The 144179-nt window shown below is 38.9% G+C and overlaps 1 protein-coding gene across 1 annotated transcript; it reads right to left on the bottom strand.

Moving 5' to 3' along the window:
* Positions 1-47475: 47475 nt before the first annotated feature.
* On the bottom strand, positions 47476-106230 carry Efemp1 (EGF containing fibulin extracellular matrix protein 1). Its single transcript, XM_051200711.1, has 11 exons — positions 106068-106230; positions 104872-104961; positions 97734-97782; positions 97214-97600; positions 64618-64740; positions 60817-60936; positions 59823-59942; positions 58589-58708; positions 53910-54033; positions 53624-53819; positions 47476-48770 (listed from the first exon to the last, which is right to left on the bottom strand). The coding sequence occupies exons 2-11, from the start codon at positions 104950-104952 to the stop codon at positions 48609-48611; spliced, it is 1482 nt and encodes a 493-aa protein (XP_051056668.1). The 5' UTR covers positions 104953-104961; positions 106068-106230; the 3' UTR covers positions 47476-48608.
* Positions 106231-144179: the final 37949 nt, after the last annotated feature.

Raw genomic sequence — 144179 nt, 5'->3', positions numbered from 1 at the left:
AGTTCCATGTTGTGCTGAGAAGAAGGTATATTCTTTTGTATATGGATGGGATGCTCTGTCTGGTGGTCCTGTCTAGTTGTGAGGATGGGGTGTTGTAGTCCCACACTCTGAATATGTGAGGTGTTATTTGAGCTTTGAGTTTAAGTAGAGTTTCTTTTATTAACATGGGTGCCTTTGTATTTAGGGCAGAAATGTTCAGAGTTGACACTTAGTACTCATGGATTTCTCCTGTGAAGAATATGAAATGACCTTCTTCATTTCTTTTGATTGATTTTGGTTTGAAATCTAACTTGTTATATATTAGGATACCTACAGCTGCTTGCTTCTTGGGCCCATTTGATTTTTAAGATCTTTTCCCAAGCCTTTACTCTGAGATAATGTCTGTCTTTGAAACTTAGATATGTTTCTTGTACACAGAAGAAGGATGGATTCTGTCTCCGTATTTGTTTTGTTAGCCTGTGTCTTTCTAGAGGTGAGTTAAGACCATTAATGTTGAGGGGAAGTAAGAATCATTGATTGATAATTCTTGTTTGTTTTAGATTTGTTGTTGTTGGTGGTATTATGAATATATTTGCCCTGTGTTATCCTTTGGGTTCTGGTGAAGTGGGCTTTTCTATTACCAAGTCTTTGTGAGTGGAGTTAACTTCCTTGGGTTGGAATTTTCCTTCCAGAAATTTCTGTAGGGCTGGATTTGTAGATATGTGTTGTGAAAATCTGGCTTTGCCATTGAATATCTTGTTTTCTCCATCTATAAAGATTGAGAGTTTTGCTGGGTATAGTGGCCTGAATTGGCATCCATGGATTCTTAGTACTTGTATAACACCTATCCAGGACCTACCAGCCTTGAGAATTTCCATGGAGAATTCAGGTATAATTTTGATAGGTCTGCCTTTATATGTTACCTGTTCTTTTTCTTTCTCTGCTCTTAATATTCTTTCTTTATTCTGGATGTTATGTGTGTGTGTGTGTGTGTGTGTGTGTGTGTGTGTGTATTATTATTATTATTATTATTATTATTATTATTATTTGGCAAGGGGTCTGGTTTTTTGATTTGTTTTGTTTTGTTTTGTTTTTGGTCCAGTCTATTATTTGGTGTTCAGCATACTTCTTGTACTTTCATAGTCATTTTCTTCTTCAGATTGGGAAAGTTTTCTTCAATGATTTTGTTGAATATGTTTTCTGCACCTTTGAAATGCCATCTTCCCCCTTTTCTATGTCTATTCTTCTTAGGTTTGTTGTTATAATGGTGTCCCACATTTCCTGGATTTGTTGTTGTTGTTGTTGTTGTTGTTAAGGGTTTGTTGGATTTGTAATTTTCTTTGATTGATGAATCTATTTCCTCTAGTTTATCTTCAGCACCTGAGAGTCTGTCTTCCATCTCTTGTATTCTGTTGGTTATGCTTGGGTCTATAGTTCCTGATCTTTTGCCCAGTTTTTCTATTTCCAGCATTCCTTCAGGTCGTGTTTTTTTTATTGTCTCTATTTCAGTTTTCATGTCTTGAACTGTTTTCTTCATCTGCTTGATTGTTTTTTCTTCGCTTTCCTCACTTTCTTTAAGAGATTTTTTCATTTCTTCCATTTTTTTTGTTTTTTCTTCCATTTCTTTAAGGGATTTTCTCATATCGTCTTTGTGGGCCTCTATCATTTTTATGAAAGTATTATTTTAAGTCATTCTCTCCTGCTTCATCTGCTTTGGTGTGTTCTTGTCTAGTTGGTGTAGAGTCCCTATATTCTGGTGGTGTCATGTTTGTCTTTCTATTGTTGGGTGTTTTCTTCTATTGCTGTTTTCCCATCACTTCTTCCAGTGGGTGCAGGTGGAGTCTCTCTCTCTCTCTATGGTCCTCTCCCAGTGGATGTTGGTGGTTCAGGAGTTCAATGTCTCTAACTCTGGATAGTTGATCCTCTCTTGAAGTCCCTCCTCTGGCAGAGGCCCGTGATAGGGGTCTTAGATCAGGCAGGTGGGGACAGGTTGGTCTTGCATGGATAGGTGGGTTCAGTATGCTCAGAGCAGATCCAGAACATTCCCTGGATGTGGATGGGTTGTTGGACCATCACTCTGGCCCAGTGTTCAACTAGAGCAGTGGAGCAGTGGGCCCAGTAGGACACAGGGTTGGGGGAGCTGATTGGAAAATCTTTTCCCAACCCTTAACTCTGAGGTAACCTTTGTTTTTGAAGTTTGATGTGTGTTTCTTGTATGTAGCAGCAGAAGGATGGATTCTGTCTTTGTATCCATTCTGTTAGCCTGTGGTTTTATTTATTTATTTACTTATTTATTTTTAGTGAGTTAAGACCATTAGTATTGAGGGATATAAATGACCATTGATAGTTAATTCTTGTTGGTTTTGTATTTGGTGTTGGTGGTATTGTGTGTATATTTCCACCTACTTTTCTTTTTTCTGTGTGGGAGTTTTGCTGTGAAGTGGGTTTATCTATTGCCTATGATTTTGGGGGGGATATAGTTGACTTCCTTGTGTTGGAGGTTTCCTTCCAGAACTTTCTGTAAGGCTGGATTAGTTGATGAGTATTGTTTAAATCTGGTTTTGTAATGGAATCCTTTTTTCTGCATCTATCGTGATTGAAAGCTTTGCTGGGTATAGCAGTGTGGGCTGGCATCCATAGTCTCTTAGTGTTTGTAGAACTTCTGTCCAGGACCTTCTGGCTTTCAGAGTTTCCATTGAGAAGTCACGTGTAATTTTGATAGGCCTACCTTTATATGTTACTTGGCCTTTTTCCTTAGCTGTTCTTAATATTCTTTCTTTATTCTGTACTTTTGGTGTTTTATTATTATGTAGGGAGGGATTTGTTTTTTTTGTGGTTCAGTCTATTTGGTGTTCTGTAAGCTTCTTGTACATTGCCATGTCTTTATTTAGGTTGGGAAAGTTTTTTTTTTTTTATGATTTTGTTGAATATTGCTTCTGCACCTTTGAGTTGGGTTTCTTCACTTTCTTCTTTACCTATTGTTCTTAGGCTTGGCCTTTTCATGGTGTCCCATATTTCCTGGATATTTTGTGGTAAGGATTTGTTGAATTTAAGATTTTCTTTGGTTGATGAATCTATTTCTCCTAGTTTATTTTCAAAGCCTGAAATTCTCTCTTCCATCTCTTCTATTCTATTGGTTATGCTTGCATCTGTAGTTCTTGATCATTTACCCAGCTTTTCCATTTCCAGCATTCCCTCAGTTTGTGTTTTCTTTATTTTCTCTATTTCAGCTTTCAAGTCATGAACTGTTTGAATTGTTTCCTTCATCTGTATTATTGTTTTATCTTGGCTTTCCTTACTTTCTTTAAGGGATTTGTTGATTTCTTGCATTTCCCTCCATTTCTTTAAAGACTTTTTCCCCCTCTTTTAGCGTCTTTATCATCTTCATGAAGTTGTTTTAGGGTAGTTCTCTTCTGCTTCATCTGTGTTGGGATGTTCAAGTCTTTCTGAAGTGGAGTTCCTACACTCTTCGGGTGTCATATGATCTTTCTGTTGTTGACTGCGTTCTTATTATATTGTCATCTACCTATCCCTTCTTCCAGTACATACTGGTGGGGTCTCTTCCTCTCTTGGTTCACACAGGACCAAGGTTTTCTTCCAGTGCGAAAAGTCTTCAACAAAATACTGCACTCCTTCATGATAAATGTCTTGGAGAGATCAGAGATAAAAGGAACATACCTAAACATGATAATGGCAATATACAGTAAACCAACAGTCAACATCAAACTAAATGGAGAGAAACTGAATGCAGTTCCTCTAAAAATGTGAATGAGAAAAAGTCGCCACTCTCTCCATATCTCTTCAGTGTTGTACTTGAAGTTGTAGCTAGAGCAATGAGACTAGAAAAGGAGATAAAGGGGATACAAATTGGAAAGGACAAAATCAAACTCTCAGTATTTGCCGACGATATGATAGTTTATATAGGTGACCAAAAAACTCTACTGAATACTCCCACACCTGACAAACACCTTCAGCAAATTGGCAGAATACAACAATAACTAAAAAAAAAAAATCAGTAGCCCTAATATATACAGATGATAAAGAGGCTGAGAAAGAAATCAGAGAAACGTCACCTTTTATAATAGCAACAAACAACATAAAATATCTTGGGGTAAATCTAACCAATCAAGTGAAAGACCTGTATGACAAAAACTTGAGTCCTTAAAGAAATTAAAGAAGATACCAGAAAATGGAAAGATCTCCCTGGCTCTTGGATAGGCAGGATCAACATAATAAAAATGGCAATCTTACCAAAAGCAATCTGCAAGTTCAAGGCAATCCCCATCAAAATCCTAGCACAATTCCTCACAGACCTTGAAAGTACAAAACTCAACTTCATATGTAAAAACAAAAGACCCAGGATAGCCAAACCAACCCTGTACAATAAAGGGACTTCTGGAGGCATTAGCATCCTTGACTTCAAGCTGTATTATAGAGCTATACTCCTGAAAAGTGCTTGGTATTGGTTCAGTAGTACACAGGAAGACTAAAGGAATTGAATTGAAAAACCTGATATTAACCCACACACCTAGAACACCTGATTTTTGACAAAGAAGCTTGAATTATACATAGAAAAAAGAAAGAATCTCCAACAAATGATGCAATCATAACTGGATGATGATTTTTAGAAGACTGCAGATAGATCCATATCTATTGCCATGCACAAAACTTAAGTCTAAATGGTTCAAAGACCTCAACATAAATCTAGCTACACTGAACCTATTAGAAGGAAAAATGGGAGGCACCCTCGAACAAATTGGTATAGGAGACTGTTTCCTGTACACAAGTAGCACAGACACTGAGATGACAATTAATAAATGGGACCTCCTCAAACTGAGAAGATTGTGTAAAGCAAAAGACACAGTTGACAAGCCCAAATGGCAGCCCACAGACTGGGAAAAGATCTTCACCAACCCTACAACTGACAGACTAATTTCCAAAATATACAAAGAACTCAATAAACTAATCACCAAAACACCAAATAACCCTATTAAAAATGGGGTACAGCAGGAAAACAATACAAAAATATCAATGCAATGAAGAGTTGGTTTTTTGAGAAAATCAATAAGACAGACAAACCTTTATCCAAATTAACAAAAAAGGAGAGAGAGAACATGCAAATTAACAAAATCAGAAACAAAAAGGGAACATAACAATGGACACAGAGGAAAATCAGACAATTTCAGGTCATACTTTGAATACCTGTATTCCACAAAAATTGAAAATTCAAAGGGAATGGACAAATTTCTGGATAACTATCACTTACCAAAATTAAATCAAGAACAGACAAACAACTTAAATAGACCTATAACCCGCATTGAAATAGAAGCAGTCATCGAAAGCCTTCCAACCAAAAAAAGTCCAGGGCCAGATGGATTCAGTGCAGAATTCTACCAGACATTCAAGGAAGAATTAATACCACTACTCCTCAAACTTTTCCACAAGATAGAAACAGAAGGTTCATTGCCAAACTCTTTTTATGAGGCAACCATAACTTTGGTACCCAAGCTTCACAAAGACACAACTAAGAAAGAAACCTACAGACCAATATCCCTGATGAACATCGATGCAAAAATACTCAATAAAATACTGGCAAACAGAATTCAAGAATACATCAGAGAAATCATCCACCATGGCCAAGTAGGCGTCATACCTGGAATGCAGGGATGGTTTAACATACGAAAATCTATCAACGTGATCCATATAAACAAAGAGAAAAAGAAAATCCGTGTGATTATCTCCCTAGATGCTGAAAAACCTTCAACAAAATTCAACACCCTTTCATGATAAAGGTCTTGGAGAGGTCAGGGATAACAGGAACATACCTAAACATAATAAGAGCAATATACAGCAAACCAACTGCCAATATCAAACTGAATGGAGAGAAACTTAAGCCAATTCCTCTAAAATCAGGAACAAGACAAGGCTGTCCTCTCTCTCCATATCTCTTCAATATCATACTAGAAGTTCTAGCTAATGCTATAAGACAACAAAAGGAGATCAAGGGCATCCAAATTGGAAAGGAAGAAGTCAAACTGTCTCTATTTGCAGATGATATGATAGTTTACATAAGTGACCCAATAAACTCTACCAGGGAACTCCTACTGCTGATAAACACCTTCAGCAAACTAGCAGGATACAAGATAAACTCAAAAACATCTGTAGCCCTACTTTTGTTCAGACAACAAAGGGGCTGTCAATGAAATCAGAGAAACATCACCCTTTATAATAGCCACAAGCAACATAAAGTATCTTGGTGTAATGCTTAACAAACAAGTAAAAGACCTATGCAATAAGAACTTAGTGGCTCTAAAGAAAGAAATTAAAGAAGATACCAGAAAATGGAAAGATCTCCCATGCTTTTCGATAGGTAGGATAAACATAGTAAAAATGGCAATCTTACCAAAAGCAATCTACAGATTCAATGCAATCCCCATTAAAATCCTACCACTATTCTTCACCGACCTTGAAAGGATAATAATCAACTTTATATGGAAAAAATAAAGAACCAGGATAGCCAAAACAACCCTATACAACAGAAGAACTTCAGGAGACATCACCATTCCTGACTTTAAGCTCTACTACAGAGCTATAGTTCTGAAAACAGCCTGGTATTGGCATAAAAATAGACAGGTAGACCAATGGAATCAAATTGAAAATCCTAATATTAACCCACACACCTATGAACACCTGATTTTCGACAAAACAGCTAAAATTATACAATGGGGCGACGACAGCATCTTCAACAAATAGTGCTGGCACAATTGGATGAGGGTGTATAGAAGACTGCAGATAGACCCATGTCTGTTGCCATGCACAAAACGTAAGTCCAAATGGATCAAAGACCTCAACATCAATCCAGCAACATTGAACCTCTTAGAAGAGAAAGTAGGAGGAACCCTTGAACAAATTGGGATAGGAGACCACTTCCTAAACATAACTCCAGGGGCACAGACACTGAGAGAAACAATAAGTAGGACCTCTTCAAACTTAGAAGCTTCTGACACAGCAGAGAAGATCAAACGGCAGCCCAGGACTGGGAAAAGATTTTCAACAATCCTATATCCGTCAAAGGGCTGATCTCCAAAATATACAAAGAACTCAAGGAACTAGTCAACAAAACACCAAATAACCCTATTAAAAAATGGGGTACAGAACTGAAGAAAGAATTATCAATAGAGGAAATCAAAAAGGCTGAAAGAAACTTAAGAAAATGCTCTACATCCTTAGCTATCAGGAAAATGCAAATCAAAACAACTTTGAGGTACCATCTTACTCCTGCCAGAATGGGTAAAATTAGAAACACCAATGATGACTCATGTTGGAGAAGATGTGGAGGAAGGGGAACACTCCTCCACTGCTGGTGGGAGTGCAAACTCATACAGGTATTTTGGAGATCAGTATGGCGGTTCCTCAGGAAAATGGGAATTAGTTTACCATAGGACCCGGCAATCCCCCTCTTAGGCATATACCCAAAGGATCCACATCCATGCAACAAAGACATCTGTTCAACTATGTTCATAGCAGCACTATTTGTAATATCAAGAACCTGGAAGCAACCTAGGTGCCCCTCAATCGAGGAATGGTTAATGAAGATGTGGCACATCTACACAATAGAATACTACTCTGCAGAATAAAAAATAATGGTATCTTGAAATTCGCAGGCAAGTGGATGGCACTTGAAGAAACCAACCTGAATGAGGTAACCCAGTCACAAAAAGAGGAACACAGTATGTACTCACTCATACATGTATTTTAGACCTAGATCAAAGGATCACCATCCTATAATTCACACAACCAGATGTACTAGGATACAATGTACATTCTAAGAGATTTGTATAAAGTCCCTCTCAGAACTGGGAAGGGAGAAGTCCCCCAGAGCTCAGGGGAAGTGGGGGGGGCAGCGAATGGAGAGAGAAGTAGGAGAACATGAGGGGGAGGAAAGGAAAACATGTGGGACCAGGAAGATTGAGCCTGGTTAGGAATAGAGGACAGGAAAGAGAGAGAGAGAAAGTGAGAAAGCAAGAGAGAGAGAGAGCGAACATAAAAGAGGGAGCCAATATTGGTTTGAACATATAATTAAACACAAGGAAAGGTCTAGAGAACTACAAGTCTGCTGCCAAATAACAATTTGAGCTTCTGTGGAAAGGCTACCATAAATGCCCTTCCTGGAGAGTGAGATCAACAACTAACTTATCCATGGAGCCCTCATCTAATGCCTGTTGGAAACAGGAGCAAAAAGCTGTACATAAACACTGAGTAGAAGTAGAACCCAGATGCGGTTGGAGAGGAGAAGACCAGGCAGCAGAAACATATAGAGACAAATACCTGAACAAGGAGGAGCTAATGGGCCACCAGACTAATAGCTGGGAAGCCAGCATAGGACTGACTCAGGCCTCCCTGAGTATGGGTCTGAGCCAGAAGGACTGAGCATTTTAAGCCACCTCAGACTGTGGAGCCAGGATGTATCCCTAGTGCACAAATGGTCCTTCCGAACACATCCCCCATGGAGGGATAACTGCCTTAATCTAGAGACAGAAGAAAAGCCCTAGTCTCTACTTCACATGACCTGTCAGATCTACATGACCCTAACTGGATGACATTCCCCTACATATGGAATTGGGGTGGGGGGATGGGAGGGGAGGGTGGTTAGAGTGCATGTGAGAGGGCAGAGAGGGTAAAAGGGAGGGAAGGAAGAAGGGAAGCAGCGAGGGAGGGAGGAAGGGAGAGGGAACTGGGATCGACATGTAAAATAATAAATTAAATTTAAAAAAAATGCTTTGACTCCCAAATTTAAGTTCAAGGACAAGTTACTGGGGAAAAGGATATCTATTTTTGTTTCCACAGAAAATGAAAGATTTGGATTCCTTCCAGACTAATGTGGTTTGATCAAGCCAGACCACCTGAAACAGATTACCAGGTGATCCTACATTCAAAACAGCTGGACAAAGCAGCCTTTCAGACTACAGCCAGGATTTCTGAATCTTCTTCGAATCCCCCATGACAGCGCCCCTTACCAGCAGGAAGTAGTTTGGAAAGAACAACGCCCAAATTTTCAAATATTGTCTATAAATGTTTGTTTTCATTTAAATGGACTTGGTTATAGAAAATAAATAAAAAACAGATATAACAAAAAAATAAAAATGGGGTACAGAACTAAATAGAGAATTCTCAATAGAGGAATCTAAACTGGCTGGAAGATACTTGAGAAACTGCTCAACATCCTTAGCCATCAGGGAAATGCACATCAAAACAACTCTGAGATACAATCTTATTCTTGTGAGAATGGCTAAAATCTAAAACACCAAAGACAGTTTCTCCTGGAGAGGATGTGGGAGTGCAAACTCATACAGCCACTTTGGAAACTAGTATGTTGGTTCCTCAGGAAAATGGGAATCAGTCTACCACAAGATCCAATAACTCCACTCTTTCTCAGATCACCCAAAGACAGTCAATACCCCCAAGTCAGCAGGAAGCAGTCTTGAGAACTTGATGCCCTTATTCCCTAACCTGCCTCTTATAACTCCTCACCTTTTTAATAATAAGTAAAGGTGGGAATGTAAGGATTCAGGCATTATGCTGGCCTGCCCCTGTCACCTAGCAGAATGCACTCAGGCAGTACTCTGGTAGGCCCAGGGTTCCATGAATAATAGTCTGCAGGCAGGTATAAAGGACTCCTTTAAAAGTTAGATCCCTGCCCACTTATGTTCTTTTTGCATTCTCTCTTCCTCTCTCTGGCTTTTGGTTGTCCATCAGCTACCCACCTTCTTTTTCTCTCCCCCTCTCTCATTTTCTCTTCCCTTCTCCCTCACTCCCCTTTCTAAACTAACTCCTAATTTAAGCTCAAAAAAATGATAGAGACTTGTTTATTCTTTGCTTTTTTTGTTTGTCTTTTCCTCCATTTCTTGTATTTGTGTTTTTTCTTCTACTTCTCTAAGGGATTTTCTCATTTCCTCTTTGAGGGCCTCTAACATCTTAATAAAGTTGTTTTCAGGTCATCCTTTTCTGCTTCATCTGCATTGGGATGTTCATGTCTTGCTGGTGTAGAATCATAGACTCTGGTGGTGTCCTATTAATCTTTCTGTTGTTGAATGTGTTTCTATACTGTCATCTTCCCATCCCTTCTTCTCTCCCTCTCCTGGTGGGTAAGTGTCCAAGACTCCTTCCCAGTGGGTGCAGGTGGGTTCAAACTCCAATGGAGGCAGAAGCTGGATGGTTTTGTCTGCCCCCAGGCTCTGGGGAATTCAGTGGGCAGGATGGGACTAGGTGTTGTCCTCAGGACACTTCAAGCTTCTCTCAGTTTTAAAAGCCATCTTTGCTACATATAAGAAACTTGTTTTGCAGTTGTTTACTTTTCAAAGCTCAGGAAATAAAATTAACATATCATTCCATGCTTCCCTGGCTTCTACATTTGTTGATAGGAGATTGTACATTATTCTGCTATTTTTTGCATTTATGGATGAACTGATGGTTTCCCCTTACAGCATTTTAATATTCTTTACCTGGTAGTTTTTAAACTATAGTATGTCAAAGAGGGGTTTGTCTCGGCTCATCTGTATGTGAAATTTTTAAATCTTTTCCTATTTGAATGTCATTTCCTTTTTTAGATTTGTAAAAAAAATTATGTTATGATCTGTTTGTTTAGGATCTACTTCAGATACTTCTGCCTCACAGTTCTTAGACTGATTTCTTAGTCACACCTGAGTTTTTGCATGTTTTATTTACACCCACATGTTAATATTTCACTTATAGCTATCTAAGGGTAGTATTTTAGTCCTTGTTTTCCATCCAAGAGTGATGCAACAAGAAGACCAACTGCCTTAGGAAGAAGTCATCTTGGTGGAGCTGTCCATGATGCTCTCTGACTAAGGGCTCTGTGTTGTCTTTTTCTTTCCTCTTTCCCTTTAACTTTTAACTTCCTTCCTGGCACACAAGGTGCAGCACCTATTTCCATCATCCTAACTGGAAGCAACTTAAGAGGACACATATTTGAAAAGGAAGCCATCTCTTAATTTGACCAATTAAAAAATTGATTTTGTTTTCAGAAGGGCTCACACGACATCACAGTTCCTTCCACACTTTTCATTAAGTGGCCACTATTAGAAAGTGTTTTATTTTCTTCCAGTCTGCCTGGCTCATTCCAGTCAAGCATAATTTCCACTAATAAATGATTAGGAATAGAATAAATTATGAACACTGTCCTAACATCCATATGCTCAGGTTAGTACCTTGAAATTGAAATTATCACAGAGCTGGAGAAATAGCACAGTGGTTAAAATACACATTGCTCTTCCAGAGGACCTGAGTTTGTTTGCTAGCACCTGCATAGAGCAGTTCATAACCACCTGCAGCACCAGCTACAGGGAGTCTGGCTTCCTCTTTAGGTCTCTGTGAGCATATACACATACACATGCACCTATCATTAAAACAAATCTTTAAAATGAAATTATCATCTAAAAGAAAAATCCAAATTCTTGAAAGATATCATGGTTATGTAGTTGATGTTCTTAAGTTAAAGCAAGCACCTATGTTAATTATATTAAGATTTGCTGGTTAATTAAAATGCAACATATTAGCTAAAGAAGCATCTTGAAAAGAAGAATACTGGTTTATTCTGGGTTAAGTAAGGTAACAGTTCTATGACAAGTTCTATGAAAAAGAAATGCCTCAAATTTTGTGTATAGGAAATCTTTGTTTTAAGCAGTCAGTTTGTAAAGCTTTGCACATTGTTTAATCTGTATATGTTAAGCCTATGTCTAGGCAGTGACATATCAGCGTAATTGGAGCCCTTGGAGGTGGACAGTTTGAATTAAATTTCCTTTAAGACTTACAGGTCCTTGGGAAAATTACTTAACTGCTTCAAGCTCTGGTTTCTGTTTCCTTATTTCTCAAATGGGATAAGAGGTTCTAATTTACAGGTTGTTGTGAGAATCCAGTACAACCAGCATCTGTAAAATCCCACCTGTCATAAGCATGACTAGGTAGAGGAGAGCTGTTTTGGACTTAATAAAAAACCCTCAATTTTTATGTATAGTTGGTGTTTGGTAAATGTTATTTCTACCTCACCCATTTTCCCTTCAAAGGCCCCACAGTTGTGAGCACAGTAGTTTGGGATGATTAAACACAATGTGCTGTTATGTTGTGACAAGTTATAGGCTGTAGGCATTAAAAATAGAGGCAACACACAGAAAATAAGACATTCTGAGAAGGTACCAGGGTAGAATCTTGGTAAAGATTGCCCATCTTAAACATTGTTTTAACCATGTAAAATGCTAGTGTTGGACTAAATCCACAGTTTCCTTCCAGATGTATATTTGTCACATTTGAAATTCTTTCTTGACAGCTGCTTCTACGTTCATGGTACCTTATGACCTTGGACACTTGTCAGGTAGACTGGCATGAAGGTGATCTACCTATTCCTGCCCACTCAGGGCTTTTGGCGGGAACCACAACACAGGAGGGAAGTGTGAAGCATTGTGAGCAGTATTAATGTGGGAGCCAGTGATAAAATGACAGTGCTGAGGGCAGAGGCCACCAGGAGTGAATCACTGCTTATGGGTGTTTGCTGACTTCTTACTGACCTGACATTTCTTCAAGCAACATATTTCAGATCCAAGCTGCTGGAAAATTTCTGTCTTTGTTAATACCCACCTTTCACTTCCCTATTCTCCCTCCACTGAGAAAAACTATAGCTTAAAGGCAGATTTGTTAGGAATGCTTAGTATAACCACCGTTAATGACAAAATGATCTGCTGGGCACTCAGGAAATATTTGCCAGTGTTCGAAATGCCAAGAAATCTTGAAGTCTTAAGAGGAATGTTGCTTAGGCAAGAGTGGAGGAAGGGAAGAATAGCTCCTGCTCACACAGCTGTGAAGCCAGATTTTGAATGTCTTCAAAAAAAGACCACATGACCATCATGCTCATTGTGTGTTGGCAACTGTGTCTCCTCCAAGCTGCCCCAAAACTCTCTTTTCTGTTGACAGTTTGGAAGATGAAGAATTCTCTACTGGTTTGGGTTTTGATCTGTGTTTGAAAAGGGAGTCATGGAAAAATAGGTCTGAGTGGGTGAAGCAAAGCAAGCCTCCGACCTCACACTGAGGGCTCAGCAAGTTGCTTCATGCTGGCTGTGTGCAGCCGCCTCTTCTCTCTCAGCTTGTTTGAAGCACCCATAAAACAAAACAGGCTCATTAAATATGAGAGGGTAAGTGAAGCTGGCAGTTGTACCTATTCAAATAGGCTTTCCTCTTTAGATGTTTACATTCAGGAAACTAAAAAGCAGAAGGCAAGTGTCTGCTTATCAAGGGCTATTCAGGGCCTTCCTTTTGGAGTCAGTGAGGGCAGCCACACTTTGGAAGAGGGAGGTGTTTTGCTCTAGTCCTAACAGTAATAACAGTGAAAAGGCAGAGAGGTCTTGTCACTGTCATTTAACACATCACATTTACATGTATAGGGAAGACCATCTTGAGTAGATAAGCTGGCACAGCTGACATGGCCAGCACTATGTCAGCCTAAAGACAACTCTCACAAGAATGTCCCACCTTTTGGCTCTCTTCTTTCATGATACCCTCCTCTTCCAACCACACACAAATTTAATTTCTTTTCTGGACCTATAGTTTCCACTTGCTAATGAGCTAAACAAGTGCCAATATATATAGACAGACTTTATTTTTAACATTCCAATTCCACTTCCTCCTCCCTCCTCTCCTCCCATTCTCACCTCCTTCCTCCATCCCACCTCCTCCTCAGAGAAGGTAAGATGTCCCTTAGGATGTCAATTAGTCTGAACCATCACCTTGTTGAGGCAGAACCAAGACACACCCCTGCCATGTCTAGGCTGAGCAAGATATCTCTCCATAGAAAATGGGGTCCACAAAGCCTGTTTATACATTATAATTAAATCTTGGTCCCACTGCCTGCCCAGGCCACACCATTGTCACCTGTGTTCAGGAGTCCTAGTTCTGTCCTATGCCAGTTCTCTAGTTGACAATGCAGTCAGTGATCTCACACTAGCTCTGGTCAGCTGATTTTGTGGGTTTTCCCATCATGGTCTTGACTCCTTTGTTCATATTATTGTTCCCCCCTCACTTCAATTGTACTCCAGGAACTTGGCCCAATGGTGAGTTGGGAAGTTCTGCATCTGCTTGCATCTGTTTCTAGAAGAGAGTTCTAGCCTCTCTGGGGTTGTAGCCTCTCTAGTTATAATTTGCTTTATGTCTGGTATTCACTTATAAGTGAGTACATACTATATGTGCCTTTCTGTATCTGGGTTACCTCACTCAGTATGTTTTTTTTTTTCTAGTTCTGTCCATTTGCTTGACAATTTAAAGATGTCATTTATTTAAAGATGTCTATTATGTAAATGTACCACAATTTCTTTATCCATTCTTTGGTTGAGAGGTACCTAGGTTGTTTCCAAGTTCAGGCTATTATGAATAATGCTGCCATGAACATAGTTGAGCAAATGTCCATGTGGTTTGAGTGTGTCTCCTTTGGTTTTATGGCCAAAAGTGGTATTTCAGGGTCTTGAAGTAGATTGATCATAATTTTCTGAGAAATTGTCATATTGATTTCTACAGAGACTGTATAAGTTTGTACACCGACCAGCAATTTTCTCCACATTGTCACCAGCGTAAGCTATCATCATGTTTTTGATCTTAGCCATTCTGCCAGGCATAAGATGTTATCTCAGAGTTGTTTTTTCAATTTGCATTTCACTGATGACTAAGGATGCTGAGCATTTCCTTTAGTGTCTTTTGGCCATTTGGAAGTTTTCTGTTGAGAATCCTTTGTTTAAATCTGTACCCCATTTTTTATTAACCTGGATTATTTGGTAGTTTGGTGTCTAGTTTCTTGAGTTCTTTGTATGTTTTGCAAATCAGCCCCCTATCAAACGTGGGGTTGGTGAAAATCTTTCCCATTCTGTGGGCTGCTGTTTTGTCTTGCTGACCATATCCTTTGCTTTACAGAAGCTTCTTAGTGTCAGGGAAGTCCCTTTTATTAATTGTTGCTTTCAGTGCCTGTATCATTGGTGTTTTATTTAGGAAATTGTCTCCTGTAACAACGTGTTCAAGGGTACTTCCACTTTTACTACAATGCAGTACAGTATAGCTGGATTTATGTTGAGGTCTTTGATCCATTTGGACTTGAGTTTTGTGCATGGGTATAAATGTGGATCTATCTGCAATCTTCACCTGTCAGCATCCAGTTCTGCCAGCACCATTTATTGAAGATGCTTTCTTTTTTATTTTATATTTTTAGCTTCTTTGTCAAAAAACAGGTTTTCATAGGTGGGTGGGTTATTATCAGGGTCTTTGATTTGATTTCATTGGTCCACCTGCCTGTTTTTTATGCCAATACCAAGCTGTTTTCATTACTATAGCTCTATAGTTGAGCTTTAAGTCAGGTATGGTGATGCTTCCAGAAGTTCCTTTATTATACAGTGCTGTTTTTGCTATCCTAGGTTTTTTGTTTTTCCATATAAAGTTAAGTATTGTTCTTTTGAGGTTTGTGAAGAATTGTGCTGGGATTTTGAAGGGGATTGCATTGAATCTGTACATTGCTTTTGGTAGGATTGCCATTTTTAATATGTTAATCCTACTTATCCATGAGCATGGAAGATCTTTCCATTTTCTGATATCTTCAATTTTGTTCTTCAATGACTTAAAGTTCTTGTCATACAGGCCTTTCACCTGTTTGGTAAGAATTACCCCCAAGATATTTTATGTTGTTTCCAGCTATTGTGAAGGGTGATGTTTACCTCATTTCTTTCTCAGCCTGATTGTCATCTGTATATAGGAGGGCTACTGATTTTTTTTTTAAATCTTGCATTCTGCTACATTATGGAAGGTGTTTGTTATCAGCTGTAGAAATTCCCTGGTAGAATTTTTGGGGTCACTATGTATATGATCATATCATCAGCAAATAGCAAAAGTTTGACTTCTTACTTAGTTATAAATCTATTTAACTTGTTTGTCTGGTCTTGATTTAATCTGGTATGTGGTACTTTCCCAGGAAATTGTCCATTTTCTTTAAGTTTTCCAATTTTGTGTAGTACATGTTTTTGAAGCATGACCTGATGATTCTCTGGATTTTCTCAGTGTCTGTTGTTATGTCCCCCCTTTCATTTCTGATTTTGTTAATTTGGATGCTCTCTCTGTCTCTCTCTCTCTATCTCTCTCTCTCTCAGTTCTCATAAAGATTTGTCTATCTTGTTGAGTTTCTTGAAGAACCAATTCTTTGTCTCGTTGATTTTTTTTTGTATTGTTTGCTTTCTTTTTTCTTTTTTTCTTATTTTATTGAGTTTAGCCCTCAATTTGATTATTTCCTGACATCTATTCCTGGGTGAGTTTGATTCTTTTTGTTCTAGTGCTTTCAGTTGTTCTGTTAATTCATTCATGCTGAATTTCTCCAGTTTCTTTATATGTGCATTTAGTGATACGATGTTTCCTCTTAGTACTGCTTTCTTTGTGTCCCATAAGTTTGGGTATATTGTGCTATCATTTTCACTGAATTTTAGGAAGTCTTTTCTTTCTCCCTTATTTCTTTCTTGAACCAGTGATGATTCATTTGAGCATTGTTCTATTTCTATGAGTTTGTGGGCTTTCTGAAACTAATGTTGCTGTTGAATTCTAACTTTAAGCTATGCTGATTTGATAAGATACATGGGGTTATTCCTATTTGTGTGTGTGTGTTTTGTGTGTGTGTGTGCATGCGTACATGTGTGTGTGCACGCGTGTGTGCGCACGCGCGCGTGTGTGTGTATGTGCATGTGTATCTGTTGAGGTTTGCTTTGTTACTGAGTATGTAGTCAATTTTTCAGAATGTTCTCTGAGGTACTGAGAAGAAGGTATTTTCTTTTGTGTTTGGGTAGGATGTTCTATAGATGTCTCTTAAGTCAATTTGAGTCATAACATCCAGTAGTTCTCTTATTTCTCTGTTAAGCTTCTGTATGGAACATCTGTCCATTGGTGAGATGGGGTGTTGAAGTTTCCCACAATTAGTGTGTGGGACTTGATGTATGAGTTGAGCTTTAGTAATGTTTATTTTACAGATGCAGGAGCCCTTGTGTTTGAGGCATAGATGTTCAGAATTGAGATTTCCTCTTTCTGAAATTTTCCGGTGATGAATATGAAATGACTTTATCTGTTTTGATTGACTTTGGTTTGAAGTCTATTTTGTTAGAGATTAGGATAACTACACCCACTTGTTTCTGAGAACCATTTGATTTGAATTTTTTTTCTCAACCCTTTCCTGTAAGGTAATATCTGTCTTTGAAGTTGAAGTGTGTTTCTTTCATACAACTGAAGGATGGATTCTGTTCTTGTATCCATTATGTTAACTTGTGTCTTTTAATAGGCTAATTGAGTTTATTTATATTTATATTAATGTCCAGTGATTGCTGCTTTCTGTTATTTTTGTTTTTGCTATTATTGGTGTCATTTTGTGTGCCTTTCCCTTCTTTGGGATTTGTTACTGTGAGATCATCTACTGCTTGTGTTTTTGTGAATATACTTAACATCCTTGGGTTAGAGTTTTGTTTCTAGTACTTTCTATAGGGCTGGGTTTATTGTTTTAATCTTGTTTTGTCATGGAATATCTTGTTTTCTCCATCTATGGTGATTGAAAGTTTTCTGGGTATATTAGTCTGGGCTGGTGTCTGTAGTCTTTTAGTGTCTGCATAATACCTGTCCAGGACCTTCTGGCTTTCTTTGTTTCTACTGCCATATCTTGTATTCTGTTTGGTTTGCTTGCATTTTTGGTTCCTGATTGTTTACTCAATTTTCCATTTCCAGAATTCCTTCATTTTGTGTATTCTTTATTGCCTCTATTTTAATTTTCAAGTCTTGTACTTGTTTGATTGTTTTTTTCCCAATTTCTTTAGCTTCATTTAAGGGATTTATTGCCTTCTCCTCCTCCTCCTCCTCCTCCTCCTCTTCCTCCTCTTCTTCTTCTTCTTCTATTGTCTTTTCCTTCAATTCCTTAAGGGAATTCCCTAATTCCTCTTTAAGGGTCTGAAACATCTTCATAAATTTATTTTAAGATAATTTCCATCTGCTTCATCTATGTTGTTATGTTTTGGTCTTGCTGTTATAGCACCACTAGTTTCTGGTGGTGCTGTATTTCTCTTTATGTTGTTGAGTGTGTTCTTACCTTCTTGTCTACCCATCTCTTACTCTAATCAGTTGTGTGAAGCATGTGCTTCAGAGGGTCCCTCTTTCTTCAGTTGATATAGTTGGTAACTGTGGCTCTGGTGATGTGATTGCTCCTCCAGGTGGAAACAGTTCCAAGGCTCAGATATTTGCTCCTAGAGGTGCAGGACTGCAGCTCTAGTGACTACTCCTTCAGGTGGAGGTGGGGGTCACAGTTCTGGTAATCACTCCTCTGGTTAATATGGGGCTTAGTTTCTGGTGGTCCCTGTAGCAGAGAATTATCTTTGTACTGAGAAATGTCAGTGGATGTTGACTGGGACACAGGTGTTCCTTCCAAGAGGAACTTCTTCAATAGCTTCTGGAAGCCACTGCTGGAAGCCTCTGCTATCATCTCTCCTGGCTATTTCTTGATGCTCTGGCAGCCTAAGCCTCTTTCTGATGCTCCTTGCAGCTTAGGTCTTTCTCTCTCTGAAGCTCTGAGCAACTAGGGCCTTAGTTTGGACCTCTCTAGGATACTCCTGGGGACTCAGGCCTCTCTCTGACACTCTTGATGGTGGCTCAGACCTGTCTCTCTATACAGACATACTTAACCCTCAAAATCTTAGCTAGTAAGGGAGGTAACCTGTGATGATGTTTAGTAAATAAGCAGGCAAATGTGAGATAATTAGAACTCAGACTTGAGAAATGGGATGGTTTCTGATTGTGGGAAAGAACATTCCAGATTGTGTGTAGTGTGTGTGTGCGTGCGTGCGTGCATGTGTGTGTGTGTGTTTGTGGTGGGGGAGTAAGAGAGATTTGGATCAGTAGCACAGGGCTGTTTCTAACTAATGGATACAGTTTTTGGGTTTTACTTAATTTGGCCTGAGGGATATTTGAGGCTGTTGACTACATCATTTATATTGAAGTACATATTGGCTTCTAGGGCCCCTTTTCTTGCTGGGATCCCTTCTGTTTTCTTTGTTTGCAATCTCAACCCATATATATCTTCTGACTTGTGTCTACAGCTAGGCATCTATTCTCACACAGCCCTCCATGACTATCTGTTATTCATTCCCAACTCTTCACTAGTTTATCATATTCAACTAAAATTGAAATATTATCTTTCTTCTTATGTCTCTTTTTCCCTACTTTTGTCTTGGGAATAATAGTATTGAGTTAATTCTCCAGAAAGACATTAGTAACCTGGAGTGATGTTGATTTCTTCCTTCTCATCAGCCAGTACAGAGTAAATGTGTCTCGTTGGGCCAGTTCCCATTATATTTTGCTTGGATGACTGCAGTAGCCATCTTCTTTCAAACTTCAGCTAGTTTTTCCTCTGTACAATACCTAGAAGGTTTTCCCTAAAAATGCAAATATTATTTTCCTGTAAGTCTGTGACATTTCCCTTGCTGTAAATGTCCATCTGTAAGGCTTACCTTTCTTGTTCTGGCCCTGATGATTTCTCATGCCTCTTCTTTTGTTACCACTTCTCATGCCCCTTGCGCCTCAGTTATTCTGAAATTTTCTTGCAGACAAGTTTTCATATTTCCAGAACTATGGCCATGGTTTCCCTGTCTAGCATATTCATCTATGTTTGTTCTATGATCTCAGCTGGGAAATTAGTGCTGTGTTAGTTCATTTTCTGTTGCTGTGACAAAACAGCTAGTTAGATGCTTACAAAGACTAAATTTATTTATTGTATTTAACTTCACAGTTTTGGATGCTGAAAATTTAAGACCATATGACACCGTCATGTCTGCTTATGGTGAGGCCCTAGACTTTGACACAATATGGAAGTGATGTCACAGTGGGAGTGGGACCAAGGACAGAAATACGAGAGTGCAGAGATTAGGAAGTGACTAGTCCATTAAAAATAATGACTCACTCGGTGTGGACTAACTTGGACCCCATAAGAAACTTATTGATCTCTGTCTCTAGTGACCTATTCACCCTACATCAAGCCCCATCCTCTACAGGTGCCATGACTTTCTGCTATCACATTAGGAAACCAGCTTCCAATGCAGATATCTTTAGCAGACACTCAAGCCACATTTAAACCATAGCTACTGCTAGTATTGTATTCTACTGGCTGCTTATTCTTTTATGTCCTGTTGGACAAATCTTTTTTAAAAATTCTGTAACTTCTTAGACAACCAGAAAGATTATTTTAAGTAAACAAAAAAGTGGTAGTGTGTGAGTGTCCTTAAGGCCATCCAGTTTGACTACAGTATAGGCTATATAAAAAATGAAATTGAATTCTATGTAGAAAGGGTTTCGAATGTCTTTCATTATAGCTTATGAACATGGGTTCTGAGATGAAAATTCCAGGGTAGGGTCTTTATTGGGGAATTCCCTTTGGGTTAATAACCAAAAGAATGAAGGAAACAGGATAAGGGTTGAGGAAAAGTTGAGCTAAAATGAAGTTGGAAAAGGACCTTCAACTGGTCCTATGTGAAGCTGGCAGAGCCCTAAAAAGTTGTTCTAGATTGAGGCAAGGGAGCTGAGCCTTTGTAACCTCACAGCCAGCATTACATGTGAGCTGCCTCTTGGGAGGAGATAGAACTTGAGACTTGAGACAAACAGCTCCGATTGCCAAAGGAAATTTCTGGAAAGGGATTCAACTGTGACCTGTCAGTAGCCAGAATTGCTGATATCTAGGGGAATAAATATCCTGATGTGAGGGGGAGGAGGATGGGTGACATACCACAGCACTCCTACCTTGGGCCTAGTTTATGCCAGAATGAGCAATTTATACTTTATTTGATAGTCTATGGGATAACATGGAGGGTGTTTACTTTGAGAAGTAATGTGAGTCAGAGTTGTATTGGGAAGATTAATCTAGCTGGATGTTTGGATTGGATTGGAGGTGGGGAAACTAGTGTCAGGAAGGCCAGTGGGAGACTTTTGAAACAGTCCAGGCAAGGAAATCAATGTCTAAACAAGGATGCTGGCAGTAGGAACGGAAAAGGTGGGTGGTAGCAAGAGATACAATAATGACAGAATTCATAAGCTCTGGTGACTGTGACATAGGTGGAAGGAAAGGCACTGGCTTTGAACTCAGCTGGAACATAAGAAAGATAATTAGAAATTGAGGGGCAACACATGTATGATGCATGTGGATAGATCTGTTCAATTTGCAATATAAAGCCAAAGTGGTTAATTAGTTGTTATCAATTATGAGTGAGGAAAGACATATATAAAGGAAGTAAGGTGAGGGTCTAACAGTGGTTATATATCATCAGTATCAAGTGAGTGTAAATACAATTAACCCTAGGAAGTCAGAGAAAGGAGACATAAGTGTGGTCCAGAGTTGTTCATGTAAAGGAGATATTTAAATGATCATTAGATGGTGATCTGGAGTTTAGGATGGGGAAGGAGAGGCAGAGGGCACAATGATGGCCTTCTATGTGCAGTGGTTTGAGCAGAAACAGACAGGCAGGGGCAGTTAGCTAGATTAAAAGTTCATTTGAGGAAATAGTACTTTAAAAAGTTGAGATTTTTTGGTGGATGAACTTGAATGACAGGCTGTGACAGGGAGGGTATGGGAATTTAAAAGGCTTTTTGGTACAATTCTGATTCTGTCTCTAAAGGATGTTCTATGGATTACCAGTGTGTGAGTCTTCATAAACCACACAGCTTAACTCTCTGCCTACAGGCATGCAGTGCTCTTGTTTGTGTATGTGATGAAGACTACTGGTCATTGGCAGTCTTTCACAGGGGCATGTATGAAAGACACAGGAGGCTGAATGTGTTCTGAGGCTTTTACATCCAGTCTTTTTTTTTTTTTTTCCGCTTTCACGAGACCCAGAGAATCTGAGGCCTAATTGGCCAGATGGCTTACTGGCTGTCTCTGAAAAATAAATATCATGTAGTCAGTCTGTATAATCTAGCTGCTAGTCATGCCTACCCCCAAAACTGCTGAAAAGCTTGACCATGGTCTATAATACTGCCAAGAGCCAAGACCTGAAGTACTTCCACACCAAATAACTTGTTACTAAAGTTATTGAGAAACTAATAGGCCACTGTATTTAATTTGCAGGGATTCCTTTGCTACTGAAACATCTGGCAGAGCTAACTAGCTTTGGGTCATATTTTTTTTTGTGTGTTTGTATGTGTATGTTTATGTTTTTTATGTCTTATGTATCATCTACTTTAATTTGCTATGGGAACTTGTGCCACATACCTATGAACACTTACAGAATAAGAAAGTGTCTAGATTGACTTCATTGACTTGAAAACAGGATCTTCTGACTGATACTCCTACCAATGAAAAGAAAAATCAACAACACAGTTTGTTGGTCACTTGGAGGAGATACCTCACAGTAGTAGACTGCTATTTCATGACAGCCACAACATCACTTGTTTTGTGCTCTTTCTAGACTTTCATCATTGAGTTTTTGAAATAGCTCTTATGAAAAAGATGAGAACTATTCCTTAAGGGACTAATATTTCTAATCCCCTTTCCTTTATTGTTTAGTTTCTTAGATTAGGAAGTGAATGCTATGTATCAGTCCCCACTGGAAGAATATGCAGCTGATGCTGTGTGAACAGTTACTTCTGGTGAAGTAGAATAGCTCTAGAATGCAGATAGGTTTCCTCACAGCTATTGCATGAGTTCTCACTCAGCAGAAGAAAATATGACAAACCTTGAGCAATTAAAACACACATAAACACACTCACTCTCACAACTCATACATGATCACTCACACCTACTCATACCTACTCACACACATACACACACCCACACTAACATACTCATTCACATACTGACTCTAAAACACTTATACCCACTCACACCTACTCACTGTCTCCCTTTCCCTCCCTCCTTCTCTCTCTCTCTCTCTCTTACACACACACACACACACACACACACACAAATACAAGTTCAGTGGCAACTGATATTTAACAGATATACATTAATCTCCAAATGAGAGTGTTTACTGTTTTTATTTGTTATTACCTCTTATCTAGTAAAGGATATAATATTTTAACTTTTAATTGATTTATGAGAGGTTCATGTTGCCCAGGATAGACTCAAACTTATGATCACCTTGCTCCTACCACCCAAATGCTAGGCTTGCAAGCGTGTGACTGCTTAAGAATTTTTTATACTTATATTTATGTTTAACAGCATCTTTTACTGGTCTGAAGAGGAATGTCAATAATTGAAAGAATAAACAGACACCTGTTTTTATTTAATTAGAAATATTAATTGCTTATAATGTTCATTTTTTAGAAATTAAGTTAGTCATATCTGTGCCCAAGTAGTTCTCATAAATAGAAAGCTCACTTTTAATATCCCTTTTAAAGAATAAAATATAATTCCTAAGCATTGCTAAGTCACTCAAGCAGGTCTTGAGTGCTGTAGGCCAGGCAGGTGTGGAGCCTGCTACCCTCTTGCATGAACTTTGTGAACAATGAGATTACAGGCCTGGCTAGTCACCTACTGGTATGCATGGTTTTATATTTTAAATTACTAACTAAAATTAACTTAATAAAAAATAAAAACACGACCCTCTCTGCTTCTGTCCTCCCTGTGTATGACATCTATAAGTGGTCTGTGACAACAATAGACACTTGGATGTCTATGGACTGAGTTAGTGGTGTTGAGACAGTGATTTGCTGAGCTCATGCAAGCCTGGACCTGTTGTCAGTCAAACATGGATTAGCTAGCTAAATCTTCCCCTTGCCTGCTAATCTGTTGGCTGCTGGTGGGTTTGGGGGTGGGGAAGGCATTATCTTCAGTTGTATACTCGTGGGTGGGCCACCAGGCTCCAATGGACAGGTCCAAACATATGATCACACAGACAGCCTTCTTTTGTCTTGAAAACAGTGGCCTGTCTATTATGCAATAAGAGCCAGAGAAGCATTTATTCTTGATACACACAGCTCCCCAAACTTTTCATCATCATGTCCTTGATTTTGTGTCATAAATATGTTGAATCTGTGACCTTCTACTTATGCTCTCAGGGCTCTTGCCTGAGTAGCCAAGTTCATTCTTAGTGGGTCACTGCAATAGAATTCCCATCTGCACCACTCCCACATCTTTGCAATTTTGTCAAACCTTGAGAACATTACTTGTCTCCTTAAACTGTTGAAATCCTTTGGCACTTCCTTGAGAACAAAGGTAGAACTTAAGTGGGTTCTACCTATCTCTTAAGCTTTATCATTTAGGGCCAGTCATATCAGAATTCTAATATCTTATATTTTGTTTTTTCCATTTTTTATTTATTTTATATAATCAAGTCCATTGAAATGAAAACAAACATTTATAGACAATATTTGGGAATTTGGGCATCGTTCTTTCCAAACTACGTCCTGCTGGTAAGGGGCGCTGTCATGGGGAATTCTAAGAAGATTCAGAAATCCTGGCTGTAGTCTGTAAGGCTGCTTTGTCCAGATGTTTTGAATGTAGGATGACCTGGTACTCTGTTTCAGGCAGTCTGGCTTGATCAATCCACATTAGTCTGGAAGGAATCCACAGCTTTTGATTTTCTGTGGAAACAAAATTAGAAATCCTTTCCCCCAGTAACTTGTCCTTGAACTTAAATTTTGGAGTCAAAGCATTTTTTTTAATTAAATTTATTATTTTACATGTCGATCCCAGTTCCCTCTCCCTTCCTCCCTTCCTCCCTTTTACCCTCTCTGTCCTCTCACATGCACCCTAACCACCCTCCCCTCCCATCCCCCCACCCCCATTCCAGATGTAAGGCTATGCCATCCAGCTGGGGTCATGTAGATCTGTCAGGTTATTTGAAGTAGGGACTAGGGCTTCTCCCTGTCTCTAGTTTAAGGCAGTTATCCCTCCATGGGGGATGTGTTCGCAAGGACCTTTTGTGCACCAGGGATACATCCTGGTTCCACTGACCTCAGACTGACCTTAGGCTGCTTAGTCCTTCTGGCTGAGACCCATATTCAGTCAGTCCCATGCTGGCTTCCCAGCTATCAGTCTGGTGGCCCGTTAGCTCCTCCTTGTTCAGGTAAGCTATTTCTATGTGTTTCTGCCACCTGGTCTTGTCCTTTCCATCTGCATCTGGGTTCTACATTGACTCAGTGTTTATGTATGGGTGTTTGCTCCTGTTTCCAACAGGCATTAGATGAGGGCTCCATGGATAAGTTAGTTATTGATCTCACTATCTGGGAAGGGCATTTATGATAGCCTTTCCAAAGAAGCTCAAATTGTTAGTTGGCTGCAGTCTTGTAGTTCTCTACACCTTTCTTTTTGTTCAATTTTATGTTCAAACCAATATTGGCTCCCTCTTTTATGTTCTCTCTCTTTATCTCTCTCTTTTTCTCTCTTTCTCTCGCTTTCTCTCTCTGTCTCTCTCTTGTCTTCTATTCCTAACCAGACTCAATCTTCCTGGTCACAAGTGTTTTCCTTCCCTCCCCCTCGTTTTCTTCTACTTTTCTCTACATTCACTGCCCCCCACTTCCCCTGTGTTCTGGGGGACTTGTCCCTTCCTGGTTATGTGAGGGACTTTATACGAATCTCTTAGAATATACATTGTATCCTGGTACCTCTGGTGGTGTGAATTATAGGCTGGTGATCCTTTGATCTAGGTCTAAAATCCATATATGTGTGAGTACATACTATGTTCCTCTTTTTGTGACTGGGTTACCTCATTCAGGATGGTTTCTTCAAGTTCTATACACTTGCCTGCGAATTTCAAGATATCATTATTTTTTTTTCTGCAGAGTAGTATTCCATTGTGTAGTTGTGCCACATCTTTATTATCCATTCTTCAATTGAGGGGCATCAAGGTTGCTTCTAGGTTCTTGCTATTACAAATAGTGCTGCTATGAACATAGTTGAACAGATGTCTTTGTTGCATGGATGTGGATCATTTAGGTATGTGCCTAAGAGGGGGAATGCCGGGTCCTGTGGTAAACTAATTCCCACTTTTTTTGAGGAACCACCATACTGATCTCCAAAATGGCTGTATGAGTTTGCACTCCCACCAGCAGTGGAGGAGTGTTCCCCTTCCTCCACATCATCTCCAACATGAGTCATCATTGGTGTTTCTAATTTTACCCATTCTGGAAGGAGTAAGATGGTACCTCAAAGTTGTTTTGATTTGCATTTCCCTGATAGGTAAGGATGTGGAGCACTTTCTTAAGTGTCTTTCAGCCTTTTTGATTTCCTCTATTGAGGAAATCCTCTTTCTTCAGTTCTGTACCCCATTTTTTAATAGGGTTATTTGGTGTTTTGTTGACTAGTTTCTTGAGTTCTTTGTATATTTTGGAGCCCTTTGTCGGATATAGGATTGGTGAAAATCTTTTCCCAGTCTGTGGGCGGCCGTTTGTTCTTGTCGACTGTGTCCTTTGCCTTACAAAAGCTTCTAAGTTATCCCATTTATTAATTGTTTCTCTCAGTGTCTGTGCCCCTGGAGTAATGTTCAAGAAGCAGTCTCCTATACCAATTTGTTCAAGGGTTCCTCCTACTTTCTCTTCTAAGAGGTTCAATGTGGCTGGATTGATGTTGAGGTCTTTGATCCATTTGGACTTGAGTTTTGTGCATGGCGACAGACATGGGTCTGTCTATCTGCAGACTTCTACACACCCTCATCCAATTGTGCCAACACCATTTGTTGAAGATGCTGTCTTTGCCCCATTGTATAATTTATCTGTTTTGTTGAAAATCAGGTGTTCAGAGGTGTGTGGGTTAATATCAGGATTTTCAATTTGATTCCATTTGTCTACCTGTCTATTTTTATGCCAATACCCGGCTGTTTTCATAACTATAGCTCTGTAGTAGAGCTTAAAGTCAGGAATGGTGATGCCTCCTGAAGTTCTTTTATTGTATAGGGTTGTTTTGGCTATTCTGGGTCTTTATTTTTTCCATATAAAGTTGATTATTATCCTTTCAAGGTCGGTGAAAAAATGTGGTGGGATTTTAATCGGGATTGCATTGAATCTGTAGATTGCTTTTGGCAAGATTGCCATTTTTACTATGTTTATCCTACCTATCCAAGAGCATAGGAGATCTTTCCATTTTCTGTTATCTTCTTTAATTTCTTTCTTTAGAGTCACAGAGTTCTTATTATATAGGTCTTTTACTTCTAAGCATTACACCAAGATACTTTATGTTGCTTGTGGCTATTGTAAAGGGTGATGTTTCTCTGATTTTTCTCTGTCTCTTGGTAGTCTGAAAATCGTAGGGCTACTGATTTTTTTGAGTTTATCTTGTATCCTGCTAGTTTGCTGAAGGTGTTTATCAGCTGTAGGAGTTCCCTGGTAGAGTTTATTGGGTCGCTTATGTAAATTATCATCTTATCTGCAAAAAGAGACAGTTTGACTTCTTTCTTTCCAATTTGGATCCCCTTGATCTCCTTTTGTTGTCTTATAGCATTAGCTAGAACTTCCAGTATGATATTGAAGAGATATGGAGAGGGCAGCCTTGTCTTGTTCCTGATTTTAGAGGAATTGGCTTAAGTTTCTCTCCATTCAGTTTGATGTTAGCAGTTGGTTTCCTGTATATTGCTCTTATGTTTAGGTATGTTCCTGTTATCCCTGATCTCTCCAAGACCTTTATCATGAAAGGGTGTTGAATTTTGTCAAAGGCTTTTTCAACATCTAGGGAGATAATCATATGGTTTTTCTTTTTCAGTTTTTTTATATGGTGGATCACATTGATAGATTTTCGTATATTTAATCATCCCTGCATTCCAGGTATGAAGTCCATTTGGTCATGGTGGATGATTTCTCAAGATGAATTCTTGAATTCGGTTTGCCAGTATTTTATTCAGTATTTTTGCATCGATGTTCATTAGTGATATTGGTCTGTAGTTTTGTTTATTAGTTGTGTCTTTTTGAGGCTTGGATACCAAGGTTATTGTGGCCTCATAAAAAGAGTTTGGCAATAAACCTTCTGTTTCTATCTTGTGGTACAGTTTGAGGAGGAGTGGTATTCGTTCTTTGTTGAATGTCTGGTAGAATTCTGCACTGAATCCATCTGGCCCTGGACTTTTTTTGGTTGGAAGGCTTTCAATGACTGCTTCTATTTCATTGCGGGTTATAGGTCTATTTAAGTTGTTTGTCTGTTCTTGATTTAATTTTGGTAAGTGACAGTTATCCAGAAATTTGTTCATTTCCTTTGAATTTTCAATTTTTGTGGAATACAGGTCTTCAAAGTATGACCTGAAAATTGTCTGGATTTTCTCTATGTCCGTTGTTATGTTCCCCTTTTCGTTTCTGATTTTGTTAATTTGCATGTTCTCTCTCTGCTTTTTCGTTAATTTGGATAAAGGTTTGTCTATCTTGTTGATTTTCTCAAAAAAAAAAAAAAAAAAACAAAAAAAAAAAAACAACTCTTCGTTGCATTGATTTTTTTGTATTGTTTTCCTGGTTTCTGTTTTGTTGATTTCAGCCCTCAAGTTGATTATTTTCTGGAGTCTACTCCTACGGGGTGAGTTCTAAGGCTTTCAGTTGTGCTGTTAATTCTCTTATGTGACTATCCTCTGTTTTGTTCATATGGGCACTTAGTGCAATGCATTTCCCTCGTAACACTGCTTTCAAGGTGTCCCATAAGTTCAGGTATGTTGTGTCCTCATTCCCGTTGAATATTAGAAAGTCCTTAATTTCTTTCTTTATTTCTTCTTTGACCCAGGTGTGGTCCAATTGCACATTGTTCACTTTCCATAGTTTGTAGGTTTTCTGCTATTTGTGTTGTTGTTGAATTCCAATTTTACAACATGGTGGTTTGATAAGATACAGGGGACTATTCCTATTCTCTTGTATCTGTTGAGGTTTGTTATACCACCCAGTATGTGGTAGATTTCAGAGAAGTTCTCTTGTGGAGCAGAGAAGAAGGTATATTCTTTTGTCTTTGTATGGAATGTTCTATAGATGTCTGTTAACCTCAGTTGAGACATAACTTCTCTTAGTTCTTTTGTTGCTTTGTTGAGTTTCTGATGTGTGGTCCTGTCTATTGTTGAGAGTGGTGTATTGAAGTCTCCCACTGTAAGTGTGTGAAGTGTGTGAGGTTTTATATCAGCTTTGAGTTTTACTAGCGTTTCTTTTACGAATGCGGGTGCCTTTGTATTAGGGGCATAGATGTTCAGAACTGAGACTTTGTGTTGATGGATTTCTCCTGCGATGAATATGAAATGACCGTTTTCATCTCTTTTGACTAGTTTTGGTTTGAAGTCTAACTTGTTAGATATTAGGATAGCTACGCCTGCTTGCTTCTTATTTCCATTTGATTGGAAAATGTTTTCCCAACCCTTTACCCTGAGGTAATGTCTATCTTTGGAGCTAAGATGTGTTTCTTGTATGCAGCAGAAGGATGGATTCTGTCTTCATATCCATTCTGTTAGCCTGTGTCTTTTTATAGGTGAATTAAGACCATTAATGTTGAGGGAATGTAAGGACCATTGATTGTTAATGGTTGTTTGTTTTAGGTTTTTTGTTGGCAGTGGTATTGGGAGTTTATTTGCCATGTTTTTTTCTTTTGGGTTCTGGTAAAATGGGATTATCTATTGCCTATATCTTTGTCACTATAGTTAACTTCCTTGGGTTGGAGTTTTCCTTCCAGAACTTTCTGTACGGCTGGATTTGTGGATGTGTATTGTGGAAATCTGGCTTTGTCATTGAGTATCTTGTTTCCTCCATCTATAGTGATTGAGAGTTTTGCTGTATATAGTAGCCTAGGCTGGCATCCGTGTTCTCTTAATACTTGTAGAACATCTATCCACGACCTTCTGGCCTTGAGGGTTTCCATGGAGAAGTCAGGTGTAATTTTCATAGGTCTGTCTTTATATGTTACCTGTCCTTTTTCCTTCGCTGCTCTTAATATTATTTCTTTATTCTGTATGCTAGGTGTTTTGATTATTATATGTCATGGGGTCTTTTTTCTTTGGTCCAGCCTATTTGTGGTTCGGTATGCTTCTTGTACTTTCATGGGCATGTCCTTCTTCAGATTTGGAAAGTTTTCCTCGATGATTTTGTTGAATATGTTTCGGCGCCTTTGAGCTGTGCTTCCTTACCTTCCTCTATGCCTATTATTCTTAGGTTTGGCCTTTTCATGGTTTCCCACATTTCCTTGATGTTTTGCGTTAAGGATATGTTGGATTTATGATTTTTTTTTTTGGTCGATGAATCTATTTCTTCTAGTTTATCTTCTGCACCTGAGATTCTCTTTTCGATCTCTTGAATTCTATTGGTTATGCTTTTGTCTGTAGTTCCCGATTTTTTTGCCCAGTTTTTCTATTTCCAGCATTTCTTCGATTTGTGTTGCCTTTATTTTCTCTATTTCAGTTTTCAAGTCTTGAACCATTTCCTTCACCTGCTTAATTGTTTTTTTTCTTGGCTTTCTGTACTTTCTTTATTTTCCTTAAGGAATTTGTTCATTTGTTACACTTTTTTTTGTTTGTTTTTTCCTCCATTTCTTTAAGGGATTTCCTCATATCTTCTTTGAGGGCCTCTATCATTTTTATGATGTTAAGTTTTAAGTCATTCCCTTCTGCTTCCTCTGCTTTGTTGTTGTGTTCCGTTCTAGTTGGTTTAGATTCCCTAGATTCTGGTGGCTTGTCTTTCTGTTGTTAGGTGTTTTCTTGTATTGCCGTCTTCCCATAGCTTCTCCCAATAGGTGTTGGTGGGGCCTCCCCCTCTGTCTATGGTACTTCCCCAGTGGGCTCATGTGGGTCAGAAATTCAATATATGTAGCTCTGGGTGGTCCAAGCTCTATAGGAGGTCTCTCCGCAGACAGGGACCCAGGGGTGGGGTCAGGGCTGAGGATCCAGTAGAAGAAGATGCCACTAGCCAATGGCTCTAGCCAATGGCTGGCAGAAGTGGACAAATGCTGAGCTGAAACTTGGGAAGTTTCTGCAGAATAGTCTGATGTCACTGGAAACTGGGACTCTCCAGCTGAGGCCTCTTTCTTTAGCAGAGGCCCTGCTTTGGGGGTCAAGGATCTTGCAGGCAGGAACTCAGAGTGGACCTGCAGAGATAAGGGGATCTTGGGAGGGGCCCGGGACTCCAGCAGAGGACTGGAGGTGGGGTCAGAGACCAAGCAGGTGGAAATTACAGGTGGTCCTGCGTGGATAGGCAGGTCTCCTTTGTTCAGAGCTGCTTGGAGAAGTCTCGGAAGTAGGGTGGACTGTTGGCTTCACCCTCTGTCCCAGTGCTCAATCAGAGCTGCAGGACTGTGGGCAGGGTAGGGCACAGGGTAGGAGGGGCAGGCTCACGGTGGGGATGGGTGGGGGTGTATCAGAGTTTCAAGGGTGCTCTCAATGGGGCAGGGCACAGGAGCAATGGGATCAGGGACCATCCCAGGGAGTTCGGGTGGTGGGGAGAGGTTGTAGGGGAGAGGCCGCCCCAATTGGGCCCAGACTCACCTCTAGCCAATGGTTGGTGGAAGAGGAGAAAGGCTGAGCTGAAACCAGGGAAGTTTTTACCGGATAGTCGGATCTCACTGGAAACTGGGACTCTCCAGCTGAGGACTCTTTCTTTAGCAGATGCCCTGCTTTGGGCTCTGTACCCCATTTTAAAACTGGATTATTTGGTGCTGTTATTACTAGCTTCTTGAGTTCTTTGTATGTTTTGGAGATCAGCCCTCTGTCAAATGTTGGGTTGGTGGAGCTCTTTCCTCATTCTGTGTGCTGCCAATTTGTCTTGTTGACTATGTCCTTTGCCTTACAGAAGCTTCTCAGTTTCAGGAGTTTCCATTTATTAACTATCAATTTCATTGTCTGTGCTGCTGGTGTTATGTTCAGGAAGTGGCCTCCTGTGCCAGTGTATTCAAGAGTACTTCCCACTTCCTCTTTTAAGAGGTTAAGTGTGGCTAGATTTATGCTGAAGTCTTTTATCCATTTGGACTTAAGTTTTCTGCATGGCAATTGATATGGATTGATCTGTAAATCATCTACTTGTCAGTATCCAGTTATGCCAGCACCATTTGTTGAAGATGTTTTCTTTTTTCCATTATATAATTTAGCTTTTTGATAAAAATTGAGGTGTTCATAGGTGTGTTGGCTAATATCAGGGTCTTCAATTTGATTCCATTTGTCTACCTATTTGTTTTTGTGCCAATAACAAGCTGTTTTTATTACTAATGGTTTAAGTCACTTTTAAAGAGAGAATAGCAAGTTACTCAAGTCTTGTTTCTTATATGCCTGAGATTTTCTTAAATTAATACTTGTAGAAATTTATCTTTATTAATAGTTATTACTAGGTCATGCGTTCTTTTGTACTTCCTATTTTGAGATACCTCTGTCAAATTTCTATCTTGTCAGGTCTGTGAATTTGGTTTAAATTTTCTTGCAAGGGAATTCATATATCACTCTTTGAAATGTCGAAGATTGTTAGTGTTGAGTATTGCCAGTTCTTAGTCTTGGGTCACTGTTGAGTTTTGTTAATGTCTGGGTTAGAGCAGAAAATGTTTCCTAATGTGCCATCATGGTATATTTTATGATGCAAGCACGATACTCTGAAAATACTTTTGATATTGTTCAGACTTGTTTACATGACTCATTCCTTTGTAGTGTGTGTGTGTGTGTGTGTGTGTGTGTGTGTGTGTGGGTGGGTGGGTGTGGGTGTGTGTGTAAGAGAGAGAGAGAGAGAGAGAGAGAGAGAGAGAGAGAGAGAGAGAGAGGTCTGGAGATCAAAAGTCAAACTTGAGTTATTTTTCAAGACCTATCTACCCTGTTCTTTAAGGCAGCATTTTTTGTGGTCATCTGAGGCTCACCAGTTTAACTATACTGCCTAGTCAGAAAATACCAATAACCACTCTCTGCTTCCCCAGTGCTGGGATGACAAGAACACACCACTTTTTACATGGGTTCTGGGGATTGAACTTGGGTCCTATGGTTTGTGAAGCAAGCACTTTTCCCATTGTTCTGTTTGTTTGACCATTCCATCAACTTTTCAAGAATCTAGTCACTATTTCCTTTTAAAAATTTATTTTGCCAGGCAGTGATGACACACACCTTTAATATCAGTATTTCGAAGGCAGAGGCAGGTGGATCTCTGTGAGTTTGAGATCAGCCTGGTCTACACAGAGAAACCCTGTCTTGAAAAAAACAAACGACAAACAAACCAAAAATTTTCATGTCTTCCTTCAGTAAAATTTGACTTTTGGTATTATCTGAAGTTTTTTTGTTTTTGTTTTTCCTTTGGTGAAGTTTATTTCTCATTATCAGAATACTTTCCAGGAATCTTATAGAAATATGAAAAACATTTTCATAGTATGGTACATTAATAATTGTTCAGCATATAACATAAAGTATATTATGAGTATGCATTAAGAAGAAAATCTGCTTACCGCTTCATATCTCTAGTGACTGGATGGATTTTCCATGAATTAACTTTTGGCACTGTCAAATCTTATCCCTCTCCTCTCCCTTTCTTTATCCCCTTTCATCTCCTCTTTGTCCTTTTCTTCCTCTACAGAGGGTGGTATAAATAGTCTAGGAGCAATTTGTACCCACAATGGATCTCTATTTAGTATATATTGTAGTGACTGTTGACAATATAAATGTTTCCTACTAAAATAAAACTGCATGTTCCTTCCTGCCTCAACTTTGCCCAAAAACTGCTTGTTAACTACCCCAGTGGCATGTTACATGAGAGAAAATGTGATAAGGAACCTAAAACATAGGTGCTACCCTACATATCAGCCGAAATATGTTACTTCTGTAAATTTTGCATGAGTATATGACCAGGTTAACACATAGGTAGGGTCCTTTCCAGGGATTTGGATAGGGCTAGCATGTAGAAGGGTGCTTTGTTAGCTCTCCTGAAGCTGCCACCAAAGAACACACCCTTTATGTAACACTCCACAGTCTGGTTTAGAACAGAGTCAAGGTAAGATAGATGTCATGTTAATCATGAAATACTACACTTTCTGCTTAGGCCGATAGATTGTGACCATGGCATTGCTTAATTTTCTAGTTGACACTTGTGGAGAAGAATAATTTAGTAGAGGAAGAGAGAGGGGAAAAACAAGAAAAGGAGATAGAATGATAAGTAAAGGGTCAGGGAGGCAGATTCATGTGACATGAAAACACCATACCAGGGAATGACACAGATTTTGGTTGTCAGAGTCCTCTGGGCTGAGAATGACCTTGAACAGATATCAGTGCCCCATCTGCATGTAAACCATGTAAGTTTACTTGGAGTTGGGGTAGAAGTTAATAGCTTTCTGATAGCACTCCATGTAAAGGAGTCTTTCACATCTGCCTGAGGGGTGTTTCCAGAACTGAAGTAAGTGCTCACTCGCTAGCAGGCAGCTGTTTGTGCTATATACATTGGTAGGTGACACCCCAGTCTGTTTGACCTCTCATGGAACACTTCTGAGATAACTTTCCCAGGATTTTGGCAGGGGGTTCCAGAACTGAGTTCCAGTTGTCCACAAGGTGCTTCTTCATTGGGTTAAGATATCTTTCTTTTTGTGGTTAATGTCCTCCCTTCCTCACATGTGCTACTGGAGACAGTCTCATAAACCCTCATCATGCTGTGTAGTTCTTGTGTTAGGGTATGCCTATGGATAGTGCATACTGAGACACCTGGCTTAAGTAAGTCATTTACAACATGAAACATCTTCTAAATGTTAAAATTAAAAAAACACAGAATACAGTTTTTATAGGTAAACAATTTGGAGACACATATATAGTCACAGAATCATTTATTCATGTTGTATGTATATATTTAAAAATAATGCCAATCCTTCAGAAACTGACTGAGTTTCTATGGGGAGAATTTTAGGAAAACATTGAGTGTTTCATTGTGTCTTTAAAATTCTCTTGCATTTATATTTCAATTCTGGCTTATTAAGAGAGTCTGTGCTGTGTTAACATGCACATGTGCTTATAATATAAGCGGCTTCACCAGACCTCTGTGTTGACCACATATAAGAGTCAACTTGCTTTTGGGCTTGTTTCTGTTCAGCAGTCTTGATATTTTAGTCTGTGGCCTTTTTGGGAGCAGATGTGTCACAGTTTGGGTTTGTAGTTTGCAGGTGAACCCCTTACCTGGGTACATGGACACTTGCCATCATTCAGGGATGGTGATTTGGGACAGAAATATGTGTGTTAATAATAATTCAACATGCTAATGGAGGGCTTTTTTCCTTCATGGGCTGCTTATGCATAAAATATGAGCAGGCCAGCAGCTGCTCTACATTTTAAGAGGAGCATTAGAGTATAAGAAGCACACAGCACTCATCATAATATATACAACCTCTTGAATTCATGAGTGAACAATAAGCTGATTTGTGAAACACCTCCCAAAATAATCAGTGGTGATATTCAATGGTCTTAGGTATTTAAGAAATCTTCCTACTACATCATTTAGACTCATTAAAACATCTCTCTCATAGTGTGAGGTGGTATGTGAAGAGTGCTTTCCAGTGGTGTTCACTATCTCTTAGTATTTATATTTTAAAATATTTTTTTTAAACTAAACAATTAGAATATTTGTGTGTCTGTGTGTTGTGTGTTGTGCCATGTGTGTATGCCAGAGGCCAGTTTATCAGGGTTAAATCTTTGCTTTCATCTTGCAAATCCTGGTGATTAAACTCAATTCCTCATACTTGGTAGCAAACACCTTTACCCAAGCTTGTCCTACCCCCTCCCCTTTCATTAAAGCACATTGTGTAAGGAGTTAAGGGCATTGCTGATGGTAGAAATGTTCACCATGATGTCCTTTTTCAGGCTTCTAAAGGAGCAAGCCTTTCTGTGACATTTGTTGGATGTATTTTCTCCCTCAGTAGTATAACTTATGAATATCAGTAATCTTCATATTGATTCTTCCGTTACTCTGATTTTACATTGGGCAGCAAGGATGGGCTCTGTAAGCCTTTCACCCAGTTCCTTGGCCCACAGAGCATCAGACCCAGTCCACCTTATCCACTCTGCCTCTGGGACTCCTACATGTGAGTATTCCATTCTAATCTTAATAAATATGCTTCCATTTCTTTAGGAAATTGCTGTCGCTTTGTGTAGAATCAACACTGTATTGATCAACAATGGTAAAACTCATTGCATTTCAGTGTGTTGAGGGTGTTTTATGTAAAGCACTTCTTCCTCTTTGGAGTTAAAGAAAACAAATTTGCTATGGCATGAGAAAGTAAAACACCAGATCATGTAAGTAGCAAGGTTGGCTGGGGATGCACAGTGGATTATCTGTGAAGGAGCTTAGGAGGAAAGGGATTGCCTGATGGTGTTAAGATTTGGAGTATGGCCATGGAGCTTGCTCAATTGCTCAACACACTATATCTTTCAACAAGTCTCAGAAGGCAAAGGACCCAATAAGATCAGATATCTAGTTCCCCAATGTTCTCCTTCCCCTTCTCTTTTTCTCTCCCTTTCTGCCTTCCCTTCTCTCCACTGCTGCGTCCCCATTTTTTTCAGGAGATCTTGTATATTTCCTTTTCCCAGGGGGAATCTATGTTTGTCTCTCTTAGGGTTCTCTTTGTTTCCTAGCTTCTCTGGGGTTGTGGATTATAAACTGGTGATCCTTTGCTCTATGTCTAATATCCACTTATGAATGAGTATATACTGTATTTGTCTTTCTGGGTCTGGGCTACCTCACTGAGGATAATTTGCCTGCAAATTTCATGATGTCAGTATTCTTACCAATGAATAGTACTGCATGGTATAAGTGTACCACATTTTTTCTTATCCATTCTTCAGGTGAAGGGCATCTAGGCTGTTTCCAGGTTCTGGCTATTACAAATAATTCTGCTATGAACACAGGTAAGCTAATGTCCTTGTGTTATGATTGTGCAACCTTGGGCATATGCCCAAGAGTGGTATTGCTGGGTCTTGAGGTTAGATTGATTCTTAATTTTCTGAGAAACCACTATACTGGTTTCCAAAGTGGTTGTACAAATTTGAATTCCCACCAGCAATGGAGTATTCCCCTTACTCTGCATCCTCTCCAGCATAAGCTATCATTGGCGTTTTTGATCTTAGCCATTCTGATTGGTGTAAGATAATATCTCAGAGTAGTTTTGACTTGCATTTTCCTGATGGCTAAGGATGCTGAACAATTACTTAAGTGCCTTTCATCCATTTGAGATTCTTCTGTTGAGGGTTCTCTGTTTGGATCTATACCCATTTTTAAATTACATTATTTGGTATTTTGATGCTTATTTCCTTGGGTTATTTATATATTTTGGAGATCAGTTCTCTGTCAAATTTGTGGTTGGTGAGGAACTTCATGGTCAAAATGGGGGAAATACAGAGCAAGACAGCAAGGAAATAAATATCTTGATTGAGGGGGTCATAATGGGGCCAGTGAGAAACCTGGCACTAAAGATATTCCTAGGAATACACAAAGATGACCCCAACTGAAACTAAGCATTAGTGGACAGGTTACCTGAACAGACCTTCCCCTGCAATCAGATTGATGACTACCTTAATTATTATCATAGAACATTCATCCAACATCTGATAGAGATAGATGCAGAGATCCACAGCTAAGCACTGGGCATAGCTCCTGGAGTACAGTCAAAGAGAGGTAGGATCAATAATATGAGTAAAGTGGTCATTACCATTTAGGGGAAACCCACAGAAACATCTGATCTGAGCTAGTGGGACCTCCTGACTCTAGACTGACAGCTCTGGAAACTGCATGATATCAAACTGGACCCTCTGAATGTGGGTGACAGTTGTGTGCCTTTGGCAATCTGTGGGGCCACTGTCAGTGGCACCAGAATTTGTGCCCAGTGCTTCAACCGTTTTTTTTTTTTTTAAGCTCATTCTCTATGGTGAAATACCTTACTCAGCCTAGATGGGGGGGGGGGGAGCTTGGTCCTGCCTCAAAGAGATGTGCAGAGTTCCTTGACTCCTCATGGGAAGCCTTACCCTCTCTGAGAAGTAGATGTGGTAGGGTAGGGAGAAGATGGGGAAAGCAGGAGGAGGGGAGTAGGAACTGGGATTGGTATGCAAAATGAGAAAAGATTGTTTTAAAATAAAAAATAATAGAGATCAGCACCTGCCCTGGCACTCTGGACCATCTGGAGTCTGCCCTCATCTTAATCTTGGCCCCCTATACCCTCTGCTTGAGGTGAGTCTGGGGCCAGCTCAGGTCCAACCTCCCCCCCCCATCCTTTCCTTGGAACTTCTTGGGTCAGCTCTGCACATAGCAGATCCATACTAGTACACAGATTACCTGGATCCTGCTCATCTCAGTAGGGCTCTGTATCTTGATCCCCCCCAATACCCATTACTTAAGTGGACTTGCCCTGGCATGCTGGGCACTTGGAGCCAGTACCCATCTTAGTTTTGGCCCTACTACTTCCTGTCTGTGAGGACTCCAAGATAGCTCAGACCAACCAGAGTTACTGACATTGAAGTCCTGACCCACCTACACTCACCAGGAGAGGATAAAAGAGAGAGGGAGACCCCTACTTGCACCCACTGGAAGAAGTGATGGGAAGACAGCAGTACAAGAACACATTCAACAGTAGAAAGACCAATATGACATCACCAGAATCTAGGGACTCTACACCAGCGAGACCTGAACATACCAGAGCAGATGAAGCAGAAGAAAATGACCTTAAAAACAACTTCATGAAAATGATAGAGGCCCTCAAAGAGGATATGAGAAAATCCCTTAAAGTAATGGAAGAAATAGAGGAAAAGGCAAACCAAAAAAAAAAAAAAAAAAAAAAAAAAAATGCAAAAAGTCAGCAAATCTCTTAAGGAAAGCCAAGAAAAAACAATAAAAAAGATGAAGAAAACAATCCAAACAGTTCAATACTTGAACACTGTAAGGAGTAAGGTTTTTCTGCCAGCCTGGCCAGTCTTGTCCCGCCACCGCACCAGCCCTAAATAACACACTGAGACTCTGTATTTGATATAATGCTGTTGGCCAGGTACTAGTTTCTTATTGACTAGCTCTGTCTTAATTATTAACCTATTTCTATTAATCTCCATGTGGTTTTATCTTACCAGGGAGTGGACCTGGACTTCTGTTCTCTCCAGTCTGTCCATCTTTACTCCTCCTTACTACTTCCTCTTTCCTCCTTGTCTCCTAGTCCCTCCTATCTTCCTTTCCTATTGGCCAACAGTCTTTATTCATTAATCAGTATGAGAAACATATATACAGAATGACATCTCCCATCATAATACTGAACACCTCAAAGTCAAAAATGAATGTTACCTCAGAGTAAAAGGTTGGGAAAATATTTTCCAATCAAATATACCTATGGAACAAACTGGTGCAACTTCTTAATATCTAACAGATTGGACTCCAAACTGAAATTAATCAAAGCAGATGAAGAAGGGCATTTCATATTCATCTCAGGAAAAATCCATCAAGATAAAGTCTCAGTTCTGAACATCTGTGCCCTAAAGCAAAGGCATTCACATTAATAAAAGAAATATTAGTAAGACTCAAACCACAACCCCCCATTTATAGTGGGAGACTTCAACACCCTGCTCTCAGCACAAGGCAGGACCACCAGACAGAAACTTATCAAAGAAATAAAGGAACTAAGAGCAGTGATGACCCAATTGGGTTTAACAGACATCTATGGAACATTCCATCCAAACACAAAAGATTATAAATTGCAGAAAATCTTCAAACTCAGGGAAATTGAACGATGCTCAATTGCATCACTCCTGGGTCACAGAAGAAATAAAGAAATCAAAGACTTTCTAGAATTCAATGAAAATGAAAATACAACATACCCAAATATACGGGACACAGTGAAAGCAGTGCTAAAAAAAAAGTTCATTGCACTAAGTTCCCACATGAAGAAACTGGAGAATAGTCACATAAGCTAATTAACAGTACACCTGAAAACTCTAGAACAAAAAGAAGCAAACTCATCCAGGAGGGCTGGATTTGCCATTGAGGGCTGAAATAAACAAAGTAGAAACAAAGAAAACAATACAAAGAATCAATGAAATAGAGTGGGTTCTTCCAGAAAATCAACAAGATAGACAAACCTTGACCCAAACTAACCAAAAGGCAGAGAGAGAAAATGCAAATTAACTAAATAAGAAATGAAAAAGGACATACAATGGACTCCAGGAAATCCAGAGAAATATCAGCTCATACTTCAGAAACCTGTAATACACAAAACAGGAAACTTTTAGGAAATGGGCAATATTCTGTATAGATATCACTTTCCAAAATTAAAGCAAGAACAGACAAACAATTTAAATAGATCTATAACCCCTAATGAAATAGAAGCAGTTATCAAAAGTCTTCTAACCAAAAACATGTTCAGGATCAGATGGTTTAAGTGCTGAATTCTACCAGAAATTCAAAGAAGAGCTAATACCAATACTCCTCAAAGTGTTCAACACAATAGAAGCAAAATGGTCATTGCCATACTTTTTTTTTTTTTAACAAGGCTGCAATTAAATTGGTACCCAAGCCACACAAAGACACAACTAAGAAAGAGAACTACAGATCAATATCCCTCATGAACATTGATGAAAAAAATACTCAATAAAATACTGGCAAATCGAACCAAAGAACACATCAGAGAAATCATCCACCATGACCAAGTAGGCTTCATCACAGAGATTCAGGGATGGTTCAACATATGAAAATCCTCAAGTTTATCCATTTGCCTGTGCACTTCAAGATTCCATTTTTTTGTCCCCGCTCAGTAGTATTCCATTGTGTATATCTTTATCCATTCTTCAGTTGAGGGGCATCTAGGTTGCTTCCAGGTTCTTGCTATTACAAATCATGCTGCTATGAACATAGTTGAACAGATGTCTTTGTTGCATGGATGTGGATCATTTGGGTTTATGTGTAAGAGTGGAATTTTCAGGTCCTATTGTAGACGGACTCCGATTTTCCTGAGGAACCACCATACTGATCTCCAAAGAGGCTGTACAAGTTTGCACTCCCACCAGCAGTGGAGGAGTGTTCCCCTTTTTGCATATCCTCTCCAGCATAAGCTGTGATTGGTATTTCTAATTTTAGCATATTGGGAGTTGAGGGCAGGCAGTGAGTGGAGAGGGAGTTAGGAAAAAGAGAAGGAGAATATGTGGGATTGAGAAGATTGAGTCAGGGGATGAATAGATGAAAGTAAAAATAAAAAAGAGAGACCATAAGAGAGGGAAGAATTATAGGTTTGAAGAGAAAACTGACTCTACAGAAATGTTCAGAGGCCTACAAGGATGATCCCAATTAACAATCTGAGCAACAGTAGAAAGGCTACCTTAAATGCCCTTCTGTGATAACGAGATTGATAACTAACTTATATGCCATCCTAGAGCACTCATCTAGTAGCTGAAGGAAACAGAAGCAGACACCCACAGCTAAACATTGTGCCAAACTCTTAGAATCCAGTTGCAGAGAGGGAGGAGTGATAAGAAAATGGGGTCAAGACCAGGCTACAGAAACCCACAGAGACAGCTGAACTGAACAAGGGGGAGCTAATGGACCCCCAGTCTGATAGCTGGGAAACCAGCATTGGACTGTCTCATACCCCCTGAACATGGGTCTCAGTTAGAAGGCCTGGGCAGTCTAAGAGACTTCTGACAGTGAAACAAGGATGTATCCCTGGTGAATGAAAGGACGTTGAGAGCACATTCCCCATGGAGGGATACTCCCTTAGCCTAGAGGCAGGGGAGATGCCTTAGATCCTATTGCAAATGATTTGACAGATTTTGATGATCCCTCCTGGAAGGTATCACCCTCCCTGTGGAGTGGGTTGGGGAGATGTGATGGGAGCGATGTTGGGGCGCATGGAAGGTAGGGAGGGAAAGGGAACCTGGATCGATGTGTAGAATAAGAAAAAATAATATATATATATAAACAAACAAACAAACAAAACATGAAAAATCCATCAATGTAATCCATAATATCAACAAACTGAAAAACAAAAAACATGTGACCATCCCACTAGATGCTGAAAAAGCCTTTGACAAAATCCAACATCCCTTCTTGATAAAGGTCTTGGAGTGATCAGATATAACAGGAACATACCTAAACATAATAAAAGCAATATAGAGTAAACCAATAGCCAACATCAAACTAAATGGAGAGAAACTCAATGCGATTCCTCTAAAATCAGGAACAAGACAAGGTTATCCACTCTCTCTATATATCTTTAATATTGTACTTGAAGATCTAGTTAGAGCAAAAAACAACAAAAGGAGACCAAGGGGATACAAATCGGAAAGGAAGAAGTCAAACTTTCACTATTTGTACATGATATGATAGTTTACATAAGTCACCCAGAAATCTATACCAGTGAACCCCTATAGCTGATAAACACCTTCAGCAAAGTGTCAAGATACAAGATTAACTCAAAAAAGAAACAAACAAATAATCAACAACAACAACTAACAGAATAGCCTTACTATTTACAGATGATAAATATGCTGAAAAAGCAATCAGAGAAACCTAACCCTGTACAGTAGACACAAACAACATAAAACATCTTGAGATAACACTAACCAAAAAAGTGAAAGACCTGTATATCAAGAACTTTGAGTCTTTAAAGAGAGAAATTAAAGAAGATACCAGAAAAATGGAAAGATCTCCCATGCTCTTGGGTAAGTAGGATCAACATAGCAAAAATGCCAATCTTGCCAAAAGCAATATACAGATTCAATGCAGTTCCCATCAAAAAACCAGCATAATTCTTCACAGACCTTGACAGAAAAATACTCAACTTTATATGGAAAAACAAAAGACCCAGGATAGCCAAAACAATCCTGTATAATAAAGGAACTTCTGGAGGCATTGCCATCCCTGACTTCTAGCTCTATTATAGAGTTTTAGTCTTGAAAACAGCTTCGTATTGGCACAAAAATAGACAGGTAGACCAATGGAATTGAATTTAAAACAATGACATTAACCCACAGAGCTATGAACACCTGATTTTTGACAAAGCAACTAAAATTATACAATTTGATAAGAAAGAATCTTCAATATATGGTTCTGGAATATCTGGATGCTGGAATGTAGAATACTGCACATAAATCCATATCTATTGCCATGTACAAAACTAAAGTCTAAATGGATAAAGGCCTCAGCATAAATCCAGCCATACTGAATCTCTTAGACAAGAAAGTGGGAGGGACCCTTGAAAGAATTGGTACAGGAGACTGCTTCCTGACCATAACACCAGTAGCACAGACATTGAGATCAGCAATTAATAAATGGAACCTCCTGAGACTGAGAAGCTTCTGTAGGGGCAAAGGACACAGTCAACTAGACAAAGTGGCAGCCTACAGACTTGGAAAAGATCTTCACCAAACTCATATCTGACAGAAGGCTGATTTACAGAATATACAAATAATTCATGAAGCTCAACACCAAAATACCAAATAATCCAATTAAAAAATGCAGTGGAGAAATAGAGAATTCTCAATGGAGGAATACAAAATGGCTGAAAGATGCTTAAGAAATTGGTCAATATCCTTAGCCATCAGGGAAATTCAAATCAAAACAACTCTGAGATACCATCTTACTCCTGTCAGAATAGTTAAATCACCTATGACAGTTTAGGCTGGAGAGGATTTGGAGAAAGGGAACAGTCCTCCACTGCTGGTGGGAGTACATTCTTGTATAGCCACTTTGGAAATCAATATGTTGATTACTAAGGAAAATGGGAATCAGTCTAGGACAAGATCCAGCAATTCCACTCTTAGCCACACACCCAAAATATGCACATTCATACAACAAAGACATCTGTTCAACTATGTTCATAGTAGCATTATTTGTAATAGCTAAAACCTGGATACAACCTAGATGCCCCTCAACTGAAGAATGGGTAAAGAAAATTTGGTACATCTACACAATGGCGTACTACTCAGTAGGAAAAAAAAATGGAATTTTGGAATGTGCAGGTGAATGGATGGAACTAGAAGAAACAATCTGAGTGAGCTAACCCAGTCACAAAAAGACATATATGGATTTTAGACATAGAGCAAATGATCACCAGCCTACAATCCACACTGCCAGTGAATCTAGGTAACAAGGAGGACCCTAAGAGAGACATACATGGTACCTCACAGAAGGAGAAAGGGGCAAGATCTCCTGAGCAAATTGTGAACATGGTGGGAGGGGAGAGGAAATCAGGAGAAAGAAGGGGAGAAGGAGAGGGGTAAGGAGAACATAAGGGAGCAGGAAGATTGAGTTGGGGAAGATTAGAGGAGAACAAGGAAAGAGATCCCATAATAGAGGGAGTCATTATATGTTTAAAGAGAAATAAGAGAAATCTAGCACTAGGGAAATGTCCAGAGACCTACAAGGATGACCCAAGCTAACAACCTAAGCAATAGTGGAGAGGCTACCTTAAATGCCCTTCCCCTATAATGAGATTGATAACTACCCCATATGCCATTCTAGAGCCTTCATCCAGTAGCTGATGGAAGCAGAAGCAGAGATCAGCAGCTAAACACTGATCCAAACTCCTGGAATCCAGTTGCAGAGAGGGAGAAGTGATGATCAAATGGGTCAAGATCAGCCTGGAGAAACCCACAGAAACAGCTGACCTGAACAAGGGGAGCTCATGAACCCCACTCTTATAACTGGGAAGCCAGCATAGGACTGATCCAGACTCCCTGAATGTGGATTTCACTTAGGAGGCCTGGGCAGTCTATGGGACCTCTGGCAATGGAACCAGGATGTATCCCTAGTGCACAAACAGACTTGGGAAGCCCATTTTCCATGGAGGGATACTCCCTTAGCCTAGAGACATGGGAGAGGGCCTAGGTCCTACCTTAAATGACTTAACATATTTTTTATGATCCCTCATGGAAGTCCTCACCCTCTTTAGGGAGTGGATAGTGGATGGGATGGAGGGGCTTTTGGGGGGCATGGGAGAATGGGAGGGAGAGAGAACTGGGATTGATATGTAAAATAAGAAAAAACTATTAAATAAAAATGATCAGATATAAGTCATTTGATTACTTAAAAAGGATGCTTTGTGACAGGAGAGTGTTTTTGGTTGGGGGGGGATGGAAATTTCATCTTGTCAAGCTGCTTAGTGTAGGGATTTTGCAACTGAGGGACATAATCCCCCTTTTGGTTACCAGTCCTTTCTTGACCACTGTCATAAAATCCATGCATTCAGAAGGCTTGAAGGCCTAAGCCAGGACACAACTTTTGAATGTGTCTGTGTCAGTCTTCGTTTCTGAGCCTCACTGAGGAAAACAGACATTTCTCTGGAAGTACATTGCATCATGGTGTTATGTGACCGGCCCCTTCTCTGTAAAAGGCAAGGTAAATGACTTTTGCTGTGTAATCCAGTTAGTATGGTGGAGAGAAGTGGGCAGGTGGTTGCTGCAAGCCCAGTGACTGAGTTCAGTCCCTAGTGCCCACTAGGTGGAAGGGAGGCTATCTGCTATGTGCTATCCCCCCACTTCCTGGTACACTGCCCCTCCAGTTCTTTAAAAAGGCATTTTCTAAGAGTTAATATGTACAAATGCATTTTATATTGTAAATTTTAAATGTTTGTAGCTGAACTGGATTATTTTCATGTCCTCAGAAGATGAGCCCACACTGTGAGGGCCTATTTTTGGACAGTAACCATTTTCTTCCAGAGGTGTGCAGTACTTCCCAACAATGGTTACATTCACAGAGCACCCAGGTACTTTTGAGAGAGCTCTCCATATATCCATGGGGTGGGGAATAAAAAGTGCTTAAAACTGGAAGAGACCAGTTTCAGCCTTCTCATTTTATACATAAATTAACAGAGACATCAAGAAGCTATGGGAATTGCTTCAATTTCTTCTAGAGTCCTGGTTCTTCTGCATTCGACCAGTGTCGACAAGGTTATTGTAGAAATCCTCAATGAATGTGTGCCAATAGAAATGTCTAATTATAACTTTGACAGTGAATCACTCCTGTAGTTTCCAGCCATGGGAACTGCTGCAGATCAGTGATTTTCAAGGACAGAAGGATGGAACCATACAGCTGGAAAACAAAGCAGGGCTTTGTTTTACTGCCTCAGAATTTGGGTCATCACTGACTTTGAATTTCAAACTATAGTCAAAGAGATCATATGATTTTTGTGTGTACTGAGAATTGTTGTTCCTGTAAAGGAACTTGTGTGTTAGCTTCCCCAAGTCCTTTGCAAGCCTTTGCTCCTGTGAATTAAAAGTATTTACTTGCTTTTTTTCCCAGGCAAAATTTAGCTGAAAATAGGTTAATTTTGGTTCTGAAATGGATGGGTAATAATCAGTTTCTTGTTAAAATGTATGATAAGGATAATTATGGGCAGAAATGATATATCAAGTGATGTCTAATCATTGATGAATTATCTGTGCAAAAGTCACAAAAGGAATGAATTAGAGATATAAACTATTTTGTGAGAATTACAAATAAATGCTTGCCAGTGAATTCTGAAACATGCTAAATGAAGGAAGCCAGACATATGGGCCACTTATATATGTTTCTATTCATAGAAAATGTCAGAATTACAAATCCAGACAGAAGTAGCTCTTACAAGAGCTTGTGACAAGTGGGGCTGGGAATGACTGTAGAGTGTGTGTGTGTGTGTGTGTGTGTGTGTGTGTGTGTGTGTGTGTGCATGTGTGTGTGTATAAAGTGTCATGGTTCTAGAGAGTGGTGATAGTTGCAGGGATTGGTGAGTGTGCTGCATGCACTGAAGTGTGCATACACTAAAACAGAGCATCAGATATCATGTGCATTTACAATATATAGAAAAGAATTGCTTCCATGGGATTGAAGTATATCAGTCTTTTCAATATGTCTGTGATTTGTGGGTTGGACCAGGCTTAAGACTAAAAGAGAAACCATCTTTTTTGGAAGCTAATGGCTCCTGTTGACCCAGATATTATATGCAGTGTTTGAAGTGATGCTAAAGTGCCAGCATTTATGCATGAATATTCTACAGATTCTTCAGCAGTGCCATGGAGAGCTAGAGACAAGCCTGTCTTTTTTAAGATGGAAAAACCTTGGAAAATGTCTTAGGCTTCAAATGAAATCTCTGGCAAAGTTTTAGAGTCCTATAGACACCAGTACAGTAGCAATATAATGCTCTGCAGCCAACATCTGCTCTAAGCTGATCACTGAAGACCAACACAGAATTAGACAGTCCTCATTTCCTGGTGTTCAGCTCTGATTTTAGGGCACTGTCCATGGGAGGGGAAATCTAAATTGGTTTAAATGGAAATGTTTATGCAAATATTTAATTTATGTGGATTGTAGACTGTGGTATAGCAAGTGCGAGGGTTGCATTCACAGTCTAGCAGTCCTGTGGCTGTTCAGCAGGATCTTTTGCTCTCTGTTTCTGTGCCCTGAAGTTCATGAAACCCACCCCAATTCCTTACACACAATGAGTTTGTATTTTATTCCTTAGTGAATTCTCTTTTTGACAATTCTTGAACATTCAGTCAACTTCAAAAGACATTTGTTTTCAGTAGTGAGGTCATTTGTGTTTTGAAATCACATTTAAGAAAAAAATTGGCTGAACACAACTTTTTATGGCATGATTTTAATAGTCTTTGTGTGTCTTCATCTCCTACTTTATTATTTAAATACATAAAATATAAAGGTTGTTCTTCCTCTGGCAGCTGTAAGTGATTTTTCTCAATATAAAAAAAAATTATATCAGCTGTTACTGGCCACATTAAAACAACTTCTGAAAACTGGATGATATAAAAGAATATTTATTTTTAGTTAAAAAGTGATACATCAAAGAGGAGCAGCTATTTTACATCAACAAGACTTTTTCACAGAATTGGGTAGGAGGTCAATATGAATTTTAAGTGTAAAGAGCCACCCTATCTTCCTCTAAAAGCCCAAAGCAAGGATTAGCGTCTTCCTGGCAAATTAGAGGCTTGCTGGAAGTTAAGCTGAGAAACAGGAGTATCCCCAGGGAAATGCCTTCTTTCCATTTCTTTCTGAACCTTGGGTGCTTTTCTTGCTTCAGGGATTCTATTACATGTACTTGCTTCTTTGGAGGGTTCTAAAATGGTTTTGCAAAGTACTATTTTCTTTATTATTTCTCGTAGACTTCTCAATGGGATAATTTTTGAGAATATGTGATTCACTTGGAATTGTGGGTGACATTTATGATAAAGTTTAAGAGTTCTATAGAAACTGTTATATTGCATAGTAATACTTTACTGCAAAACAAAAAACAGAACCTTTAACTTATCATTAAAATGCAGATCAACACAAACATGATAGATTCTCATTTTCTAAAGAAATATATCTTTATTGCCTATTTTCCTTTTTCTTACAAAGCAGTTAGAAACCCCTCCTCCTTGTTCTTGATGTTAAGATGGCCAATCCTCCTGAAATGGTCTGTAGAACTGTTTATTTCTCTATACACTGTAGAACAGTATTATTGCTTGGTCCCATTTTTATAGGAAAGAATCCAACTTTCACCAGATAATATATGCTTAGCTCCCTTCAAGAAGAATCTTTGGTGGATTAATTTCTAATTTACACTCAGTGATAAGGATAAAGTTTGAATCTTAAAGATTAAATGCCCACTTCCTCCCTTAGTGTAACTATCTGGATATAGATGTGCTAGATATATCTATAAATAAAATAGTGCTTTAATGTCACAATATTCTTTGCCTGTGGTGGACTCTTATAAAAGGCTAAAATGAAAATGGCCCCACTATTATTGTCAATCGTAACACAGAGCTTGTGCGGAAGGTCCCTATGCTACTGACTGTCAGCATCTCCAGGTCCACGATGTATTCTCTCGGTCCCGATAGTGACTTCACAAGCACAAGCATCGCGCTCACCGGGCTTATTTGCTAAAATAACAAGAAAAGGGGTGGAGAGAATGATTTTTCTTGGGTTACAGTTTCTGTTTTTTATTAGCATACTTCCTGTGATAATCAGGAGAGGATAAGATAAAGAAGCATTGCTTAGTCCTTGCTTGCTTCCAACCTCCACTCTTACCTTAATCCCTCAAATGCACTGGCTCCAAGGCAAGTGTTTGCTCTTAACAATCTTTTCATTTTCCCACATTTCTTGTTAATGTATGTTAACATTTCACAGATTTTTCTTTAGTTCCAGTCTTTCTAAAGGGTTCATATAAGAATCTGATAGTCTTGGAGCTGGTAAAGAAAGTTATCATTGTGCGTTTGTGTGGTGGTTTGAATGTAACTGGCCCCCATAAGCCCATAGAGAGTGGCACTATTAGGAGATGTGGCTTTGTGGAGTAGGTTTGGCTTTGTTGGAGGAAGTGTGTCACTGTGGGGGTAGGCTTTGAGGGCTTCTATGCTCAAGCTATGCCCAGTGGAGACACCAGCATCATGTCTGCCTGCATACCACCATGTGCCCCCATGATTATAATGGATTTAATCTCTGAACTGTAAGCCACCCCAAATTAAATGTTTTCCTTTATAAGAGTTGCTGTGGTCATGGTGTCTCTTTACTGCAATAGAAACAGTATGACAATTTGTTTACATTCTAGTGAATAAAGAGTTGAATAAATATCCAGGCACACTAGCATATGCCTTGAGTCCTAGAGGTAGAGGCAGACAGAGTAAAGAACAGCCTTGTCTACATAAGTGAGTTCCAGTGCATCCAGGGCTATATAAAAACCCTTTCTCAAACAAGAAATGAACAGATTTAAGTAGTCAATTTAAACAGAACATGGCAAATGTTATGCTGTCTGGATATACATACTATGAGTACAAAACTATGTATACATATTCCTAAAACACTAATGTAAAGCTTTCAAATGCCTTAGAGCAAGTGTTCTCAACCTGTGGGTCATGACCCTTTCACAGGGGTCACCCAAGATCATTGAAAGAAGTAGGTATTTATATTATAATTCATAAGAGTAGCAACATTACAGTTACAAAATAGCAACAAAAATAATTTTTTGGTTGGGGCTCACCATGACATGAGGAATTATATTGAAGTGTCATAACATTAGGAAGGTTGAGAACCATTGCCTTAGACTTATCATGGAACACGAGAATCTCTGTAAAGTCACATGTTCAGAACTGGACATGGAGTAGGCATTGGAGAGTGAAAGGAGCTTCATCAGAGGGACCAGAAAATAAATGAATTAATCTGGATACAAAGGACAGAAACATGGATTAAGATTTAGCTTCCACTACAAGGGATATACTAAACTAGGACACATTACAGAGTTCTGAAAGAGGATGGCACTGAAGGCATTGAAGGAATGGACAGAGGAGAAAAATCAAAGACTGAGACTAGGGCTAGAGAGATGGCTGCTGGGTAAGACTTCTTGCCTCTCTAATGTGAGGTATGGAGCTCAGATCCAAGAATCCGCACCAGGCAGTTCACAACTGCTGTAACTGCAACTCTCAGGGATCTGACACCCTCATCTGGTCTCTGTGTACACCTAAGCACACATTTGTCCGTATATTTATAAAACCGCACACTTAATTTAAAAAGTAGGAGAGCAAAGATGATAAGAAATAAGTGCTTAAACAGAGAACATGTAAGTGGACAGGAGCACCCAGCAGTGCAAAGGAGAATTAAATACAAGAATTGAAAAATATCCTTGGATTTAACATTATGGATGTCATTGGTGGCTTCCCCACCCCAGAAATGTCAGTGAAGTATTTGACTGAAAGACAAAGAAATGCCCAAGAAGTGAAGAATTACAGAACAGCTCAGAAGAGAGACAGTGTAACATCTACATGGATTCAAAGTTTGGAGGTAGAAGAGAGTCTGATAGAATAGGGTCCCAGAGGAAATGGAATGAGGAGTGCATAGGGCCCAGCTGGTCTTGACTGACAAATACAAAATATCATTGGAAACCAGATGGAGAACACAGATGAACATTTTTATTGGGTAGAATGGGAAACTTAAGCCTGTCAGTGTTAATGCTGGTGTCAGTGGTTTCAAAGCAGCAAGTGACTCACCACTAAAAAGTAGGGTATAAGGACTTACTAAATATGGGGACATTTGAGATAAGGGCCAAAGATAGTATGAAAGATACAAGAGAAGAAACAGGATTGTTTATCATATTAAGGAGCAATCTCAAAGTGGAGACTAAACTTCTGTAGTATTACCTAGCAGTGCTTAGAAGCTTGGTGTGGAATCTATGTGGGATTGCTGGCAGGGGATGTGAGGTGCTATTTCACAGAGTGAGAATAAAAGCATGAAGAGGAGGGTCAGTTATTGAATGAGTCACGGAAGACCAAGATTTTCATGTGATACTGTTCTGAACAACAAGAAACTTCAGGGCATGGCTGGGGGTTGGGGAGTTGGTGGCAGGGTGACGTGAATGTTAGAGTGGATGGGATGGTCAGTAGGACTCAGGTCAGGTTACAAGGCAGGAGTTTTCATGATTTAGCTCTCTTCTGAGCAATTTGGGCCATTCCTTCCATATGCTGAGGGATCTTATCCATAGCATGGCCTATATTTAGGCCAGAGAATTAAACACTAAATTAGCCTAGGGTAAAATTGGCATAGTCAGAAATTATTTGAAAGAAAGAACCATGCACTGAGTGTCTTCTTACTTTCTCAAAGAAGCCAGCACAGGCCTGAGAACACAGTAGGTACGCAACTAAAGCCTGAAGGCTGATCCTTCTGCATTAAATACTGTCTATAGGTGGAATTTCAGTGTAGAAAACTTGTAGGAGTTGGCTTCAATTGTATGATAAATTTATTCCTATTATTTGGATATTTTTCTTATTTTTATTTTGAGATGAACTCTTTCTTAGAACTTCAGACTGGCCTTGGACTTACTGGAGAGAAAGCCCAGACTGACCCCAGACTTATTGGAGAACCAGGCTGGCCTCACACTGGATAGCCCAGCCGGGTCTCAGACTTACTGGAGAGAGAGCCCAGACTGCCTTTAGACTTATTTATTGGAGAGTTCAGACTGGCCTGGACCTGACATTCTTTCTGATTTGTACTCCTGAAAGGTGATATTTCAGGCATGTGCAGTCAAACCTTTCTCGAAATTTTTTTGGTTTTAACTGCATATAATTTAAAATATCTAACACTACATCACTATACCAAATTGGTAATGTTTCACATCATTCATGAGAAGGGGATTTCTGGAGAAAAAATATCATTTATGCTTTAAAAGTTAAGTCAGAAAAATATAAGCAGATATAAATAAAAATAATTTTCAAAATGCCACATTTACTATGGAGGAAAAAAAAACATGTTGCAGGATGATTAGGATAGGAAGAGTTTATCTTCTTAAGTGATGGCTAAAAGTTCAAAATAGAAAGTTACTTTATTGAAGTTTTTGAGAAAAATTGTTGTGCTACCATGTAGTTACTGATCAATTATTAATAAGCACTGGAACTGAAGACTCATGCTGAGGCAACTTCTGTAAATACCTAGTATAGCTTAAGTTTAAAACATCATATGTTAATGAAAATTAATCTTTCCTATTAGGAAAAACAAAAGCAATGGACAATATTTTGAGTTGAGTTTTTGTCTTAAGAAATTCTCTCTGAGATATCTTGTTAGAAGGAGGCTTCTTATGAGCTTGTCAAGAAATCTGACACTAGGAAGATTCCAAGGAATCCATAAAGATGACCTCAGCTAAGACTCTCAGCATTAGTGGAGAGGGTGCCTGAACTAGCCTTCTCCTGTAATCAGATTGATGAATACCTATCATCATAGAATCTTTATTCAACAATGGATAGAAGAGATGCAGAGGTCCACAGCTAAGTGCTGGGCCAAGCTCCCAGAGTACAGTCGAAGAGAAGGAGTGAGTGATAATATGAACAAATGGGTTAAGAACAATTTGGGGAACCCCACAGAAACAGCTGACTTGAGCTAGTGGGACCTTATTGGCTTCAGAATGACTGTGAGGGAAGCAGCAGAGGACCAAAGTAGGCCCTCTGAATGTGGGTGATAGTTGTGTGGCATGGGCAGTCAGTGGAGCCACAGACAGTGAGACCAGGATTTATTCCCCAGTGCTTGAACTGGCTTTTTGGAGCCCATTCTCTTTAGAAGGAAACCTTGCTCAGCCTATATACAGAGGGAAGGGCCTTGGTTCTGCCTCAAAGTGGTGTGCCAGACTTCCTTGACTCCCCATGGGAAGCTGTATCCTCTCTGAGGAGTGGATGGGATGGTGTGTGGGGGGGGGGAGGTGGGAGAGCAGGAGGAGGGGAGGGAGTGGGAACTCGGATTCATATGTAAATTGAGAAAAGATTGTTTTAAAATAAAAAATGATAAAAAAGAAATTGGCTCTGAGAAATCAATTCTGATTCTCTGGCCAAAAAAAAAAAAAAAAGGAATCTGTTACTTTGGAGCAAGGAGGAAATTAATATATCAAGGGATAGCTAGATTAAATGTGCAAACATCAAAACAACCCATAAACTTTATCACAAGAAAAGCTCTCAGTGCTTTTTTTCTGTATAATTAGACAGCATGCATCTGTAATACCTGTTTATGGCATGCTTGTGTTTTGGGGAGTTACACATAGCTTTATTAGATTCTATGGCTTGGATTTGGAAGGCTACTTAATCTTTTAGATTTTCACTTTTCTTTAAAGTTTAGATTTTAATATCTGATAGTATTGCCACATATACCCCCAGGAGGCTGGATAGAATGCCTACATGTGAAACTGTTAGATTGTAGATCAACTTTCATGTGAATGCACACAATGAATGGGCATCTTTCCACCAGCAAATATTGTCAGTGTACTTACTCGTAGGTAGAACTCTCCATTTTCATTTCCAGATTTAATCCGAAAAGTATTAATGGTGTTGGCATAAATAGTTGTGGCCTGTATCTGGAAGATGTCTGATGGCACAGACCTGTCAGATCGGATGCTCATGTATTTGTAGACTATGGACTGGGGCCCTTCTCGGCACATAGCATTTGATACAGGGCAAACACATCGGCTGTAAAGACAAAACAGAAGTAGTCACCAGTTTGGCTCAGGTGGACAAAACATTTCTTACTTTTAATATAAAGGCTCTAGTATTTCTTACTTTTCTGATGTTAGAATATAGGGATCTTGACATGGGTTTCGTGGGTAACAACGGAAGCCGCCATGATAATTCCAGCACATTTCATCTTCTTGGCATTCATTATTGGTCTCACATTCATTTATATCTACAGGCACAGGGTTAAAGAATATGTGTGACAGATTGTGGTTTGTAAGGAAGGACATGGGGAGCGGGAGGGATTCTAGATTGTGGTTTGTTTACTTTTATTTATTTTTATTTGTCTTGCCATGTAGAGCAAGCTGGTATGGTCCTCACAGTGTAATCAAAGCTGGCCTTGAACTCAAAATTCTCATGTCTTAGCCCCCTGATATATATATATGTGTATACCACCACACCTGGCCTGTTCAGCTTGCTTAGAGATGAAACTGACCTAAGTCGGCTACATCAACATCAGGATAGATATAGCGGAGCCATTGTGGACTAATATATGATATTTTCCGATATTTTATCTCTCGCTAGTTGTCCAGTTGCTGAATTCAAAGTCAAATGCTGATTATGACTTTGCTTATATGAAAGTAAACAAAATTCCAACAAAAAATGTCATCTCCTGCTCCAAGGAGCTAGTTGGGAATATAGATGGGACAACAGTTACTTGCATAGTAAAATGAAATTTAGATTCAGGTAAGAACACAACAATCTTAAGTACAGCTATGTGATAACCACTATACTATGTAAACACGCCCTCAGCTTATTGTTGTGGAGGATTAGGGATAAGAATGGAAGTGGGGCATCTCAAGTGGTCCTCTGAGCTTGACAAGAACCCTGGCCACAGAAACCTTCAGGGATCCACAAGGATGACTCCAACTAAGAATTTAAGCAACAGTGGAGAGGCTACCTTAAGTGTTCTTGATGAGTACCTTAAATGCCATTATAGAGCCTTCATCCAGCAGCTGATGGAAACAGAAGCAGACACCCACAGCTAAACACTGAGCTGAACTCCTGGAATCCAGTTGCACAGAGAGAGGAGTGATGAGCAAAGAGGTCAAGACTAGGCTGGAGAAACCCACAGAAACAGCTGACCTGAACAAGGAGGAGCTCATGGACCTCAGTTTGAAAGCTGGGGAACCTGCATAGGACCAAACTAGGTCCCCCTGAACGTGGATGTCAGCTGGGGATCTTGGGCAGTCCATGGGGCCTCTGGCAGTGGAACTAGTATTTATCTCTAGTGCACAAATGGGCTTTGGGTGCGCATTCCTTGTGGAGAGATACTCTCTCAGCATAGATACATGGAGGCGGGCCTAGGTCCTGACCTAAGTGATGTGGCAAACTTTGATGATCCGTTATGGGAGGCCTCACCCTCCTTGAGGGGTAGATGAGGGGTAGGATGGGGGGTAGTGGGGGAAATGGGATGGAGAAAGAACTGGGATTAGTATTTAAATAAGATTGTTTTTAATTTAATTAAAATTAATTTAGTAAAAGGATGGTGTGTAGATAAACTGTCATGTAAAGAGGGAAATATTTCTAAGGGAGGGCAGCTGTTTCAGGAGCCTGGGAAAGGGGTAGGAGGGAGAAACACACACACACACACACACACACACACACAGACACACACACAGAGAGAGAGAGAGGGGGGGTGGGAGGAGAGAGAGATGCAGTAACAGTCTGCAAGGAACAGGGACAGAGGATGTGCTGGGAGTGGGGTGCACTGAAAAAGTGAGCTATGAAGTAAATGTTCCACCTCATAGAGCAGAGATATTTTAGGACTGTGTAGAAGAAGGGACTGTTATTGGTGACAGGGACATAGGGAAAAGGCAATGTAAACAGAAACAGCCAGATGAGTCTTGAGAGTCTTGAGAGTGGTGGTTAGACCAACTAGAAAGACTACTTGGATCCCTAGATGATAACTGAAGAAAGGGTTTTATTAGCAAGCATTACTGTATGCCACTAGCAATAGTTAATGTTCATATTCTTATGTGATTCCCACTTCATTTCTATGTGAATTGTAGTTTCTATTTTGTCTCACAGAAGCCTTTTATGAATCACGCCTTCCCTATAAGTGAGCATTTTCATTCTTTAATTTAGCTCTACTTAATGATTTACCTAATCCTGCTTCAAGTCAGCTGGCTGGGAGCTGGGTGTCAGCTCCTTGGAATTTTTATACCTGATATAGTCCCTTTAGAGTACTTGTTGTTTACTTTAGAAAAATCTGTGTTTTGTCTATTTGTTATTACTACCTGTGGAGGGGCAGCTGTGTCTTTCCATTAGCTAGTGTTGAGGCATGAATCACCTGGCTTTAATGAATGTTGTTTCAGTTGTTTTTATAAAGCTATGTGGAGCTAGGTGACAAGAATATCTTGGTTTGTTATGGAGAAAAACAGGTTAAGTTCAAGGTCATAACATAACAGGTATAGTTCTATTGTGAGAATAATTTTATGTCATGTCTTTGGAGAAAAGCAATTCTTTAATTTCCAACTGGCTGAAGTTTTCTATCGTCTAGCAGGAAACAGGAAAAGCAACATTTTCTTTCTTTCTCCTTTATCTTTTTCATTTTTGTTTGTTTTTTGTTTTGCTTTGGAGCCTGTCCTGGAATTGAAAAGCTACATTTTCAGAGAACTGTCATCTTGGCCTATTGCTAAAGACAAAAAAAATCTAGATTCCCTTGATGTCACTGTTGACATATCCTTTAAATATTTCCACCTTTTTGCACAGTGAAGGTGGTGTACAGCTACAAAGAATGCCAATATTGGTTCATTTAATGGAGAATGGCAGTGGCATAAGGAAACTTGAGGCTATGATTTCATTTATTGCTTCCAGTAATATAAGATCTAGCATAATCAACAGCTATATCATCCTGGAAAACATTTTAGGAAGAAACAATATTAAAATATTTGTATGTGTGTATGTGCAAGTACATCTTCTTTTGTCCATGTCTAGATATACACTTTCACAGTGCTCTGCTCTGATTTTTGTGACTTTATGGTCTTGAGACCATTCATATCATACCCTCTGAATTTCTTGGAAAAAGATAAGAATTCCAATATGTTAGATTTACTTAGTTCTGGGGTTTCAGCAGAAGGAAGCAACTGCTTTATGTGTCTAAAGAATGGAAGTTTGTGTCACCAAAAGCCACTTTGCTGCTGTGTATCTTCAACATGACATCACTGTAAGCTCTTTCTTGATTTCAATGCATTTTATCCCTAATTAATTATAACAGAAATATTCCTGAAGCTAAAGCCCAGGCAAATAAAATCATATCACACATTAATTTGAATCTGTCTCTGCTGACTATCAAATTCACTTGTGATTAGAACCACACAGACATTTGTTTGGATGATTTCAGGGGAATTGGTTAAAATATTCAACTGGCTAATATTTTTCTGCATGTAATATTCATATCTCAATTAGGGTGAAGTGAGACCATTGGAATGCAATGTTTTCCCACAATTAACATTTGTGGAGTTTTTAGTAACCCGGGAAGGGTTATAAAGATGTCATTGTGCAAGAGATGGCATTCTGATTACACTTATACACACTGGCTGGGGTGTGTTTCCACACTACAAAATCCCAGATCTCAGTTGTCCTCTGAGTTCATAGCTGCCCCCATACAATTGTGATATTAGACTAAGACTCCACTTTTAAAGGTCTTTCCTGTCCTCACATATAGTCTTTCTAATTCCAGCTAAAAAGGACTCTCTAGAGATTTAATAATATTCAGTTACATTGCTAAGTAAATTTCATCAAAACCCTGAATTGTGTAAATCGTGTAATGTGTTGTTTTGTTTCATTCCTGCACTTCTTCTTTTCAAAGGAGAAAGGCAAGACTTAAAAAAGTCTGTTGACTCATTCAGACTATATAGATAGAATTCAGTAGAGTTAGATTCATGTAGGCTTTCTGTCACTAAGTTCAGTCATATATTTTTCCATCATTTTGTGTAAATGTGTTTATACTAGATTTTTCTTGGATTATCTATATTTTTGCCTTTATTTGACAATCTTTCTCCCATTAGCAAAATTTCAAACTGTATACAACACTGAAGGTTAGGAGAGAGGATGCATATATTCCCATCTTCCTGGCAGACTCTGAATCATATATTTTCAGAGATCTCTTCCACCCACGAGAAATTGGGCCCATGGTCACTAGCCATTATTGGATCAACACTTTTTTTTTTTGCGTCATTCAAACACATTTTAACATCCATCATTGGTTTTGTTTTCATCAACACCTAAAATCCAATATGAATTGACTTGGAGTGATGGCATATGCCTGTAACCTCAGCACTTAGCAGAGGCCAGCCTGGGTTATATATCAAGACCCTTGCTCACCTCCCCCCCCCGAATGTACATAATTCAGAATTGAGGTTTGTTTAAGGATATCTAGCCTAGGTAGTAAGAGTGGGCTCTAAACTTAGAACTCAGGGTAAAATATTTTGATAAGTGAATCTTTTTGGTAGATTATTGGAAGTTATAATTCCACAGATGTTAATATATTAATAAATGTTAAATTTTATTTAAATCACATTTTTTTAAGAAAGGAAATTAAAGTTTAAAGAAAGTCAGGGTACCATTGAATCTCCCTTTCATCAACTGTATTCTATTAATGTTAGGAATCAGAAACACAAATTGTATAATCATGATCAGAAAATGAAGGTCTGAATCCTGTGACTTTTCCCATGTTATTCCAAGCTACCTCTGGACTTTGGCTTTACAAGAACAGTGCTTACCCTGGCAGGTTCTGCTTCTCACCACTTGGTAGCCCTGAGGACAAATGCATGAGAACTTCCCTGGTTCATTGACACATTGATATTGACACAGGTAGCTCGAGGTTCTACATTCATCAATGTCTGTAGAATTAGACAAGAACATGGACACAGAGATGAGAAACTTTCCTGCCACTAGTTTTATTTTATGTATTTTTACATAAGCTAAAGAGCATCAAAACAGTGCAAATTCTAAAATAAAAGAAATGCAAGGTTCTATCTGAAACACAGGGGCCAATTGTGGCATATGTCTTCCTACCAGTCTGCAGAGGTTTTCACTGAAGCTAAGCAGACTGAGTGGGCTCATGAGGGACACTCTTCATTCTGGGTTCTGCATACTTACTCAGGTAGCAGATTTGTACTTGCATGTTCAGTAATGGTGTGAGCCTACTGCTGAGCTCTCTTCAACTTCCACACCTAAGCATTTTTGCAGAGGTGACCTCTTGGTATAGTGTGGCCTTCTGGGGAATAATCTTTTGCATTTCAGAATTAGCACCTACCCTATAGTTTGCTAACTCAGGGCAGAGGCAGCAAGCAGTGCTGAGCTGACAACTCATGGTTTTAAGCCCAATTGCATGGTTTGAGACTTCCTTGAATAGGGTATGATCTATGTGGTCCCAAATAAACATGGACAGAATCATGAGGGAGGTATGAACATCAAATGTTGATGGCATCCCCTTCATGATGCCTTAATCTCCTAGAATTACCCAAGATAAGCATCTCCACTGGACTTTCAAGGTCACCCTTTCCATTGACTGACCATCGTTTTACTCATTAGAAATTGCAACTGAGACTTCCCTAAAAAATGTGTTCAAGCCACACAGTGCATGGAGAAAGCTAGAGGCCAGGTATCTTGGTTTTTTTTTACTATACCCTCAGCTCTTTGTAAGCCTAAACATGCAGATTCTGTCTTGGGAAATTGGAGACAGGGTCTGGTATTCTCAGTTTCTCACAATCTCCCATCAGAAGCTGCTGCTGTAGCATACTTTGAGATGAAGACACTTCTATGCTACACCTTATGTTCCAACTACTCAATGCATCTTATTTCTTCCAGTAACCCACTCAAAAGCCAAGGTTTTCACTGAGCTGCCTTTAGAAGATTTACAGAACAGGATTTGTGAGAGTATGATTTTTTTTTCATTGGCAGACACAAGAAAATGTCAATAAGATTGGCCTTTGCATCTGGAAAACATGGTACCTTCACAGTTGAGCCTGTCACTGCTCAGTTCATATCCTTGTTTGCACTGGCAGATGAATGAGCCAAGAATATTGTAGCATTGCTGAGCACACTGGTTGCTGGCATCACATTCATTTATATCTAGGAAAGGTTTTAAAGAAAAGGTTTTAAATTTAATCATCTCTGTGTATCTTAGCCTGACATTTTTAGGCTTAGCCTTGTTCTTTTGTGCTTCTATCATTTGATGGTAAGTAGTTCCTTACTGGAGAAGCTCACTGGAGAGCATCCATTTAGTTTCATAGTTGTTGGAACAACTTCTAAAGTCTGTCACACACTTATTTTAAAAATACCAGAATATATTTTTTTCTATGAATGACAGTTTGATTTTTGATAAATCTCCTCCCAAAGAATTTAATGCTTCCAATAAACATATATTCCAGCACCTATTTTCTTATGTTGTTCATATTCAAAATACAAATCCATAAATAATTGTTATAAGACACTTGAACTGATATGGTCTTTCAGAATGTGGTGGTAAAGAGTTATCTGGGCTACTTGTTACTTCTTAAATGGTTTCTGTTAAATTCCTTGACAATTTTAGCATACAATTTTAAGACCCATGCAGACCTCTGAAAGGGTTGCATGCACTGCTAGTGGAAAGTTTATGACCCTTTGGCCTCTTCAGCATTCTATCACATACTGTTGACTAATTGAGGTATATATATCCATTAATATGTAGCACATTTAGAATACACACACACACACACACACACACACACACACACACACTGAGGAGAACTAGAATCAAGGTTTAAAAATGTTTTCCATTCCTATCCTGATGTGCTTTAAGAAGCAGGTTAGCTATTGTCTTTTCAGCTTTAAGACCACAAGGGAAGCTGATTGAACTGTTCACTTGGGAGCACAGAACACCAGAAACAATGCACAATACCGTGAGGTTTTCTTTTCTTTCAGGCAGAATTTGGTCAGTCAGGATAGCAGTTCTCACAAGACTTACCCACGCAGGTGTAGTTGTTTGCTGCCAACTGAAACCCAGGACTGCACTGGCAGTAAAAGGAACCTGGTGTGTTCATGCATATTTGGTGGCAATATGGAGGCACGGCACATTCATCTATATCTAAGTAGATGACACAGATACAGAACCACATTGTTAACTGGGCATAGTGGTTCATGACTTTGATCCCAGCACACGGAAGGCAGTGGCAGGTGGGTCTTTGTAAGTTTGAGGCTAGTTTGATTCACACAGTGAGTTCCAGGACAGCCAGGGCTGTTACATAGAGAAACCTTGTCTTGTAAAAAACCAAAAACCAAACCAAAACAAACAAAAAGCAAATTAAAAAAAAACTCAAAAGCCAACCAAAACAGGAACAAACAAACAGAAACAAAACATAACAAAAGACCAATCAAACACCCATGTCAGCAATAAATAAACACATTGAAATGTAAAGAGAGAAAAGAGGTTGAGACCATTTCACACACACACTTGAGGATGTCAGTTTGCGGTGCCAAAAGCTTCATTAAAATAAGGAAAATGAAAAAGAGTGAAGATCAGTTTACAATTAAGAGAGATGTGGGCTGCCCTCAGCTGGTGACTGTGGCTAAGCCATTTAAACGTTTGTAGCTACATATTTGTTCAGAACACGATATGAAGGCTTGCCATGTGTATCTTAGAAAGTTTTGGGAGGGTCAAATGAAAGAACATTGTGAAAGGAAATGATACTATACAAGTGACCTTTTGAGAATGTCCTGACGTTAGGATGAAGTGTTCCAGCCCACGTCCTTCTTTGATAAATATTTCCAACTATAAAATGTTCAACAGAGAACTTGCAGAGAAGGACCCTCTTAGAAGCATAATAAAATATCATTACCTCATGACTACACTTAGTGACAACTCCAGCATAACACGTGTAGTTTAATAGGACACTTTTGTACATATAATACAGTACTACAGGGTGACATTACCTCATGGTAAAAAAGAATAAAAAATGAACAAAACTGCTTTGCTGTTTTAACAGTACTGTGTTCAAATGGACTGAAGCTAACCTGAGTTTCAGTCTCTGATCTGGCAATTCCCTGTCTGAGCTCCAAAGCTTTCCAGTTCTTATTCCATATGGTAGAATGGTTGGAAACTTGACACGGTACAGAGTAGGTGATGTATCCAGATGAAAGTGGGTAAGGAAAGTGGGAGGTATTACAAAAAAGATACAAAATGTTGTTGATTAATCAGCATATTGAAGTAACTAGAGAGAGACATCCACACAACCTTTGTATATGCTTTATGGTACTCAGGTACCCTTTCACTGTGTATGATAGTAGATATGTTTTTTATCCTGCTTTAGACTTCCTTGTAGCCCCTGTTGTTGTGTAATTTTGAGATATGTATTTATTTGCTTATCTGTCTCACTGATTATTATTTGAGGCAAGTAAGAACTGTGTTTTCCTTTGAGACAGCTATCTACTCTCTTGTCTACTCTCTGCTATATGTTTAATTCTCAGAGCTAGGGCTAGTATAGTAGGTACTTAATTACAATATTTGATGAATGGGAACCTTACATTACTTAATAATTATTCTTTATAGTGCTTCCTAGTACCTTATGTTATAACAAGGTGCCACCATCAGTAGTCAATATATATGTTTTTTAAAAATAGCTACAGAGGAATGATTCTGTAAAATCTATAACTGTACCTGGCACACAGTCAGCTCTCAGTAACTATAGGATGGCATGGCTCAAGGTGTCTGTGTCTTCACCTAGTAGACATTCATTTTACAGCATTTAACTTGGCAAAAAGTTGTATAATCATACCTGAACATATAATCTGCATCTGCCTGGCAAAGGATACGGGTGTTACTCCAGAGTGTGAAGATCATTAATATAAAGGTGTACAAGGGACAGAGTCAGCAAGTATCTCAGTGGCCTGCTGGCTGTGGTGGTCCATGGAGGACTGGATCCATCCATAACAGAAACTCAGAGTGCATGTTCAGCCATGGCAAGAAAAACCAGCACAACACTTTCATTATAGTTTATATATCTATCAGACTGCAACAGATTGGAAATTTCCAAAAAAGATCTATTTCCTCTTAATTGGTAAGGAGAAGTGACTAATTATATTTGGATAGATCATGACTCCTAGGGGAGGTGACTCTGGGTTGGGATTTGATAGTGGAATAGGGTTTTGTAGGGGAGTATCTCAATGTTCTGGAAAAAATGTGCATAAATGTGTGGCACAGAATCATATCCAGTGAGAAGAAGCTGTGATGTATCTTGGGAGGGAAGGTGTTGATGCAATTGAACTGATGGGGAAACCCCTTTATGTTCTACTGAGGAATGTAGAGCTACCTTTGTGGGAGAGGACTACATCAACACACACTTGATCAGATGTGAGTTCATCTTTCCACTTTCCTTCCCATAAAGGCTGTCTCTCCGTGTTCCTTTGTCTTCAATTCTCCCAGCAGTGGAGTGTATTACTACTGTACTTTTAGGCCCTCAGTGTTTATTTTCCTGACTAACTCCAAAAGTGTAGCTTTGGCATCTGTGGCATTTTCCAGTGCTCTTGTTTGGTGTCATAGCTTCCAGCATTACAAACCCTGGTTCTTCCTTTAGTCTGGGCACCTAAACACAGCCCATGGCAGGCAGAGCTAGCCAGGGTCTACAAGGAGCTGAGTGCTGATATACTTATGTCAACAGCTCACATTCTCAGGTAGACGTTGATGCTGGCTGCCTGTCCCCAAGCTCTCACTCTTGGCTCCTGACATATGATCTGGCCTTCCCACTGGTCTGTGGTAAAGGGTTAGGTATGTAAACAGATGGGCAGAGGGAGCTAATCCCAGAGGTTCATGACTTATGCTGTGCCTCTTGATTGTTCACTGCATGCCAGCTGGCCTCCTCAAACTGTGTTCCTTTCTTCCTTCAGAATGTATGCAAACCATTTGCCAAGTGTACTGGACACTTTGTGGGGACTGTGGCACCAGAAGTGACACAAGTTGACATGGTCTCAGACCTCAGGGAGACATCCTGTCATCATCAGAGACTTGTAATGTAAAGAGGCTTTAGAGCAGTGATTTTCAACCTGTGGGTCACAACTCCTTTGGGGATTGTATATCAGATATCCATATATCAGATACTTATATTACAATTTATAACACTAGAAAAATTATAGTTATGAAACAGCAATGAAATAATTTTAAGGTTGGGGTCACCACAATATGAGCAACTGTATTAAGGATCACAGCATTAGGAAGGTTGAAAATCATTGCTTTAGACTACCTTAACTCTGTCTGGTGGTCCCAGTCAGCCTCATGGCACAAGACCACACATGTGCTAACCATTGATACCAATGAGCTCCTGAGTTGGAACTAGTGATGTCTCTACAGGAGAAATGACTATGGTGATGCACAGTAACCTAAGTAACCATAGAGTCAAATGATAGTCATCGTAGAGGGGGCATTTGACTTCAGCATCTATCTCATGTACCATGTTCTGCTGTGTAGTGGCAAGTGAAGCCCTTGTCACCAGTATGTTACTGACACAATCCCTAATTAGTTAAACATTAATTAATTTAGTTCTTAATTGCTTGATGATTCCATTCAGACTAAAGTTTTGCTTTCACTTAGTCTATAGTACTTTAGTATTCAGGGTAGACTCAACCTTAAGGTTTCTCTTGGTAGTTGGAAACTATATTGTCATCATCAAAAGAAGAAGCAGTTGCTAACTATCATTCTTCAATCAAGTGGGAGGGCTTTGTTTTGATACCTAAAGATTCTCAAGACAAGAGTCTTAATACTGCACCAGTAACTTACCCACACACTGCTCGCCTCTCTTCTGATACCCTGGAAGACACTGGCATGTGAAGGAGCCACGTAAATTGATGCACACTTGATCTAGTCTACAAGTGTGGGTCCCTGAGGTGCACTCATCGATATCTGAGAAAGACACAATACAGAAAAAATTCCAGTTGTTTGTGAAGATATAGAGGCTCTCTTCATTTGCCATTTCATTTTTCTTAAACTGAATTTTACTTTATTCTTAAAAAGCATTATAATATGTTATATTGGAGATATTTAAAATGAAAAATATTTCAAATGCCTATAAAATAAATTCAGAACTACCAGTGTAGAAATGAAAGGATCCTAACAATTCTCATGCCTGTGTTAGCCCTTCAGCTGCTCTCGACTACAGCTAAAGCCTTACTCTACCTTCTTCCTTCTACCTATCACCTATCAATTTTCCAGTAGGCATGAATCCTTCCCTGAGACAGTTTTATACTTTTACTAGACAGAGATACACCTATGAGAATAAACAACAGTGCCTTGGAAGGCTGAGGCAGGAGGATCTCGAACTTAAGTCCAGTCTGGGCTACAGAAGAATTTCAAGTCCAGCCTTGGCAACTTAGACACTATCTCAAAACTGTAAGTAAAATGAGATTAGACTATAGCTCATCAGTAGAGTACTTTCCTGTATGTGTAATGTCCTGGGTTTGATCACCAGTAGCATGTGAATGTGTGCACACACACATGAGAGAAAGAGGGGGAGGAAGAGAGAGAGAGAGAGAGAGAGAGAGAGAGAGAGAGAGAGAGAGAGAGAGAGAGAGATGGGGGAGAGTAGAGTGCACAGCTCTTACTTTGCTATCAACTTGTTTCATATTTAAGAAAATTTCGTAAACCTCACTTACATATTCTCTGTTGCCATTTCTGGCACAATTTTCTCAAATGGTAGAGTAACATATGTATAAAACTCAAAATGAAAAGCATCAATTTGATTATATTCTTCTAGGGGAGATATGTTACTGTAGGTCAAAATACATAGTTTCCTAAGACATTTTACTTCTGAGAATAAATGCTACATGAGTCTTCAGTAGGAGGCAAGTCAGAGTTCTAGAAAAGAGAACTTACTAAAGAAAGCCAGATAGCTTTGAGAGTTTGTTCCTGACCAAAGTGTCTCAGGAATTTACAACCACTTATAGCTGGAATTCATTTTGCCTTATCCATATCCTTCACAGTCATTAAAAAGTCACATATCCATCAGGAAGTTAGATTTTAAAAGGGGGCTACATAGTTTTGGTATTCTCTAACAACTGAAGAGTAAGTTTAACAAAAAAATGTCATGTCATAAACATGTTATTTCTATGACCATTTTTGCATGGAACCAAGATAGACTTGCTGGGGAAGGGAATCTTAGATCATCATTTCAGTAGACTCAGGATTGTGGACAGAGGATCAGTGAAAAGAAATCAGTTCTCAGCTATGAGCATTAACTATGCTTCCTGTTTTCTATCTACAGAAGAGAGTGGCCCTTTGTGTTATTTTGATTTTTTATTTTTCTGGGGAAATTGAATTGTTGCATGTAGGCTAAGTGATGTCATAAAGCAAGCTGTTTATTTCATAAGAGGGTCATTCTGAGATAACCCCTGAACTTAGCTGGGTTTGAAACAATAAGAAAGATTCTGTACAGCAAAAGAGGGGAAGAGGATGAAGATGCATCAGTGATGTATGACTGCTCATTGGATAAAACCTAGTAAGGCTTTCTTTAACACATAATTCTTGGAACCTGATTTAAAGACACCAATAAGGTTGTTGTTCTGAAATGCATTAATGCTATTACTGCGATGCTATTTTACAGTCTAGCACAGAGTATCCTTTCTAGGTGAAAGGCCCTGTAGCAGTGACTTTCCTGTGAAGTTATCATCTCCCTTTCATGCCTCATTATTTTTGAAATGGAGTTGATGAAAACCTTTTTACTGGGAATTCTTCAGAGCTTTATGACTTGCTAATGCAGAAATGACAGCAGAATTCCTATTGTTTTATATCAGGGACATCTGCCAACATTTGTAGTGATAACAGCTCTGTCCATGCTAGCAGGAGATCAAGGACTTGGCTGGCTTGTCACTACTAAGAGAGGCCGCATCAGTGACTAAAGCATTTCTTTTTGCAATCTCTCTGTGTAAACTGCCTCCACCCCATCACGTTCCTGGTATCCTGCAAGTTCCTTCCTATTTTCCCATCATTTGTTTGGAAGTGTCTTTTGATAAATATACTAACATTTCCACTGGGATCAATGTATCATGAAATAGGTTTTAAATATACAAACCTATAAAATCCTTTCTAAGAGTCTGCTCTAGTTAGCTTCTGAATAGAATTATTCAATAAAAATATTTGGTGAGTTACGGTAATTTAATAAAAGCAAAGCCCCAAATACTACTGCCACCACTCCAACTACATTGTTTTCCTTTCTCTACCCCATAAACAAAGCTGGAATAGAACTTGCTTCATCTAGTTCTGGTGAATGAAACTTTCCTTTAACCTGGACTTACAAATGCTAAAAGCATAGCTGCTACAGCCAGGAGCAGCTTCATAGCATTTCTGTTCTAACCAGTGTTGTATTTATTTTTCCCATATTTATTCTCCCCAACCTTCACATTTAGCAACTTACTTAATGCTGAAGAATATCAACAGACTGAATTTCTGTGGACTGTCTTCAATTATAGTTTCTATTTAAATGCCACAATGCTACTGTTTTTGAAGATCCCATTATTGCTTGTTTATGTGCTCACACAAAGTCATGTTAAACTGTATAACTTCTCTAAACTCTTGTTCATCTTTTCTATCTGTCTGCTGTCTCAGTGTGACACTACCTCACTCTGCTACTGCAGTGCAGTCACTGCCTTGCAGGAACCTCTGTTGTTTGTGAGAAAAACTGACTTCCTACATCTGTTTGAGAGACCATCTGTGCAGGCAAAGCCCTGCTATTTAACAGGAAAATGACTCAGGTCAGCCATGTTTTTATGAGAATCTAGAAACAAATACTCTGGGGGGGGGAATAATTCTTGTTTTTGTTTTTTTAATTATCTATCATTTGTCCTTGACAGTTAAGTTCATTTCCCTTGCTTACTATAGTGCATGGAATGTGATGGGTTTTCAGTAAATGTTTACCCAATTAATGGATGAATTAATCATTAGCTTGGTGTTCAGAGTTTACAGAAAGTAGGACCACTGCTTTAGACTATGGAAGTAAAATTCATAAGGCAGAGTAACAGATAAGGCCCCAGGAGCACAGCAGAGTGAACAATTTGCTTCTGACATATAGCAGTTTAGTTCAGAGGACTGCATTGCCCAGAGTGAGCAAGCAGAAGAAGCTTAGCAGAGGGGCTGCTATGTGAAGAGCCGTCATGTGGATCTCTGTATCTGGTAATGGAAAGAAGCTGTCTGTTGAAAGCAGGGTCCCACCAGAGAACAGCAGGGAGCTGGAGTCAACATGTCTGTAGGGACTATGTGTGAGGAACCTGGTGCTGGGTCTGGCAAAATGTGCTCATAAAATGCTTGCTCAAGTCACTAGTAAAGTTCAGACTTAAATGTGGGATTCCAGGGTTTGTATTGAATACTATAACAAACTAGCAAACAGCTGTTAATGAAGCAGCCCTGGACTAAACAATCAAACCTGCTTCCTAAAATTCCCCAACACTTTTAATCATTGAGACTAACTAAGGACATTATTTAGTGATTCCTTCATTTAAAAGAAAAGTTTGCAGATCTCCTTCCTTGTGATTTACACTGTTGTAGGGGTCCCTCTTCTTGACACCAATAACCTTAATTGCTTTAAATAATCCAGTATAATCTTTGGTAGCTCTCTCTCAGGCTGGCTTCAGTCAGTGGCATTTTAGATGTAACATTATCTGTAAGCTAACATAGGGATGATGTCCATTCACTGGTGCCTCTTAGGCCCCTGCTGAGGCCTTTGTTCTCTCTCCTTTTGGCTCCTTCTCTATATTCTGACTCATAATTTCCAAATCCCTGACTCATGTTGATCCCTCTCTCTTATGCAACATTTTAATCTCTGCAATGTTCTTTCCATAAATTGATAACTTACCACGACATGGAGTCACTTCAGTGTGTTTTATGGGCAAAGGTGACATGCACTCTGTGTGCTCAGTTGTACCCCGTGGCTCTTGGTTTTGTGTCACTTTAGTTTAAGAGATATACCCCAACTGTTTTTGAGGAAGGCATTGAAACTAGCAGTCAGCACACTAAAAGGGGGAAATGGTGGATTCTGTTGCTCCCCATGTGGTCTAGAGCTGGGACATCATTAAACTTTTTCAGTAGAAGGGCTTGACTGGACTAGGGTCTTGGGGATTTGGTTGCTTTCAGTTTTAAAACTATTGTAGAAGGTAGGACCTTCTTAACAAGGGCTGAGAGCATTGTTGTTCTACCTCTGTCTTATCTAGTAGTGATTGCTGGTAATAATAATCTTGGCAATCATTAATGCTGCTGATTCAAATTTCCTTAGAGAAGGGTGTATACCATTTAATATAGCTTTATGTAGACATTTGTTAAAATTCTAAGACAAATTGGCATATAGTAGATAAATACTTTGCTATATGGAAAGTTATTAAGGAGTTGGATTTCAGAAACTGCTGACTTACTCCAGGGAGCCTCGTGAAACTGGTTGCCCTATTGTCTACAGCTAACAGGCCAGGAAGGAGGATACTAGTTACGTGTAGAGTCAGAGCTGCCTGATATTACAAAAATCCCTGAGGTTCAAACCCAAGGTTTTTCTTTGCTTCTTCTGTGATTTAGTGATTTAGTAGCAAAAGTCAGGCTGTAGTCATGTATATTTTAATCTTTTTCTCAGGGTTAGCAGCTTTGCTAATTATGTCATACATGGGTTCTTTCCTGTGTCTTTCTTTTGCTTAGAGTTGGATTTCTAGTTCTCTGTGCTTCCTGTTTCCCTCCCAGTCTCTAGCCACTTATCAACAATTTTTGTTAAAGACTTTCTAATTTCCTTTTTACTTCCTTTATAGAGCTGGGATCAGATTTATCTGGCAAAATGACCAGTTCCATTTGGCTTTTCACCCTTCAGCTAGAATTCACCCAAACTAAGCAGTTCTAGTGGAGAAGAGAGATATTTACTAACAGAGGAGAACTGTCATCATCATAGCTAGCAGTAGATTTATAGTTCTAGATTCTTATCAATTCTGGCAAAACATAGATAACAATTTGGTGTGCCTTATGTGATAAACAAAAGCATCATAAAAATCAGCTTTCTTTTTCTCTTGATGTGTCAGTCTTTGTTTTAGAAGATGACCAAATCGAGTGGTCTGGAAATCCTGGGCATTGTACCGTGTTCTAGTAGAATCTTATAATATGTTGTTCCCATGTGAAAAACAAAACAAAAACAATCAAAAACAAACAAAAACCATTCACATGTATCAGGGTTGCTTCTTCAACAATGAGGATTGGCTTTCACTGAAGATCAACCTAGTTCACCTAGCTCCCCATGGGACAAGACATTTCAAACATAAGCTGACTAGATGAGGTTCAGCGTATCATTCATAAATGTGGAAAGAAAACCAACTGTTTCACGTGAATGCTTAACCGTTGACTTAGCTATACTACTCACAAAGTAGACAAATCTACCTGTAAGTCGCAGGCTAAAAGAGAAGAATGGCGAGAAACAAAGCCTTGAGTGCTCATTCTTTAGTGCTCTTCATCACTGGAAAGTGCAGCAGACTGCACTAATAACATTAAAGCAATATTTCCTACAGATAAATATTTGAGGTATTTCCAGCTGTCCATGTGAATGTATCATACATACCAAGAACTCACATAATTTCTCACCAAATATGTTTGGGGAGAGATGTCCTAGAATAGGGGATACTATGCCTAGTGATCAAAGTGCAACCTTGGAGAGTATGATAATATTTTGAAATAACAGTATTTGCTCTTGGGTCACTGAGTACTAGGATTAAAAGCCCTTCTGTGTGACAGTTCAAGTTTATTCTATAATGTTGGTTGTTATTTTTAATATCCATTAAAAGTGGATGGTATTGGGAGTAATTATGATCCCACTGGTGACGGGACATGTTTGCATCCAGGTCTGTTTTGCTGTTGTCTTGGCACCAGCCATTTCTTGACCCCTAAATCAAATTCTGGTGAGTGACAAACTGACTGGAGATCATCTCCATTTCCTGAGCTTACTGAATCTTCCAGGAGTAATATATGACTTCAGACCTTACAGCCCAATTGCTCAGTCCCCCATCCCAAAGCAAACCCATTCCTGGCTTTTTCCTTTAAGCAAATCATCACTTGGAGTCAAACAAAGCCCCTGGCTATGGCAATGCCAATTAAAACAAGCATGGCTTGGTGGCCTCCTAATTTTATGAGACAAATTGTATTCTTGTTGTTTATTTGACGTCCATTGACAGATTTTGTTCCTGATAAATTTGAGCACAGTACTAAGAGATGGTGTGACTTCACATTATTTCTCCAACTCACTGACCTACAGCTTTTCAAAGTATGTCTTTGTGACTTTTGCTTTTGGAGCATGGTGATTATGTTTTCCTGACCACTTAATTAAATCATATGATAATTACACACAATGCTACTTTTGTATTTTTTTTTTTTTTTTTGACTTCCAAATGTGACACAGAGATAAGATGGAGGGTTAGAGAGGCTAGACTAAAAATGTTGGAATTATTTCTTTGTGCTTCTGTTTTAGATTCTAAATTCTTTGGAATAAAGAGTAGTAGAGGATGGATATGTGGGTAAGTTGAAGTGAATAATGATCATTAAAAGTACATTAATTGTTTTTCAGAGGTATAAGATATTTAAAACATACAGGAATCATATGACTTATAAAGTGTGAAAAATAGATGCACGGAGAGTACTGGGGAGGTGCTCAGGGGAGAAAGCTCTTGCTTTGAAAGTGTGTGGACCAGAGGATCCCCCAAAGCCATAAACAAGAGAGATATAGTAGTGCACATCTGTTCCCTCAGGGTGACTTTGGTGAGTTGGGATGCAGAGGCAGGAGAATTTCCCAGAGCTTGAGGGCCAGATATTCTGATATTCACAAGGGCAAGTAACAAGAAACTCACAAGGACTGACACCTGACATTTTTCACACTTGGATGTCAGGGGCTCCTGTGTTTTCAGATAAGAAAATTACACATATGAACAAAAAAACATATGAACACAATTGCATACAAACACATAAATACCACATGTATTTAAAATATTGTAAAATGCATGTCGATTGACAAGAAGATAAGTGGGGTTTAAATATTTTTACTATTTTCAGATCCTCAGGAAAGGTTAAAACTTCTAGTTAACGTTAGGTTTTGATAAGCCAGAATGCATGCTTGAGCAATCCCCAGGGGAAACAAAAAAGGAATAATAATAACATGGAACTAGAAATCTGACTGAGGGGAAAACAGAATCATAGAAAATACTTTGTCAATTTACAGAGGAGAAGAATGAGGAGGAGGAGGAGGAGAAAAGGGAATTGAAATGTGTAAGAAATGTAGAAGGCAATAGTAGAATAGTTGTTTTGCGTTTTACATGTATTAATAAGTATAGCAACTAGAAATGGACTAAAAGTTGCTTCTAAAAAAAAAAACCCAAAAATTGAATAGGTGGAAGGTTCAGCAATCAATAATGCTCTCTAAGAAAGTTGATAACACAAGTTCAATTTATGGAACCCATGTAAAGGTGGAATGGAAAAACTGACCTCATAATCATACTGCTCATATCATATACATAAATAATAATGATAATTTTTAAAAAATCAGGTAATTAAAGAACATGAATATGCTGTTTCAAATAACATAATTTAACTGTAAGTGTATGGATATTAAAGAAAAAGAGTTGGAAAATATACTATACAAATATTAACCAGAAAAAGTTTAGCTTTGCAATTTTAATATTAGATAAAATTGACTTTAAGCTAAAACTCATTAAGGAGTAAATTAGGTATATTTCTAACAACAAAAGTTTTAGGGAAATGTAGAAATGCTAAATTTAAAAGCATTTAATCATAAAAGATAAATGTAAAACTAACAAAGTACTATTATGGTAAGATTTTAGCACATTTCCCCCAGGAACTGAGAGAATCAACATACATTACTCAGAAATGAAGACACAATAAAAATAACATGTCAAAGGTATTTGAAAAAATGCACACCACTGTATGGAACTATATGGAACACACATAGCTTTTTATGTACTGAGGCACTTAAAAGAAAATTGCCCCGCAATATAGAGATTATGTTTCCCAATGGGTGTGACTCAGTGGCAGAGCATTAACTGTACATTACGTTCTTCAGTAGAGATGAAGCAGAAGCAAACAAAAGGACAATGGCAACATATATAAAACTAGAACAGCTCTGGTTTGGGAAGAGGAGGCAGGCATTTCTAACCAGCTTGTGTCTTAGAGAAGGTATTAAAAGTGAAATTGAAGAATACTGCAAGCTAAATTACATCCTAAATTGTGGGAACAGATAGCCTACCTCTGTACTTCATCAGTCTTGATGTTTTCACTGTTCTCAAGCCTTAAAACTCACAGCTGGCTCACAGAGGACTTTGGCATCTTGAGAAGCTATCTAGAGGAAAGAGGAAACTATCTCTACTATACCATTTTTAAAAGGCAGAAAAAAAATGAGAAGAAATTCAAGGATGTCAGAGTTTAACATTCAAGAGCAGATGTTACATAGACTGTGGGATACTTCCTTCTGACCCACAGTCCGAACACTGTGGATGTGAAAGTTCAGGCACTTGGAGGAGTGTAAAGGTGATGTGGGGCAAGAGAAAATGCTGTTCAATAAAGCAGCCCTGTGTCTAAAGGTTTCTGCAAACCAGTGTACCAAATGGTCTTTGAACTTTTAAATAAACCTTGGGTCTTTTATGTCCTTGATGGGTGTGGTAAGTTTTCCAGTAAGATTATTCTGAGATCTTAAATCCTGAAATAATGGCTTCTTTGATGAGTTGTTGGGTATTGTTTTCAAAAGTGTCCATTTCCGTGCTCTTATCTCATTTCCATGAAAAACTTGTCAGGGTCTCAAGTGCCTGTTTCTTCTCCCCCTTTTTAATTTTTCTGCAAACTTCTCCTTTCTTCTCCTGGATTGGATCAAAGGGGAGTTTGAAAATGGACTCATCTTTCTGGGTAAGAGGGCAGGGTTGTCCCCAGAGGAACAGGGAGTCTTTGGTTGTTTAAGGCACTGTGGTGCACTTGAGAAGTTCCTTGTTTGCAGGACTTTATAGCAGCAGAATACATGCTTGGCAATGCAAAGTGGAAGAAACCTTATGGGAGACACACACTGTACAGTGTTGCTCAGCTGGTGAAGTACAAAGACAGATGGGGTTGGGGCAGGCACACAGTTAAAGGTAGGTGCTCAATAATCCAGGCTTCAAGGGAATCACGTTTTTTGGCTCCCTTACATTATTATCATGGTTGCTATATGTGGCATGTGTATGGAGTTCATCATAATCCAGAAACATGGAAAGAAAATGGAACATTAGAGCAATTCATATTGTTAATTTTAAAATTACCTTAGGATTATTTTCCCCTAGGAATGTAATGTTTTATTTATGGAAACCTTTAAATGAAAGCTGTTGGCTTCAGGCACACATGGGATTAATTCTGATGATAGTGAGGCTTCTAGAAATGTAAATAGATGTCCCCTATCAGTAGCTGTTAATCACTTATCTATTTGTTTTCTGAAATAGAGGAATCAAGCTATTCTCTCCCTGCTAGTACTAAATTCTTTCATTTGAAATGACATTCTTATTATAAATATAACAAACATGCTTATGTATAACATTATACCTTGGTCAAAGGCACTACAGCTCTATCTAAACAGTTTTAGAATTGCAGGACAACTTCTTCCTATGTGGCTCCTTGTCTGAAATATGATTGATATGGAAGAGTAAGAGAGACCATGGTTATTCTTTTCCTTTGTGTGTGTGTATGTGTGGCATGTGTATGTTGTATATATAGGTGTGTAATCCATGTATGTAGGTGTTCTCACCCATGTGTGTGCCAATAGAGGCCAGAAGTCAATGTTTTATGTTCTCTCTCCACCTTATTTTTTGAGACATGCTCTCTCACTGAACCTGGAGCTCCCCTTTTCAGCTAGTGTGGCTGGCCAATGAGCCCCAGGGATCTGTTCCCCATCCACAAAGGGTTGGGACACAGACATGTGCTGCTGCTCCTGACTTTTGTCTGAGTGCTTAGGATCCAAATGCAGATGCTCACACTTGTGTAGCAAGCACTCTCCTCATTGTGTTATCTCCCCGGACCATGGTCACAAGTTTTATAATAACATAGGCTTCAACTCTAAACAGAATTACAGTTTTATTTTGTGTCCTAGGAAATTTATTTAACCTTCCCAAGTCTTGCTGCCATATCTATCAAGTAGAGATCGTATCAATTTCATAATGTTACTGTGGCGATTAGTTGAAATAATACAGTAAAAATAGTACTGGGTCATAGTAAATGCTCAATAAATTGCTTAGTATGAAAAGGCTAAAAGTTGACAGCGGATCAAGTTAATATTTCTGTTTTATACAGATTGAAGAAAGTAAGAATATTGCAACTATTGTGACTTCTAACATAATTTTCATATTAATTTGCATATAATTAGACACCATGTTTTCATTTCTTTGCTTATTCATGTTTTAACATATTTGCAGCCTGATCAAGAGGGTCACCAACCACTGTGTGATCTTCCCTCTTTTTGGCATTTCCAGATGAATGGGTATAAGACCAGGTAAAACTGTGAAGCAGCCGTTTGGCCACAGCACAGGGAGGTTTCTGTGAGAGCCATTTTCAGGTTTTGAGATGTTTACAGGTAATGGACTAAGATCATGTCACACTAAGAGGCACTTTTTTGAAAGTTAATTTTCATTTTCTTTTGGACACCAAACATTGTGAGAAGAATCATATAATTCATGTATGTAGTCTCTTGTTCCCATATTAAAGGTGCAGGTAAGAAACTGACATCTTGTCCTGTCATCTTTGATTGGCTCAGCATTTCTTATGTTTAATATTTAGTTTTGTATCACCTTTGAGACCATTGCTCTTCTTGGACAGTTGTTTGTAGTCGCTTTTATTCTATCCTGGAGCATGTCACCTGCCATCTTCTTTCCTAGTGAGGCTGTGGCCGCCAACCTCTCAGGGATCCCAAAACCTGGATCTGGCTATATACTCAGATGATAATAAAGTTTAAACAGTTCTGCACAATTGCTCCAAACCTTCACTGAGACATTATAGGTGCTTCCATATACAAAATGGCCTCTCTTGGGCTCCTGCTTACCAGTGAGTGCATCTTATACAACTCTCCATATCACCCATGCTAGTGCCCTGTGTAACACATTCTTGTCACTTCTTGCCTCTGTCAGTGGAACCTTCCTACAGCCCTTTACTTCACCAGGAGAGATTCCCCTTCAGGGTCAGTTCGTGTCAGCTTTCTTTATGCTTCATTTCCAAAATTCCTTTTTACCAACATGGTGTCGCATTGTCCAACTGGCCTTTGGACAGTTGTAGCCAAAACCCTCCTTGCTAAGAAAGATTAGCAGCAATTGTGAACTACCTTGGTGAGGCTCCTGCTGGCTATTCTCCACCTCATTTTTTAATTAAAGTCACAGTAAGGATGAAGGGGCACTTGGTTCATGGTGGCTTGTTTGGCTCAAGCCTCTATACAAGTTCTATTCTGACCAATCAACTCTGCCATTGTCCTTTGGTAACTACAGATTTATAACTCAAGATACAAAATCAGTGGCCAGAGTCATTTTACAGCCCCAACAAATTGAGACTAGCAACTAAGCTCTCCATTGGATTTGATGTACATATTCTAATGTTTTTATAGTATAAAGAAACAAAGCACTTAAGATAAACAATGCTTAATGCTTCCATTATAATTTACGGTGTACTTGTCTCTATGATAAAAGATTTCTTTTTGCATAACTAGAGAATGTTGTGCCAAGTAATTTGTTTGTATGGACTTTCTTTCTGGCCTCTGCAACCCCCAAATTTCAGCTTTGTTTTCAAACCAGTGTTTCCATCAGTTTTAGTACAAGCTCTAAAACAGAGCAGACTTCAAATAGTAAAAGCTCTTTCAAGAACTACAGCTGGGCTCTGAGTGGGGAAAACTAGCTGTGGTGGAAGTGACTTGCCCATCACCAAGGAATCCATCAAGCTGGCTTGACCTCTGTTGCTGTTCCTCCTCACCTCTTCGGCAGTGTCTAATGAAAAATTAGACGTACAAACAGACTTGTGCTGTTTTGGGAATGAAATCTGTACCTAGTATGATGATAAATAGAAAATAAGACCAGTTCTAAATTCTAAATTATGTGATTTTGTTAGGAAATTATAATTCAGAAATTAATGTAAAAGTTAACACTATGTTTGGGTATTTAAACCATCTATGAGCCAAGGTGATACAGTGCACCTCTCAGCTTAAACCAAGGACACTGATTATGTCATGTTTGTCCATCTTAGGCTGACACCCAAACTGATACCATGGCATGTGGAGATCTGCATGATTTGACTCCTGTCTATTCACACCCTATACACTGAGGTCACACCAAACAACAAACATTTCTCACTAGGTCTGGAAAACTTCTTTCTCTTTTCCCATGTCTCTGCAATCACATTCCTACAACTTTCTAAGATCAAGGCCTGGTATCACTTTCCCCAGGAAGTCCCTAAAATGAGACTTAGTAGTTGTAATGCCATACTAAATTAGTCTGCTCCCATGTGAGAGCTTTGTGGACAGGCCTCATAAACTCTTATATTTGTTTTCTCAGTATCTACTGTGCTTTGGTTATGCTTAAGTCAGGCTTCGTGAATAATCTTGTGTTTTGAAGGCATGTTTAGCGATCTATCAATGAGATACTTTATCTGTGGTTGGTGGCATTTTCCAAACTGTGACAAAGCAAGGTTAAATTCATCTCTCTCATTTCATTCCCAAATCCAATATGAAACCTAAAAGTAACCCAGACAACTAACAGAACAATGCAGAAGTCTCCTCCCCACAGAGGGAAAGCACAATCAGCACACACCATCAGTCACTGTAACCTTTGTAAACTATTTGTTTGCTAGTCTTCTGAGAACAACTTAGTGAAATAGAATCTAAATTCAGCTAGAGTTTCTTTAGCCTATTCCACAAACTATATATTCTTATGAGCTCAAATTTATGTTTTATTAACTTAGTAGTTCAGCCCTGGCCCTACTTCTGAACTATTTTTTTTTCCTGTACAATTTTAAAATTATTATTGCTAATAAAAACAATAACAGGAAGATGTACTTCCAGTAGATACCATGAGAGTCCATTGCTTTCCTCTTTGTTAAGGAAATTTCTCTTCATCCATTCTTGTCTGAGGAGGGATGAGGGCACAGATATTTGTCTTTTGTTATAATTCTGTATACTCATAAAAATCTTAAATTTGAGCTAGCCTTGAGTTCATTGCCTTTTGAAAAGGCACACCTTAATGTTATGGCTCTGATACCCTATGCTTAGAATTTGTAGGCGGAGACTTGCTGCATACTCCTGTAGATAGACTTTAAATCTTTAGTATAGTATAATATAGTATAGTATGGTATAGTATAGTATGTTAAAAGCTGGTTGCTCAAAAGATCATTTAAAGGTTAGTTACCTCTTGATTATTTCATGAAGCATGAAAATAGGTAACATACCATTCCTGGATGTGTAACTGATATTTGCCTTTATAGCTATGAGTAAATATATTGCTACTAATAAATATATTGCTGTTGACCTACCTTGCAGTTAACTTGTTTGAAACCACTGGATCAGGAGAAGCACCCAGAGGCAAAATAGCAAGTGGCACTTACTAGAAACAATTTTAAGCCAGTTATTATGATCCATATCGTTCCTTCTCCTAGCACGTCACCGTACATACCGCTTTTGAATGACACATGATTCCCTCTGGAGACACTCACTAGCCTATCAATCATAGGGACACATTTTCAACCCCACAGTGAAAATTAGGACAATTTAACATACCTAATCATTTATGTAGACTTTTATTCTATATTATATAGTTTCCAGAGGTGATATTGATCAAAAATTTTCTTATGACTATAGCAAGTCTAAATGGCTTAACCAAGAATTCAGGGTCTTATCTAAACTGTCACCTAGGGACTTTTCTAGTCTTGTTTCCTGCTGTGCTCACAGAGGTTGCATTTCTCTTATTGCAAATAGTAGCACCAGGACTCACACTATGTGGCCTCTAGTGGGTGCTCCCAGCAAAGCCTGCCTGGCTCCCCCTTCCTCCCATCCCCCCAAGTTTGTTTAATCCAGATCATCCTTCATGACAACTATTGTCTAAAATATCCTAACAGGCCTCCTGAGGACCTCAGGGCTCTGAACCTACCATCTGCCACCGACTACCTGGAAATGACAGTCTCAGCAAGGTTTATTTACTTGTTGAAGTGAATCATTTGGAATATTTCATGCTTAAAAATTTGACCAGGAGGTGGTGGTACATGCCTTTAATCCCAGCACTTGGGAGGCAGAGTCAGGAGGATCTCTGTAAGTTTGAGGCCAGCCTAGTCTACAGACTTCCAGGACAGCCAGGACTGTTACACAGGAAAAGCCTGCCTTGAAAAACTAAAACAAAAATAATAAATAAATAAAACAGAATTTCCTGCTTTTCCAATTAAATTGGAAAGTCTTTACAAGGAAGGCAGTGTACCCAGGTACCTATCCCTAAACAGAACAGATATACTGTACCCCCTCCTCCTAAAGTTCTGGGCTCATTGCAGAAGATGGGGTGCAAAGAGTATGAGCCACAAACAATGGATGATTATAAGAAAACATTGTCTTCTGGACACAGCAGGCAGCTGCACATATGAACTCACAGCAATTGTGACAGCATGCACAAGACCTGTGCAAGCTCAAGGCAGACCAAATCCCAGCTGGAGGGGAGCTGGGCACTAAGTTCTGGCCGCATTAGAGGAGCTACTGACAATTATTAGCTGCTGTGGGATGGGCAGGTCTCTCTAACAATATAGCCCCTGGTAAGACAACCACACTCCAGAGCAATGCTGCACACCTGCAACTGTTTGGACAGCACAGACTGTCTTGATTTTTTTAAAGACAAAATTATGTGGATAGGAGAGGGAGGAATAGATCTGGGAAGTGCTTGGGGTGTTGAATATGATAAAAACATATTGTACAAAGTTCTCAAAAACTAATAAAAGTATTTTTTTAATTTAGGTCCTTGAAATTTAAATTATTCTTTAATGTATACAATGCAAAGGAAAACAAAAGTCAGGAAAGGCCTGGAACTTGCTCTTTGGGTTCTTTAACTCCCCAGTTAAGCCTGCCTGTGGGGGATTTAAGAGAAGCATGAAGTTATGGTGATGTGAAAGTACCATGCCCCCTCCACTTTCTTTTCCTTTATTTTAACCCTAGGGAGAGAATGAGATCTCATTCTCTGGAGAGTAGCCTCTCCTGAAATGTACAAAGTGTCTTTCAATGGTTAAATGCACTGTGAAGTGGAAACAAGTCTACATAAACCTTACAGTGTTCTTAAGTTCTGGAGGGAAAGTTCTTGCTGTGTTTTATAATTTTTTTTTTCCTTCTAAAACTTTGAAAAGATCAACTCTGCTTACGTTTAGTTTTCACTCTTTCTGTCGTTTTTTTCTCCCCCAAAAGAAACCTACATGGCCACTTCTTCAAATTTGTTCCAGATGGTTTTAGGCATAGCATGATTGATTATCCACTCAGTTGTGAACTGTGTGGTTAAACTGTGTTTCATGGTTAGTGGCAGAGAAGGATAATCCTTCACCTGTCATCTCAGACTTAGTGATGGAGAAAGAAGAACATAGGGAGGCTGATCATGTCAAGAGGATGTATTGGCAAGTAGATAGCAGAATGTGAGGAAACCTCAGGAGCATAGTGCTCCCTCCTCCTCTAGGCCTCCTGGTAAAGGGAACCAGAACCAACTGAGATCATCAGGCCACTGAGAGCAGAGCCAGCTCACCCTGCCTTAGCCTCCTGGGGATGCTGCAGGCTAGAGGCCAGAGGCTGGCCTGCACCTGGCTTCCAGGCCCCAACAGTCCATTTAGCAGGTCCATAGATGCTTTTATTATTAACATCACAGAGACTTAGAGAACTCTGGAAAATCATCTGCACTACACTAAGTGTAGGAAAGACATACTGTGCTCTATCAGAACTGCATTACATATTGAAGAAAGAAATTTTAAAACATCTATCTTCATCTCTAAGAGAAAATCAGCTTCCTCTGGATTTTGTTATTATTGTTAATATAGCTGGATTAGTCTCTTCTTTTTCTTTTTATCTAGTTAATTCACAGGCTGTCTCCAGACTGTTGTGCTAGGAGATACATGGTGGCTAGTGGTACCCTCTTCACATCATCACCTGATTTTGGAAGTCTTTCTACATACTGTTCATTCTTGATTTCTACCTTTGTTGCCTTTTCTGGTTTCAGTCATGCATCTTTTCTCTCTCTCTTTTTAAATTATTTATTTTTTTATTATTTTACATGTCGATCTCAGTTCCCTCTCCCTCCCTCCCTCTTTCCCTTCCCTCCCTCCCTCCCTTCCTCTTACCCTCTTTGCCCCCTCACATGCACCCTGACCACCCTCCCATCCCATCCCCCCACCCCAATTCCACATGTAGGGCAATGCCATCTAGGTGGAGTTTGATAAATAAGCTACCATCCTGTCTCTTATCAAGACACTTATTCCTCAGAACTCCAAGAAAGTTCATGTAGAGTTTTGCTGTTTCTGAATTTTTAACTTATACATCTATTGCAATCTTAGGCTATGTTTGGGGCCATGTCTCCTAGCAATATTTTATGACAAAAGAAAACACGAACATATTTAAATATGAAGATGATGATTCTAGGTGTAGGGTATAATCTGTGAGAAGAATTTGGAACAGAGATTTCAATGGGAGAAGAACAATTATCTATGATTCTCAAAAACAAACAACAGAAAAATCACACAACTACCACAATGTCGACAGGAAGTAAGAACAGTATATATTTGTATTTATTTTATATAATAGGCACCAAGTATCACTCATCTCTAAAACTAAAGGTGACTATTGTACTTTATCACTAAGTTTTTATTTCATGGGCATTGTTTACATGTACAGTGGAGTGAAAATTTTAAAATCCAAGGAGATGGAATTTTTTAAGGAAAGATTTGGAGGAGTGGAAGCCCAAGTCAGTTAAGGCAAAAAAAAAAAAAAAAAGTAACTTAGGCAAAGGAGCAGACAGAAATAAACAGGCTCTTCGATTGAAGAGGACCTCACCCATATACTATCCTCAGGATGTATGTCTAAATGATGCATGCTGAGGGAATTCATCTTTCTTTCAATTAGTATTTCTTTTATGAAACCACTTAAAAGTCTAGATTTAACTATAAGTTTGGCCAGCATGAGTTCTGGAGTTTTAATAAGAATGTTGTGGGCACCTCTGACCTGCCTCCCAGTGATGCCAGTTTCCTGGTATTCTTCCATGAGTATGGCTAGGTCCACTGACTTATTTTGAAGGAATAAATTGACTGCCATTTTTTTGATTAGATTACAAAGGACCGTGACTTTAGCTTAATCCCCCTTCTCCCTTGCTCCCTCCTTTATGTCCTTCAGTGAAAGAAATTGCATGTCAGTGGACACTCTATGAAGAGATAGAATGTAGAAGGTATGCAGAAGGAGTTGTAATGGAAGAACTCATGAGGGGTTTAGCCTAGAGATGGCTGCTGCCTTGTGAAAAGCTCATCACACTTGCATCCATGACCCAGAGAAGCCATGTGATAATCAATGTTTGTTGAGGTAATTTTATGTATTGCAATGGTTAACTCAAATATAGATTACAATGAAGCTAAGAAAGATAAAACTGTTTGTGTTGTGAACCTGGTTTGAGTGCAGAGACAGAAAGAAATCCAAAATGTAAGGCTCTGTAGACTTTAAGTGACTGATCCTTACCGAAAGGCATTCTTATCCCCAGTGAAGGTGAGATATTTCAACTCAGAATCAAGAAAAGAGCAGAAGGCTAGTCATACTTAATGTTGGTTCTTCCACATTATAAAGAAGTTTCTGTTAACACATGCAAACAGTTATTTACCGTGCACCAAAATTAAAACAATTGCTTTCCAAGCCACCACAGTAGTTATCCACCCTGCGGCCTGGGGATAGAAAGCTGTGATTCAGAAAGATTTTCTTTCTGAATCACTGATAATCACAGGATGCTCCTGCTTTCTTCTCAGGGAAGATTTTAACTTGCCCTGCATGTTTTTTTTTCCTGATAAAAATACCATCTAAGGCAAAGAAGAACCCCTGTCAATAGAAACAGTTTACAATGTCAGCTACTTAAGAGGCAGAGTGTTATCACTGTACCACTAGATGAAGCTTCTGTTGCTCTCTGTACTGTTGACAGTATATCTGCATATGGAAGTTCAGGTTAGGAGCTACGAAAGGTCCTTCAAGACATGAACTGGGTTAAAAGATCATCATATCTCTTTGGGGAGGACCAGGATGGAAATCTTCATGCTTTGCTTAGTTTTGTGGACTTTCTAGCACTCTTTGCTGCTGGAGGCTATTTTCTGGAATCCTCCTGAGCATGCAAGCATGCAAGCATTCTGCCAGAGAGGAAAATTCTCTTCATTAATAAGCAATGGAAATATCTGTGTGGCACAGTTGTTGTTGTTACATGTTAACTCATAATGAAGCAAAGGAGAAAATCACCACATGCAATTCTGATTATTTCCATATTAGACTGACTTCTGCAGGTGATTGACCTGGAAGAAGCAATGGACATATCAGCTTCATGGCAGGAAGCCCATGGCCAGCTATGGGAGACATGCTTTTCATTCGAAATCAAAATGTATATTGTCTGGTGTCAGGCTGGCTGTAGAGTCAGAATCTTTATTTTAATAGGGTATTTGGGTAATTTGTAAATTCATTATAGTCTGAGAGTCTTTGGTTCTGAATGCATAACAAACAGGAAACAAAAGTTATTATACTGAATTTTGGATATATATTTCTTTATATTTTAAAGTAATTTTTAATAAAAATTCACAACGTAGGTATCTGAGTCACACATCAGTGAAACTCAAGAAGTCTCACGACTGGCTTTACCATCTCATTCAAAAACTTTGGGATAATTATTTTACCCAAGTCATACATTCTCAACAACTGCTCTTTGCTAGGGGTAATGACTGTAGTTAAGAAGTGTAGTGGTTAATTTTATATGTCAGTTTGATTGGACCAAGATAACTGGTAAAATATTATTTCTGGTGTATGTTCTTGAGGGTGTTTCCAAAAGACAGAGCCTTTGAGTTGGTAGACTTAATTGGGCACATGGCCCTCACCAATGTGGGTAGAAGTAATATAATGCAGGCCCCAAAAACAAAAGTGCAGAGGACAGACAAATCACCCCCTGCTTCTTGGCCAGAAATATTACAGTGTTCTAGGCATCAGAGCTCCTTGTCTCAGACCTTTGATCTCTGTGGCTTATATTAGTAGATCCCACCTTCTCAGGCCTTCAGACTCATCAGTTTACAGCACTGCCATTCATGGCTGTTGACTGTGTCCCATAACCCTTCTTGGCCTTTATAGTCATCTGACAGTTCCCATAAGTCTCTGTCTTTCTGCTCGGCCAGCTCTGTTCTGGACAGCCCCAACTCAGTATCTAACACACAGAGAAGAAACACATTGCTTCTAGCTGCATTTTCTTTCTGATGAAAAATAGCTTTGACACAATGGTGATATGCTGTCTGTTGAGACAATTAAAAAAAAAAAAACTGGATTCTGTTATTTTATTGCAAAGGAAACTCCAAGTCAAGATTTGCACTAAGGAAGAGGAAGGCTCCTTGCTTATAGTAACTTTTACCCATATTTTCACAACTGTTTCTCAATTTTTGTTTTAGCTTTGAAAAAAAAGTTCAAATTTCATTCACATTCTCCTTCTTCTTGATTTGTCTTTTATTTTCCATAATTCACTATAAACTGTACCTGGGCACTATAAATCTGAGAGAAGAAACTATAGTTTCCTAAGGGTAATACATGACTAAAGTTATTTTTTACTAGATTCACAATTTTGTATATCTGTATATACAAGCAGATTTTCCAATAATTCTTCAAAGCCATGTATTAAAATTCTATTACTGTTTGTAGCTAGGTCTGACAATGACAACCAAGTAGTCCAAGTTTTCTAACAGAGGTACACTCCTGGTAGTCTTTTTGAGAAATTAATCACACATGATAGCCTGGGTTATGGGAAATGACTACTTTGCTATGCTTATGCAATATGTTTTCATGTTTTAACTGAAAATTCAATGAGAAAGTTTTTCAGTTTATTTAGAATTGAGTTCTAATTTACAAAAATTTTCTATTTAACTATATTTTTTGAATAAACTATTCACCAAATAATTTGTCTTTCCCTTTTTCTTTTCTTTTCTTTCTTTTTTTTTTTTTTCAGGACTATCATTAGCATCTTAAATTGCACCACAATTAAATTTCCAGTTTAAATTTAGCTTCTCTTTATCATTATCTTTTTATCTCCCTTCCCCCATCACCAAATCTGAGGACGAGGGTGGAAAGTGGGGGTAGGGAAACTCAAAACAAAGTTATCTGGATTCTTCACCATTCTGGCTTCTTCCCTGGATTAGGACTATTATGATTCAACAGATCATGAACTATTTTAACAAAAAGGTCCTACAGTTTTTACTGTGAAGTTAGATTCATCATGAATGACTGGAATTTTCTACCTTGCTTGATGAATGAGGCTTCATTCTGAACTTCCTTCTGACTATGTAATTTACTCAAGTCTGAGGAATGTAAGGGTTTGGAGAGTTAACATTAGTCCCAGTTAAGATACTGTTTTCTAGTCTACTTCATAGTTTCTCAAACATTTTCTTTTTGCTAAAAGTTTCCCAGACTAACAAAGAAACAATCCCAAATGCTTCAGAAGTGTGGGGTGATAAAGGACAGGGGCTGTGCCTTATCAGGTTCATTTCTGTTTTGTTGACCCTTCTAGGTAAACTGTTAGAGAAAATTCTTTGTTGAACAAATAGTGCTGTAGCTGTCCAAGGTGTCCTGTTGTGTTGTGGAGGTGGTGTTCAGGTTATTCTTAAGCCTTGTCTTTGATCAGTGTGATCCAGGTGCTTTCCTATTGCAAATAATGCTGAATGCATGTACTGTTCATGCATGTACATGTACAGATATGTGCTGTAGTAGGTGTCTGTATGTGGACACTCCTGTAAATACAAATTGCTGGAATATGCTGGCTCCAAGAAAGAGGGACATCAGTCCCACGCAGACGAGTTTCTTAATCATCATTCAACAACTTCTTCTGAAGTATTCTACCATTACGAAGTTCTCAGGAATAAATATGAAAAAGGATAGGAGAAAGAGAAGGGGAGGAGAGGAAAGTATCTGTGACTAGGAAGATTGAGTCAAGGTAGGATTAGAAGACAGAAGAGAGAGAAAGAGAGAGAGAGAGAGAGAGAGAGAGAGAGAGAGAGAATGAACATAAAAGAGGGAGCCGTTATTTGTTTGAAGAGAAAACTGAACCTAAAGAAAGGTCTAGAGACCTACAAGACTGACTCAAACTAACAATTTGAGCAACCATGGAAAGGCTACCATAAATGCCCTTCCCGGATAGTGAGATCAACAACTAACTTATCCACCATAATGGAGCCCTCATCTAGTACCTGTTGGAAACAGAAGCAAACACCCATAACTAAACAGTGAGTCAAACTAGAATCCAGATGCAGAGAGGGAGGCCAAGACCAGGTTGTAGAAACACATAGAGACAGCTGACCTGAACTAATGAGGCCCCCCCCCAGAATGATAGCTAGGAATCCAGCATGGGACTGACTCATACCCCTGAATATGGGTCTCAGCTAGAAGGACTGAGCAGTCTAAGGGACCTCAGACAGTGGAACCAGGATGTATTCCTGGTGCACAAAAGGACCTTGCAGACACATCCCCCATGGAGGGATACTCCCTTAACCTAGAGACAGGAGAGAAAAGTCCTAGTCCCTACTTCAAATGACTTGACAGGTTTACATGACCCCACCTAGATGACATAACCCTACATGTGGAATGGGGGTGGGGGGATGGGATGGGAGGTGGTCAGGGTGCATGTGGGGGGGAGAGGATAAGAGGGAGGGAGGGAGGAAGTTGAGGGAGGGAGAGGAAACTGGGATCGACATGTAAAAAAAATCTGTTTGCATTTCATCTTTCAAGAACTCTCTACTTAATTCTCTGTTATAAAAAGAGATATTTTTTCAATAAACTATAATCAGGCAAAAAAGAAAAAGGATAGGAACCCATTTATGCAACAATATCTCTTTAGGTCTCAAATTATGGAAAATGATGACATCTAATCACATCAAATAGAAGTTCTTCCTGAATCCAGGTTGTAAAGGGCTGATTTCCAGTGAGGACACTGAATAGATTACCAGAGGATTCTGTTTCATGCCTCCCCTTCAGTGAGCAGGGTTAGAACACTAACAGCACACTCAGCTGCAGAGTGAACGTTTACTTCACTATAGCCCTCTGAGCCTTTTTAGACTTAACTATATAAAGCACAAAGGCAGGTGCAACTTCTGCCATGATTTTTCTGTTTTCCCACTGGTCTGTTTCCACTGCTGCACCAGCCCCAAATAACACACAGAGAGATGCTGTATAAGATACAATTCTATTGCCCAGTTGCTAGTTTCTTTCCTACTCCGCCTTGATACCAAAAGTGATCTTCCTTAACTCATCGCTTGGCTGTGTGACTTTTCTGGGTTCTAAAAGCAGAAGACAATCTCTGGCCCAAAAGGTACAAAGACATCATATCTCACAAGGATATCATATCCCACAAGAACGTATCCCACAGAGGCAGGTGGCTGCATCCCTCCTCCTTTCTCTAACCATCATCCTTCATTAAGAATTTTCAAAGTCTTCAGAATATCAGAAAACTCCTATGAATATCTGTGAGACCACAAAATCTCACATATGTGGAATCTGAAAAATCCAAACTTAGAAAAGAAAGAATGTGGTTGTCAGAGGTTGGGGGAAGGAAACAGAAAGGTGAGCAAATGCTAATGAAAGGTAAGATCTGTTCCACAAGTTGAAAGTATGGTTAATAATTTATTGCATATTTCAAAATGTATAAGAAGTAGATCTTAACTATTTATACCATAAAATGTATGTGAAGAAATGGATACATTACTTAGCTTGATTTGATCACTTCATAATGAACATACTTATCAAAAATCACACTGTGCCCTCAAAACATATAGATTTACTACTTGCCAATTAAAATACAAAAACACAGGGACTGGAGAGATGCTCAGTGGCTAGATCCCTGGCTGTTCTTCCAGAGGACATGAGTTCAGTTCCCAGCACCAACATGGCAGCTCACAACCATCTTTAACTCTAATTCCAGGGAATTCATTGTCCTCTTCTGGCCTCCAAGGGCACCAGGCATGCATGTGGTACACAGACATACATGCAGGCAAAACACTCATGCACATAAAAAATAAATGAATAAAATAAACATATGAAAACACAGCTGGGGATATACCTTAGCTGTAGCACATTTATCTAACATATGCAAGACCCTGGGCTTTATCTTTAGTTCTACACGTTTTGTAAATGAAAACATTAAATAAGGGTGTAGAGAGATGATTAAGTGAATAAAGGCATTTGCTTCCAAGACTGACAGCCTGAGTTCAATCCCCAAGACACACTTGGGAGAAGAGAACCGGTTCTAGGAAGTTGCTTTTGACTACCACACATGCCATGGTACACTTACACCCTCATATTAAGTAAATAAATAAAATATTAAATAAAATTCCAGCTTTATGATTATTTTATTTCAAATATCATGAATATTAAATTCTACAATCCAAGTTTTCATTACCAGATTTCTGAGGAAGGCTGTATCTGATACAGACTGGAAGTCACTACATAAAAGGCTTGGCCGAAGATAATTTCGATATTTCCAATTTTCTTTTCCCTAGGACTAAGAACACCCTATTTAGTAACTAGCATTTACTAAAACATAACAATTCAGGATTGCAAAGAATAGGTTTTATGGGTCCTTCTTTCCAGTAGAAAAGTCACTAGAATAGAGTATCTGAGATTCCCTTCATTAAAAATGGGATGGTCTTTTTAAACAGCTTGTGCACTTCAGGTCTGGACAGGTGCCTTGTTCAATAATACTCAAAGGCTTGTCTTTCAGAAAAGTTGAGGTCTTAGATCCTGTGATTAAAAACTGTTCATTTATAGAAAGAAAGCATTTTAGTGCTCTTCTGATATTAAATAAAATGGCCCAGGAAGGTGTTTATCAGAGTTCCAAGCACTTTTTTGGGGAGAGCTACTGGGACGCAGCCAGGACGACAGGCTCTTTCTGATCTGGTTTCTCTGTACATTGTTACCATTCCTATCAGAAGCAACTGCGGGAAGACTGGCAGAGAGGCCTTTCTGAGTCAGGAGGGGCCTGGACACAATGTTTCTTTTCTCACTACTCTGCTTGACTATAGGATGGTCACAGATAGTAACTTCTAAGTCAATGCAATTTTACCCCAACATTCTCTCTTAAATGCTCCACTCCAAGGAAGAACTTTTGTCTTTGACCGTGCGTTTTGGAATATGTTTTTAGTCTGAGTATGTGTTTTAGCCAATTGTTAGACTTTCCGTGTCACAAACTAGTTTTATTTTGACTTTTAACGTGATGTTCCATGCATTATTTGGCTAAAATGTTGCCTGTTTAAATGCAATTTGCCAAATCAGCAATCAGTTATGCTGAGTTCTCTCAGAATTATACTATTATCATGCTTTTTCTCGTTTGACTCTATCAAAATGCTATCCTCCCTTCTCCAATAGAAGGTGGTTCTCAGAAATGACTGCATTTGTTGAGCACTAGTTGAATAGTTTCATGTTATAATTGAGCCATCTCATTGAAATGCTGCCTCCTTAGCCTGGATTACCATGAATGTACAAGTATTTGAAGAGTAGGTACAATTTTAGAATTTAAGTGAACTCTCTCACACGTTTACTTAGTACCCAATTGAGCAACATTGAACCACTGTCTTTTTTGTCCTTTTACTCAGACTAAGCATTCCATGGACATTGCAAATAACTTGGTACTTAGCCTTTCTTTCATCTATTTTTTCACGTGCTTTTGCTGAATGTTTACATATCAATTAGGGCTGAACTACAAACCTGCAATTGTTTTAACTTCTTGTAATGACAGTGTTTTCTTCTGCCAATGTTTGTATGCAGTTTTGTTCATCAGTTTTGGTTTTGAGTGTACAATTTGCAGTTACCTTCTGGAAAAGGCAGTGTGCTAATGGATTTCAGATGTGGTATGAATAACTTATTTGTACATTCGTGCAAAATCAAACACATTTGGTACAAATTTTGTTTACTCTTTGTTTTCAAAGAATAAAACAATGCCAGTAACTCAACAAGTGCAAAGACACTCCTTACAAGAGGAGACTTAGTAATTTCAGAGAATATCGCTTGGGGTTTTCTATTGGTCAAAGAAATAATGAGCCAGTTCCCTTGTACATTCTTGAAGTTACCCAGGCTTGCAACTCTATTTCAATCTACTGCTTTGCAGAGGGGAATCTGTGTGCAGAGGGAAATTGATTCCACAGATTAAGTGTTAACTAGTCCTAACAAGAGTCTCCTCCTGTGATGGGGAGCACATATTTGATCAAGTTTATACTGAAAAGAAGCTGCCATGTGGTTTTCCAATGCCTGATGGCTCACTGAGTATGAACAGAGTGTGATGGTCACCTGCACAGCCAATCCTAGGACTGTTCCCTATCACTTCGGTAGCTGAAAGATGCCTTGGGGCCAAACCAGAGCAATCTTCCATTCCTTCTGTGACTCAGTGTGAATTGAACCTCAAACCACACATAAGTTTGTGTCATGAGCTCACGAAGGATGCATAGAGAAAACACAGGTGTCACAGAGGGCCACTCACCACAACTAGAACACAGCTACAATTTCATTCTGGCAATGTGAAGATTTCACCTTCTCAGCTTTTACAGAGAGATGTGGGGCTCCCCTGCTTCTTTGAGATTATACATTACCACATCTTTGGTTTAGAGATGCAATTCCATTAGGGGTTTATAGCCTTTGACCATGTGTTGGTGACTGAAGTAGGAAGAGAAGGAAAATACAGAATCATACTATCCTACAGCAACATGTATTTTTATGCTTTCTCTTTATTACTATCCATGGTATTTAGATACTGCCTTATGATTTATATGGCTGATGCAGCTTCCTAAAAGCTAAGATTAAGCTAGGGCTTTCATTATCAAATTTGAACAGGTACCAGAAACACAGGATTATTACTGTGTGGGTGTGGAGCCTGCTTCCAGAGTTTCTGATTCTGTAGGTATGGAGCCCAGAAATCCACGTTTCTAGTAAGTGACAAATGTGCTGGTGTTTCTGGACTAGCGATGAGGCTTTTGAAAGTGCTGGAGTCAGGAGTTCAATAGTACAGCTTCTTCAGTTAGGAGAATGACCATACTGATCTCCTCTATCCTTTTACCCCAGAATTTAGGATTATGAAGAATTTCTTTTTGTCATTTTGAGACAGGGTTTTTCTGTGTATCTCTGGCTGTCCTGGAACTCACTCTGTAGACCAGGCTGGCCTTGAACTCAGAGAGCTGCCTGTCTCTGCCTCCTGAGTGCTGGGATTAAAGGTGTGTGCCATCACTGTCTGGTTATTATGAAGAAATTTTAAGGGCATTCCTTTACATGAATCAGATACATACATATATTCTTCATGTATGCATATTAAAATGACATTGCATTGACTAGAAATTCAATGATCACAGTATTTTGAAAAGTAAATAATAAAATATATTTTTAGGAAGAAGCCAATCATCTCTACTGCAATACATCCATTTTTTTTGAATGTCAGTCAAGTTTTCTCTATACATTTCTGTCCCATCTATTAAGTTGGCTTTAGAGAATTTTCAAATACTCAAAGGTAATTAACAATGAAAAACCATAAGCAGGCTTAAATGCCCATTTTTTTTTTTGCTTGAAATATGTTTTAGGTTAGTATCATAATTTACACAATTATAGTCTTCCTTTTTCAAGATATCTGTTTTCTTATATCAAGCTCTTTCCCGGGCTGTGTAATTATACACAACAAAACCTAGGCATTTTCTCACAAAACTAACTAATGACTTTTCCCTTATAAAGCTGGTACTTAGAAAATTCATTTTTAGTTTTTTTTTTTTTTATTTGTTTGTTTTTGTTTTTTAAGACAGGTTTTCTTTCTGCAGCTTTGGAGCCTGTCCTGGCATTCCCTCTGTAGACCAGGCTGGTCTCAAACTCACAGAGATCTGCCTGCCTCTTCCTCCTGAGTGCTGGGATTAAAGGTGTGAGCCACCACCATTGGTTTAAAAATGTGTGTCGCAAGCTGACTTGAACTTGTGATGTTCCTGCCTCTTCCTCCTTCAGCAAATCCTACTGGCAAGTGGCATCACAACCAGTCAGAAAATTCTATTGGATAGAAAAATTCATTCTGGATTTCAACTAGTGCTATCTAATTCCATTTCTAATCCCATTCCTTTGAGAATTATCACACAGGAACTGTATATGTAACAAAATATGGAAAACTAGAAGTGAGCCATTAATGGATTCTAAGGTATTTCATGTTTATCCAAATTGCTTTTCTAGACAAATTTCTGTTGCCTCTAAGGTAGTTGATATCACATGGACTTCAGATATGTAACCCTGAAATGACCATGTAATTGTGTATCTGTAAGGATAATGCCAGCTGCTTACAACTCTCAATGTGTCTGGTTCCCCTCCTGATTCTCTTTGGTCAAGAATTACTTTAAACAATCAACATGCCACAACTTGATCTTTGGATGATGTATCATATTTCAAACCTTTTGTTTTTACACGAAACTGAAAACTCTGGAAAAACATGGAAAGGAGTAAGCCCTTCTTGTTTTCATTACTCTTTTAAGACATAGGCTGTTGGCTATATGTTTATTTAAAAAAAAATTTAATGGTAGTTCCACTAAAAAATGTGATTGGCATGGTGTATTTGAAAGCTCTGTTTAAGACAGAAACAAAATAGAGACCACAGCACTTGCATAAAAAGTTCTCAGTTTTAGGTTATATGATGATCTATACCTGTTGAAAATATTTGTGGAAAAAAGAAATAATTTTTTTACAACCATGACTCATGTGCAAGCTTTCATTTGTCCTAATTCAGCCGGCCATGATAAATGAGTTTGGCTTACTAGACATACTTATGCAGCATTTAAAAGGGAACAGAGAAGTTTATTAAAACAGAGAGCTCCTTGAACAGCATGGCGACATCAGAGAGCTAGGTCCTTGGAGCACACTGTTGTTGTAAGCAGAGGGCCTCACACTTTCACACTGGTTATAAAATGTTATTTTGTGCTGCTGGCTTGGAGTGAGAGCACCATACATCTGCAGGCAATTAGAAGGAGCTGGGCTGTGTATTTGATTAGCTCACTAATAAACTGGCACAAGTGTGACTCGACTTATATTAGTCAGATCCCTAGACAAATTATTCTGTTGTTATCATATGAAATAATGCTTTTTGTCAACAATTAAGTAAATCCACATTTATGGGCACTTTGCAAAATTGGGAGGTGGGAGGAAATCCAGCTTAAGCCTTAAGTCATTAAAAAAAACTTTTAACCCTAGTTTTCATAGTACAGACCCTCAAGCTCAAATTTTAGAAATTGCTGAATTATTTCAAACAGTTTAGATTAAATACTCTGGTGTGTATATATCAGATAACTATGTATTTATATTTCCCATAAATGAAGTGCCTAATAATTTTAATTTGTAATTAGAAAATCCAGAGAATGAAGAATTATGGTATTTTTAATATGTGAAAAAATCTTTTTACGGTAGTCTTTTGGTATTCTAATTAATTTAATAAACATAAGATAAAATTTCATCCAGTAACCTGAAAAAGTTAAATAACTAGTTAATGATACAAATTCCAATTAGACAGAGAACATGTAACATATCTGTGACAACACTATAAAACTGTACCCTACATATATGGCTAGTGGCTTTATAAAAAAAAAAGCTTTATGTTTTTTATTTATTAAATATGTCTGTCCTTGTGGGTTTTTGAAATGTTTTAAATTGTAATAGATTTATATCTCTTACTTCCTGTCTTTCCTTAACCCCTCTCAGGACCTACCGCCACTCCCAAGTTGATAGCATATTTTCTTTGATTAATATTGTCATATATGTATGTATGTGAATGCACACACATATACAACCTGCTGATTCCTTTTTATTGTTGGTGTGTGAATGATTTGGGGGTTGCCCACTTTTAATTGGATAATAGTCAGGAAGTGGAAGCAATCTAAAACCCTTCAATACATGAGTAGAAAATAAAAATGTGGTACATGAAACACACTGGAATACTATTCACTTATAAAGAAAAATGAAGCCATAAAAATTTCAGTAAGAGGACGACATAGAAAAAATTATACTGAGAAAGGTAACCAGACACAGAAAGATACTCCAATATATTCTCTCTCACCTGTGGTTCCTAACCTCAAATCCTCAGATGTGAAGACATAATCTGGAGTAGACACAGAGTCTATAGTGGTGAGAGTGTGGGAAGGTGCTGGTTTGGATAGGGAAATGGCAGGATATAGGTGATGAGAAGTGAGAAACGGAAAGACAGGGAAGGGATCTCCAACTGGAGAGGAGGGAGGTCAGCAAAGAAGGAGGAGGGAGATGAAGGACAAAGAACACCAAGATTGTTTGATAAAGCCTCAAGGAATCGTGATTTTATATTTACATAAAATTATACAGAATGCATAGAAGTGTGTATGTCTCTCTGTGTGTGTGTGTGTCTGTGTTTGTGTATATCTGTGTGTGTGTGTATGTCTGTGTTTGTGTTTGTGTATGCCTCTGTGTATGTGTATCTCTGTGTTTGTGTATGCCTGTGTGTGTCTGTGTCTTAAGAAAGTTAAACCACTCTGGCTGCAGTGCTTCCACAAGAATCACAGGCCAATAGAAAACCTCGGTACTGGATATGCACAACTTCCTTTTGAATGATTGGTCAGAGTAGTTCAAGTGACCCCCAAAAGATATAGATTATTAATGTAGCCATTGGTTGATTCTCAGGGGTTAAGATTGATCTCTATTGATGAAAACACCACTCACTTAGGGTTCCAGACCCAGATGACTTCTATGGTCTAGGCTCTATGGTTCCAGAAAATAGTATGCAAGCTGCCAAGGGAGGGAAACAATTAAACAATTCTACCCAGATGAAGCACAGTGGTCAGAAAGGTATCCATAAAGGTGCAATATGTGATGCTAACATGTTGGTGGTAAATAATTGCTAAGTGGACTTAAGGCCCATTCAACAGCAAGAAAGTCATGTTATACTGTAAAACTAGACACATTTTCAGAGCTAGTAAAGTCACAGGTATTAGAAAAGAATCAATTGCCATCACTTTGTTAGACCAGACAATTCTTTACTACACTCTAAACCTTATTCTTATACCCACAGATAATGTAGCTACCACCCCTCACCAAAGAAACCCTCTCTTTACAGCAAAAGGAGTCTATTAGAGAAAACCACAACTGCACACAATGCAGAGGTCAATGAATGTGGTGAGCCCAGCCCCTGCAGATACATCTACATCACAAATCCTGTAGCTGTCAGGGGAGAGGCAGTGACATGACTATAGGAGCAGGATTGGAACAACAGCACTATCAATGTGCATGTTAATAAGGGGGGAATTTCAAGGGGTCCTACTCCTAGACATAGAACTACAGGTAATTAGTCTAAACATTTTAAAGCAAAATTCATAGAATTTCATTTTCACTATTCACAAGTTTGTTTCTATTATACTCAATTTGTGTCTTGGATTTATTTTATTCTAAAGCTTCATTCAGTCATAGGCATTGTTCTTCAATTCAGCTAGGAGTGTCAATGATGAACCATGAACTACTTTGATAAATAACACATTCTTTATCTTTCTTTCAAGTATTATTAAAGTATACAATATCTAAAGGGCTAAAAATAACTCAGAATGTAAAAATCTAAACAACTTCATCTGAAATTTTTTATTTCAGAAAAAAAAATGCCATCAAAACTTTCAAGCTAATGTATTTAAATAGCTCAACTAAAAAAAATGGTATATCTGAAAAAAAAAAAACTTAAAGTATTTTTCACCAGTACTCATCCAAATACATATATTCTCATGTAGCCTCATCAGTTTATCTCATTGTCATAATCCTAAATTAGATACTAGAATATCAAGCAGATGCTGAAGCATTCATCATCAATACTGGAATTCTGACTCATGACAGTAACACAAAACAGATGTTCCTTTGAGATCCCCTGAAAGGTGACACCATCATTGCTCTTGATGTGGAGTGACTTAAAATTTGCCCACAAAATATCAAATAATAAAAACCAGAACAGGGCGAATTCCTCACTTAACTTATAAAAGTTAACATTTAAAAGTTCCCATCTCTATAGTGAAGATAGAACAAAGCACTAGAGAAGAAAGAGCATGTTCCACTAATGCTTGATGGCACTAACTCTTGAGGGATTTCTGACCAGGCAGAATGGCAGAGCTCCTAGGCCCTGTCCCTTGCCCAGTGTGCAGGCGATGACAAGCACCTACTCAACCCCTAGCAATGTGCAGTAAGTCTAGAATCTCCAATAATCTGGTCTCAGTAAAAGAATCATCACACCTCTCCAGCAGTACTGAGAGAACTTGGCAAGAAGGAAAGGGCAAACAACCCCTTAGCATAGTCCACTTAGTTGATATCTTACATATCTGCAAAGTCTGCGATTCTTATCATTTTGCTAGTATGAGTCTGCAGCTGTTTCTAGAATACACAGTGATGTGTACTCATGGAAAATAAACAGAAAAGCCCAGGCTGATGGTGTCATGGTGCAATCGACAGAAGTAAAATGTGCAGAAATGAGATCTTTAAAACAAACAGCCTCATGAACGCAGAGTTGCCCTCTGCTGTACAGAGAAGTAGGATCTTTTCTTTCCTCTTGAGCGGGAGAAATAAGTTAGTGTCAACTCCAATGACAAAAACAAAACAAAAACAAACAAACAACAACAAAAACAAAACTTAAGAAACTATGGCATTTCAAATTCCAAGCAAACAACTGGACCCCTCTCTGGACATCAATGATTCTGGCACTCCCCTCCTTGGGCTTAAGCACCAGCTGTGTGCCTAACACCTGTGTGACCTCAAACTTGGCTGCATACTGGAACCACACTGGGGGCTTTAAAAAAATAGTGATGGCTGGAATACATCCTGAGGGAGTGTTATTTAATTGTGCTAGGGTGTGGCTTGGCCACTGAGAAGAAATAAAAGGCTCCTAAATGACTATAAATAGAGCAGCTGTGGTTGGGAACCACTGGTGAATTTTCTTCCTCCTCTGTAAAACAATGATGACATTGACAGCAAGTACCTTTTAGGATTATTGTAATGGTGACATATGCTACTGTAGACATGCTTAGCACCATGTCCTGTGTGGGAGGTCCTTGATCAATGTGAGCTATTACACCCTCACCAAGAGGGGAGGGCGAGAACTTACTTGTCAGTACAAGTCATGCTCACCTTGGCACACATTATGCTCACTCTGCTCGTAGCCTGTTGCACATTGGATCCGGTGGGAAGGGTTGGAAGGGATACGCTGAGGGTCAGCTGGATTCCTCCGGATGACAAAATTATTGCGGCCAGTTTGTACTTCAGGGCCAGCAACTGCTGTAGCGCTGGCCATGAAACCACCACCAGGCACCACACCACTGGTTGCCATGCTACTAGCAGCAACGCTTCCGGTGGAGGCGCCGGACGATGCTTCTGCAGCTGGTGTTTCTTGCTGAGGCTGTTCGTTATTGACAATAATTTGGGCTGTTTTAGGAAGGCAGAGATATCCTCCATAGTGGTTGACACATTTCATTCCACCTTTGCAAGCGTCTGGGACAATGTCACATTCATCAATATCTGTAGTTAGTAATAAAGTAAGTCAGCAATCTTCTCAGAAGAGTATGGTTAGCACACACAGGATAGGAAGAACAACACATGAGATGGAGATAAAGAGCTGTTCTTGGATAGGGTGTCTTAGAAGCAAGCTTACCTTTGCACTGCTGTCTTACAGGGTCCCATTCATATCCATCTGTGCATTGCTGTAAAGAAAACATCAAACATGGATTCGAAAGACAAATAATGACCTCCCTGAGAAGCTACTGTAAAAGGATTATCTGGTGCTTGGCACCCTAGGGAAATGAGATGAGCAGATAGTTCCACATTCTTCCCTATATGACAAGTATGGCTAATGGGCAGCTTAGGAGTCCCTTCTCTTTCCTACCTGGCCTGAGTCTTCAGTGTGTTTGGAATGGTTGCCCATCACCATCTTCTTGGAATTCTTTTTCTCCTTTGAGAAAGATCACCCCAAATTTCTGACTGATCTCCTCCCCCCAGGTTTCCTATTTTGTCCCATCCCAAGCTCTTGCATCTCTCTAAGTCTTCTGAGGGTAGTAGAGCCCAGCCCATTGCTGCTCAGCTCCAGTCCACCAGTCGCTGTTCCTCTCGCCATCCTCAGGGTTATCAAGTTCAAACAGTCAGGCATTCCCAGGACACACCCCATATGGTCAATACAAGGTAACCAAATGCTCTCCCCCCACATCAACAGGGTCACACAGTCTTTTCACTAAACCCAGTACTCCTTCCTCTCCCACAGCCTTGTGGGAACCAGAGGAAGCCTGCCTGCAACTGTATACCACGGACTGCCTGGCCTGGAACATTTCTTCTTCCTCTGAAATGTATCTGAAGGGACTCCCTCTGCTCCATGGGTCTGAGTTCTTCTCAGAGCTGCCGCCATGCTGTCTATGACATTGGGACCTAGTATCTCATCATCTTTCATTAAACCCCAAATATCAGAACATTTGTAACAGTGTTGCGACTCAGAAGGGAGTACTACTGGAACCGATTGTCCTTGCCCACCCCTTCCCTTGCCACTGCTTTTTTTCTTCATCCTGGCACCCTGACCGCTTCTCCGCTCGTGAGGTTTTTGGGTTCATCGGGAACGTTGGCTGTCTGCTGACTTTTTTTTTTCTAAAACCTTCATTCTGGGTAAGATAAAACCCTAAACCAGCTGAGTCTTACCGTTTAGGACATCTGCTGAACCCTCAGAAGGAAGATGGATGCTGGAAACCTCTTAATCGAATTTTTTTTTTTTTTTTATGTCAGAATTCTTCCAGGCAGTACAGTACCGGCAAGTAGTCAGAGGGTCTGCTCCCAGAGTCCTTTTTGACCATAGGAACTGCTTTCTTCTCTGCCAATCATGTAACTCTTTCCCCATGATTTTACCAAAAATCCAACCCCCTCCCCCAAGTCTCTCATTCTCTGACTGGTCACTGGTCGGAAACTGAGTCCTTTCTCTGTGGGAGGTAACAAATGTGCCTGCATTCTGGCCAGATATCCTGCTCTGATCACATGAGAACAGTACCAGCTTTTCCTAAGTTGTCTCCAGAATCTCTTTCTTTGGCCTCTGCTCCACAGACCCACAAGGTAGCTCACTGCTGCTCCCTCCTCCTCTCTGAGAGCAAGCGATCAAGCATCTTAGTAAATTCTCCCTTTTTTCTGCTTTCCACCCTTTGTGTCTGGCCTCCACAGGCTTCATGACTAAGTATGGACGTAAAATTAATGTTCTAGTTTCTCCCTTGTTACAACAATAGTTTTCCTTTTTTTTTTTTCTGTTTTCATGTGCATGTGGTTATGTATGTATGTGTGTAAGTTTGCGCATGTGTAGGTATATTTGTGTGTGCATACATGCTTGGGAGGGCTGAAGCCGATTCCAGGGACGATCGCAATAATTTTTCTACCTTATTCAATGAAGCAGAGTTTCAACCAAGATCAGAGCTCTCTGGTATGGGAAGTCTCACTAGCCAGCTTGCCCTGGGGAGTCCTTGGGCATTTCCTTCCAAGGCTGTAATGGCAGAGGCTGCCATGTTCTCCCAGCACTTTCGCAGTTCTGGGGGTCCAAAGGCTTGTCTTCACACTTACATGGTGAATGACTGGCCATCTTTCCAGCCTCTAGCTTCCCTGAGTTTTGGTTCTCTCTTACTATTTATAAAAGCTAGATTAGGGATGTATGTATGTGTGTGTATGTATGTATGTATGTATGTATGTATGTATGTATGTATGTGGGCTCACTGTGCCATGGCTCATGTATAGAAATCAGAGGACAATTTTTGCCGTTCAGTTCTCTTGGGATTGAAGGTAGGTTATCAGCATGGCCAAGCACTTTACCCACTGAAAAATCTCACTGCCCCACTGCCCAAGGATTTCATTTTATTATAATAGTAAATGAGATACTTAAAACCTATGATTTAATCTCTCCAAATGCTAAACATGTTTTCCTGTTGAGTGAAGCCATCACTTGCTGGGTACTCAGGGTCTTAACATTAGGAAAGAGTCTGCCACAAAAGATTATTTCTATTGAGATATTCCTGCTGTGTTACATACTTATTGTAAAACTTACTCTGGTAGACAAATAATTAAATCTATTTATAAATTTGGCCCCTGTACAAATTTCATTGTATTTTCCACAGTAAGCCTGTAGTAACTAAAGACAATGAAATGATTTCAGCAATTAAATAAGAAAACCCCTCAGCCTAGAGGGAAATATTGTGGTTTTCATATTTCTTAAATTCTGTTATATGTTAGAGATGATTGGAATTTAGCTTGATACATTCCCAAGGCCAAGGTAAAGATTATATTGTATCCTTAATTAAATCATGTTATGATGATTTACTTACAGAGTAAATCATCAAAGAGGTGGGCCAACTTCACTTCTTTAAAAATCTCAAATATTTTACTGTCTTTGAAAAGTACTAAAGAAATTAATTTGAAATTGGCTTAAATTTATTTTATATCTTCCAAAAGAAACTTTATTTGTGGGCAAACTATATTTTAATCCAAACTCTCAAAGCCAAGCCCTAACTTTTGCTAATGAAAAAAAAAATTAACTGAGTCCAACCACTGAGATCATTACTCTTCTGCTTTGACTCAATTTACTACAGTTGAGAATAACTAAAGATTTCAAATGACCTTTTCCATACTACACAAGAGCAACTGTTCTATTTATTACATCTTTACTTCAAGATGTACTACATTTTGGGTTATTTTAATGTGAGACATAGTACTTCTGTTACATCAGATATAGAGGACAGGACACAAATCAGACCAAATCATGATGGCTAACTGACCAATATGATCCAGGAATTTCTTTCTTCACATCTTTAGTAACTACTTCTATCTCTCCCAAAGACCCACCTTCATGACTATTCTAAGAATGACCTTCCTGGCAATGTGACACATAGAACAATATTTTTCATGATCCTTCATAAGCTGTACTGTGTCACTACAATTTCAACAAGTGACAGATGTGTATCAGCACCTCAACAGTGAATGTGGACAGGTCCAAAGCTAAAAGTTATACCTGGGGCTATCTTACCCTCTGTAACTTCATGATGCTCAGTATTTCAACCCCCTCTATATAACATTATTCATCAATTTATTTTTATATATATATAAAGGGAGGGAATATTAGAACATATAACAACTACTGCCTCTATAAGTGTGTTTACTTTTACCCTCACAGTTCATCCTGTATACACTCCTCTAGGGTAATAAAATTTGAGCAATCAGGGGTTACTTGGGAAACACCCTTCATGGTGGAGTCATGTTAACTAAATGCCAACTCCCATCCTCAAGATTCTACCCTCAGCATCACATTCCTTCAGCAAAATGCAAGACTTTCTCCCCCGTTGCCCATGAATCAGAAGTGTGTACTCATCAACCACATGCATGGAAGTGCCCTCCTGAAACCTGTATGTGTATAAGGGACCTTGTTCACTCTGCCACAGGAGCTTGAGCATCCCCCAGAGCCTCCAACATGCTGTTGTCTGTCTATAGCACTAGGGTCTGAAATCTCATCTGCTGTGATGAGGCTTCTGTCTGTCTGTGGCATTAATACCTCTTCTAGCACGTTTCTTACCCAAAAGAGCAATCTGCCTTAGTGTCTCCTTCACATTGTGGACCCAAAATCTTTCACTGAGTATGTAGCTTCCTGACATTATGACTTTACTCCACTACTGGGCCTGTCCCTCGCTCCACTTCTTCACGGAAGAACCACATCAGTTGTTCATACCAGGCATGGTCCAGCCTTGAAATTCAAGATGATGAAGACCTTGTCATTTTCCTCAGGCAGCTCATGATCCAGAAGAGCAATGGGTATGGAGTGAGTTGTACTGATATGTCAGGGGTGTGACAGATGCTTTTATGTGGAAGGATACAGGATAAAAGTCCTTGCAGAGAAGGTGAGAGTGAAATAGGCCTTACTTAATGAGCCCCCCTCCCGCCCTGGAGCTGTGGAAATTCTAGGAATGGGACCATTATGACAGTCATGAAACTACTGAAAAGGCAAAGAGTTGCATGTACTTCTGCTTGGGGTTGAGGTCAGCAAAGCAGGCAGGGCTGAATCCAGGAAGCCGTCTCCTTCAGACTGAGGAACTAGATTCTACCCTGAAGGTCGGGATCCCCATGTTTCCCTAGGCCTCTGAACCACTTGGGGTGCTCTCAAGGATCTGACTCTGTCAGTCTAGATAGGATGTCTGGGATCTGATTCCTTGGCAAGCACTTCAGACAGTGGCCATGCAGGTTGTCATGGATGACACCCTGAGAAACATCACTAGAGAAGATAAGGAGCCTCTGCAGAGTCTTTGATCAGATGGTATCTAAAAATCAAGTGTAGAAGATGCTTCAAGGAAAACTCCATAAGTGGAGTCTAGAAGTGAGAGTTGACTGTGCAAATAATTGCTTAGGAAGTACCTGGCTGGTGGAGGCATTGAGATTAAGTCAGCTATTTTATTGACACCTGAAACTTACTATAGTGAAAGGCCAACTCCCATTACCCCTTACACTAATTTGTCTTACTTTTTCCCAACACTGTTTAAGATACCTCCATCACCTTATGCAAGACCCAGGGGTGTCAGCTCTGATGTCTCTACTTGTTTACTTTCAATCTCTGACCACTCTTCCATTTCTGTTATTACCATATTGATATAGGCTTCCTGGCATCACACAGCAGGACTCCTTTTGCTTACACTCTGTACAGTAGTCATGGTCAGGTTTTGCATCCCTACCTACGAATTCACAGTGACCTCAGACATGCACAGCTTCTCTTGCACATCCACTCTCCTAGTCTCACCTGCTTACCTCCTGGTGTCTTGGTGGCTGTGCCAGGCCTTCCTACAATAATATGAGTTGCTCAGAACCTTCCGCAAGAGCCAGCATTAAGTTATTCTCTTTTACACTAGTACTGACACTAACCATTTTGCCCTTTCTACTTCTTTAGTGATTTGTATAATGTATGATAATGTTATTTAGAAGCTTTGTAGTTTTCAACAGTATCTTCCCTTCAACAGTATAGAAGGCTGAACTGTCTCAGTAAACAAATTACCTTAACTTCTTTTGATAGTGAAAGAGTGGTTTATGTAGATATTTAGTAAGTTAGTGAACCATATCTCTAATATGAAAGGGAAATATAAGACTCTCTGTTTTGTAGATGCCAATCTTTCATGCCAAATGGTCGCTCATTTCAATAATTGTGTGATAAATATGACTTGTAGTTTGTTTTAGGATATTTAGCGTGTTACATTGGTGCATTTAATATGGCTCTACTATTAAACAAGCCTAGACTGAAGTTAGTTTCCCAGCTTGCTGCCTGTGTACTTTTAAATCAAGTGAATAACCTTTCTCCACTCTACTATCATCAGGATAGTGTCACTCACCTCACATTTGGCTGCAAGGGTTCAAAAAGTACATTCACACTGAGGTGAGTAAGCATGGCTAGTCACTTCTAGCCCTTTAACCATCAGTTATTAGGCATACACAGCTTAAAAGGGAATAGGCTTATTAGCACAAAAAAGGGCATCGTGTCTAGAAGACCTTCATAATAATAATCCTAAAATTGTTGGGCTTAACCCACAATGGACACTCTCTGCTAAAAACAAGGAGAAGGTATGAGATAAGAAATTCAAAAAGCAGTAATATCTGCCTAGGATATGGTGATGGAAAGATCATGCATTCAAGGCTAGACTGGGCTGAATAGAGATTTCTAAGGCACAGTGTCAGAAGAAAAGGAGCAACTCTTTTATTAGATGAATGTTAGCTCACTGAAAAGGTGGTAAGCTTAGCCTGAATAACAAAACATTTTCATTTGAAGATAAGTAGCAAATGCTTTAATTTTTTCTCTATTTTAATGTTAAAACTAATGCAGTGTTTTCACTAACTGACAGCAGAAAGGAACATCTGTTGAATGGGTAATAATATTCCAGGGATAACATAATGCAAAAGTGAGATAATGTTTATTATTAGTGATTGATATTAGTCACTTATGAGTTTTATTCTAAAAACATTTGCATTTTTTTCAGTAGGATTACTTAATTTTAAAATTTGGAGAGAAATAGAAAAATGTGTTTTTCATATACTCACCCAGGACACGTGCCATTCATCTCAACACTGACTGGGTTAGAAACCACAAACAGAGGACACAGCACCTCATCACAGTGAGGTGAACACTGGTCTACTCTCTCCTCTAGGCAGTGGGAGGGGCAAGATGATATTTTGAATATTTTATAGTGATGCACTAATTAATTGACCAGATTTGACTCAGAGATGCCAATAGAAGTTGGAAGACCAGTAGGCACACAGTGTATTTTAAAGCCACTTTAGCAAATGCTATATCCTGAGGACAGATAAACTTTCGGCAGGGTTTGTACAGGAGTAGACAGCCTCCATGAACTCAGTAAAGATCACTTCATGAGGACAGAGGTCACAGGAACAGATGAGACAATGTCCTTACATGATACTCTGCATGCCTTGATTTCACCTGCACATACCCAAGCTCCCAGATTCCTTAAACCCATCAATGTACTGAGTGGCATAGAAACATGTAGCTTACACAGATTTGAATTTTAAAGTGCTCATTTGGTCCTTTCACAAGTCATTCTATTTTGACTGCCCATCTCATCTGGTGATCTGAATACAATTTAGGAAGGACCCAGGGCAGTTTATCAGGAATCTTAAATCTGAGTCATGCTACAGTGTTATCTAACTTTGCTTCACAGAGCACAGCCCACTTTCACTGGCAGAGGCGGGTTATCTTGTGTCACTCAGTAACTTTTATCTCAAATTCTATTATCCCTTACCGTGTATGTGATAGTTTCCTCAGTGTCCTGTGACTTGACCAGCACCACTGTCAGCACAGTTAGGAAAACTGTTTGCAACATTGTGACTATCTAAGGGAAACAAAGATATGTTTAGAGGGTAGACAGCCCAAGACACTCAATTTCCAATCTGCTTTCTCACCCCCGCCCCCAACCACTAAGGAGAAACTACTGTCGAACCTCATTTACTTCATTTCATTCATCCGGTACCAAGGATGCTCAACGTGCATTTATACAGCACCTATGCACTAGGGTCCAAATAAGGGAGTAAAAAAGGGGGCTATAGAATATGAACAATTCCAAAGACCAATATGCGATCGCCGTCCACCCGCAGAGGTGGAAATGGGCAGCATCTGTCTGTTCTCTGGAACCTTAGTGCAATCACCTCTAACTGGTGAAGTTCTCCCGCCCCCACCCTAAACTTGGTAAAAATACCTGCGGACTAGTATGAATCACGTGGCTTCAGACTTTCTTCCCCCTTTAAAAAAAAGTCCCAAATGCCCAAACTAGAAGGCGATCCCCAAGTTCCTAGCAGAATGCCCCACATATCTCATTCACCGCAGGGCGATCTCTCTAGTCCTCCTCTTAAAGCGCCGTTTCCAGCCATGCTCTTGGAGCACAACTTTGTTTCCAAACTCGGGTGGAGATCAGCAGCTCGAAGTCACTGACCTCTTGTTTCTTCGTTCCCAGGTTTCAAAACGTGGTACCCAAAGGGTCTAGGTTCCTAGGGACAGACATCAGACTGCACCGCAGCAGTGGGTGCCAGTTTTGGGGTGCCTGGCTTGGTGCCTGCAGGGAATTGAGCTCTGCTTTCTTGGGTGTAAACTACTAGGAGCTTGTCAGCGAGAGTCGCTACCGAGCACTTTAGCTTCCAACCAGCTGCTGATCTATTCAGGTGCCTCTCAAATCTCACACATCGGTCACTGAAGCTAGAGACCAAGGTCACCAGCAAAGCTCTCAGAGTTGGTAGTCAGCGCGTACACTCTGCCCATCCCAACAGATTTCACCCAAGTAGTGGCATAGGCTGACGGGTTGCATTTCTAGACCCTCACCTTCACCTCCCTCTCCACTGCCGGGTTTCACAGACTGGGACAATTCTTGGGCCACCCCACCACACTCCCCAGTTCAGCCACTGCGGTTACAGCGCGCACCCTGCGACCTCAGCTTGGGGCTCCTACCTGCCTGGGCCGCTCGCCCCTCTCCTGCCCTGGCAGCGAAGGAGTGCGCAGGGGAGGGCAGCCTGGTGGGTCTGAAATGGCGAGGTCTGGCAGCTGCAGCAGCCACAGGAGGAGGAGAAAGGGAGGAGAAGCAGGGCGAAGGAGGGCGGAGGAGAGAGAGGGAGGCGCAAGCGCCCTGCCCAGGCTTCAAGCCAGCGGGAAAGTGCGCCTCTCGGTGTTGGGGTCTAGGGGTGCCCAGCTGTCCTCTGCAGTAGTCCCCTCTGTCCCTGATTCACAAGGATTTGTTTGAGATCTGATGCCCAAATACCACTCTCACGGTCTCACGGTGCTTTTTAGGTTCTACAGAAATGGCTTTTTTTTTTTTTTTTTTTTTTTTTCTTATCTCAACAAGTGATTCTTGGAAGAGTAAACTAAGGTTATTCCCAGAGCTGCCCCTTTACTTTTCACTTCAATTTTTTTGGGTGGTGGTGTGAAAGATGAAAATGAATGTGTTCACTTCCTGGCCTACTAGGTGTTCGGTGTTGGGAGTGGGCCAAATGGAGATTACCTAATGAAATGTGCTTGCCTGAATGCATATCTGCACCCCCACCCCCCGCCACCGTGTGTGTGTGGGGGGGGGGGCAACTCCTCTCCTTTCTCATCTACAGTTTTTTTTTTTTATTTTATTTTTTTAATTTCTCCCTAGTACTGCTCATCCAAAGTTACCTTAGGCATTTTGCTTCCATCCTTCATAATTGTAGTGGAATTTCAGGAATCTGAAGAGAGTTTTTTTTTTTTTTTTTAACCCACTTCATCAAGTCATACCACACAGATGACAGTTTTGATAGCCCTGGAGTCGGGCAGTTCCCTTCAGCTGCCTTTTAAGAACCAAGTTACCAAATGCATTTCAGTAGTCATAGAAGCTGATAACTTGGAGGGGCGAAGGACATGCTTGTTCAGAGGAAGACTGAAGAAGGTGAGGGAGTGGGAAATTGGCAGAGACTGTTTCAGGAGCCATGCTAGGTGGTGGCCACTCTTCTGTCTTTGAGGTAGGTAGGTTACACAACAAGGTGACTGTGTTACCACCCAACACTAGACAGGATCAGAGGAGTTTGAGATGCGCCCCCCCCACCCCAGGAACATATTAAGTGTGTAAGACTTTGATTTGTAGCAAAGTAAGTTTCTAGTAACTCCCCTGATCCCACTTGTCACCAATGGCTCCAAACTGCTTTTCTTTATTTTAAAAAGTTGATTTTCCCTTTATGTACAATAAAAACACCTCTCCATGTGTTTTCTTGTTTAAACTCTCTTCAGCTTTTTTTTTTTTTTTGGAGCAAAGAAGTAAAAAGCTCCCAATGGTCTATCTGTAGTCCAGTGATCTTGCGATCTTGCACACCCAGATGCTTGTTTGCTACCTTTGCTACCTTTATTTAGACATCTGATGGGCATTTCAGACTGAACACATTCTGGCCCCATCTACTTCTCCAGCCTGTTCCACCCATCAGCTTCCTTGTTTCAATCAAGAGGAATTTCATCTCTGTACTCACATCCAGTTAGCTTATTCTTTGCTTCATGGATACTGTTTTCAGTTTTCCAGAAAACTACTCTGACATTTCCTTTGAGATATATCAGGACTGGACCATTCCTCATCATCTTTGCAGTCACACTGATTTAGACTTTTCCATCTGGATTATTACAATTCCTGATTGATCTCTCTGTGTGCACCTTTGTTCCCCTGCAGCTGTTCAGCTCAGAAGTTCATGTGAATAAAACCACGCAGCATATAATTGTTTTGGATCTGGTTTCCTTCACTTTGTGTGCTTTTGAGATGAAGCCCTTGTTAAAGACCCGGAAGTTCATTTTTTCCTTGGTGGGTTGCATTCCATTGTGTGGCTATATCTCAGGTTTTCCGTTGGCTTTTTGATGAATATTTGGATTATTTATGAATAAAGCTGTTTTGGGCATTCACTTAGATTTTTTTCTTTTTTCTTTAAATTAGAATCAAGCTTGTTTTACATGTCAATCCCAATTCCCTCTCCTACTCCCCTGTCCCCCACCAACCCCCATCCCCATTCCCTTTCTGCTCCCCAGGGAGGGTAAGGGGATCTTCAAACCCTGTCACATCATTTGGAGCAGAGCTTAGGCCCTCCCCCATGTGTCTAGGCTGAGAGAGTATTCATCTATGTGGAATGGACTCCCAAAGTTCATTTGTACACGAGGAATAAATACTGATCCACTACCAGAGGTCCCATAGACTGCCCAGTCCTCCTAACTGACACCCATATTCAGGGGGTCTGGGTTAGTCCTATGCTGGTTTCTACCTATTAGACTGGTGTCCATGAGCTCCTCCTTGTTCAGGTCAGCTGTTTCTGTGAGTTTCTCCAGCTTGGTCTTGACCCTTTTGCTCATCACTCCTCCCTCCCCGCAACTGGATTCCAGGAGTTGGGCTCAGTGTTTAGCTCTGGGTGTCTGCTTCTGATTCCATCAGCTACTGGATGAAGGTTCTATGATGGCATATACATTAGTCATCAATCTTATTATTGGGGAAGGATATGTAAGGTAGCCTCTCCACTATTGTTTAGAGTCTTAGTTGAGGTCATCCTTGTAAATCTCTGGACATTTCTCTAGTGCCAGATTTCTCTTTAAACTTCTAATGGCTCCCTCTGTTATGGTAGCTCTTTTCTTGCTCTCCTCTATTCTTCCCTTGACTCAATCTTCCTGCTCCCTCATGTCCTCCTCTCCCCTCCTCTTCTCCCCTTCTCTTTCTTCTAACTCCCTCTCCCCTCCCCCATGCTGCAAATTTGCTTGGGAGATCTTGTCCCTTTTCCCTTCTCTCCTTTCTCTGGGGGGCCCATGTATGTCTCTTAGGGTCCTCCTTGTTTCCTACCTTTTCTGGCAGTGTTAACCTGTGTCTTTTTGTAGGCAAGTTAAGACTATTAATATTGAGGAAAATTATGGACCATTGATTGTTAACTCTTGTTTGTTTTAGATTTATTGGTGGTGGTATTGTGTGTGGATTTACCCTGTTTTTCTTTTGGCTTTTGCCTATATTTTCGTGAGTGTACTTAACTTCCTTTAGTTGGAGTACTTTCTGTAGGTCTAGATTTGTCAATATGTAGGTCTCCCAGTACTTTCTGTAGGTCTAGATTTGTCAATATGTAATGTTTAATTCTGGTTTTGTCATGGACTGTCATGTTTTCTCCACCTATAGTGATCGGAAGTTTTGCTGGGTATAGTAGACTGGGCTGGCATCTGTGATCTCTTAGTATTGGTAGAATATCTATCCAGGACCTTCTGGCTTTCAGAGTTTCCATTGAGAATTTAGGTGAAATTCTCATAGGTTTGCCTTTATATGTTATTTGGTCTTTTACCTTTGCTGCTCTTAATAGTCTTTCTTTATTCTGTATCTTTGGTGTTTTTATTATTAAATGGTGAGGGGACTTTTTCTGTGGTCCACTCTGGTGTTCTGTAAGCTTATTGTACTTTCTTTTTTCTTTTGTTTTTCCTTTTTATATGCCATGTTTTATATGCCAATCCCAGTTCCCTCACCTTCTTATCCTCCCCTATCACCTCCACTAAACCCCAGCCCATCCCTTTTCTGTTCAGCAGGGAGGGTGAGGCCTTCTATAAGGAGTCTTCAAAACCTGTCTTATCATTTGAAGCAGGGCCTAGGCCCTCCTCCATGTGTTTAGGCTGAGAAAGTATCCCTCCTCTAGTGTTTAGATGTGGGTGTCTGATTCTGCTTCTATCAACTACTGGATGAAGGCTCTAAGATGGCATATAAGGTAGTTTGTCAATCTCATTATCACTGAAGGGCATTAAAGGTAGCCCTCCACTATTGCTTAGATTGTTAGTTGGGGTCATCCTTGTAGAGCTCTGGGCATTTCTCTAGTGAAAGATTTTTCCTTAAATCTATAATGGCTCCCTCTACTATGGTATCTCTTTTCTTGTTCTCCTCTATTCTTTCCCTGTCTCAATCTTCCTGTTCCCTCATGCCCACCTCTCCCTTCCTCTTCTCCCCTTCTCTTTCTCCTAACTCCCTCTCCCCTCTCTTCATGATACCAATTTGCTTGGGAGATCTTGTCCCTTTCCCCTTCTCCAGAGAACCATGTATGTCTCTCTTAGGAACTCCTTGTTTCCTAGCTTTTCTAGTGGTATGAATTGTAGGCTGGTAATCCTTTGCTCTATGTCTAAAATTTCTTGTACTTTCATAGGTTGGGAAAATTTTCTTGTATGATTTTATTGAATATGCTTTCTGCATCTTTGAGTTGGGTTTCTTCACCTTCTTCTATACCTATTATTCTTAGGTTGGCCTTTTCACTGTGTCCCATATTTCCTGGGTTTTTTTTTTAATGTTAGGTATTTGTTGAACACGATGAATCTATTTCTCCTAGTGTATCTTCGACACCTGAGATTCTCTCTTGCATCTCTTATATTCTGTTAGTTATGCTTTCATCTGTAGTTCTTGATTGTTTACCCAGCTTTTCTAATTCTAGCATTCCTTCATATTGTGCTTTCTTAATTGTTTCTATTTCAGCTTTCAAACCTTGCATTGTTTGAATTATTTTTTTGCCATTTTTGGTTTGTCTTTTCTTCCATTTCTTTAACGAATTTTCACATTTCCTCTTTTAGGATCTCTATCATCTTCATGAAGTTGTTTTTAAGGTCATCCTCTTCTGTTTCATCTGTGTTGGAATGTTCAGGTCTTGCTGATGTAGGGTCCCTAGACTCTGGTGGTGTCATATTGGTCTTTCTGTTGTTGAATGTATTTTATATTGTTGTCTTCCCATCTCTTCTTCTATTGGGTGCAAATGGGGTTCCTTCCTCTCCCAATGGTTACTGGTCCAAAGTTCTCTTCTGGTGGGTGCATGCAGGTCCAATATTCTGGTGGGTGTCACAATGGGTGCAGGCAGGGCTGAGACACACCCTCTCTCAATGTGGGTCAGAAAACTCTGGATTGCTTGGTCCAGTAGGGGGCGAGTCAACCTGCCTGAAGACCCCAGGCTGGGAGATTCTAAAGAGGGCAAGTGGAAGTAGGGCCTGAGACAGGGGCCCATGCTAACCTCTTTCCTAAGCAGGGTGGGGACTAACACAGTGATGTCAGCATACTCTGGATTGCTTGGTCCTGCCAGGGGAGTCCACATTCCCCCAGACCCCATGCTGGGAGCCACTTAGGTTTTTTTTTTTTTTTTTTTTTTTTTTTAAAGTAGGTATGTAGTTTTCTTTTAGGTAAATTATTGAGGAGTAGAATTATATGTTTACCTTTATAAGCAGAGGTTATGACATTTTCCATTCTCACATTGCTCTGTGACTTTATTGACAGTTGGTACTTGGTAGTTGCAATGCTATCCTTCTGGTGGCTAACATGTATCTGTGCAGTTTCCCATAACATTTCTCTAATTTCCATAACACAGCATTTTTTTTTTATTTTGCCTATTGGTAAATCTTTCTTTTAAAGATTTTCTCCAAATATTTTGTTGATTTCTTTATTGATTTTGTCTTATTGATTGTGAGTGCTTTTTAGTCATCTTTCTAGTCCTTGGTCAGATACAATTTGAAATTTTTCTCCTTGTCTTTTCAATGTGTTACCTACCTACTCCTATCTTTTAAGAGTCAATGTTTTCAATTTTGAAGACATTTATGACCTTTTAATATTTTGTTCTTTTTTTCCTACTCAAAAATCTGTTTTGAGAATTTTTTTCCATTTCTAAAATTTTACTGCTTTTGTCAAATGGAAGGACAGAGTTTCTATTTCCCAAGGTTTTAAAAAATGACATTTGTGTGTGTGTGTGTGTGTGTGTGTGTGTGTGTGTGTGTATGCATGCATGTATGCTAGTGCACATGCATTGCATGCATGCTTGCCACATGTGCAAAGGTCAGAGGACAGCTTGTGGAAGTTACTTCTCTCCTTTTACCATGTGGACCCTAGGGATTGAACTCAGATTGTCAGGCTTGGCAGCAACTGCCTTTTCTCAGCTGAGTCATCTTACTGGTCCCTTGAGGTTGTTTTGAGGCTAGAACAAGAAACCCATGAAGAATATCAAACATACAAAAACAATTGTTTTAGATAACAGAGCATCTGGTGCTCTACCCTAACAGGATATTGTTCAGGCATTACTTCCTGTTCTGACAGTGTTCTGACTAGTGTAGATGTGATGCAACCTGTGATGTTGCTTGATGGGTGCTATTTTATGATGGACCTTTATTCCATGTAGGACTAATAAGAGCTAAAAGAAAGAGAGAGCTGTAATCACTTTGACACTTAACTATAGCCCAAACTGGAAAGGCAGGCCATTCTGTTTTCACTAATCTGCATGTGTTATACTTTGCTGTTGTCATTACATACTTGTCAGCAGTTGCCACACTGTTTTTGTCTGTTCCTCATGCTTCTTCTGTGACTAGCTTCTTGGCTTTCCTTTGGAAACCAAGGCATATGGTGTAAAACCTTGATGAGATCTGTTCATTGAATGTCCTTAAATGTACACAAATGAAAAAACCTTAACCTCAGCAGTGTAGTTAAGGGGAAATGGGTCACGACATGAACAATAAGCATATCAAAAATCAGCTGTTAGGTTTGATGACATGACTGCATCACTGGTTTACTGGCTTTGATAGTGATTTACTTCTGTGTGCTAGTGGCACCAAGGGCACAGACCACCTTTCCTCTTCTTTGGTCCAGAATACAGCCCTTTTAACTGTGATACCAAGATCTCCAATCTCCAAGCCTGCCATTGCAAACTACAGGCAAGCTGAGGGCTGGGTATCCTAAAAGCTCTTACTTCATTTGATTATACATAACTTTGAATCCAGACACTATTGTTTATAAAGAACATTTATTTTCTATGTGATTTTTATGAGGTTTCTCCCCCACCCCATCCCCTGACTTAATGGGCAGTGTGTACCTTGACTTTGTTAATCATAGCATCAGATCTCCTGCAGTCATAATATGGCAGACTCACCCTCAGATACCAACATAATGGTGATGGAGCATGAGGCATAGAGCCTGCTTGGCTGTATTCAAGTTTTAACTGGCATTTTCCTGTCATGTGAACTTTGAACTTAACCTCCCCAAGCCTCAATCTTCCTATAAGTTAAAGGGGGGGGGGTGATGGGAGATGTCATTCTGTAAATGTTTCTCATACTGGTTAATGAATAAAGCACTGTTGGCCAATAGGAAAGCAAGATAGGCAGGACTAGGAGACAAGAAGGAGTAGGAAGGAGGAGTCAAGATGGAGAGACTGGGGAGACAAGATGCCTGCCGTATTCCCTGGTAAGATAAGACCACGTGGAAATACATAGAAATGGGTTAATAATTAAGACAGAGCTAGCCAATAAGAAACTAGTACCTGGCCAATAGCATTATATCTAATACAGAGTCTCTGTGTGTTAATTGGGGCTGGCATGGCGGCGAGACAAGACTAGCAGCAGAAACACTCCTTACATATGACACCCAAGTGGCTAATAAGAACTTCCACTTAAAATTTAACAAAAGCTTAAAAAAGGGTTTTAGAAACAAAAGAACAGAGACAAACAAGGTTTCTTGGTAGCAGCATTTTTCTCAGTTGGATTCTGCTTTGTGAGAGACAAGCAGATAATTGTGCAGCTCCTTTAAGTGAGGTTTCCTGACTCAGCATAAGCGGCAAAAAACTGCATGGCTTTAAAAAAGCACTGCTAACAATTTATTGGTGTGTATGAGAACTGGCAATGGTAGTGACCACATCTCCAAGCTGGTAACATGCGGCTGGATGGCAGCTTAGACCAAGACAGTGACCATAGCTCTCAGTGTTGGCGGTAAAATAGCCGCAGCCATCTTTGATAAACCGCAGCAGAAACAACTATAACTTTCATTTTAGTAATGTTGTTGTTTAGCAGATAAAGACTCGTGGCCAGAAAAAATAAACATTTACAGTAAAGACAGATTCATATTAAAAAAAAAACCCTATAAAGGTTTACAGTGTGTTTTAAAATATACGTAGACATGGGGGAAAAAAGAATAAAATGGTTTTAAAAAGACAAAGAGGTGTGGTGGCACATGCCTTTAATCCCAACACTCAAGAGTCAAGAGACAGGCAAGCAGATCTCTTGTGATTTCAAAGTAAAGCTGGTATACAGAGTAAATACAGGACAGATAAGAGTTACACGGAAAAACCCTGTCTCAAAAAATGTAAAAATAAAAAGTAAAAAAAAAAAAAAAAACAACAACAAAAAAAAAAAAAAAACAGAGGAATAAAAAAAAGGCACATAAAGATGGAGAGACTGCACACTGTACGGCATTATATTGTCTTTGTATCGTTTCATTGCTGAGGAAATAACAACTGTTAAAACAAATGCTGCTGAATCAATCCAATTTATACATTTTAAAAATGATTTGACTTCAAAATTTAAGTCTAAGGACAAGTTACTGGGGAAAAGGATTTCTATTTTTGTTTCCACAGAAAATGAAAAGCTGTGGAATCCTTCCAGACTAATGTGGTTTGAGCAAGCCAAACCTCCTGAAACAGCGTTCCTGGTGATCCAACATTCAAAACAGTTTAAACAAGGCAGCCTTGCAGACTACAGCCAGGATTTCTGCATCTTCTTAGGATACCCATGACAGTGCCCCTACCAGCAGGAAGCAGTTTGGAAAGAACGATGCCCAAATTCCCAAATATTGTTTATAAATGATTGTTTTCATTTAAATGGGGTTGGTTATAAATGGTTAATGATCACAACCAATACCTTTTAAAGGTAAAAAGGGGATTATGGTATAGATATGAATACTGAATACTTTGTTTTGGAATGGATTTTCATTTATTGATACAATTTAAGGTCAATTTTGTGATATGTATATTTGTCCCTCTTGTTTAGGCATTGTGTTTATATAGCTCATTTAAATATAATGTATAATTTAGTACAGATTTTAGATAGTTACCTATGATAGTCAAAACTTATAGCTAGGTGAGTTAGGTTTTCTAGATATGCAGAGATGTATTTGAGATAGATAGTCATTCTTCAAACCTTTCAAAGACCTACAGAATATGGCATTTAAAATGGTTTAGGGTTTTTCTTGACAGTGAGACATAAATGCTCCTGGCAACACCACCTGCACCAGAAAGGAGAAAGGAAGATGGACATTGAAGAAATGCGTTATTAAGTTTACTTCTAATATGGAAAGACAAGCCATTTGGACAAGATACTGCTCTTGTCTGGACTGTTTGACTTCATGCTGTATAAACTGGACATGAAGGACCCACAGAAAAGTGACTGCTGATTTAAGATGGACATTGCTACAGAGTTCCTGCTTCATGGAAGTGTCTGCCAGACAGTCTGCAGGACACAGAGAAATGTGACTGACAAACTGCCAATACAAGAGGACAGTTTAAAGTTTCCTGCTTTGCTGAAGAGTCTGCCAGACACAGTATGGCCTATGGGCTGAAGATGGAAGATTACAGAAGAACTTCAGGTAACTGACCAGGCAGTGAGTTGTCTCTGTCACTTCTAGAGTTTATATATTATCTTTCTGTGGTCTTTGATGGAGTTGAAGACAGATAATTATGGTTATATTTTTCCTTAGTTACGATTAAAGATAAGTTACTTAGACTTTAGACACACAAAGACAGAATAGATGGTAGAATGGTGGAATATTTTCTTAAATCTTGCTAAATGTTAATGAACTAAATATTGTTAACTGTGATTCTTACTTGATAACTGTTGTGTGATATATTTTGCTATGTTAAGGTTAAAACCCTTTTTATTTTAGACAGAAAAGAGGAGATGATGGGAGATTTCATTCTGTAAATATGTTTCTCATACTGGTTAATGAATAAAGCACTGTTAGCCAATAGGAAAGCAAGATAAGCAGGACTAGGAGACAAGGAGGAGAGAGGAAGTAGGAAGGAGGAGTCAAGATGGAGAGACTGAGGAGACGAGATGCCTGCGATATTCCCCAATAAGATAAGACCACGTGGAAATACATAGAAATGGGTTAATAATTAAGACAGAGCTAGCCAATAAGAAACTAGTCTAGTACCTGGCCAACAGCAATACAGAGTCTCTGTGTGTTAATTGGGGCAGGCGCGGCGGCGGGTCAAGACCAGCGGCAAGCAGAAAAGCCTTACTCCTTACAGGGGGGCAGGTGGAATAATGTGTCTTACATTGTAGATGTTTTACAAGTATCAAAAGTGTTCATAAAGAAAAGCTTATAGGATTTTCATGATACTGTTGGTAATATTGTTGCTCATCATGGTGACCTATTACTTACTGGTCTTGTTCCTTGAACTTAGGAAATCATAGTCATTGCATGACAAAATAAATTAATGTCTATTTTTTTCATGGTTTTGATTTTACCCTCACACCCCCTTCTCTGGGATAGTTTAGAAGCAGTGGGCTTTAGGCACAGGTCTGCTGTGGTTCACTAGGTCATGGGAATGTGTGGCTCCCTTAAAAGCAATATCTTAAGATGAAGTTGTGTTTGAATAGGGTACTCAACATCTATAAATTTCTTCTAAAATTGTGAGGCTATTAGATATTTAACTTTATTTTTATAATTAAGCATATGATAGACTACCTTTGTACTATTAGTAAGTAGGCATAACTAATGTTATAAAGCATGCCATCTGTTCCAGAAACTAACAATATGACTATTAGTCATGGGTTCTTAACATTATTGTATCCTTGTGACAAAGGGAAACAGGCAGATAGTAACTAAGTAACTTGCCTCGATCACACTTGAGAGGGGTTCAAAGACAGGTAGTCTGTTATCTTCTGTGAATGCTTCTCTGACTTACTTCCTCCTCTTTACCAGTGGAATTTAGTACAATGTGGTCATAAGGAATCAGCCAACTATAGAGAATGCAGCTAATCAACTACAGAGATTCAAGGCTGGCAGCATAGGATTGAGCAGAATGCCATAGGACAGTGCAATAAATTTGACTGATAAATTGCTCTGAGCTTAGGAGAAGCTGAGATTTTTAAAGGATTCAAGTTCTGTTTGGTGGGATTTCACAGTTCCAGAGGAGACTTATAGATATTGAGTTCTATGTCCTGTCAGTATGTTCTAAGATTCTAATGTTTGAAGGACATATCTGGATCAAAGAGGAGGTCATAAAAGTATGGGCTAATAGAGTTTAACAAGGAGCTATAGTGGTTATCTCTGGAGTACTAGAGACCAAGACATAAATCATCAAATTATCTGACAGTTATGGCCATGTAGCCAAACCAGGCAATGCTGATACCCTATCATTTTTGTACAAGTATGTTTTCTTGTGCAGGAGAAATAACAGTTATAGCCAGAACTGGATGAATCAGTGTATTAGTGTTATAGTAATAATTTATTATTGTATAGTGGTAGTCTCAGTGAATTGATGAGAACTGATCACCTTCAAGAATAATGATGTTCAAATTATTTATTTCTTTGGCTACTCTTCATATTGATGCTTTAAAAACTCAGTTTTTTGGAATAGCTATATTGAACATTTTTGTCCATGACAATATTCTCTCAGTGAGCACATATATTAATATTCTCTATGATCCAAGCAAACTCTTGAATGTGATGGCAAGTAGTTACTTTTCTCTGCTAAAATTCTCTCTGTTTAGCCTTTCATCATTGAATTGGAGTTTATGTAAATTCAACAGAAAGAAATAATTTAACTTAACTCTTAGCAGATCTATTTAGTTTCTTAGAGAAAAAATAACTCAAAACCCCAAAGACCAAAATTGGAACAGAGCAAAGTGGTATCACAGTCCTATAATCCTAGCACTTAAAAGGCTGAAGTAGAAGGGTACTGATATGTAGACCAGCCAGAGCCACATAGATCACACACACACACACACACACACACACACACACACACACACACACACACACACACACGAGAGAGAGAGAGAGAGAGAGAGAGAGAGAGAGAGAGAGAGAGAGGGTCCCAAAGCCACATAATAACCAAAATGCCAAACATACAGAATAAAGAAGAATATTAAGATGAGCATATTTTTTGAGATATGTCTCTGACCTTAAACTCTTAATCCTACACCTTAAGAATTACAATGAATACCACTATACCTGGCTTGGCAATAATTATAAATATGTTTACTGAAGATAAATCATGTTTATATAATTGATTTCCAAAATGTCCTCTAAGCATGAACCCATGGTTAGAAGATAGATTCACTAAAATGTGTGGTGGTTATATTGAGGCTTGTGCCTCAAAGAATATTGACAAGTTTGCATTTATGCAAGATTAATTGACTTCAAGTATGTCATTGGTGAGGCCTTTGTTTTAGTGACTGCCAAATGTATCATTCTTCAGAATCTAGTCTGTGAAAGGCTCTTCCTGAATGCCAGATGGACATAAGAAAACTTTCAGTCATCTGGAGCTGGTAAATTGTTCTGAAATATTTGGAATTTTATTAGAGGCTTGATTTCATCATAGAGCAAAGAATATCTTGGACAAATAAAAGTCAAATCAATCAGAAATGATTGGAACCAGTAATTAGAATTTCTTTGGAGAGATACAAATTTATGATGTAAAGCCTTGCAGAAGGTTGCTTTCTAACAAGTTCTCAGATCTTGGGAGTTGACCTCAGAGGACACAGATGGCAAGCCTTATTTTGTTTTCAGCTACAATCTCCTCTCCCCCTTTTCTGGAATCCTCCCCCAGGTTGATGGGGTTTCAAGATGATTGTTACTGAGCATGAAATTACAAATAAAAGCCCTCTTAAATGACTAATTTCCCCTCGATATGCAATTTAAAGAATTAGATCAATGCTATCCCACTTTTCCAGTTTGGAAGCTTTCCATAGTAATTTGTTGATATTTAGAACTTTCAATGTTCTGCTTTGCAACATCAAAATAAAGCTGTTTAAATAGCTTATGGGGGTCCAGTGAGATGGTTCAGGGGATGAAGCACTTGTTATCTCAGGCTGATGGCCAGAGTCCCATCTCTGGAAGTCACATAGAAGTGGTAGGAGTGAGCTGACTTAACAGTCACCTTTGACTCCACATAAGGGCAATGCCAAGAACATACCGACACACAGCAATAAAATTTTGTAAAGATTGAAATTTCCTTCATTTTTATGGATTTTTACTCAGCAGAGATGTGTCTCAGATGTTCTTTAGTAACTACTTAATTTTATCTTGATTATAGTTAATGGGTTTGAAAATATTTAAACTAATCTTTAGGAAATAATGGTCAAAGCAGAATGATAAAAACTTTATGTTGGTATCTGTAATCATGAAAATGTAATAGCATCAGTAAGAACTATTTATGATTTTCCCACAGATGGCATCATAACCTATATCCTGAGACCAAAGCCTAAAATGGAATGGATATTATTATTTTATTTCTCCTCTTTAAGGGATTTAAAACATAAATTATTTTGATGAACTAATATTAACTCCTTTCTCATTGCAGAATGTGGAAACACCAAATAAAACACTTTTCATTTAGAATTTATAGTATACTGCTAACAAACAAAATCTAAGGAATGGCATGTCTGACTTTTACAGATAATTAAATGGGGCAAATAAGGAAATTCACTTATTCAAGGTAAGAGATTAAAAGTTTACAGATCTTCAAGAGAGACTTTGCATGGATATTGCTTGGATTTCAGGCTCTTTTTTTAAGATGCTTCCTTTATAGTTAATTTTTAAAGGGTCAAAATTATAAAACAGTATTGAATTTGTTCAATCTAGTTGGAAGAATGACAGGCACAGAAAGGCCTTCCAAGGCATAAGAACATTTGAACTGACTTTATAGTAAAAAGGAAAGAGAAGAAAATGAGGGTCCATTTGCTCATACTCCCTTGGGAGGCTTCCAGATGAAAGGAGTTGTTGAAATTCACTCTTGCCAGTGACAAAGCCAAAGACTAGGAGGAAGGTTTTCCCCCTTCTTTTCCCTTCCCCACTCCTCCTCCTCTTCCCTCTCCCACCCCTCCCCCTCATTTAAAAAGTATTCATTTTGAGATCTTGCTATGCAGCACCCAAGACTTCTTTGAACTCAAGATCCCTTTGTGGTCATCTTCTGAATTCTGGAATCACAGGTGTGTGCCACCTGATCTGTTTGTCCTCCCTCTTCTTTTCTAGGCTTCCTTGTATATTCGACACAATTAGACTTTATTAGCATCATCTACTGATACAACGTACATGGGGCATTTGACTGAGGTGTGTTTCTAGCCTTTACAGAAACATTTTGTGGTGCTAACCCTGTGTCTGTGAAATGAGTTGGATGTTATCTTTCATCAGGCCCCATTAAGACAAGCCCTCTTTTCATTCTCCTAGCAGCCCAAATTGAGAATATACTCCAGGAAGTTTTATGGAGGATGTTTTTTGCCTCAGCATTGTTTTTCTGTCTCTTTACTATGAATTCTTTTATCTGTTTTGGTCTCTGTCCCATTGCTTCTTACTAAGGATCTTCATCCCAGCTTCAGCTTCCTTAGAACAAACAATTCACTTGGTCAGTCTGTCTTTCCTAGCAATCATCTTTTGTATTATTATTATTATTTTGAAATAATATGATCTACAGTGCTTAGGCACTATGTATTTGTTTCTGCTTTCTTCAAGCAGACTTGGACACTGGGCTGAACTTACACTAATATCTAGGGTTGTAGCAGTTTGAGAGATGTGAAATTAGTAATCTTAATTTTTTATTTCTGAGCAAAGTAATAATCTGGCTACATGGTAGATATTCAACTATATTTGTGGAGTGAATAGTAAAGATACTTCATATTGATACCTCCATCTTCATCTTTTTATCAAATATTCAGACTATATTAAAATTTTGCTATAAAATGGTTCATAATTTAACTGATCACATTCAGATGCACACTGTTAGCCTTTACTGTCTTTTGGATACCTCCACTAAAATTCAATTTGGAAATTATTTCCTAATGTAAAGTTATTAAAGAGTGAGGCCTTTAGGAAACAATTCCTGAACTAGTTAATTCATTAATAAGTGAGTCAATAGGTCTGGTATAAATGCTAGTTTGGTCCTCTCATTTGTGTGTTCCCTCATAATTCCTTGCATGTCCTTAAGACTCTGCAGAAAAGGCAAGAAGTTTTTCACTAGACATCGTTCATTGACCTCCAGAATTTTTAAAAATAACTCTCCTTTCCCCCTCTCTGTTGTGTATGTTTGTACATGTGTACATGTGTGTGAATGTGCTTGTGGAGGCTTGAAGTTGAAAAATAAAATTGTTTTTTCCTCTTCCCCACCCTGTCTTGTCCTTCCCTCTACTCTCACCTTCTCTCTCCTTTCCCCTCCTTCCCTCTTATTCCCTCACCTTTCTCATTTCCCTTTCCCTTTCATTCTTTGTAGAAAGGTAAACATTATTGGATATAAAGTACATGAAAGCAGCAGCTGAGGGCAATAACAGAAAGAACTTCCTTTTCAAAATAATGGACTGTGGCAGCTTTCTTTAGGGACTCATCCTCCTTTTGGCCAGGTTTTGGAGCCTGCAATTCTCACCATACCGATGGCCACAGGCACAGTTTGTCAATAACTGGCTCTGGGCATGGGAATCTGACCAGGATTGCATTGTGGAAATGCCCTGATAGGGATTTTTCTAGTTTGGTACAGCAAGAATTTCAATCCTGTGAAGCTAGTGGAGGTTTCTTCTTTAGTGGTGTGAGAGCCAAGGTTACATTTTAAATGTTAAGTACTAAGCCTAAGGGACCCATGAAACAAAAATGCCTCTGATCTGCTGGGGGCTATTGTTTATGAGAGATAAGAAGTTACAGGTTTTTCACTCCCCTAACCATGTTAGTTTGACCTATCTGCACTGATGTGTTTGGTCACATGTGGGTGGGAGGTACATGGGCAGGAAATAGTCAGGATGTATGCTTGTCCCTTATTGGACCTGATGGGAAATACAAATTCTGGATTTGACATTCTTAAGCCTTTCTAAAATATAACTCGGCATTTTCAGGCAATCTTGGTATGGACCTGGCCATAGCTCATCCACCTGGTCAGTACTTAATTAAAGTTTTAAATTTTACTTTAAACTGTGGTGTTGGTCTTATTCTCTACTAGTGGGATTAACAGATGGGAAGGCACCTAGCAGAAGTTGTTTTAGCCATGTAAGCAGGTTTTAAGTAGGCTCTCGTCTCAACTCAGACCCCTATTGAATATTTTTGTGACTGAATCTGTTCAATTTTTGGAGGAACAAAATTGATTATTTATAGAAGGAGGTAGGGCCAAAAAATGTAGAGCAAAGAAAAAAAAAGGGGGGGGGATACCACAATAGAGGGAGCCATAGGTTTGAAGAGAAAACTGACTTCAGAGAAATGTCCAGAGACCGACAAGGATGACCCCCAACTAACAATCTGAGCAACAGTGGAAAGACTACCTTAAATGCCCTTCCCTGATAATGAGATTGATGACTAACTTATATGCCATCATAGAACCCTCATCTAGTAGCTGATGGAAACAGAAGCAGACACCCACAGCCAAACACTGGGCTGAACTCCTGGAATCCAGTTGCAGAGAGGGAGGAGGGATAAGAAAAGGGGTCAAGACCAGGCTACAGAATCTCACAGAGACAGCTGATCTGAACAAGGGGAAGCTCATGGACCCCCAGACTGATAACTGGGAAACCAGTATTGGACTGACTCAGACCTCCTGAACTTGGGTCTGGTTAGAAGGCCTGGGCAGTCTAAGGGACCTCTGACAGATCTTTTATAGTACAGGGTTGTTTTGGCTGTCCTGGTTTTTTTGTTTTTCCATATAAAGTTGAATATTACCCTTTCAAGGTCAGTGAAGAATTGTGTTGGGATTTTGATGCAGATTGAATTGAATTTATAGATTGCTTTTGGCAAGATGGCCATTTTTTCATTATGTTTATCCTACCCATCCAAGAGCATGAGAGATCTTTTCATTATCTGGTATCTTCTTTAATTTTTTCTTTAAAGACACTAAGTTCTTGCTATAAAGGGTCCTTCACTTATTTGGTAAGCATTATCATGTAGTGGGATATTCACTTTATCTCCTTCTGTGGCACTGACCACGCCCATTGGGTGGTGGAGCCATGGGCGGAAGTGACCAGTGACCGGTGGAAGGAGGTCTGAGGAGGAGCCAGGGAACACACTCTTGCTGGTGAGTCTTGGAGAGGAGAGCATCCCGTGGAGCCTGCTGGTGTTAATCTGTCTAGGTTGTAAGTTATTTCTCCCTGAATAAACATCTATTCAGCCTATTTGTTTATCCTGATCCTTATTTAATTGCAATATTATCCCAAGATACTTTATGTTGTTTGTGGCTATTGTAAAGTGTGATGTTTCTCTGATTTCTTTCTCAGCCCCTTTATTGTCTCTATATAGTAGGGCTACTGACTTTTTGAGTTTATATTGTATCCTGCTAATTTGCTTAAGGTGTTATCCCTAATCTCTCTCCAAGACCTTTATCATGAAAGAGTGTTGGATATTTTCCAAGGCTTTTTCAGCTCTAGTGAGATGATTTTTCTTTTTCAGTTTGTTTATATGGTGGATCACATTGATAGATTTTCATATGTTGAACATGATAGTCTACTTGGTCATGGTGGATTATTTCTCTGATGTGTTCTTGGATTTGATTTGCCAGTATTTTATTGAGTTTTTTTTTTTTTTTTGCATCAATGTTCATGAGGGATATTGGTCTGTAGTTGCCTTTCTTAGTTGTATCTTTGTGTGGCTTGGGTTCCAAGGTAATTGTAGCTTTGTAAGTAAAGTTTGGCAATGACCCTTATACTTCTGTTGTGTGGAACAATTTGAAGAGTATTGGTATTTGCCCAAACTCACCCCATAAGAGTAGACTCCAGGAATTAATCAATTTGAGTGCTGAAATCAAAGTAGTAGAAACTAGGAACACAATACAAAGAAGCAATGTAACAAAGAGTTTGTTTTTCAATAAAATCAACAAGATAGACAAACCTTTATCCAAAACTAACCAAAAAGCAGATAAAGAACATGCAAATCAACAAAATCAGAAATGAACAGGAGGACAGAGGATTTTCACGTCATACTTTGAAAACCTGTACTCCACAAAATTTGAAAATTCAAAGGAAATGAATGAATTTCTGGATAGCTATCACTTACCAAAATTAAATCAAGAACAGATAAGACATTTAAATAGACCTATAACCCCTAATTAAATAGAAACAGTCATCAAAAGTCTCCCAACCAAAAACTAAAAAAAATAAAAAATAAAGTCCATGGCCAGATGGCTTTAGTAAAGATTTCTACCAGAAGTTCAAAGAAGAGCTAATACCCAAACTCCTCAGCTCTTTTGCAGATAGCACTTAATTGAGTGTTGTTAGATATCCAACCAAGTCCTAACTTCATGTCCCGTGGCAGAGACTTGTAAGAAGAGGCAGTCAACAGCACAGGGAGTTCTTGGGTTACCTGCTTCAGCTCTAAAGAGAGAGTTAACCACAGCAATGGAGAAAATGGCTGTGCACAGACTCAGGAACCTTCAGGGAAGCCACATATAGTTATCACAAAGAAAATCAAGATATTTAGAAAGAAAAAAGAATTAAGAATGGAGAAATAAAACAGGTTTGGCTCACAAATACCTTTGTCTTCCCCAGGGAAAAACACACTAATTAGATATACAATACCATACAAGTAATTTTATACAGATTGAGCAAGTCATATTTATGTATTTAGGATTGTGTGTTTATGTATGTATGTATGTATGTATTTATTGTGTATGTTTATATGTGTGTGTGCATGCATGTATGTATGTATGTAAGAATCTATATAATAACAGTGAAAAAAAGAAGCCCTGAATTTAAAACAACAAGGAGAGATATATGGGATCCATAGGGAAAATTATAACTTTTTTTTACTTTTATTAACATATGGCTCTTTTTGTATTGTTATTTTTTAATTTTTGAAATTCCAACCCCAGCTTCCCTTCCCTCCTCTCCTTTCACTCTCTCACTTCCCCATCTCCCATCTACTTCTAGGAGAGGGTAAGGCCTCTCCTAGAAAGTCTATAAAGTCTGTTCTATCATCTCATTGCAGCAGGACCAGGGCACCCCTCCACCCCCACACACTGTGTCTAGGCTGAGCAAGCTATCTCTCCATATAGAATGGGCTTCAATAAATCTGTGTATTAGTGTTATATCTTGGACTCACTGCTGGTGGCCTCATATATTGTCCCAATCACACCATTGTCACCTATATTAAGGGAGTTTGGTTTGGTCTTAATCAGATTCCTCATTTGTCAGACCTGAGTCAGTGATCTCTCACTAGCTTGGGTCAGCTAATTCTGTGGGTTTTTTCATCATGGTCTTGACTCCTTTGTTCATATTATCGCTCCTCCATCAATTCTATTGTACTTCAGGAGCTTGGCCCATTGGTTAGTTGTGGAGTCCTACATCTATGTCCATCTGTTTCTGGAAGAGGGTTCAAGCTTCTCTGGGGCTGTGGATTATAGGCTGGGTATCTTTTGCTTTATGTCTAGTATCCACTTATGAGTCAATAAATAATATATTTGTCTTTCTGTTTTTTTGTTACCTCACTCAGGATGTGTTTTTCTAGTTCTGTTCATTTGCCTGAGAAGTTTAGGATGTCATTGTTTCTTACCTCTGAGTCATACTGCATTGTGTAAATATGCAACATTTCCTTTATCCACTCCTCAGTTGAGGGGCATCTAGGTTGTTTCCAAGATATGACTATTATGAATAATGTTGTTATGAACATAGCTGAACAAATGCCCTTGTGGTATGAATGTGCATCCTTTGGGTATATGCCCAACACTGGTATTGCAGGGACTTGAGGTAGGTTGATCACTAATTTTCTGAGAAGTAGCCATGCTGATTTCCACAGCAGCTGCACAAGTTTGTACTCCCACCAGCAGTGGAGGAATATTCCCCTTTCTCCACATCCTCTCCATCATAAAGCTATCATTGGTGTTTCTAATTTTAGCCATTCTGACAGGAATAAGATGGTATCTCAGAATAGTATTGATTTGCATTTCCCTGATGGCTAAGGATGTTGAGCACTTTCTTGAGTGTCTTTCAGGCATTTTGGATTCCTCTATTGAGAATTCTCTATTCAGTTCTGTTCCCTACTTTTTAGTAGGGTTACTTGGTGTTTTGGTGACTAGTTTCTTGAGTTATTTGTATATTTTGGTCAGATATGGGGTTGGTGAAGAATTTTCCCCATTCTGTAAGGAGCCTTTTGTCTTGTTGACAGTGTTCTTTGCCTTACAGAGGCTTCTCAGTTTCAAGAGTTCCCATTTATTAGTTGTTACTCCAGTGTTTGTGCTGCTGGTGCTTTATTTAGGAAGTGGTCTCCTGTGTCTATGCATTCAAGGGTATTTCACACTTTCTCTTCTATGAGGTTCAGTGTGGATGGATTTATATTGAGGCTTTTTAATTCTTCTGGACTTGAGTTTTGTGCATGGGTCTATTTGCATTCTGTTGACAACCAATTATGCCAGTGACATTTGTTGAATTCTTTTTCCATTTTATATTTTTTAGCTTCTTTGTCAAAAATTAGGTGTTTATAGGTGTGTGGGTTGATATTGGGGTCTTTGATTTGATTCCATTGGTCCACCTGTCTGTTTTTATGCCAATACCAAATGGTTTTCATTATTATAGCTCTATAGTAGAGCTTTAAGTCAGGGATGGTGATGCCGTGATCCATCTGTGCATCTCAGGGATGAATCCTACTTGGTCATGGTGGATGATGTTTTTTTTTTTTTTTTTTTTTTGATGTGTTCTTGAATTAGGTTTTCCAGTTTTTATTGAGTTTTTTTGCATGTGTGTTCATGAGAGAGATTAGTCTGTAGTTGTAGTTCTCTTTCTTAGTTGTGTCTTTGTGTGGTTTGGGTATGAGGGTAACTATAGCCTCATAAAAAGAGTTTGGCAGTGTTGCTTCTTTTTCTTTGGTATTGTCTTCTTTGAACATCTGACAGAATTCTGCACTGAATCCATCTTGGCCTGGGTTTTTTTTTTTTTTGTTTGTTTGTTTGTTTTGGTTGGTTGATTGGGGCACTATTAATAACTGTTTCTATTTCCTCAGGGGTTATAGGTATATTTAAATTGTTTATCTGTTCTTGATTTAATTTTGGTATATGGTGCTTATCTAGAAAATTGTCCATCTTCTTAGAGTTTTCCAATTTTGTGGAGTACGCAGCTTTTTGAAGTATGTATGACCAGATGATTCTCTGGATTTCCTCAGTGTCTGTTGTTATGCTCCCCTTTTTGTTTCTGAATTTGGATATTCTCTCTCTCTCTCTCTCTCTCTCTCTCTCTCTCTCTCTCTCTCTCTCTCTCTGTGTGTGTGTGTGTGTGTGTGTGTGTTTGGTTAGTTTGTATAAAGGTTTGTCTATTTTGTTGAATTTCTCAAAAAACCAACTGTTTGTTTCATTGATTCTTTGCATTGTTTTCTGTGTTTCTATTTTGTTTATCTCAGCCATCAATTTGACTATTTCTTGACATTTACTTCTTCTGTGTGATTTTTCTCATTTTTGCCCTAGCACTTTCAGTTGTTCTATTAATTCATTAGTGTGGGATTTTTCCAGCTTCTTTATGTAGGCATTTAATGCTATGAACTTTCCTCTCAGCACTACTTTCATTGTGTCCCATAAGTTTGGGTATATTATGCAGTCATTTTCATTAAATTTTAGGAAGCCTTTTATTTCTTTCTTGTTGCTGTTGATTCTAACGTTAAGATATGGTGATCTGTTATGGTACAGGAGATTATTTTATTTTGTAAAATCTGTTGAGGTGTGCTTTGTTACTGAGTATGTAGTCTATTTTTGAGAAGGTTCCAGGAGGTGCAGAAAAGAAAATATATTCTTTTGTGTTTGGGTGGAATATTCTATAAATGTCTGTTAAGTCCATTTGAGTTGTAACATCTCTTAGTTTCCATATTTCTCTGTTAAGCTTCTGTCTGGCAGATCTGTCCAGTGGTAAGAGTGGGGTGTTAAAGCCTCCCACAATTAGTGTGTGGGGTTTTATTTGTGATTTAATCTTTAGTAATTTTTTAAACATATGCAGGAATCCTTGTGCTTGTGGCATAGATGTTCAAAATTGAGATTTCCTCTTAATAGATTGTTCCTGTAATGAATAGGAAATGAACTTCTTTATCTTTTTTTGATAGATTTTACTTTGAAGTCTACACCAGCTTATCTCTTAGATTCATTTGATTGGAATTTTTTTCTCAATCCTTTACTCTGAGGTAATGTCTGTCTGTGAGGTTGAGGTGTGCTTCTTGTATGCAGCAGAAGGATGGATCCTGTTTTCACATCCAATCTGTTAGCCTGTGTCTTTTTGTAAGTGAATTGAGACCATTTTTCTTTTAATGAATATTAATAACCAGTGATTGCCAGTTCCTGTTATTTTTGTTTTTGGTGATGGCATTGTGTGTTCAATTCCCTCCTTTGGGATTTGCTCCTATAAGCTCATCGATTTCCTTTTGTTCTTGTGGACATAGGAGATTTTCTTGGGTTGGTGTTTTACTTCTAGCACTTTCTGTAAGGCTGGGTTTGTGGATAGGTATTTTTTAAATTTGGTTTTATCATAGAATATCTTGTTTTCTCCATCTATGATTATTGGAAGTGTTGCTGGGTAAAGCAATCTGGGCTGGTATCTGTGGTCCATTAGTGTCTGCATAACCTCTGACAAGGACCTTCTTGCTTTCATTGTTTGCATTGAGAAGACAGGTGTAATTCTGATAGGTTTGCCTTTATGTGTTACCTGGCCTTTCTCCCTTGCAGCTCTTAATATTCTTTCTTTATTCTGTATGTTTGGTGTTTTGATCATTATGTGGCGAGGGAACTTATTTTGTGGTCCACTCTATTTGGTGTTCTGTAAACTTCTTGTACTGTCACTGGCATGCCATTCTTTAGGTTGGGAAAGTTTTCTTCTATGCTTTTGTTGAATATATTTCCTTTGCCTTGAGTTGGACTTTTTCTTCTATCCCTATTATTTTTAGGTTAGGTCTTTTTATGGTGTCCCAGATTTCCTGCATATATTGTATTAAGGATTTGTTGGATTTAATACTTTGTTTGACTGATGAGTCTTTTTTCCTCTATCATATCTTCAATGCCTGAAATTCTCTCTTCTATCTCTTGTATTCTGTTGTTTACACTTGCATTTCAGGTCTTGCTGTTGTAACACCATTAGTTTCTAGTGGTGTTGTGTTGCTCTCTATATTGTTAAGTGTGTTCTTACCTTGTTCTCTATGCATCTCTTCCTCTAACTAGTACAGGTGGAGCTTGTGCTTCAGGGGTTCTTTCTTTCTCTAGTTGGTATAGTTGGGGGCTGTGGCTCTGTTGACTGCTCCTTCAGGCACAAGTAGAGCTGAGCTTCTGATGAACGTGCCTCCTGATGGAAGTGGGCCCAATGCTTAGATGGCCACTCCTTGAGGTGCTGATGGAGCTACAGCTCTGGTGGACATTCCTCCTGTTGGAGGTGTAGATAGGGCTGAGGCTCCAGTGGTTGCTACAGCAGTGGATACTAGCTGGGACACAGGTGCTGTTTCAAGAGGAACTTTATGAGATTATTTTCTGCAAACTACTCCTGGGAACTGTTGTTGTGATTTTACCTGGAGATCACTCCTCAGTCCTGGGCCTGAAACTGGGACCTCCTTTGACATTGTTCCCAGGTCTGGGACTTGTGGTTCCCCTGATGCTGCTGCTCCCAGCCTGAAGTTCAGGCCCCACCTCTGCTCCCTTGATGCTACTCAGAAATTATATTTTATAATCTTAAAATATGAGACATAATTAAAAAGAAAGTCACTGGACTAGAGGCAATGTTTGTTAGTAAGAAGTTATTTGTGTATAAGAGACTTCAAATTCATATGTCATCAATATCAGAATTTTTTTTGTGCAATTAGAGACTTACGGTAATAACAAATGATAGGTTTACCATGATGTGCAATGGTTTGGGTTAATTTCCTGTTATATGTTAATTTTGACCTTTTTTTTAACTAATTACATGACAAAGGAGGACAGTGACCTAGAGTCAAAACATTTGGGAGGAGGGTCTATGATCTGCTGCAGAAGCCACGAAAATATGGGGTTACCTGTAGTTTCTCTAGATTAGATAACTCCTGAAGAATTTCAGTGTGTAATTTCAAATGTATACCCTGGAGCTAAGAACACCAAAACAGACTTCAGATGGGAGAAGCATCCATAAATAGACAACAGGAGCCACTCAGTAGAGAATATTCTTGGAAACCAGAAAACAAGACATCTCTACAAGTGAGTTGCTTTGCCACAGTTGTGGCTTTCACTTGGTAAGATCCCATGCCCTCCTAGGTGAGCTCTCAGAAAGGCTGCCTTTGTCATCAGAGCAAACTTTGTGGCAGTGCTCAGTTCTGTGCATGTCCAGAGAACTGTCTGAGAAGCCTGGGCCTGCAGAACTAAGATGGCCCCTGTGCTGTTCAGGTGAGCAGTGCCAGTTATGATAGTCAGGGTCTGTTACATACCAGAACCAACTTAACTCTCCAATGGAAAAACAGGTCCAAAGTCAAATGGCTCAGTCTTGGGCACCATTATGGCCGTGGCTCACCAAGGCTGATGGCTCAGTCTTTGACGCTGTCAAGGCGCCTCACCCATGGCTGAGGAAAGCCTATATATATATATATATATATATATATATATATATATATATATTGTTTATTTTTGTAAGGAGATACTGGCACATGCTAAAGTTGACTTCTTATTTTGCCATAATTTAGATAATGTTGTTTTCTCTCTCCAGCATTTTGTAGTTTTTCACCAAAAGAATAACCAGCTACTCAAAAACTCAGGTTATGAGAATTCAGAATCTTGTGAGCTGTCAAAAAGTATCTTTTTGAGAGGAAAAGAGTGAGCTTAAGTTTTATTTCAGACAACATAAAAGGAAAGGGGTAGATTTAAAACAACTGTAGCCACAAAGAAAAAGAAACTCAAAATATTCCTTAGACCCCCTTGAACAGTTTTTATTTGATGTGATACAGAAACCCAAGGCCATACACATATCTAAGACGTGCTTGGCTCTCAGTGTGCATAGGACTTGGGCCTCAAGTACCCAAGTAGAGAACTTCATTTCACTAGTAGCTGAATAATTACTTTTTAAACTTCTTGATGGTCAAAGCATTTATGCTACCTTAAGTAACTGTGATATTGTAGAATCTACAATGTTTTTAATTGAATCTTTCAGTGAAGCCTGGAGAGGGCTTAGTAGGTCATTATACACTTTTCCTAGTAACCAACTTCCTCAGATGCCCCATGAAATATTTTATTTTTAAAGAGCACCTGGCACTCTAAGCTTAGTTTATTTTCATATTTCAAGTCTGAGCTCTGACAGAGGAAAACATAGAAGGTCATCACTTCAGGCAGATTCAGCTTTATTCTGTGAACATCTTTCTTAAGTATTAGTGGGTTTGTCTTTTTTCCCTCTTCCTGGTCATACAATGACTCCTGAGGAGTTTGATGGGAAGGGGTTTGAAACAAGAGATTTTTCAAGGACCATTGTCATTCTGTGTCACTCCTGTGGTGCTGTTTTAGACTTCTGAATTTCATAAATCACACACAAAATGTTTTCTGCTAGAAATTTATCTAATCATAACTGAAAATACAGCTTCTGAATGTTGCATTTCCCCAAATGGTTGACAGTTTTATCCTCCCAGTAACCTCTCACCCCTGCCCCCAGACTCCTACATATTAATTTTGTCTTACTTAGTTATAAATAAATACCAGTTAGTGATGGACCTTGGGACCTAAGGGATACTGCTCTCAACTGAGGTTTAAATTTCTACAAGCAATCTTCTTGATTTGTCAGATTTTGGGATCCTTGCCATGAATGCTTAGCATTTGTTCAATCACCATTCAAAGTGGAAGTATCTCTAGGAAAGAACAAGTCTTGTCTCATAAATTTAGTCTCTAAATGAAAGCTAGGAGGAGCCAGACACAGCTCATTGAGTCTTCACTATGAGGAACTATAAGGGATGATTAAAGAATTCTAGGGGCTGTTTGTTAGTAATTTGCATTATAATTCTCCTCCTCATCCTTCATTTTGTTTTATGAGACAGGGTTTCTTTTTATAACTTTTGGAGCCTGTCCTGGAACTAGCTCTTGTAAAGCAGGCTGGTCTTGAACTCACAGAGATCATCTGCCTGCCTCTGCTTCCAAAAGTGCTGGGATTAAAGGGGTGTGTCACCACTGCACAACTTGTTCATTATCTTCTAATACAACTCTAGCAAAAGTCGGAAAATGTTTTGCTGTGAAAATGTAAAATGTATGAGAAAGGAGATACTAATTGGGGTCTTCTCTCTGGGTGGTTTAAACTGTTCTTTAGGGAGATTAGAATGCTTGAACTTTTCTCAGTAGTGCATCAAAGTTAAAATGATGAAGCATCATTTCTTTCTAATTACAGCTTGGTTTACTATGTTTAATGAAAGTGAAAGCTTGGAGATGAATGATGGAATGCATAGTGTGAAAGCTTGGGGATGAATGACAAGACATATAGTGTGAAAGCTTGGAGATGAATGACAAGACTTATAATGTGAAAGCTTGGAGATGAATGGCAGGTTGTATAGCGCGAAAGCTTGGAGATGAATGATGGAATGTATAGTGGGAAAGCTTGGAGATGACTGACAGGATGATTACTGGAAGTCTCCTGCCTTCCTACACTCTCACTCCTTTGTTTTCTTTTTATATATGCATAGTTGCTTAGAGAATGGGAACGCCGGTTGGGATTTCATTTCTGTAGCACTGAGGGCTCTTGTAGGAGTGCCATCTTAGCAGGCAGCTCTTTGGATTGAATACTTTTCTTCAGGCAGAGGAAACACGCAACTGCTGGGAATGAAGTGTAGGATATGATTCTTACTCATTGTTGATCTAGGCTAAGTTCCAAATAATGAATGAGTGGTGAAAGCCTCTGAGCTCTGTTACTAATCTTCCTGGCCTCTCAAGACTCCTTATTACATTATTAACTCTGTATTGTCAGGGGATAGCTCAAATGCCCATAGTGGAAGGACAACATATAAACAGTTTACAGCTCTCAAAGTTCCTCATTGAGGCAAATGCTAATATTTAAAGCTTACTATCAGAAGAAAATTAATAAATTTAAAAAAGTTATTAAGAGTTCAGTGACAGCAAGTTCTAAATTTTATGAGTTTGACAGTTTCTATTTACTCTATGGCTAGATTTCACTAGGATATTTATAGACCATTTCACTGGTGACCCTCCATATCTGCCATGGTTTGAAGCTCCCAAATTAGAGTTCACATTCCACAGTCCTAGAGTTTTTAGGACTTGACATTGAAAAGTGCCAAGATTTCCACAAAAGTATGAAGTTCCCGAAAGCAGTATTATCTGGTATATTTTTTTTCTTTAAAATTATCCATTATACATAAATGATGTAGAAAATGATAGCAAGCCAAACTATATTCTAAAATCATTTCAAAATGAAGTATCTAGAGGTGATTAGTGTTATAATTTTATTGAATATTCTTTGTTATCTTTCTAGTTGTACACACATAATAATTATAGTATGCCTACTTGTAGTTAATTTATTTTTTTACCTTTTACCATTATTATCAACACATTTCCTTTACACTATTAGGTTTGATTGTTGTCATTTAATGTTAGCATAATGACATACATTTTATAATTTATTTTTCCATTCCTAAATTATAGGTCATTTAAATGGTTTCTAACTTTATAGTTATATATAATTTCTTTTTTTCTTTTTTTAATTTATCTTTCTTTTTTTACACATCGATCCCAGTTTCCTCTCCCTCTTTTCTCCTTTTCTCCCTCTCTCCCACCCTTACATGCCCCCTGATCACCCTCCCATTCCATTCCCCCACTACCACTCAAGGAGTGGTCAACAAAATCTGTCAAGTCATTTGGAGTAGGGACTAGGCCCTCCCTCCTGCCTGTTAAGGGAGTATCCCTCCATGGAGAATGTGCTCCCAAAGTCCCTTTGTGCACCAGAGTTACATCCTGGTTGCACTGATAGAGGTCCCTTAGACTGCCCAGGTATTCTAACTGAGTCCTATGTTCAGGGGATCTGAGTCGATCCAATGCTGGTTACCAGGCTAATAGTCTGGGGGCCCATTAGATCCACCTTGTTCAGGTCAGCTGTCTCTGTGGGTTTCTGTAGCCTGGTTTCCCCCCCCCCTCCATTTGGATTCCAGTTCTGCTCAGTGTTTAGCTGTGGGTATCTGCTTCTATTCCCATCAGCTACTAGATGAGGGTTCTATGATGGAAGATAAGTTAGACATCGATATCTTTATCTGAGAAGAACATTTATGGTAGCCTTTCCACTGTTGCTCAAATTGTCAGTTGGGGTTATTTCATCTTGTAGGTCTCTGAATATTTCTCAAGAGTCAGTTTTTTCTGAAAACCTTTTGTGACTCCCTCTTTTATGATATCACTCTCACTTTTTTCCTCTGTCTATTACTTCCCTGACTCAATCTTCCTAGTCCCACATGCTTGCCTCTCCTCCCTTTCTCTTTCTCCTAGCCCCATCTCCACTCACAGCCCCCCCCACCGCAACCCTGTATTCCCAATATGCTCAGGAACTCTTGCTCTTTTCCTCATCTGTGAGGGACCTTGTATGAATCTCTTAGATTCTTTCTTGCATCCTAGTTTCTCTGGTGGTGTGAATTATGGGCTGGTGTTCTTTGCTCTATGTCTAAAATATGTACTTGAGTGACTACATACCATGTTCCTTTTTGTGACTAGGTTACCTCATTCAGGATGGTTTCTTCAAATTCCATCCATTTGCCTAAGAATTTCAAGATTCCATTGTTTTACTTCTCCAGAGTAGTATTCTATTGAGTAGATGTGCCACATCTTCTTTATCCATTCTTCAGTTGAGGGGAATCTAAGTTGCTTCCAGATTCTTGCTATTACAAATAATGCTGCTATGAACATAGTAGAGCAAATGTCTTTGTTGTATGGATGTGGATCATTTGGGTATATGCCTAGGAAGGGGATTGCCGGATCCTGTGGTAATCTAAATCCCATTTTCCTGAGGAACCGCCATACTGATCTCCAAAATGGAATATTGGTATTAGCTCTTCCTTGAATTTCTGGTAAAATTCTGCACTGAAGCTATCTGGCCTTGGACCTTTTATGGTTGGGAGGTTTTTCTATTTCATTTGGGGTTATAGGCCTATTTAAGTTCCTTATTTGTTCTTGATTTAATTTTGGTAAGTGATAGTTATACAGAAATTTGTCCATTATTTTGAATTTTCAAATTTTGTGGAGTACAGGTTTTCAATGTGTGACCTGACAATTGTCTGGATTTCCTCAGTGTCTGTTGTTATGTCCCCCCTTTTTATTTCTAATTTTGTTAATTTGCATGTTCTCTCTCTGCTTTTTCATTAGTTTGGATAAAGGTTTGTCTATCTTTTTGATTTTCCAAAAAACCCAACTGTTTGTTGCATTGATTTTTTTTTTGTATTGTTTCCCTGGTTTCTACTTTATTGATTTCAGTCCTCAAATTGATTATTTCCTTTTGTCTACTCCTCCAGGCTGAATTTGCTTTTTTTTTGTTCAAGAGCTTTCAGTTGTGCTGTTAATTCTCTTATGTGAGTATCCTCTGTTTTCTTCATATGGGCACTTAGTGCAATGAACTTCCCTCATAACACTACTTTCTAGGTGTCCCATAAGTTCGGGTATGTTGTGTCCTCCTTCTTGTTGAATTCTAGGAGATTCTTAATTTCTTTCTTTATTTCTTCTTTGTCCCAGGTATGGGGCAATTGCACATTGTTCAGTTTCTATGACTTTGTAGGGTTTCTGTGGTTTTTGTTGTTGAATTCCCACTTTAAAGCATGGTGCTGGTCTGATAAGATACAGAGAACTATTTTAAATTTTTTGTATCTGTTGAGGTTTGTTATGTTGCCTAGTATGTGGTCGATTTTAGAGAAGGTTCCATGTGGAGCTAAGAAGGTATATTCTTTTGTGTTTGGATGGAATGTTCTATAGATGTCTGTCAAATCCAATTAGGACATAACTTCTCTAAGTTCTTTTGTTTCTTTGTTAAGTTTCCATCTTGTGGTCTTGTCTAGTGGGAAGAATGGGGTGTTGAAGTCCCCAACTCTGAGTGAGTGAGGTTTTATGTGAGCTTTGAGTTTTAGTAGAGTTTCTTTTATGAATGTGGGTGCCTTTGTATTTGGGGCATAGATGTTCAGAATTGACACTTTGTGGTGATGGATTTCTCCTGCGATGAATACAAAGTGACTGTCTTAATCTCTTTTGATTGATTTTGGTTTGAAGTCTACCTTGTTATGCTTCTTGGGTCAATTTGATTGGAAGATCTTTTCTCAACCCTTTACCCTGAGGTAATGTGTGTCTTTGAAGCTTAGATGTGTTTCTTGTGTGCAGCAGAAGGATGGATTCTGTCTTTATCTCCATTCTGTTTTTCTGTGTATTTTTATAGGTGAGTTAAGACCATTAATGTTGAGGGAAAGTAAGGACCATTGATTGTTAATTCTTGTTACCTTTAGATTTGTTGTTGGCGGTGGTTTTGTGAATATATTTGCCCTGTTTTATCATTTGTGTACTGGTGAAGTGGGATTGTCTATTGCCTATGTGTTTGTGAGCATAGTTATCTTCCTTGGGTTGGAGTTTTCCTTCTAGAATTTTCTGTAGATATGTAGATTTGTAGATATGTATTGTGAAAATCTGGCTTTGCTATTGACTATCTTGTTTTCTCCATCCATAATGACTAAGAGTTTTGCTGGGTATAATAGCCTGAGTTGGCATACATGGACTCTCAGTACTTGAAGAAAATCTATCCAGAATTTTCTTGCCTTGAGAGTATCCATGGGCAAGTCAAGTGAAATTTTGATAGGTCTGCCTTTATATGTTATCTGTCCTTTTTCCTTCGCTGCTCTTAATATTCTTTCTTTATACTGTATGTTAGGTGTTTTGATTATTATGTATCGAGGGGGTCGTTTTCTTTGGTCCAGTCTATTTGGTGTTAGGTATGCTTCTTATACATTCATGGGCATGTCATTCATCAGATTGGCAAAGTTTTCTTCAATTATTTTGTTGAATATGTTTTCTGCACCTTTGAGCTGGGCTTCTTTGCCTTCTTCTATGCTTATTATTCTTAGGTTTGATCTTTTCACAGTGTCCCACATTTCCTGGATGTTTTGTCTTAAGGATTTTTAAATTTATGATTTTCTTTGGTCAATGAATCTATTTTCTCTAGTTTATTTTCAGTGCCTGAGATTCTCTCTTCCATTTCTTATATTCTGTTGGCTATGCTTGAATCTATAGTTTCTGATTGTTTGCCCAGTTTTTCTATTTCTAGCATTCTCTAAGTATGTGTTTTGTTTATTGTCTCTTTTTCAGGTTTCAAGTCTTGAACTGTTCACCTGTTTTATTGTTTTGTTTTGTTTTTTTTTTTGCTTTCCTTACTTTCTTTAAGAGATTTGTTCATTTCTTCCATTTTTTTTGTTTGTTTTATTCTTCCATTTCTTTAGGAGATTTTCTCATATCATCTTTGATGACCTCTATCGTTTTTATGAAGTTATTTTTTAAGTTGTTCTATTCTGCTTCATCTGCTTTGGTGTGTTCAGGTCTAGTTGGTGTAGAGTCCCTAGTCATGCTTATCTTTCTATGTTTTGGTGTTTTCTTGTATTGCCGTCTTCCCATTGCTTCTTCCAGTGGGTGTAGGTTGCATCTCTCTCCATACTACTCTCCCAGTGGATGTAGTTGGGTCAGGAGTTTGATGTCTGTAGTTCTGGGTGGTCCAAGGTCTTAGGGGTTCTCTCCTCAGGCAGGGGCCCAGTGATGGGGTCAAAGATCAGGCAGGTGGGGACTCAGGGTGGTCCTGAGTGTTGTGGGTCTAGTGTGCTCAGAGCAGATCCATGAAGTTCCCCAGAGGTGGAGGGATTGTTGGACCTGCAGTGGCCTGGTGATGGGGGTCAAAGATCAGGCAGGAGTGACTCAGGGTATTTATTTTTATGTGCATGGGTGTTCTGCCTGCATATGTGTCTGCACCATGTGTATGCAGTGTCCATGGAAACTAGAGGGGACATCAGATCCTGTGGAACTGCAGTTACAGACAGCAATTAAAGAGGACACCTAATGTCAACTATGGTCTCCACACTCCTGACCCCCATTGCCATATGACACTTAACCACTTGACTGTGTTCAAAGAAGGTTGCTGTCAATCTGTCTTGCCGTTGTACTGAACATACTCTTACAGACCTAGATGGCATGCTCTGTCTACTGTACCTGTACAGAATGTTGCTGTTAGAAAAAAAACTGCCACACAGTGGTATGCTAAAAAAAAAAAGGCAGAGGAAAGAAAACAGAAATTTTCTAGTTCTATGAAGATATTTTGGAACTGCTTTTGTGCACATGTGATCTGTCATTGATCTCTTCATTCCAGGAGCCATGGTTTCTCATCATTCCTGCTTTCATTTATCACTCTTTGTGTTGTCACAATTAGAATCAGAATTTATTCCCTTCTGGAAGTCTAGGGATTCTGTTTAAACTTTCCATTCTCTTTTTAAACTGTGATCTTAGATATATTTGTGTGTTCACACTCTGTTCTCTACCTCTTGACCTCTATTTCACTTGCCAGTCTTTCTTATTGTTGCCAAATGATGTTTATTCCTGGTTTGTTCACAGCCATGTTGTTTATACTGGGTTGTTTATAGCCATATTATTTACACCTGGTTGTTTACAGACATGTTGTTTACACATTGTTGGTTTTACTTGTTCTAGCTTTAATTCTGTCTAATTTGTTGGTTAATTTGAAAAACTGTGTTTCTAATTTTAACTGTAATAGCTTGCATTCTATAGTAATATTTTATCATTTTAAAGAATGTTCATTTTATAGGTTTTGATTTCTGCATTACCACCATTGTTTTTCTATAAATGCAGCAGACTTACATGCTTTAATGTAGAATCTGATTATCCCAGATATAGTAATTTCTGGGCTTATTTCAGTTGCTTGGTTATTTTTCTGACTCTTGTTTACTACCTACTTCTTGTGTGTTTGGAGTGAAGGTGCCTTCTACAGAAAGGGCTTAATTCCCCTCCCATGAAACAAGTTCAGTATAACAAAGACAAGTGCAACTCTAGTCTGTCTTAATATTTGATGCTTTTAGGCATATGATAATTGGAGTTCTGTTTTCAAGCCCAAATGAAAATCACCCTGGGGCATTTTCTCCTTTATATAATTAAGTGTCTTTGTGGATTAGAGGTTTGTTTACTGATTTTAATTTATTTATTAAACTCATTTTAGTCACTAGAGTATCTCAATTCAAGATTTCAGTTTTATGGCATATGTCAGTGTTAATTTCCATTGATATTGTTCCATATTAAAATAGAAACATCTGAAATACCTGAAATCAGTGTGCTCAAGATGTAACATTTTAGCAACTGTACATTTTCAAGCTTGATTAATTTTTCTAGGATCTAGCTTTTAAGTGAATTTCATTTCTGAAGGGTCCCTTTATTTTCTCGCTAAGATATGTTTCTAAAGTTTGTTTAAGGCTTTATGGTGAAAATTTTAGATATTATATATAGAAGTGTTTCTTGGAATATGCCATATTGCTGGAATTATAAATCTATAAACTTAATATTTGATTTTAAGCATTTTCTCTTATGCATTTAATTTTTGTATCAAGCTCAGAAAGTCCTACTACACTTTAAGGATATTAAAATGTTTACATCATATATTTCCTTTTGTGATTTTATAGTCTTATAAATATATAAGCATTAGTTCAATTGGAATTTATTTTCATGAATCACAAGAAGTAGGACTCTAGATATATTCCTTTATTTATCTGTTTATTTATTTATGGTTAGTTACTGCCTCCAATAGCTAGGTAATTTGTTAACAAATAAAAATCTGAGGTAATAAAGACTATCATTCTTACCAATGAAATTGTTTTTGAGAAGTTATAAGCATATTTTAGTTATCTAATATTGAAAACCAAATATGGAGATACATGATTATGTATTTTTAAAGTGTTTTCATTTCCCTTTTACTATTTGAAACAGGATAGATAAATTTTTAACAAATTTTATTTGGCAGATTGTGATGGGTGGTATCTTTTATACTCCAACAATTTCTGAGATACTGTAAAATGGGGAATGAACATAGAAGATTTTATGCAGCTAAATGTCTTTGCTGCATGTAGAACCCAAATCTTGTATATATTGGATTTCCCCTGTGTCACTGTAAGGGACTAAGAAAATGTTGAAGGAAGACCCCAGACTCAAATAGTATACAAAGAAAAAGAACATTATGTAAGGGAAAAGGGTCAATTAAAGAAACACACCCTGAGCAGAACCAAAGAAACACACTTTGGCTCTGCAACCAGAACCAAAGAAATGCACCCTGACCCTGAAACCAATGCTAAACAAACAAACTTTGCCCCTGGAATAAGAGCCAGAGAAAGAAATACACCCTGGTCCTAAAATTGGAGTCAAAAGGCTGAAAAGGACCAGAGAAAGAAGCAAACTTTGGTCCTGAAACCAGAGCCAAATCTGACCCTAAGCCTGTGCAGAAAACCAACCAATCTCTGAGCACATGATCTAGCCAGTCTGAGCTCAAGGATTGAAATCTGACCAATTCCCACCATAGAACCCCCTACCCCACCCCACCCCAACCCCTGCTTGAAAAACTCCACCCCTAAGAATCCCTATATTAACCCCATGTCCATTCAGCTTGTGGCTGTTTGGCCTGCCAGGCTGTTCTCTGCCATGGTGGCTGAGGCAGCCACTCTCCTGGATAATTCCCTCTCAATAAATGTCTTGAATGAGGTTTGGGTGAGACTGGAGCAGAGACACCCTGAGTGGAGTGGGCAAAGTGAAGTAGTTATATTCCACTCTCCTAACATCTTTGCTGGGGAAACCCTCTTCTGCCAGAACAGAGCTGATATACTGTGGAAGCCTTTCTCTGAAGCAAGGCTATAAGCTTCTATGCTTACTGTGACCTGTGGTATTTCTTGGCTCCTAAGTGTTAGAATGCCTTTCCATCTGAGCTGTAACACTCAGTATTCTTTGGCTCCCGAATGCCAGAATCTCTGTCCGTCCATCCCATCTGAGCTGTCAAAATGCTTACACATTACTCTGCAGAAACATCTAGCATGTTGTATTGACCATTTGTACAAATGGTGATTGGGGATAGGGTATGCAGGTCCATCCTTTAAACACAGCTAGGAGAATATTAGGAACAGTTAAGTCATCTCAAATATTATTGATCAAGCAAGCAACATTTACATTAATATAATTTTGATTGGCTGAGGTTTTAGTTTTTTCATCTTTGGGCACAATGGACCAAGTCTGAGCCTTTCTCAGGGGGTTGCAGGAACTGTCCTTTTTTGATCATTGTCTTGTGATGCTGTGGGGGCTGGTTCAGGTTCTTCCTCTTTGTTCTTAGGGTGGTGTTAACTAATGGTCCTTTGTTGGAAGAAAAAATGTTTGCTTTTAAAAAACTGAACCCAAAATCTGGCTGTAAATAGGGGTGATGTATACCTTTCATCACAATTATTGATAGTCTAGTTGAGAATTAGAAACAGGCACACAATAATTTGGAAGGAGAACATTGGGCCAGTGAAGATGATCGAGAGAGGGATGCCTGTGAAGATGGAGAGAGAGATGCTTGGATAAGCCATATGGAAGATTACAAGGTTCTTCATCCTACAGTTAAGTTGTGTTTTCTAATCAGGTTCTCTTTACCTGGAATCATTTCCACTTAAAACTGAAATTTACTGTACCAAGAAGTAAAATTAAACTTTCACTTGAAACCTGTCACCATGAGACTTGTATGGGATAGCAGGCATCTTGCATTTTGGAAACAATCTCAACCATTTAGCAATTATTTGTTGACCCTGTCATTTCCATGCTGGGTTTTGCAATAGATAAAAAGATTGTCCAGACTTCATTTACTTATAGTATGTAGAAATAAGTTTTATTAACAGAACTTGTAAATTATTTGTTATGTTCAAGATCCCCCAAAAACTAGAAATTTGTGTGAAACTAGGAGAATATGACAGAGGTCTAGGTTCCTCTGATGTTTCTGGGTTTCAATGTACTTTTCAGGCACAGTTAAGAGTCCAGCCTGGAAGTCTTACACGAGCAGAAGGAGATTGGAGAGATCAGGCTTGCTTTATGAATGTAATTTCTGGAAGTTTGTTTGCTCAATAGCTGTCTCTCATAAAGCCACCACTGTTCCTTTCATAGTACCACTGTTTCCATCATAGTGTTAGGAACATTAAAGGTATTCAATAAACACCTGTACATTGATGGAAAAGAGGGCACAGGAAAAAACACCACCCTGCTTATTTTAACATTCTATTTGATTGCATTCTAGATAAATGGTGGTTTATGGTAGAGGGAAAAACAAGATCTGATGGAATCTAAGAAAGATGTGTGGAGGGGAGTTTGTACCACAGCTCAGATAATTTGAACCTCTGTCAAGAATTTTAAATGTCTTTCCTTTTTTAGTTTGTTTTTATGTAAGCTTAAGCTTTGAGTGATTTTTGACTCATACTTTTTAATTTCACATCAAACTTTTAAAAAAGTGATTTGCATTTTTGCTTTACAACAGTTGCTCAAAATATCCCTGAAAAAGGATGGCTGTGTTCACCTTAATACTTAAAAATCACTTGGAGCCAGTTCAGTTAAACATGAGCAAGAAAATAAACTCAAAGCAGAAGGAGGAACCCCTGTGTTCAGAGACTCACTGCATATCATTTATGCTTGAAAAAACAGTGGCTGTATTTGTTTTAATGTTCAAAACCTTTGACCCACGAGTTTAAAAGCGCTTGCTGACCAATAAAGTAAAAATAGCAAAGAAACTTACTTTTAGATTGAGATGTATTAACTTTCCATCTCTTCACTGTGCGACATGTGCAGTTTGAATAATTTGCTTATGTCAGGAGCTACTTAGGTAACCTAACTCTCTAAGACCACCCTTAAGGTAAGAAGCACTATTATTATTACTTTTAGTGTAAATTATACAAATAGCTGATATTTTTAAGTCTGTGACATCCAGTAATTGCTCAGTCATCACCTGGCCGCCTGACCCCTGCTGCCTTGTGGATTGAATTAAATGAATGAAATAAAACAAGGGAAGGAAATGGTATGTTAAGAACCAGTGGTGAAAGGCTTATCTTACTTTAAAAATGTTGTTTCAGAATTAGAGATGATATATGATAATTTAACAAAACACAAAGAAATCTTGATTAATCTCCTCATGTATCTATATTTTGTTGATTAATCCTGGGAGATTTTGCTTTCTGGATATCTGTTTTGTTTAGAGGAGTTGGTTTATGGATCTTTGCTTGGTATGATGTTCCCTCCCAGGCTGCTGATAAAGGTGGGTCCCTTTCCCAAGTGAATTTTTTTATTATCTTTGTAGAAAAACATTGACGACAAAGCCTCTCCATTCCTTCTTAACTGAATAGGATAACATTCAATTATTTAATATTTAATGAATAATTTGGGGTCAACAAAAGCCTCTCTCTCCCTTTTGCCAATCATTTCACAGTATAAGTGTACCCAACGGAACATGGTAGAAGTACAAGACACATACTCTTATCCAAGTCATTTAATTCAGCCTCTGAGTTTGATTATAGAGATGGTACCACAGATAAAATGTTTTTTAGTAATTAACCTTATCTGCTTTGTTTAAACTCTGAGCATTGGGAGGTGTATATTGTGGGGTATAAAGGCTTATGTTGTTACTACCAACTTGCAGTTAGAGGGAGTAATCACATTTGTATCAGAACATCCGGCAATGAAAGACATCTCTGACCAAATTTCCCTACCAAACAGCATTGGTAGAAGTATCAAGGGGGCTCTTTGTGGGGGCTGAGTATCTATCAAGACATTAAACTGCAATAGAGTCACATCTCACTAAAAGATTGTGTGTTAAAGTCATAGCACAACATAGAAGTTATATAAAGTTGATGTTCTGAGACTGCTCTGAAGTTTCTTTGTATAAAATCACTACTATGTGCTGCGGGGGATGGACATTCCATTTGTTATCTCTGAGTAGCTTAGTGTTTTTTTTACTGTTGAAGCAGAGCATGGAAGGAACTTGTGTAAATTTATCCATTAACTGTCCCCACCAGCCTTAGTATCAGGAGCTGAGGTCCTATGAAAAGCATGTGGGACGTACCATCCTCTTCAATGGGAAAAGAGAAGAACTACTCACTCATTGCAGTTACTTTTCTCTCAGCCTTTCCATTAAGCC

The sequence above is a fragment of the Phodopus roborovskii genome, unplaced genomic scaffold, assembly GCF_943737965.1.
Source record: "Phodopus roborovskii unplaced genomic scaffold, PHOROB, whole genome shotgun sequence".
In the NCBI taxonomy this organism is placed as follows: domain Eukaryota; kingdom Metazoa; phylum Chordata; class Mammalia; order Rodentia; family Cricetidae; genus Phodopus; species Phodopus roborovskii.
Note: the sequence above shows the minus strand (reverse complement) of the source record. Positions and strands in the feature narration are given on the sequence as shown.

Excerpts from the sequence above, each read along its gene's own strand:
- Efemp1 (XM_051200711.1), bottom strand. The coding sequence starts at position 104,952 with ATGTTGCAAACAGTTTTCCTAACTGTGCTGACAGTGGTGCTGGTCAAG. Across the intron at positions 60,937-64,617 it reads GAGAGGCGAGCAGTGTGTGG|ATATAGATGAATGTGCCGTG; the intron begins GTAAGTTACTGG and ends TCATCTACTTAG. Across the intron at positions 54,034-58,588 it reads GAGAAGCAGAACCTGCCAGG|ATATAAATGAATGTGAGACC; the intron begins GTAAGCACTGTT and ends CTGTGCCTGTAG.